General features: G+C 34.4%; 1 protein-coding gene across 2 annotated transcripts; it reads right to left on the reverse strand.

The window, feature by feature from the left end:
• Positions 1–18,087: 18,087 nt before the first annotated feature.
• Positions 18,088–92,451, reverse strand: LOC123549096 (uncharacterized). 2 transcript variants are annotated; one of them, XM_045336902.2, is made up of 7 exons: positions 92,085–92,451; positions 78,720–79,022; positions 68,804–68,920; positions 38,459–38,520; positions 28,672–28,813; positions 23,757–23,800; positions 18,088–22,162 (listed from the first exon to the last, which is right to left on the reverse strand). In XM_045336902.2, the coding sequence occupies exons 2-7, from the start codon at positions 78,836–78,838 to the stop codon at positions 21,252–21,254; spliced, it is 1,395 nt and encodes a 464-aa protein (XP_045192837.2). In that variant the 5' UTR covers positions 78,839–79,022; positions 92,085–92,451; the 3' UTR covers positions 18,088–21,251. The 2 variants fall into 2 exon arrangements, with proteins under 2 accessions (XP_045192837.2, XP_045192838.2); XM_045336903.2 differs by lacking the exon at positions 92,085–92,451 and adding an exon at positions 89,748–89,843.
• Positions 92,452–144,179: the final 51,728 nt, after the last annotated feature.

The following is a 144,179-nucleotide window of genomic DNA, read 5'->3' on the forward strand; positions in this document are numbered from 1 at the left end:
TTATTATGTACTCTTTAATTAAACATTTGTTTTCTGTTAAATTGATTTTGACTACTGAAATTATTTGCTTCTTATTAACATCCTTAACTTTTTGCCAGATATTATTATTATTATTATTATACTGGATTTATATAAATCTGGTATAATAAATAATAATAATAATCCTTAACTTTTTGCCAGATATATCTTTTTGCCATTCCTCACCACAAACCCTTTCGGCGGGGGATACCAATTCATCGAATTTGCTTGTTTTAATTTAATTTGCCCCTAGATATGGTGCTATTTTTAACATTTTTCAAAATTTCTATAATCCTAAAATATATTTCAGTAAAGTACAATAATCAGCATAAATTTGATATCTAAGCATTTTCATAACGGAAAACATATCTATTTGAAACATCCTCAGAGAAATCAAAAGAAAATGATTTTGTAAAGAAAGGAATACTTGTTCAGCAGACCAAAGGGCTATTTTTGCATATTTTTGTCAATTTTAAGTTAGTACTTCTGTTATTTAATCGAGTTTCACATAATAGAATTTAATCAAACTCTGCACATACCTTTGGTTATGTCTACCTAATCTAAAACAAAAAGAAAATTGATAGGTCACCATATTAGATTTCGCTTAAATCAAATTACAATGAGGTGGGGTGTGGCGGGCATTTATACAAAGCAGGTTGGTATGAAATACTCTTTCAGTATTTGAGCAAATGACTTGGAGATATATCAAATTATCAAATGGCAGATTTCTTAATAAGCGGATTTTAAGGTGTTTCTAAAGCATTTTGATGTCATAGAACGATGGAAGTTTCCGCCTTTCTCTGAACAAAACCTATAGTTTATGAATACGGATGTACGGTATGGGTACAGTACGGGATTAGAAACAGCTGTGACTCAATGCAGAGTTGGAGCTCCGGTATAAATTACAGACTCCAGTATATGTCGGATTGAAGCAATTTGATTAAAAGTACTTTAAATGTATATATTTTGTAACCATGGTGAACTTACCCTAACCTCTTGTCAGTATATTATACATATTATACATTAAATGCATGCGAACATACAATAATTTGCTAATTTTGCCATACGCGACATTAGATAATCACTTCCGGGCATGTGCAGAAGACCGCTCCAAATCTGCAGTGAGCTACATCAATTAGAAACATAACCAAATTGGCACGGGGTTGGGGTAAATATCGACCCGTCTGGAAAAACTGTAGCGAGCGCCTTTAAGCTTGACTTTCCAAAGAAAAAGTAGAGCATTTGCCGAGGCGTCGGCATCAGCGTCGCCGTTGGTTAAAGTTTTTGATAGAGTCAAATATCTCTGTTACTATCTAAGCTATTGACTTGAAACTTAAAACAGTCATTAATTATCAAAGTCTTCACCAGGAGAAACAATCCTTAAAACTCTGGTTTGAGTTTTGACAGAGTTATGCCCCTTTTTAACTTAGAATTTTTTGGTTAAAGTTTTTGATAGAGACAAATATGTCTGTTACTATCAAAGCTTTTGACTTGAAACTTAAAATAGTTACGTACTATCAAAATCTACACCAGGAGAAACAATCCCCATAACTCTGAATTTTGACAGAGTTATACCCCTTTTTGGCTTAGAAATTTTTTGTTAAAGTTTTATAAAGTTTTTACTGGCAAAGCTTGCTTAATTCAGAGTCAAGCACTGAGAAAAGTCAAGCGTGCTGTCTTACGGACAGCTCTTTTCTTTTTTCCAGTTTTTTGAAAATCCCAGGGTCAGTAGGTGGAAGTTTCTGGTTAGCTCACTTCATAGGGTGATTGCACATAGTGAGTAATAAACCACTAAAGTTTTGGGGGTCAGTATGATAACGGTCACATACAGGATTGATATAGTTTTCTATCAATAACTGGAGAACACTTACATCTAGGACTGTCAACAGGAAGATTGTTTCAGGGGCTGCTCAATCAGACGCCTAAGTCAGAGTTGCTTTAGGTCTGAGAACTATTTATTTGGAGGATGCTTGAGCCTATAGGTGTCAAAACTTCCTAAGATAAGTAGATGATCTCCTTTTGATTAGGTCTATAGTGATCTTTAGAATGAAAGTACTTCCCTGTCAATAAATGGATATCTCCATGTATTGTAGCTTTCATAATCATAAGGTCAAAGGTCATGAAGTTAAAAACTTGTTTTCTATCAGTAATAGGAGAATGCTTGAACTTACAGCTTGAACTTACAGCTGTGGAACTTTGTACAAAGATATCCTATTTATACTACATTTTTATGTTCATAAGGTCCAAGGCCAAGGTCTGTGCATACATGATACTGAAATCACGTACCTTAAAATGAAACGTTTTTGCAATGCTAAAGGTCCGCTAGAATTGAAGATAGTTCACAAGGTAGAGGTTTCACAATGTACGGTCAGTGTATATGTATGAGAATACTACAAAAAAAAACAAGATTTTTCACAAGTATTTATTTTAAGGAATATAGCAGAAGTTAATCCCTTGTGAACATTTCTGCTTTTACAGGACCCAGTTACCACTGACATGCTTGATGCATTTGGATTGACCTGTCATTGCTATATTTTTTAGTCGAAGTATGATTGAACTGATTAATTCTTGTTTATTTTCTGTCAAAACATTAGAAAAATACCCCCGTAAATTGGAATCCCGGTACTGTTCTTGACCGAACCTCTTTCAACAAAAGAATTATCCTTAAATACTGAATAGACTTTCAGTTCGTCTGACTTTTGACACTTTTTTATATGCCCGTTTTGGAAAAACAGTATTTATTACGTGATGGCGCGTGTGCTTGTTCATCATAATTCGTGTCCAGAGCATAACTTTATAACCATTAGAGATATTGACTTTAAACTTGGCATGCAGGTAGATGGTGATAAGACTACGTGCATATCTTTTGAACCGGCATAGGTAGGTCAAAGGTCAAGGTCACAAATTTAGTTAAAAGGTCCAAACAGTCCATCATATTTTATATGTGAAGCATAATTTAATAACCTTCTAACATGGCATGTTGACTGGTGGCGATGGGACGATGTGCAGAGCACATAAACCAGGTCTGTAGGTCAAAGGTCAAGGTCACAAACTGAGCTCAAAGGTCAAATCTGTCCATCATTTCGTGTCCAGAGCATCACCTATTAACCATTGAAGGTACTGACTTGAAACTTGGCATGTAGGTAGGTAGTGATAAGACGATGTGCAGAGAACATGAACCTGGTCTGTTGGTCTAAAGTCAAGGTCACAAATTGAGCTCAAATGTCAAATCTGTCCACAGTATTTAGTGTTTGGAACATAACATGTTAACCATTCGAGGTATTGACTTCAGTGAAGTGTGCATGAACCAGGGTTGTCGGTCAAAAGTTAAAGTCACAACAAAGTCAAATCTGCCCATCATATTTCGTGTCCAGAGCATAACGTAATAAATATTAAAGGTATTGACTTGAAACTTGGAATATAGCCAGGTGGTGATGAGACATTGTACAGACTGCAGCAAATTACACCCCCCCCCCCCCCCCCACCCCCGCACACACACACAAATTTCATTTATTTTCATGCCCTTTAGTATCCTGTCACCACCACACACACAAACACCTTGCTTCCCCCCACCCTCTTCCCACCAAAAATTTTAAATTTTGCTTTTTCTTTAAATTTTGCTTCCGTCCTCCTCTGCAAACTCCAACACAGTGTTACTTCCCCTTATCAGTACAGTAGATTGTTTAACAATATTCCTGTGCGGAGGTTGCCTCCTCTGATATAACCCTTTGGGTGTATATTGCCCTGCTTGGCGAAGCTCTTGTTATCATTAGTAGCTGCAGTTTATTACTTTATAGTGTATGTCTAAATAAAAAAATGATTATGAGCTTGTAAGTAACTGGACAAGATCAGGATCTAAAATGTATCAACATTTTCAAGATATTTCTGTTACTTTTAATGTTGCTGAATCATTCTTTCCGCTCACATAATCCTTCTTTAACGAAAACCTGTCCAAACCGAACATAACTGTGGTCCGGATGTTGTTTGGTCTGTACCAGATATATAACAACTTAGAGACGATGTCGCTTCAGTATTGCTACGATCTTTATAGAAAATATCAAACTACATTTTGTATCTTCTTTAACTGAGGAAATTTAAAACTGACCTTTGGGAAATTAAATAGCGAAATTGGTTTAATTTCCGTGTGAATTCTTATAAAAGCTATCTAATGAGTCTGAAGCATAAATTCACGTTTCTGAGACGATGATAATTTTACATTTAAGCTCGCAAATTGTCTTATTTGTTTTGGGAGTTAAAGCATTTTATTACGATTATCATGTCTGTCAGAGAAAGTCTTTGTTTTACATTGTTATGAGCAGTTTCTTCCATAAAAGGCAAAAACTTAAGTGGAGGAAATATTCCTCAGAGTAAAACGTGGCATAAACCATTTCATTGTAACCTAAGCTTTCAGTTGATCTGTCATAACAATTATTTCAAATTCCATCAAGGGAATACGGTCTTGATAGAAAGAGAAATTGAATTTCTCAAATTGCAATTACTAGAGCCCACTCGATCATTACCGTGTGAGATTAGATTTCTTCTTCCGAAAACAGTTTTACATCTTTTCCCTCCCAATGGGGTGTCATATTCTAGTCTAGGAATGCTTACTAGTGCATAAAGAGAACACCATTATTTAGAAATTTTGGATTTGGTACAAACTGATGTGACAGTTGTGAAGGTATAGACAAGGTCGTTGTGAGCTGGCTTACTGAGGTTCAAACTGAGGTTCATTCAGCTAAAACAACTCTACACCTGTGTCAGCAGTACAGTATGTAGGAAGATATGTATAAGAATTTAAGGTTGTTCTGCACATTTGAACTACAATGTAGAATTCTATCAAACCATATTTTTTCAAACTAAAAAGACAGGGTTATGTGCTTGATTTTTAGCTCACCTGGTGAGGTATTGTGATATTGTGATCCCTATTGTCCATCATGTGTGCGTCTGTCTGTCCATCATCAACAATTGTGTTTAAAAGACATCTCCTCCAAAACCACGGAATGGATTTGTTGAAACTTGGCATGGTTGTTCCTTGGATGGTCCTCTACCAAAATTGTTCAAACGGTTTCGCTGGGTTGCACATAGGAGCTGTCAGAGCTAAAAATAGAAAAATCTTCAAACAACATCTCTTCCTAAACGATGGTCTGATTTTGAAATAATTTCACACAAATGGTCCTTATGTCATCCTCTACCAAGATTATTCAGATTATACCAATTCATCAAAAACATGGCTGCCAGGGGGCGTGGTCACTTTTCCCTATACGTATATAGTGCAAATTAAAAAAATCTTGTGTGAAACTGCAGGTCTGATTTTAAAATAATTTTACACAAGTGGTCCTTGTGTATGTTCTAGTTATTTTGATTTGTCAAAAACATGGCCGCCAGAGGGCGTGGTCACTTTTCCCTATAGGAGAGATCGCCATGACGTCATGCATTAACACCTGTTTATCTGGTGGTGGACTGAACATCGTTTACATCGTTTGTATATGGGATCGGAATTTTTAAGTTTTTTAATAACTTTTTCGCTGATTCATGGATTTTAAAAATTCAAAAAGTTTCGAAATGCTTACGATTTTCATATTTTCTTATTTAAATATCTTTTTAAAATGAAAAACCATTTCAAATGACATATGATTTTAATAGCGGCATAACGATGCTCCAAAGTTTTAGAAAAAACACTGTAAGTTAAGCGTTCTTAATTAATCCGTTTTATTTCATAATAATAGTTAAAAGTAATCAATAAATTGCTTGTTTGATATCCTTTCCATTGATCAAAAAATTATTGATATCATTTGTGTTTTAAGAAAGTTTAAGCCGTCAGGAAAACATGTATATAAACACGATCTCTCCTATTATGTATATAGCAGAAACTTTAAAAATCTTCTTATGTGAAACTTCTAGCCCGATTTTAAACTTTTACACAAATGGTCCTTGAGTGACCCGCTACCAAGCTTGTTCAGATTATTTTGATTCCTCAAAAAACAGCTGCCAGAGGGTGTGGTCACTTTTCCTTTTATGTATATAGTAGAAACTTGGAAGATCTTCTTGTATAAAACTGTTTGCCCGATTTAAAGATAATTTCACACAAATTGTCCTTGTGTGACCTTCTACAAAGAGTATTCAAAATTTTCTGATTCATCAAAAAATATGGCTGCCAAAGTGCTTGGTCACTTTTCATCAACAATATCTTTAAACAACATCTCCAAAACCACTGAGTGGATTTTGATGAAACTTTACATAAATGACCCCTTGGTAGCCCTCTTTCAGTTGTTCAAATGGTTCTAGTTCATTGAACATATGGGTCTTTTTGGTTAAAAATAGGTTTTCAGCTGTCAGACTTTAAAAATCTTTTTCTCTAGAGCTTTGATATTTGGCATGTGACATAAGGGTTTGACTCTCTGCCACATGCCCCTGTGTGTGACTTATTGTCCAGTTTATTTGACCTGTCACAAAATGGACCTGGCTTTTATTATATTCTGTTCGAGCCTATATAAGATTAACATGAAAGCCGGGAACATGTTTTGACAGGTCAATTAAATAGCACAATACTATAGGCTTATATATAAGAAACTTTGAAACTCTTCTTCTCTGAATCAATAACAGCTTGCCCTTGAAATTTGGCTTGTGATATCAGAGTTGTACTGTCTACCGTAATTGTTAAAATTATTGCCCTAGGCTCAAAAATGTGTGTGACATGTATATAATATAGGCTAACATAGAAGAGAAACCTAACTCTGTACTTATACCATTACGATATACAAACACACTTGAAGCCTTGTACACAGGTTAGCGCTTTAGGGCCAATGACCCTTTTGTTTGTTTGACCAGTTTGAAAATAGGTTTCCTCCAGTCAAATTGCACTATGGGATTCTATGTGAAAATCACACTTTTCATAACATTTTGGCATACGGAAAAAGTTTCACAATTTAGATTTTAATGAAACTTTTCATGAAGTTTTCAATCATATGGCCAAATAAAATATATAGATCAGTGAGCTAAACTTTTCACAATTCAAGTGCATTGTATCAGTTGGTGTTCTGATATTGCTGCTTATTCTATGTTATTATTTTTAATTACCTCATAATTGTGAATGCCAAGAAGAAGATTACTTCATAATCAAAACATATCTTTCATCAAAATTGACCTTGATAATTTAAGTCAGTAGTGTTAACACTTAATGCAGGGGAAGTGGTAGATTCCTGTATCACTGGTATAACAGCTACCAGGCATTATTCTAGATTTACTGGACAAATGATGTTACTCAGTCACAATAAACATGTTAATTTCAATTGGTTGCTGTTGATCAATCCAAGAAATTATATTACCACACACAAATGAAATTTCCATTTGTGTTAACATTTAAATTTGAAATTCCTAATTTGGCAAATATTTCAAAACTTAAGGCAGGAAAATAAACTGATTTTGCAATATCCCAAAGTAAAATAAATGGAAGCAATGTAACAATTTAAACAAAATAATTTGAAAGGTGTGGTAATGGATAGTAAATATTCCTTTGAAAATTGCTTTATTCAAGTTCAAATTGTATTTTAACTTTAAAGAGAAAAAGCTATGAAATGTCTTGTTTGTTTAAGTATCATATTAGCCAGCAATAACACAAGACAGGTGCTGCAGTTGCTGCTTAAAACAGAGTTACTGTTTACAGTTATTCAAGTTATACTACAGTGTTACTACCTGCAATTGTTGCAGTGATGTTGTTACTACCTTCAGTTGTTGCAGTGATGTTGCTGTTACTACCTTCAGTTGTTGCAGTGATTTTGTTGTTACTACCTTTAGCTGTTGCAGTGATGTTGCTGTTACCACCTCCAATTGTTGCAGTGATGTTGTTGTTACTACCTTCAGTTGTTGCAGTGATGTTGCTGTTACCACCTTCAGTTGTTGCAGTGATGTTGCTGTTACCACCTCCAGTTGTTGCAGTGATGTTGCTGTTACAACCTTCAGTTGTTGCAGTGATGTTGCTGTTACCACCTCCAGTTGTTGCTGTTACTGTTACCACCTTCAGTTGTTGCAGTGATGTTGCTGTTACCACCTCCAGTTGTTGCAGTGATGTTGCTGTTACAACCTTCAGTTGTTGCAGCCATGTTGCTGTTACCACCTTCAGTTTGGATGCTGTTGTAACTGCTTGACAGTTGTTGCAGTGATGATGTTGTTAATGTATAAAGTAACATTTTTGCATTGATATTGTTGTAACTGCACACATATGTTGCAGTGATGCTGTTGTTACTGCTTACAATTGTTGCAGTGATGTTGCTGTTGCTGTTACTGCTTACAGTTGTTGCAGTGATGCTAGTGCTTACAGTTGTTGAAGTGATGCTGCTGTTACTGCTTAAAGCTGTTTCAGTTATGTAGTTATTAATGTCTTTAGTTGTTGCAGTTGTGCTTTTGTTTCTGCTTACAGTTGTTGTAGTGATGCTGTTGTGACTGCTTATGATTGTTGCAGTGATGCTGCTGTGGCTGCTTACAGTTGTTGCAGTGATGCTGATGTGACTGCTTACAACTGTTGCAGTAATATAGCTATGAATGTCTAAAGTTGTTGCAGTGATGCTGTTTGTTGTTACTGCCACAATAGCAACATAAATCATGTTGTTACTGCCCACAATAGTAGCAGAAATCCTGGCATTACTGCCCACATAAGCAGTAGTAACATTTTTGTTACTGCCCACAATAGCAACATAAATCATGTTGTTACTGCCCACAATAGTAGCAGAAATCTTGGTGTTACTGTGAACATAAGCAGTAGTAATATTTTTGTTACTGCCACAATAGCAACATAAATCATGTTGTTACTGCCCACAATAGTAGCAGAAATCCTGGCATTACTGCCCACATAAGCAGTAGTAATATTTTTGTTACTGCCACAATAGCAACATAAATCATGTTGTTACTGCCCACAATAGTAGCAGAAATCCTGGTGTTACTGTGAACATAAGCAGTAGTAATATTTTTGTTACTGCCTACAATAGCAACATAAATCATGTTGTTACTGCCCACAATAGTAGCAGAAATCCTGGTGTTACTGTGAACATAAGCAGTAGTAATATTTTTGTTACTGCCACAATAGCAACATAAATCATGTTGTTACTGCCCACAATAGTAGCAGAAATCCTGGTGTTACTGTGAACATAAGCAGTAGTAATATTTTTGTTACTGCCACAATAGCAACATAAATCATGTTGTTACTGCCCACAATAGTAGCAGAAATCCTGGTGTTACTGTGAACATAAGCAGCAGTAATATTTTGTTACTGCCACAATAGCAACATAAATCATGTTGTTACTGCCCACAATAGTAGCAGAAATCCTTGTGTAACGGTGAACATAAGCAGTAGTAATATTTTTGTTACTGCCTCAATAGCAACATAAATCATGTTGTTACTGCCTGCAATAGTAGCAGAAATCTTGGTGTTACTGCCCACATAAGCAGTAGTAATATTTTTGTTACTGCCTACAATAGCAACATAAATCATGTTGTTACTGCCCACAATAGTAGCAGAAATCCTTGTGTAACGGTGAACATAAGCAGTAGTAATATTTTTGTTACTGCCTCAATAGCAACATAAATCATGTTGTTACTGCCTGCAATAGTAGCAGAAATCTTGGTGTTACTGCCCACATAAGCAGTAGTAATATTTTTGTTACTGCCTACAATAGCAACATAAATCATGTTGTTACTGCCTACAATAGTAGCAGAAATCCTGGTGTTACTGTGAACATAAGCAGTAGTAATATTTTTGTTACTGCCACAATAGCAACATAAATCATGTTGTTACTGCCCACAATAGTAGCAGAAATCCTTGTGTTACTGTGAACATAAGCAGTAGTAATATTTTTGTTACTGCCACAATAGCAACATAAATCATGTTGTTACTGCCCACAATAGTAGCAGAAATCCTGGTGTTACTGTGAACATAAGCAGTAGTAATATTTTTGTTACTGCCACAATAGCAACATAAATCATGTTGTTGCTGCCCACAATAGTAGCAGAAATCTTGGTGTTACTGCCCACATAAGCAGTAGTAATATTTTTGTTACTGCCTACAATAGCAACATAAATCATGTTGTTACTGCCTACAATAGTAGCAGAAATCCTGGCATTACTGCCCACATAAGCAGTAGTAATATTTTTGTTACTGCCCACAATAGTAGCAGAAATCCTGGTGTTACTGTGAACATAAGCAGTAGTAATATTTTTGTTACTGCCACAATAGCAACATAAATCATGTTGTTACTGCCCGCAATAGTAGCAGAAATCTTGGTGTTACTGCCCACATAAGCAGTAGTAATATTTTTGTTACTGCCTACAATAGCAACATGGGCAGAAATATGCTGATTCTCATAAAGAACATGTAGGATAACTTATAAATACACTTTTGATCAATTGTTTTGACTTGTCACAAAGAATAGTCTTACAAGCTGTAGATGATCATATATCCAGATGCTGCAGGTTGTCATTTTTCCATTGTAAGCTGTCATATTATCTTGTGAACGTAAATACATGTGTATGTGTTGATGTGTACAATATACTTTTGAACTGTTTTGTACATGTAGATACATTTGTCACATTTAGATAAAATTCAGTTTTCAACAAAGGAATTTATTATGATAAAATTCTGGGATTCATTTATTTTACATCAGTCATGTTCTTCCAATGTTGCCAGTAAGATAGTTACAGGTCACATTTAGGATATTTATAAGAATATTATTACCAAGCAATATAAGTCTGTCATATTTGCGCTCATAGGAACCACATTTTTATGCTCCCGCATTTACCACATTTATGTGTGGGGCATATAGCGTTGCTGCTGTCCATATGTGCTTCCTGAAATCTTGTGTCCAACTTCTCCCACACTATTAGCCCGATTTGTTTCAGACTTTCACAGATGAACAGGTTTGATGTGTAGATGACCACAAAGGAAGGAATTTTTTCTGTGACTTTTTTTCAGCCGTTATGGCTCTTTGATAGTTTGCTATATAGAATGTAGTGAAAAATCTTGTGTATCCAACTCCTCCCACTCTAAAGACCGATTTGCTTGAAATTTTCATAGATGAACAAGCTTGATATGCAGATAACCTTTGCTGTGACTATTTTTACCACAGAAGGACCTTCATTTCAAGATGACCATAAATAATGGACTTTTTCTGAGGCTATTTTTTCTAGAATTATGACCCTTTCTTAATTTCACAAAAAAAAAAGCTAGTGGAGAAATCTGGTGTGTTCAAGTCCTCATACTCTTTGAAGGTTTGCTCAGCTGCACAACATTATCTGAATACAATTTGCTTCAAATTTTTAGTCGAACATCCTTCATGTGAATATGGTCTGTACTAAAAACTTTGCTATTTAGAGGATGGCACAGTATGTGGGGGCATCCATCTCCTATGGACACAATTCTAGTTTATACTGGATCTTTATTGAAGAACATGCATATTCTCCAAACAACTTACCATTCTGTAAGTCAGGTTTCTGGAAAAAAATATTGTACTTTGATAGATGGACACTCGAATATGCAGAACAAACAGATAAATGGATGAAATAAAATCATCTTATTTTTCACATTATTTTCTGTAATTATTGTCTCTTACACATTACCAATGTCATGAAAATATCACTTCAAGGTTATCACAGAATCAACTTTTTTTCACATTTTCTGGACTATTTGTTGCCATAGCAAGCACATTTGTTACAAGTGTGTGCTCTGCACATTGCCATCTGTCCATGTACAAAGTTTCATGAAAAAAATATCTTGTACTTAAAGCACCGCTTTATTAAAGGTATAGTCCCTGAATGATTTTAAATTTAGAGGTGTTGTTTAGCTGCAGTGGTGTATCTCAAAATTCTTTAGTGGTACAAGGGAACATTCAACATTGGCACTATATGATTAACCTTGAACTGTAACTTTGACCTTGAGCTGACATGGCTGCAGTTCAGTTACTCTATAGTCTTGATCAGAAGTCTCGTGAAAATCTTTAAAGGGGTTTAAGAACTGACATGAAATTCGAGGCTCACACCTTTGAAATAGAGTTGTGACACTTACCTCTGGTAGGTGCAGTTGGAATGTTTGTTCCGAACATTTGTTTTTGATGTGATAAACATTTTACCAAGCTTGAAAGACAGTGCAGGACTTGAATTACGTGCCCAAAGAAAATAACAGAAACCCAATTATTATGCGGAAAAAAGATGTAAGACAAGTTTATAGTAAAATTTAATATGTACATAATTATTAAGCAACATACAGTAGAAAATTGATTGCACAAAGATTAACTTGAGATTAAATCACTTATATAATAAACATGAAACATTAAACTAACAATACTTAAAGAAATAAAGCAAATCATTGTGATCACTGTTACTACATTAATGACTAGGATAGAACAAAAATTATCACAGGTTCTCCAAAACTGGACCTGCCATTCAAAAACATGGATAAATTTCAGCACTTTTCAAAGGAAAAGTTAGATAAGGATAGCAAACACAATTGCAAGTCCTGCTCCAGAAGCAATGGTAATGATGGGGAAGATGCTGGCTACTCTGGGAGACCTGACAGCTTCAAGCAGCAGCAACAGTAGCGGCTTATACAGGAAGAAGATTGAACAAGAGCTGTCCATAAGACAGCACGCTCAACTTTTCTCAGTGCTTGACTCTGAATTAGAGCTTTGCCAGTAAAAGGGGCTTAACTCAATCAAATATATAATCAGAGTAATCAAATATATAATCAGAGTAATGGGGATTGTTTCTTCTGGTGTAGCCTTAGATAGTAAATAACTATTTTAAGTTTTAAATAAATAGCTTTGAAAATAACAAAGATATTGAATGTTATATAAACTTTAACAAAAAAATCTAATTCAAAAAGGGGCATAACTCTGTCAAACTTCAAATCAGAGTTATGGGGATTGTTTCTCCTGGTGTAGACATTGATAGTAAATAACTGTTTGAAGTTTCAAGTCAAAAGCTTTGAAAATAACGGAGATATTTGACTTTATCAAAAACTATAACCAAACAATTCTAAGTTAAAAAGAGGCACAACTCTGTCAAAATTCAAATCAGAGTTATGGGGATTGTTTCTCCTGGTGAAGATTTTTATAGTAAATAACTATTTTAAGTTTCAAGTCAAAAGCTTTGATAGTAACAGAGATATTTGACTTTATATAAAAAAATTTAACCAAATTTAACCAAATATTCTAAGTTAAAAAGGGGCACAATTCTGTCAAAATTCAAACAGAGTTATGGGGATTGTTTCTCCTGGTTTCTACTTTGATAGTAAATAACTATTTTAAGTTTCAAAAACCTATCCTATAGTAATAACACGTTTCAAAAAAAAAACAAGAGCTGTCTCCATAGGATGACACATGCCCCCGATGGCACTTTGAATGAATAGTTATGGCCGATGTTAAGAGTTTAGGACCTTTGACCTACGGAGCTTGGTCTTGCACCCAACACGTCATCTTACTGTGTCACACATTCATGCCTAGTTATTTTAAAATCCATGCATGAATGACAAAGATATGGACAGGACACGCCCATCAATGCACTATCATGAAAAATGACTTTTAACGTCTAAGTGTGACCTTGACCTTTGACATACCGGACCTGGGTCTTGCGTGCGACACGTCGTCTTACTGTGGTACACATTCATGCCAAGTTATTTGAAAATCCATCCATGGATGACAAAGATATGGACCAGACACGCCCATCAATGCACTATCCTTTAACGTCTAAGTGTGACCTTGACCTTTGAGCTACGGACCTGGGTCTTGCGTGCGACACGTCGTCTTACTGTGGTACACATTCATGCCAAGTTATTTGAAAATCCATCCATCGATGACAAAGATATGGACCGGACACGCCCCTCAATGCACTATCCTTTAATGTCTAAGTGTGACCTTGACCTTTGAGCTACGGACCTAGGTCTTGCGCGTGACACGTCGTCTTACTGTGGTACACATTCATGCCAAGTTATTTGAAAATCCATCCATCGATGACAAAGATATGGACCGGACACAAAAATTGCGGACAGACTGACAGACAGACTGACAGACGGTTCAAAAACTATATGCCTCCCTTCGGGGGCATAAAAAGAAAGTTCAAGATACAATTATTTTCAGTTTGGTTAGTACATTGCTACATCGATGGCTTAATTTAATCAAATCAATGCCTTGATAATACTTTGGGTAACAAATAATACACAAATCATTTAAAGGGAGCAAAATTAATCTGGGTCCATATCCATTTAACGTCTGAAATGTTAAATTTGACTTTCAAATTCTTTTTGCTCTATCACTAATATATTTTCACAAATTGTAATAAAACTTAGCATGAATATGCAGTCAACAGCTAACAACATCTGGCAAACTTTCATCAGTATAATTAAGCTAGTACGAACAAAGTCATGACAAACTGAATTTTGCCATTCTAGACCAGGTCTATTTTCAGACTTTAAATGCTGAAGAATATGGACCCAGAACTTTTTCAAGTAATCTTGAATTAACACAATTTTACTAGCAATTTATCTGATCAGAAAACAAAATTATCAAATCAAAACATAACTTTTAAAAAGCAAAATTCAAACAGTAAAAACGATAATTAGTTTAACATAAACAAGAGCTGTCTGTTGACAGCGCACTCGACTATTCAAAGAATGAATGGAAGTATGAGGTAATAATATTTCCAGAGATTTTCAGGCAAAAGAAGAAAAATATATAAGACAAACAATGTACCAGTATTTGTGGAACTGGATAAGCCTTGCACTATATGGCAATGTGTGACCATCAATGGTAAGCAAGTGTTCAAAGTTTCAAACTCATATATTAAGGAGTTTAGACAAAATATGGAGTTGTATGTGAAGTCAAAAAAGAGCCATAACTGAGCTACAGTCCTTGTCCTAGTTATGTAGTCTTGCCTACATGTGTAAACTCTGATGGTAAATAAGTGGTAAAAGTTTCAAAGCCATACCGTGGCCTCAACCCTAAACTAGTCTATCTGCTTCTATTTCTATATACACATAGACTAGTTTCGCGTTGAGGCGACGATATGACAAACAGGTTTGGCAAAATATTGACTGGTATATTAGGGCCATAATTCAGCCAAAATTGTTGATATGAGTTAAGTACTCTTGCTGTAAGATGGAAATCATGATGATAAGCAAGTGTTCAAAGTTTCAAAGCCGCATGTCAAATAGTTTTGACAAAACATGACACTGTACTTGTACGAAAACTGAACCAATTTCCAAGACCGAAAAGGGCCATAATTCAGCCAAATTACTTGACAGAGTTATGTACTCTTGCATACAAGTAGAGACTGTTGTAATAAACAAGTGGTCCAAGTTTGAAGTAAATATCTTTGATGGTATACAAGATATTACCATTTCATAAAAAACTTTAACCAACGCCGGAACTCGGATGAGTAGTACCTATAGCTCTCCACTTTCTTCAAATAGTCTAGCTAGAAATACTGAAAAGTCTAAGTGCAAAACAAAGACTGACTGATTCAAAGCGTAACAAGAAGTCAAACAGAACTTATAAATGAAAACACACAAAAGCAAGAAAAAAACAAGAAGAATGCAAGCTACAAGAAAATGTATGTGACTAGTCACACAACATATACAACAACTTGCTTACGAGTTCATGTTTTCAACAGTTACACACCAGCATTATTTTATACAACTCCGCCCCTTAATTTGTTTCTGAGTAAGAAACAGAGAGTAAAAAAATAAACTTGTAAAATAATGCTTAGAAATCATGAAAACTTCAGAATCCAATCATTTTCTACATAGGAATCAGAAATACTGGTAACAAGCGAATAAAATCATAATTATTAGCAATGATATGGGTAACATGACCAGAATCAAAGTAGAAGACAGTTTGGAAAAAGTAAGGAGAGGGTACCTGATATAATGAGAAATAAATTCAGTGAATTTATTTCCCCTGCTGAAAAAACTGTTATGTGAATGAGGGGACTACATTTTGAAAGATTCAACAATTAAATGGCAGTAACTCTGCATTACTAAAGACATCCTGAAAAAAAAAACATGCATGTGCACCACCATCCTATAGTGATCTATTATAGTGAATCAAGTTTCATGAAGAGCCATCAATGGGTTACTTTATTTTATGGGAATTTATGGTTCTTTAAACAAGTAAAGGGCAATAACTTTGCAGTAACTGAAGAGATCCTGATGAAAGATGTGCACTCAGCATCCCTCTTTAGCTTTCTATATTTGTGTTAAATTTCACCAAGGTCCATCAATGGATAACTGTTACATTGGAAATAATGGTTGCAAATCAATTAAAGGGCAATAACTCTGAAGTAACTGAAAAGATCCTGAAGAAAGTTGCACATGAACCGCCACCCTATAGTGATCCCCATTTGTGTTTCATGAAGGTCCATCAACTGGCGTCTTAGACACGGACCAAATAAAGCGGAAACATTCAGCTTTTATTTGGTCAATGGGGACAATACTTCATGATAGCAAAGGAGATGTACTAAACAAAATTTTTGTAAGCTGTGGTGATTCTAGTTTTTAGAACTATAAGCATTTTCAATTTTGGACAGACAAACAGCAATATGGACACTGCCAACCTACATCCAAACACCTTTGGCGGCAGTTAATAAGCAATATTTAAACAAACTAAAAATGGGTCCATAGGACACTGGTGCCCCCCTTCCTGTCACAGTACATAGTTTCATGACTCTAGGTGAAATATTTCTTAAGATAATTGCAACATAAACTTTTAAGCACTTTGTGTTTATTTTAACTAAGCCAAGGATCATAACTGTGGTCTGGCTGTGTGAAATCCCAAACAGAACACCAGGTGCACAGTACATCCTGTTTTATGACTCTTGGTCAAACACTTTCTGAGATATATGTGACACAAACGTTTATGCCCATAATGCATATTTTTGATTAAGTCAAGGGCCAAAACTCTGGTATTGAGAGTGGAATCCAAAACAAACCTTGGGTACACAAATTCACATGTTGAATAATACTCCTACATAGTTTCATGACTCCAGGTGAAAAATTCTTTAAGATATCTGCAACATAAACTTTTAACTATGTCAAGGACCATATCTCTTGTCTGGCTATGGGAAATCCCAAACAGAACATCAGGTGTACAACTTCACATGCTGTATAATAATTCAACGCCGCCCTGAAGGCGGTGTCGAGTATATGGGATACACTTTTATTTTAAGTCAAATACTGTCTGAGATACAGGACTGGTGACATAAACTTTTATGCCCTTTTTATGCTTAATTTTTACTAAGTCTAGGGACATAACTTTAGTATGGCTGTGTGAAATCCCAATTAAAGCACAAGGTGCATAACTTCACATGCCTAATGACAATCCTGTGAAGTTTGATGATTCTGGATCAAAACCTTTTTGAGATATGCATAACACAATTTCGGACTGACGGACAGACAAGGGCAACTCTACTGTGGGGCACAAAAAGATGTATATTCTGCAATAACCAATGACTGATGCAGAGACTGGTAAGAGGATATATCAGGTCAAATTACAGCAAGATGTATAGTTCTTACAACTCTGATGAATTAAGTTAGCATAAGGTCTATCAATATATTTCAATGATCATGTAAATATGAAAAAAAGAAGGCGTGCTAATGTAGTTTATAGTCTCATTAACTACGGTTCAGAGTTTAGATGCTTGGTTATTTAACCACTCAGACTAATACCTTTATGGTTCAATTTCTGCACATCTGGACCACAGGCACGAGTATCAGACCTGTGATGAAAAAAATGACCAGACAGATAAAAACCAGTTTTTATCCTAAATCAATCTTAATGAAAAATATGTGGTGAAATATGAGCTCCTTACAAACTAGAGCTGTCACAGGAGTGACGAATTCTACGCCCACAATACGGCCTTGTCACAGAAGTAAGCCAATGTCAAAGTCCAACTGTTCCGGGTCACTGTGACTTTGACCTGCTGACCTCAAAATCAATAGGGGTCATCTGCTGGTCATAAACAATCTTCCTATCAACTTTCATGATCCTAAGCCCAAGTGTTCTCAAGTTATCATCTGGAAACGGTTTAACTGTGACCTTGACCTCTGACCCCAAAATCAATAGCGGTCATAACCTCCCAACTAAAGTTTCGTGATCCTAGGCCCAAGCGTTCTCAAGTTATTGTCTGGAAACTGTTTAACAGTTCCGGGTCACTGTAACCTTGACCTTTGACTTACTGACCTCAAAATCAATAGGGGTCATCTGCTGGTCATGATCAACCCCCCTATTAAGTTTCGTGATCCTAGGCCCAAGTGTTCTCAAGTTATTGTCCGGAAACTGTTTAACAGTTCCAGGTCACTGTAACCTTGACCTTTGACTTACTGACCTCAAAATCAATAGGGGTCATCTGCTGGTCATGACCAACCTCCCTATCAACTTTCATGGCCCTAGGCCCAAGCATTCTCAAGTTATCATCCGGAAACCGTTTAACTGTTCTGGATCATTGTGACCTTGATCTTTGACCTACTGATATCAAAGTCGAGCTTGACCTGTATTTTAGGTGTTATACCTGTAGATCAAAAATTATTTAAATCTGTCAAGACTTTAATGAGTTATCATCTGGAAACCAATGCATGAAAACCAACAGACTGACCTACAAGCTCACTCCTATATACACCCCCAAACTTCATTTGTGGGGGTATGATGATATATACCATCTATAAATGATTTAGGACGAAAACAGGGTTTTATCTGTCCGGTCATATTTTTTTTTGTCCCAGGTCCAATACTCGGCTAAACCATGGCAAATCAGCTGATGAACCATGCAAAGGCCCTGATTATTTGATAAATAAACTGCTGAAAAGCATGAAATAAAAGTTACAAAATTATTACACTTTACATTGCCAAATTAAACTCTATCTACATTACTAACTAATCAATGCATAGCCTTTCAAAAAGTCTTGAAAAAAAGAAAAGAAATGCACTTAGTTGTAGATGATGAGACAATGTAACTCCGCATTTGTGCAGCCATTTAATCATACCAATAACTGATATTTACAAATATTTCAGCTTAGTATAAAATAGTATGACGCATAAAAACTCAAAGCAGTTAGAAAGATTTTACATGTTTCTTGCAAACAACAACTACATATGAAATTACTGCCACAACTAGCGATAACAGTAGCTTGACTTACACACATATGGTCATAAAAGAAATATATGGGACAGAAAGAGTTACACGAGATTCTGAGCATTATTACATTAAACATTAGTTCTTTTGTCATTCTGTTCACAAAATATATCCATCCTAACATCACCATTTTGTGCTCAGAAAATATTTCTTTATTTTCTATTCAATAACAGTTATCTTTCATACAGAAATTATAAACGTTATATGAATCAAAACTAAAGGAAAAGTGTTACCAATTATGTGAACCAAACATTAGATTATACAATGTATGTATTATTTAAAGCTATAAAGATTACATCTGAACACTTTCACATGAAATACATAATCATACAAGATTGTGGTATCAATAATTACAAACACTTTGACAACATACATCAAGGAGATATCACAAAAGTATGGAGTGTAAAATTATTCAATCTCCTTCTTTATGAGACAAATAAATTCACAAGTTACAGAGAAATATGAGTCATAATGAGAAAACAGTTTCACAAAGTAGAAATATTAAAGTTAGAAAATCAATTCCATTATATACAGCATGAGCATTTTGGTGTCTTTGAAGACTAGAAGAGAAAAAAATGGAAAATGTACTGACAGACTAGGTAAAGGCCATACCAGTTTTTTTTCAATGTTTCATGATGTGAAATTCCATAAGGATCATTTTAAAAAGCCCTAAATATATACAAGTATGTTAAGAAAATAACTATGTAAAAAAAACTCAAATCAAAAAGTTAAATTAACTACAGTTGTAATTGTTTCTCAATTTTTTCTGATCAGTACCTGAAATGGACATATTAACATATTTTGCTCCAACTGTTGCCAATATAACAAGCTTGAAACTTCATTTACACAAAAACAAACTGGTACAACCTTAACACGTACATAAAAATTTTGCTAATTCATACTTGCAGTAATACACAAGAATATATGCATGATGACAAATCTCATAAAAACTTGAAAAACTGACCTCTTACTTTTAATCATCATTTTCATTTGCAATAGTACTACCACTTTAATCAAAACAATGCCAGTGAATTCCAGATAAGTCTAAAATGAGACAATGGGATTTTGTCATGATAAATTTCTTCTTGAATATACAAATGCATATATATAATACGTAAAATATGTCTGCTAAGTGGACGAAGCATGTCGACTAAATATTAGTCCTAAACAAGATAAAATCGAAAAAAGATCCCTGAAAGTAAAAGATAACTACAAAATTTTGTAAGGGAGACATGAATAAGTTTGTAATAAAATGCTGGTGATTAGGAACAGGTAGTCACAGATCACAGGTATTTGGAGAACAGTAGGCATAAAGTTTTTTCACCAGGTAGCAGAGATGACTTGAGTACTACTGCCAGAGGCCAACAGGCTGAAGACGACAGTACAAAGAGTCCCTGATACCAAGGGACAATAGTTACTTACTGGTCACCAAAACGCCCATGAAAAAAACTATTTTATTATCTTTCTAATTTCTGATAAAGTCCAAATTCTTAAAGAATCTAATTTGTGTAACAACTGTTTAGATGTCTTTTACTTTGAAATGCTTTACATGATTATTTAAACACTTGATAAGAGATCTGGGATAATGTCCATGAACATGAAATAATTCACTGCTGAGGGCAACAGTTAAAACTGTTTACCTGTCCCATAGGATTGATAAAGTCAGCAAGAAACAGTAAAAAATAACTAAAAACAATACTACATGTACTCTCAAAACAAAATACATTAGGTAAAGAAAACCCTACCTACTTAATAACTATTTAGGGTATTAAAGTAAACAAAGAATGTGAATTAACACATATGAACAGAACTATGAAAAATATATCTAATCCCTTTATTAAACGAAGAATTCCACTGTAGAGCCCATCCTAAGAGACAAAGTATTCCCAAAAGCCCTATAACAGCATTATTCTAAACTTACTTTTCACTTCGAAAAAGCAGGTAAAAAATCAAACATATTTATCGACCTGATTAAAAACTTAGTTGTTATTTATTCTTCAATATTTTTTCTTCAATTGTCTACGGGCTATTTAAAATTTCAATAGGCCAAAATTAGTTGTACATCTAAGCTAGGTACAAGTGTCTGCAATATTGTTTTCATTTTCTAGCTTGGCACTATCTGTTACTTTGTCTGGCTGCATATATATAGTGTTAACATGACAATCCTCGTAACTTGATGGCGATACCAGTTTTACTGGCGTGGACATACTCTCTATATTTACACATTTTAAAGACGATTCATCACCGTCGGACACCAAAGTATGGCTATCAAAACACTGGTCACTTGTTTGCTCTTGGAGCATTGGTTGTGAACTAACACAAGGGTCATTGGTAGCCAGAGATTCATAATCTCCAGATGCAGTTCCTGTTTTGTTGAGATTTTCATAGGAATGTGAGGACTTGTGAGAAAATTTATCCTCCGACTCAGCTAATACACAATCCTTTGAATCATTAATTGTTTTACTTGGGTAAGAAGGCAGTCCAGTACTGTTAACCGTCTCAATATCTTGTGCTTGTTCATTAATTTCATCTGATTCAGGCTTCACATTGACAAGTTCTTTACTACATTCTCCATCAGCGTTATCTATTATATTTTCTCCAGTATTGAAATTGTCACTATCTTTCCCTACTTGATCAGTAATTCCAAATGTTTGTAGTTTATCTACGAATACACTATAATCGTTTGGCACACATTTACGAGTAGTCTGTTGTAATTCTTCCTCATACGGGGCACTTGGTGTTACCGGCCTCCTATGAACACCATTAGGTGGTAAATTTTTAGCACCATTCTTCTCAGCTCCCTCCTCTTCTGGTAAATTTTGGTAACGGGCTGGTTTCACATCGTCATTAAATTCCAGCTTTTTCTTGGCAGTTGTACGATCATGGATCTCTTCGTACATAGGTTCGGCAAGTTTTAACTCATCACCAACATACTCATTGCCAGCTGTATTACTGGCATCTAGATGTTCCCTCTCGGAAGCTGAAATTATAAACAAATTTTATATACAGAGACTGTCCTACTGGACTCTTCAAATTCCTTTAACATTTGAAGTCTAAGTGAGCTCTTGACTTTGAAGCTACTTGTTTTATGCACAACACATTGTCTCGTGACAGTTATCATATATTCTGATTATTTTCAATATTTTTTTATAGATAGAAATTTTATGGTCCAAACATAAGCAGGACCAGTCCTTGCAATATTTGCATTTGTTTTTGTTGTGTTTTAAGTCACATTGCCACAATTCTGACCAAACAGCAGTTTTCTAGCTATGAATGGTGGAGGTAGATCTCAGGTGTATAAAACAGCGGCTGATCTATGACTACATGGCCACTTAATAATTCAAAAGCAGCTACTTCACAACTGAACTAGATGTTCTGAGATACACTAACTTGTATGCCCTTTATGCATATTTTTGACTATCAAGGCCACAACTCCGGTAAGACTGACAGAAATCTGGAATAAAATTCCAGGTCTTGAATAATACTCCTATGACCTTTTATGACCCTGGGTCAAATACTTTCTGAGATATGTGCAACACAAACTTAATGTCCTTTATGCATATTTTGACTAAGTCAAGGGCCATAACTCTTGTCTGGCGGAGTGATATCTCTAATAAAACCCAGGTGCACAACTTCACATGCTGAATAATATTCCTGTAATGTTTCATAATCCTGGGTCAAACTCTTTTTGACATACACGCGACACAAACTTAGGCCCTTTTTCTGCATATTTTTGACTAAGTCAAGGGTCGTAACTCTGGTCTTGCTGTCTGATTGACTCTAGGTCAAATACTTTTTAAGATATGCACAGCATCAATTCTGACAGACAAACTGATTTTACAAAAGATCATTAACACCGGCCTTTTTTGAAATGTGTCATGTTCAACAGGAAAGGAATGACCGATAGCCAAGATAGATAAATAACAGACTTGCACTACTCCAAATAGCTCCCATACACTCTTTTTCTGGGAGTATGATAATGATCAATTGATGACTCCTACATTAGACTCCTATATTTTACAATAATGACTCCTACATTATTCAATAATGTCGACATTAAGTGTGTAAATGTCTATTGTAATGAACAGCAATTATCTAATATTGGAACAAATAGCAAAGGAAAGACCCTCAGTCTTGCATTATCTAATTTACATTTTGGTATTGCTGCAGGCATGTGCGAAAGCAGCATTGCTAGGACTTCAAATGGCACTTATTAACGTTATTATCATACTTTTTTTCTTAATTTTCACTTTCACCAATTTCATCAGTTTTATTTAATTATCTTCACCATCATTCCTGTGAAAGTGATATTTCTGATGACAATGCTGATGCTCTTATCATTTTTGATCCTCACCATTATGTTCAAACCTTGTATCATTGTCTCCACCATCATCATCTTGATGACAGAAGAGATTGTGATACACTAAGACGATGGTGATGAAACTGATGAGCATGTTGATATTGACCGTTTTTAAATATTACAAATAACAGTGTACCTTTGAAAGTAGCATTATAAAGAAAGTTCTAGAAACATCTTATTTCAAATATTGCTCATTACTTCATTATAAACTTACCATTTGCAGAAGTATATGCAGGACCAGAGGAACATATTCTACATCTGTAATACACAAACAGAAAACCTGTCAAACTATATAGACACTATACTGCCAGACAACAAACTGTACATCTTAATCTGGCACAAATTTTGATAAAATGCAAGCATACTTTGACATTTTCACCTTAATTGCAGTCTCAAGCCTTACTTAAGATGAAAGAACTAAAACTAGACAACTTCCCCAGCAGACACAGTGACATGACTTAGAGATTCTGTAAAGTAATATCACCCTCTAACAAAATGAGCCGTGCCATGAGAAAACCAACAGTGGGTGTGCGACCAGCATGGATCCAGACCAGCCTGCGCATCTGCGCAGTCTGGTCAGGCTCCATGCTGTTCGCTTTTAAAGCCTATTGGAATTGGAGAAACTGTTAGCAAACAGTATGGATCCTGACCAGACTGCGCGGATGCGCAGGATGGTCTGGATCCATGCTGGTCGCACACCCACTATGTTGGTTTTCTCATGGCACGGCTCATATAATGTCTGGCAATTACTTTTCAAATCAGAATTTCTTACCAGACTGACTATTTCAGCTTTGATAATTCAGATTTTTTTAGAAGAAAGATAATTGAAACTCTACTTATTGTATCAGTTTATTCTAGCTTGATTGTAAAGAAAACCTCAAAGATCATTTGAATCACTCTGAGCAAACTGCTCAAGGAAGAGATTATCATTGTAAAACTGTGCTGTTAAAACACAATTATTAAATTTTTATTCTACTCAATTACTGGTCAAATATGCTATTTATACCCCACTAGCTTGACCAGATATGTGGACAAACTGGTTAACAATGATAATTTTGGTAATGAAATAAGTGAACACTACCAGCATAACACAGTTCTACTGGTGATCAATGATCACGGTAAGTTTGTTACACTATTTATTATTTCACTGATCACAATGAGTGTTCCCAATAGTTCCAGTGGTGAACAATAATCACTAAGCTGTAGTAGAAAATAGTACCTGCACTGCCTCATCTGAGACATTAGTGTTATCATAGTTGCAACGGTGATCAATGATCACTTTAAGTTGTACAAGAGCCATGTTAGACATGGCAAATCCCCCCACCGGGCATATTATAATTGAAGGCTAAAGTTCCTGGCAAGTTAGTGTCTGAAAGTATTAAGATCAGTTTATTCGTATTGTATCAGTTTATTCTAGCTTGATTGTAAAGAAAACCTCAAAGATCATTTGAATCACTCTGAGCAAACTGCTCAAGGAAGAGATTATCATTGTAAAACTGTGCTGTTAAAACACAATTATTAAATTTTTATTCTACTCAATTACTGGTCAAATATGCTATTTATACCCCACTAGCTTGACCAGATATGTGGACAAACTGGTTAACAATGATAATTTTGGTAATGAAATAAGTGAACACTACCAGCATAACACAGTTCTACTGGTGATCAATGATCACGGTAAGTTTGTTACACTATTTATTATTTCACTGATCACAATGAGTGTTCCCAATAGTTCCAGTGGTGAACAATAATCACTAAGCTGTAGTAGAAAATAGTACCTGCACTGCCTCATCTGAGACATTAGTGTTATCATAGTTGCAACGGTGATCAATGATCACTTTAAGTTGTACAAGAGCCATGTTAGACATGGCAAATCCCCCCACCGGGCATATTATAATTGAAGGCTAAAGTTCCTGGCAAGTTAGTGTCTGAAAGTATTAATTTTGGGGAAAGCTTTGAAGAACCGTTTAGTTGTGGTCCACATCAGGGGTTTTAAAGATGTGGAAGAAAGAATAAGTCAGTGGTGAGGTGGTTTACTGCTAAATTTTATTAATTTTCATGAACAGTATAGCTATGATGTTTTTCTATATGGCTACTGTAAAAGGAAGGAATGGAAAGCTAACAGGGAACAAGAGTGCCAAAATGTCACAATATATGCCCGTCACAGCAAATTTCTTTACTCTAGCAGCTGTATTTGCAAATGGAATTTTAATTTTGTGGTTGTTTAGTAATCACTGTAAGTCTTTTGTTTTTCTAAGTCCACAAAAAAACTCCTTACCAGGTAGAGATATCTTAAAATACACCTAAAATTGGAAAGTAACATCCATGTTGTACCACAGAAAAGTGGTCTTGTTTTTTCCCTATGGTCAATTATAAAAATGTTACAATATAAGTTATTTATAGTAACAACTAAGGGAAGTTAATCTTAAAAAAAAAAAAAAAAATTGTTAAGTCCACACAAAAATCTTTACCAGGTAGAGATTGGTCAAAATACACCTCAAAACTGGATGTAGCATGCATGTTGTACTACAGAAAAGTGGTCTTGATTTTTCCCTATGACTAGTAATGAAAAAGTTACAATAAAAGTTATTTAAAGTAACAACAAAGGGAAGAAATTCTAAAGAAGGGAACTGCGCATGACACTTCGTCTCATGATGGTGTATAATTGTGCCAAGTTACATCAAAATCCCTCCATGCATGAAGAAGAAATGCTTCGGACAAAGTCATTCTTGCATCTGACCTTTGGCCTCTAAATGTGACCTTGACCTTAGACCTAGGGACCTGGATCTTGCGCAAGACACTCCGCCTCGTGGTAATGAACATTTGTGCCAAGATATATCAAAATCCCTCCATGCATGAAAAAGATATGCTCCGGACAAATTTTTTAAAGAAAATATGATAAAGGGGAATAACTCAAAAAATAGGCAAGGTAGAGTTATTGTTCTTGACACTGCAGTTCCTCCCTATGTGTTCCATCAGTGTATGAAGTTTGAAGAAAATCCCTCCAGTACTTTTGGAGTTATGCTCCGGACAAATTTTTTTTAAGAAAATAAGATAATGGGGAATAACTAAAAAAATAGGCAAGGTAGAGTTATTGTTCTTGCACATTGCACTTTCTCCCAATGTGTTCTATCAGTGTGTGAAGTTTGAAGAAAATCCCTCCAGTACTTTTGGAGTTATGCTCCGGACAAATTTTTTTTAAGAAAATAAGATAATGGGGAATAACTCAAAAAATAGGCAAGATAGAGTTATTGTTCTTGCACACTGCACCAGGGACTGCGTTTTAGGTGAAGTTGAGCGAAAACTTCGCTTTAAAATATTTTACTTCGCCCTTCCCGCCCAGAAAAGCGAAGTTCAAGTCGCCCTAAAATTGGATGAAAGTAAAACATAATCGGCAATAAAGTGCGCCGATATTATACATCTCGGTTATGTAAAGTCTGTAAACACAATTCGCAATACACAGGATGTCACCGGGAGGCACGCGCGGCGAAACGTGTCCATGACAACAAAAGATGATCACTCGATTTCAGATTGACGCCGCATATGATAAGCTGCTAATTGTTTGCATTTAATGTGATTGCAGTAAACGATAATTAAAGAATGAAAGAATTATTATTAAAGCTGACCCACATCTGAGATCAGACAGCCCGAAAACTTCGTAAAACGGCGATAATTAACTTCCGAATTACAAACCTAATTACGTGTCAGTCGGCGCGTGGAGTGATTGACATCTGTCAGTAGCTAATTAACATACGACGCTCCGCCTACTGTGTGGCGGCGAACAATTGAAATTCACTGAGATTTTGATTCACAATGCAGAACTTCGAACTCGAGACGCATTTCGCGAATCGAGCCGACGCACGGGACACTTTTTTGTGCGGGTCAACTACGAGTTTTTCTTGATTTTCGCGGGTCAAAACACGGAACCTCGGGTCAACCGAACGCCCTCGGTACTTGTCTTATCCAGTTATTCTTGTTTTCAGATAAAAATCGTTTCGAAATTTTTATTGCCGTCACAGTGTAGACTACCCGTTACTCCCGACGTTTATTTTTCAATTGGGATCTGCTTACTGTTCATTTTAATCTGCATTTTTCTTTCATTAAAAACAGATATAAGTTAGATATATGGCCCCTGACAAACTATTAAATTTGTTGTTTGATAAAAATAGCAGACAACTCTTTTAGTTAATTCTGAAATGTGTTAAAGGGAGGTAATACATTTAACCAATTTTTAGATTTTTTATGTCAAAATATGTAATTTTAAAAAATATTGCCCCTGATTTTTAAGTATTTTATCTACTGATCAATACAAATAACATTTCATTGTAAGACTGAGAGGTTTTTAAACTCTGTAGTTTGTCAAATTGAAGGAACATAAAAAAATTTAAACTCAGAATGCTCACATACCTGAAAAAGCTGCTCTAGGAAGGAAAAAAGATAATCCAAGAAATATTAAGTACTGATTATATGAGGAAAGATTTGTTGTGTCAAGTTGTTAAACATTTTGCAGTAAAACAGTACAAATATGTACTGTATTGTTGAAACATTGCACCATTTTTATTTAAGTCATAGCAAGATAATACTACAAATGGAACTGAATAAACATTATTATTGTTATTTAATGCATGTAAGCAATGTTCTGTCTCACTTTGCCGAACTTCTCCCAAAATTTCAAAACTTCTCCCTGTTTCCCCAGGAGGGAGAAGTCACTTCTCCCTAAATTTCCAGGCTAAGGTAGTCCCTGTGCACTTCCTCTTAATGTGTTTTATCAGTGTATGAAGTTTGAAGAAAATCCCTCCAATGCTTTTGGAGTTATGCTCCGGACAAAGATCGTTGTGGACGGACGGACAGACGCACGGACGGACGGAGATCATTTCTAATATCCCCTTCGCCTTTGGCGGGGGGATAAAAAATAAAGTAGTACCTAGTACTGCTCCATCTGAAACTGGTCACAATGAGTGTTCTCACAGTCCAATGGTGATCACTGATCTCTTCATGTTGTAACAAAATTCTGTACCTAGTACTACCCCACTTGACATTAACAACATTATGAATGTGAGTGAGTTGTGTGTTGTCAAAGCTCCATTGGTGAACAATGACAACTGACAGTCATAAAAGAAAGTAGTTACCTGTTACTGCCACGCCTGACAACACTGATTACAATGATCACTATGAGTATAAGTAAAGCAACAGTAGCGGAACCAAAGGCTATGGCCAGATACTTCTCCTCAGCAAGGTTGAAATGTCCAGTCTCTGTTTGTGTTGCCACTTCTGCAAACACAAGTGTACAATCATAAATACTGGGCATGTTCAGATGAACACACAAGAGTAAGGTAGGCTATCATGCTAATAGTTACTCCCACTAATCAGACTGACCGACCAGTCTTGGCCCTGGCATAATTAACAAGAGCACCGCCTTGCGGGTGCTGACGCTCATCTGATTTTTTTTGTATAATAGAAATATTGTCCTACCCATGATTTTCTAAGTCTAAAAAGGGCCATCACTCTTGCAAAAAGCAGGATAGAGTTATGTTTCTTGATGTACAGTGTCCACTTATGATGGTGAAAAACTGTTGCAAGTTTTAAAGCAATAGCTTTGATAGTTTATGAGAAAAGTTGACTTAAACATAATATTCAACCAAGAAAATGATTTTTCTAAGTCAAAAAGGGGCAATAATTATTGCAAAAAGCAGGATGGAGTTATGTTGCTTGCTGTACAGGGTCAGCTTATGATGGTGAACAAGAGTTGCGAGTTTTAAAGCAATAGCTTTGATAGTTTAAGAGAAAAAGTTGACCTAAACATAAAACTTAACCAAGAAATCTGATATTTTCTAAGTCGAAAAGGGGCCATAAATCTTGCAAAAAGCAAGATGGAGTTATGTTTCTTGATGTACAGGGTCTACTTATGATGGTGAACAAGTATTCCAAGTTTCAAAGCAAAAGCTTTGATAGTTTAGGAGAAAAGTTGACCTAAACATAAAACTTAACCAAGAAATCTGATTTTCTAAGTCAAAAAGGGGCAATAATTATTGCAAAAAGCAGGATGGAGTTATGTTGCTTGCTGTACAGGGTCAGCTTATGATGGTGAACAAGAGTTGCGAGTTTTAAAGCAATAGCTTTGATAGTTTAAGAGAAAAAGTTGACCTAAACATAAAACTTAACCAAGAAATCTGATATTTTCTAAGTCGAAAAGGGGCCATAAATCTTGCAAAAAGCAAGATGGAGTTATGTTTCTTGATGTACAGGGTCAGCTTATGATGGTGAACAAGTGTTGCAAGTTTTAAAGGAATAGCTTTGATAGTTTAGGATAAAAGCTGACCTAAACATAAAACTTAACCAAGAAAACTGATTTTCTAAGTCCAAAAGGGGCAATAATTCTTGCAAAAAGCAAGATGGAGTTATGTTTCTTGATGTACAGGGTCTACTTATGATGGTGAACAAGTATTCCAAGTTTCAAAGCAAAAGCTTTGATAGTTTAGGAGAAAAGTTGACCTAAACATAAAACTTAACCAAGAAATCTGATATTTTCTAAGTACAAAAGGGGCCATAAATCTTGCAAAAAGCAAGATGGAGTTATGTTTCTTGCTATACAGGGTCAGCTTATGATGGTAAACAAGTATTCCAAGTTTCAAAGCAATAGCTTTGATAGTTTAGGAGAAAAGCTGACCTAAACATAAAACTTAACCAGGCAACACCGACGCCGACGCCGACAACCGCTCAAGTGATGACAATATCTCATCATTTTTTTTCAAAAAATCAGATGAGCTAAAAAGGCTTTTTGCCTATACAACCACTATAAGCTAGGAACCATGGAAAAGGGCTCTTCAGTGAGGAAGGTATGAAAAGTAATAACCTTTTTCTTTTGAAAGTGCCCATTTTACAAAGGAGTTACAATTGTTGGAATATGATTTTCTTTTATCGTTAGAGCGCTAAGATATCAATGAACAAATATTTATTCAAGTAAATAGTATTAAATACCGTATGAAATAAGACCTCTGTTAATAATTCAAAGTCTTGTTGAAAAATTTAAAATGTTTCTAGAATGAAAAAGTATACAGCGCAACCTCCAAAAATAGAACTCCGATGAGAACACTTAAAAGAGTTTATTGTACTGAGTTAATTGTATAGATGACATTGCTCTTGAGAGGTTAATTTACTAAGAGTTGCTCTGGAGAGTTAATTTACTAAGAGTTGCTCTGGAGAGGTTAATTTACTAAGAGTTGCTCTGGAGAGTTAATTTACTAAGAGTTGCTCTGGAGAGGTTAATTTACTAAGAGTTGATCTGGAGAGGTTAATTTACTAAGAACTGCTCTGGAGATTTAATTTACTAAGAGTTGCTCTGGAGAGGTTAATTAACTAAGAGTTGATCTGGAGAGTTAATTTACTAAGAGTTGCTCTGGAGAGGTTAATTTACTAAGGGTTGATCTGGAGAGTTAATTTACTAAGAGTTGCTCTAGAGAGTTAATTTACTAAGAGTTGCTCTGGAGATTTAATTTACTAAGAATTGCTCTGGAGAGGTTAATTTACTAAGAACTGCTCTGGAGATCTAATTTACTAAGAATTGCTCTGGAGAGGTTAATTTACTAAGAGTTGCTCTGGAGATTTAATTTACTAAGAGTTGGTCTGGAGAGGTTAATTTACTAAGAGTTGCTCTGGAGAGGTTAATTTACTAAGGGTTGATCTGGAGAGTTAATTTACTAAGAGTTGCTCTGGAGAGGTTAATTTACTAAGAGTTGCTCTGGAGAGGTTAATTTACTAAGAGTTGATCTGGAGAGTTAATTTACTAAGAGTTGCTCTGGAGAGGTTAATTTAGTAAGAGTTGATCTGGAGAGTTAATTTACTAAGAGTTGCTCTGGAGAGGTTAATTTAGTAAGAGTTGATCTGGAGAGTTAATTTACTAAGAGTTGCTCTGGAGAGGTTAATTTACTAATAGTTGATCTGGAGAGGTTAATTTAGTAAGAGTTGCTCTGGAGAGGTTAATTTACTAAGAGTTGCTCTGGAGAGGTTAATTTAGTAAGAGTTGATCTGGAGAGTTAATTTACTAAGAGTTGCTCTGGAGAGGTTAATTTACTAAGAGTTGATCTGGAGAGTTAATTTACTAAGAGTTGCTCTGGAGAGGTTAATTTACTAAGAATTGCTCTGGAGAGGTTACTTTACTAAGAATTGATCTGGAGAGTTAATTTACTAAGAGTTGCTCTGGAGAGGTTAATTTACTAAGAGTTGCTCTGGAGAGGTTAATTTACTAAGAATTGCTCTGGAGAAGTTACTTTACTAAGAATTGCTCTGGAGAGTTAATTTACTAAGAGTTGCTCTGGAGAGGTTAATTTACTAAGAATTGCTCTGGAGCATTAATTTACTAAGAGTTGTTCTGGAGAGTTAATTTACTAAGAATTGCTCTGGAGAGGTTAATTTACTCAGAGTTGCTCTGGAGAGTTAATTTACTAAGAACTGCTCCAGAGAGGTTAATTTACTAAGAGTTGCTCTGGAGAGGTTACTTTGCTAAGAGTTGCTCTGGAGAGTTAATTTACTAAGAATTGCTCTGGAGAGGTTACTTTGCTAAGAGTTGCTCTGGAGAGTTAATTTACTAAGAATTGCTCTGGAGCGTTAATTTACTAAGAGTTGCTCTGGAGAGGTTAATTTACTAAGAGTTGCTCTGGAGAGTTAATTTACTAAGAATTGCTCCCGAGAGGTTAATTTACTAAAACTTGCTCTGGAGAGGTTCATTTACTTAGAATTTGATCTGACAAGAAATAAATATCTGCTGTTGTAGAAAGGTTTGTGTGTTTGAGTTTAGTGCCGTTTTTCAACTGGATTTTAGTCATGTAGCAGTCAGCAGTTAACCTAACTAACTGGATTCTGTACCTGTACTAACCTGTTCTCCACAAGTAACTGCCAACTTTCCCACATGAATCAGAGGTGGAGGATGAAATGACTGATGACACAGTGTCTGCTGCTATCAAGTCATCATGGAGAACATATGCCTCATATGAGGATGAAACTCTTGCTCCACATTTGTAGATCTGAGCTCTACATACTCAGCTAAGTGGGATGGCTTGTTTTAGAGAGGTGTTTACTGTTCAGAGGTGTATACAGAGCAGACACCAATACCAATACTGATATGTAATAGGTATATAATATATGAATTTCATAAAATGTTGGTTTTGAAAAAAATTCACATCAAAGGTAAAAATCTATATTTAATATCCATCAGGGAATTTTCACTTTCATGTGATAAATTAACAAAGCTTTGAAAATCTATATAAAGTCGATCAAAATTCATTTTATGCTCTACCATAGGAAACAGATAATTGGTAACCAACTCCCAAAGGTACAAATATGATTAATAGATTGATGTCCCTGAATTTTCAGAATCAATTTAATGGCATCAACATACCATAATTATCCGCTGGAACTGGAAATGTTTTTGACAATGTGTAATTCCCTTATAGAAATGAAATTCTATATGACAATATGACATTGTGTAAATTTATCATCTTTTGTGAACAACTGCTATTGTGAGGACATCCATCACACCCTTGAAAAGGTTTTATGATAGGATACTCCTCTTTCCCATTTAGTTTCATGATCAAGTATTATATTTTAGTAATAGATATTGTTTTCAATTTGCAACTGCCACCTGAGTTCCAATTCAATCCATAATAAAGTAAAAAGATTTTCAGACAGAAATAAACTTAACAATGGGTGGTAATGAAAATAACGATCTGCAAACGTAAGATTTTCATTTCATTCCATTTTGATTTAATTACTAGATATTGCAGCTCTTCAATTTATGATGGCATTAAAGCATTGCAATTTATGAATTTAATAACAAAACAAAAATACATCAACTTCATTTCATACAGATAGGATCTGAATTAATGAGGAAGAAATGTTAAGTAATAATTTTGAATCATGACTTTGAAGCTATCAAGTCATATTGAATCAACATAAATCTGTTTTTTTTTCAAAACTATGACCCTTCCTGCTTCATTAATTAGCATACAGAATAATGCAGGGGATTTTTGCAACAAGAAAGAGAAAATCTAGAATCTTCCTGTGAAGCAAGGGTAAAATTAAATGTGGCTTTATCACAGACCTCGCCATGATGCCCTTAGACCATTACCTTGCCAAAAATCATCCCCTACTGGAAGGCATTACTGTGAAATCATTTAAATTCACTGGCATGAAATTTCGCGCAAACGTGAAAATGGACTGTTTCGCTCAAGCTTTAATACGCGGATTTTCAATTTTAGAAATGAAAAAATAGAATAAAGTAATAATAATAGCGCGGTCTTAAATTCGTGCATCGGTCCTAGCGCAAAATACGCGAAAATTCGTCCTACGCAAATAAAAATGATTTCACAATATTCTTTTTTTAAGTAGCAACAAAATAAAATGACCAGATTGCCCTCTTAATATTGAATATAACCAGATCCTTGTACTCCACTTTTGTCAAATTTATATTATTTGTTGACATAAGAATCACAATTTTCATATTACAACAAGGTTAAAGGTCCTGCATATTCTCTATATTGCTCTCTGTTCTATATCCCCTGTGAAAAAGGTTCATGAACTTCATGAATTTATTCATGAACAAATTCATGAAAAAGTTCATGAATAAATATTCATCTGAGTCTAAATTTATGTTTCATGAATTTCTATATTATTCATGAACTTGTTCATGAATTTAAAATAATACATGAACAAGTTCATGAATATTGAAATTCATGAAACATAAATTTTGATTCTCATGAATATTGTATTCATGAACAAATTCATGAATATTGAAATTCATGATACAAATTTTGATTATCATGAATTTTTATTCATGAACTTGTTCATGAATTAAAAAATCATACATGAATTTTAATTCATGAACTAGTTCATGAATATTGAAATTCATGAAACATAAATTTTGATTTTCATGAATATTTATTCATGAACTATTTTTGTAAAAAATAAAATAAAAACAAGAGGGCCAAGATGGCCCTAGGTCGCTCACCTAAGAAACACTCCATAACAGTGTAAAACATGTTTGACCTAGTGATTTCATGGAAACAAATATTCTGACCAATTTTCATTAAGATTGGACCAAAAAATTGGTCTCTTGCGATAAAACAAGCATTTTCTTAGATATGACCTAGTTTTTGACCCTAGATGACCCATGTTCAAACTCGACCTAGATTTTATCAAGGCAATCATTCTGACCAAAATTCATGAAGATCAACTGAAAAATACAGTCTCTATCACATACAGAAGTTTTTTCTTTGATTTGACCAAGTGACCTAGTTTTTGACCTCAGATAACCCATATTCAAATTCGACCTAGATTTCATTAAAGCAATCAACCTGACCAAATTTCATAAATATCAACTGAAAAAAACAGTCTCTATCGCATACACAAGATTTTTCTTTGATTTGACCTAGTGACCTAGTTTTTGACCTCAGATAACCCATATTCAAAACCGACCTAGTTTTCATCAAGGCAATCACTCTGACCAAATTTCATGAAGATCAATTGAAAAATACATCCTCTATTGCATACACAATGTTTTTCTTCGATTTGACCTAGTGACCTTGTTTTTGACCCCAGATGACCCATTTTCGAAATCAGCCTAGATTTTATCAAGGTAATCATTCTGGCTAATTTTCATGAAGATCAGTTGAAAAATACAGCCTCTATTGCATACACAAGGTTTTTCTTTGATTTGACCTAGTGACCTAGTTTTTGACCCCAGATGACCCATTTTCGAACTTGGTCTAAATTTCATCAAGGCAATCATTCTGACCAAAATTCATGAAGATCAATTGAAAAATACAGCCTCTATCGCATACACAAGGTTTTTACGCGATATGACCTAGTGACCTAGTTTTTAACCCCAGATGACCCATTTTCGAACTCGGCCTAGATTTCATCAAGGTAATCATTCTGACCAAAATTCATGAAGATCAATTGAAAAATACTGCCTCTATTGCATACACAAGGTTTTTCTTTGATTTGACCTAGTGACCTAGTTTTTGACCCGAGATGACCCATTTTCGAACTCGGCCTAGATTTCATCAAGGCAATCATTCTGACCAAAATTCATGAAGATAAATTGAAAAATACAGCCTCTATCGCAAACACAAGGTTTTTCTTTGATTTGACCTAGTGACCTAGTTTTTGACCCGAGATGACCCATTTTCGAACTCGGCCTAGATTTCATCAAGGTTATCATTCTGACCAATATTCATGAAGAAGAATTGAAAAATACAGCCTCTATCGCATACACAAGGTTTTTCTTTGATTTGACCTAGTGACCTAGTTTTTGACCCGAGATGACCCATTTTCGAACTCGGCCTAGATTTCATCAAGGTTATCATTCTGACCAATAATCATGAAGATTAATTGAAAAATACCACCTCTATCGCATACACAAGGTTTTTCTTTGATTTGACCTAGTGACCTAGTTTTTGACCCGAGATGACCCATTTTCGAACTCGGCCTAGATTTCATCAAAGTTATCATTCTGACCAATATTCATGAAGATTAAATGAAAAATACAGCCTCTATCGCATACACAAGGTTTTTCTTTGATTTGACCTAGTGACCTAGTTTTTGACCCGAGATGACCCATTTTCGAACTCGGCCTAGATTTCATCAAGGTTATCATTCTGACCAATATTCATGAAGATTAATTGAAAAATACAGCCTCTATCGCATACACAAGCTAAATGTTGACAGACGACGGACGACAGACGCCAGACGACGGACGCCGGACATCGAGCGATCAGAAAAACTCACCTGAGCATTGCTCAGGTGAGCTAAAAATCATGAACAAATTCATGAACTAGTCAAGGAAACCTGGCAGGAGTGTAACATGAGAGATCTGCATGTAATGGAATTCTTTTAACAATTTCGGTAGAGCTTGATACAAGAAAAAATCCTGTAGGTCAAAGTGTTGTTCAGTTAGCCTGGCCAGAGACTGTTTCTTTTTAGTCTCTGCTGTGTCACTGTGACAATGACATTTTCCACCCTCGACAAATGACATGTTGAGTAAAACAGTAAACTAGAGTGGGATTGGGAGCATAATAAAAAGTTTGCTGTATAAAATACAAAACGTTAAGTTAAACAATGTATAATTTACTTTAATCTCAAGATTGAAATTCAGATACTAGCTTTTGCTTCAGGGTTGTGAAAACTTGTGACATTTTAAAAGGATTTTATTTTTTTAAATGAATGATTTATGACAACACCATAATTACTTATTTGATTTTCAGTATACTCATGTTCCTTTTAAACATTTCCTAACTGTAGTATGATAATTATTTCTTTCTTATTTGCTGCACAAACTTCTTAAAAATTGCTGAATCACATGTGCAAAAAATTTCCCAGCATGCAACAAAATAATGGAAACTGATCATGTGACATTATGAATTTAATGTTCATGAACATTCATGAAAAGTTCATGAACTTATTCATTTATTGTAAAAGGTAATAAACCTAAGTTTTATGTTTAATGAATGAACAGTTCAGAAACTCACAACTGGGTTCAAGAACTGGTTACACTGAACAAGAAAAAAGTTATGAATTTTATTACTTTTAACAAACCTGTGTTCATGAACAATTTTGGTTCTTAGTCTTAGTCTAGACCAACAGTAACTCTTCAGGAACTGGTAAAGTTCTATAAGTTCTTGAACTTTTGCAGTTTTTGAACCAATGTTCTAGAACTATCATTGTTCTAGAATCACAGTCTAAGAACTGTTATGCTGGTTCAAGAACAGTTCTCTAAGTTCTTCAGAAGTTCTTGAATGTTCAAGATACTAATACTAGTTCTAGAACATTTTTTACAGGGTCATAACCCTGTAGTTCCTGAATCACAATTTCAATCATTATCTGAATTTCATTTTCAAGTTCATGAATTTCTTAAATCATTAAATGGATTTTCTAAAATGTTCATGAACTACATTTACAAGTTCATGAAATGAAAGTAATATTCTTGAACTTAAGACTTCATGAATTTAAGTTAGTGAAATTTTCCTTGTAGTTCATGAACTCTTGGTAATTCATGAAATAATTCATGAATTCTTACAAATTCATGAATAAATTCATGAAGTTCATGAACCTTTTTCACAGGGGATTACAACTAGGTTAAAGGTCCTGCATATTCTCTATATTGCTTTCTGTTCTATAAACGAAGTCTCATGAAAAATATCTCTTGAACTGTTTGAAGTTATCATTACAGGATTCACCATTTTTGACTGATGTATGTACAAACAAACTGAATATGAAACAGACATTTTCCAAAATAAGGTCTTACGTGCCCACCCTATTGTCTGTTAACATTAATATGTACATCTTTCCTGTTAGCATAGATCTGATATATCATTCTTTCTTGCATCTTTGTTGATTTATATCAACTAGATCAAATTCTAACTTGAAATATGACATTACTAAATTCTGTCTAACACCTGAGGAATCAAAGCAACTTGGACAACTGCAATAAAGTATATATTTTTTGTTGCCATAACAACTTGAAGTTTAGATGTAGCATTCAAGAAATATAAGATCCAAATTTCTAAGGTTTCAACAGCAAAGATACAGGATTACATTTTGATTATTCAAATTGGATCCTTTCTTCTTTTTGAACTTGGTCATCTAACTATCATATGGAATGAAAATAACTGTTTTGTGATTTGAGTAAATAACTTACACTAATACAGGTTGCCTTTAACTTACAAGTTCAATGTGGTTAAAAGGTTTAAGAATACAAGAGCCAGTGTTTCTAGTTAACTGGAAAAATGTGCTTTCCCCTAATATAAGAAACTCAGGCACATAAAAACCAAGAAATGTTTTGAAATTATTGCAACATTCCTAAAATATCTCAAAAGACTAACACCTTTTCTGTAAGTGATGAGAGAAACATGCAAATCATACCTTCTTCACAGTCCTCCTGATCCACTTTCTGTACAGCACTGGGCAACTCCACATAGTCCAGTCTGAAAACAGATGATGGTCTAGTCTCAGTATAACAATAAAGTGTAAACAAACTTGTTAGTACCTATCTTAATTGTATAACACTTTAAAACAACATTAACTTAAAATATATGTAAATGAAGCAGTTTCATGAAAACATCAGCACTCATGTGCCTCAAACAATGTGTCTATCAAGTTTGCAGTGACCATTACCTTAAATCAAGAGGGGTCAATGGTGAATGTGCTTTTTAGCACTTACAGTTCCTGTGACCTTGACCTTTGGCCTACACACCTCAAAATCAAGAGGAGTGTTTTACTGCCTATGGGCAATGTTCAATGTGTCTATCATGCCTGAGGATCATGGGCTCAAGGTACTTTCAAGATATTGAGCAGACATACTTAAAATGACAGATAAGATAGTGACTCTCAGCGGAACAATACCTCCATATGATGATAGATATGATAGTGACTCTCAGAGGAACAATACCTCCTTATGATGACAGATTAGATAGTGACTCTCAGAGGAACAATACCTCCTTACGATGATAGATATGATAGTGACTCTCAGAGGAACAATACCTCCTACGACAACAGATAAGATAGTGGCTCTCAGAGGAACAATACCTCCTTACAATGACAGATACGATAGTGACTCTCAGAGGAACAACACCTCCTCACAATGGAAGATATGATAGTGACTCCCAGAGGAACAATACCTCCTTACAATCGGAGATATGATAGCGACTCTCAGAGGAACAATACCTCCTTACAATGACAGATATGATAGTGACTCTCAGAGGAACAATACCTCCTTACAATGGAAAATATGATAGTGACTCCCAGAGTGACAATACCTCCTTACAATGTTAGATATGATAGTGACTCTCAGAAGGACAATTATAACCTCCTTACGATGATAGATAAGATAGTGACTCCCAGTGGAACAATACCTCCTTACGATGATAGATAAGATAGTGACTCCCAATACCTCCTATCGATGACAAATATGAAAGTGACTCTCAGAGGAACAATACCTCCATATGATGACAGATAAGATAGTGACTCTCAGAGGAACAATACCTCCTTACGATGACAGATATGATAGTGACTCTCAAAGGAACAATACCTCCTACGACAACAGATAAGATAGTGGCTCTCAGAGGAACAATACCTCCTTACAATGACAGATACGATAGTGACTCTCAGAGGAACAACACCTCCTCACAATGGAAGATATGATAGTGACTCCCAGAGGAACAATACCTCCTTACAATCGGAGATATGATAGCGACTCTCAGAGGAACAATACCTCCTTACAATGACAGATATGATAGTGACTCTCAGAGGAACAATACCTCCTTACAATGGAAAATATGATAGTGACTCCCAGAGTGACAATACCTCCTTACAATGTTAGATATGATAGTGACTCTCAGAAGGACAATTATAACCTCCTTACGATGATAGATAAGATAGTGACTCCCAGTGGAACAATACCTCCTTACGATGATAGATAAGATAGTGACTCCCAATACCTCCTATCGATGACAAATATGAAAGTGACTCTCAGAGGAACAATACCTCCATATGATGACAGATAAGATAGGGACTCTCAGAGGAACAATGCCTCCTTACAATGGAAGATATGATAGTGACTCCCAGACGGACAATACCTCCTTACGATGACAGATATGATAGTGACTCTCAGAGGAACAATACCTCCTTACGATGGCAGATATGATAGTGACTCCCAGAGGAACAATACCTCCTTATGGTGACAGATATGACAGTGACTCTCAGAGGGACAATACCTCCTTACGATGACAGATATGATAGTGACTCCCAGAGGGACAATACGTCCTTACGATGACAGATATGATAGTGACTCTCAGAGGAACAATACCTTCTTATGATGATAGACAAGATAGTGACTCTCAGAGGAACAATTCCAGCGTTTAGTTGATCCTTGTGCTTTTTCATCCTTGGTATTTAAACATTACTGATATTAGTTCTGTATAAACAGAAAGTAACTGAGGATTTCAAATACTCAACTCATTTTCAAAGTGAACAGAAAAATTCCACTCTGTGAGTGTTACAAGTAAATCCTGGTCAGGTGACAAGTCAAGGCTAGGGAGAGGTCCACTATGGATGCTCATGATATAACTGGGGGCAAAAGTCCCATTCTATCTACCTACATGAAATATTTCAAGCTACAGTCTGTTCAGTATAAAACTGTTGAACAACTACAAAACATTCTGACTCTGTAAGAATTGCCACAGAATATTCATTGGCAATTTAATTTTATTTTATTAAAAGAAATGTATTTTTAAGAATAGAGACTCAGAAATGAATTTAACATGCATAAAAGAAAATAATAGTACTGAGACTCCGGCTGCTACAATATGGTGAACAACATATTTATTATTCACTGGCATATCAGATTTGATCTTTCATATTGATAAAACTGCTATTACAACCTGTTGCCAGTGATACGCATCTTTCATTTTCAATATCTTTATACTCTTCTTCAGTAAAGTTATGAAGACCTTTGATTTACAACGGAAGAAAAAATAAACACATATCTTAAGGCAATGTGCTAATATGACTTCGTTATACAAGTAAGACTGTCCACTGCTGGGACAGGGATGTGTCACTTTTGCTGCCATACATGAACCAAATTTTTTATACTTAAATTTAATCGAAGAACTGCATAATCAAATAACCTACCACCTGTCAGACAAGTTTCATGAAAAAAATTGTTGATTTTGATTTTATATTGGTTTTACAGCGCACCAACAGTACAGCTAGGTTATATGCACCAAACAGAATATCACACCTCGCGTACACTGAAATAAAAATATGAGGGATGGAATAAAAAATTTCTATAACTGCTGAAATCACAGAGATACAGTAAAACCAAGTCTTCAGACCCTCTTACCTTCATGCAAGGGTAAGATAGTGGCTCCATTCTTTTCATACATAATTTGTTGTCCCAGAACCACCTGAGACAGAAAAAAAAATCTTGATTTTTGAAAGTTAACGAAGGATCTATCTTTTGTGACCTGTATATTTTTTCATATTGCATTCTATGTATATCCCTGGTTACATGGAAAAACCTCTTGTACTTTAAAAGTTACGACAGAACCCGCCATTTGAGACTGGTATGAAGTCAGTAGACAGACTGATAAAAGGATGGACACAATAACATGATATGCAGATTTTTTACATTACCTTGTATCTATTTACCCAATGTCATGAAAAAAAATCTTTTGTATGGTAGTTTTGTATTTATGACAGCATCCAGCATTTTTCACCCGCTGGACAGACACATGGATCAACAATTTAACAACTAAAAGGATACCATATTCTCCATCTTGTCATATATCCATATATCAAGTTTCATGAAAAAAATGTCTTAGTACTTTTTAAGTTATTGCAGGATCCTACTTAGTATGACTGACAGAAAGATTGCCTGATGGATAGATGGGAGGCAAACCATAAGTCCCCTCTAGGAAAACATTGATTGGGAACTAATTTAGGCATTATATTCAAGCATATTTGTTACTAACTGACTTTTAGAAATGGCACTGCTTTTTCCATTGTATTTATATTAAGCAAGTACAGCCACACTAGATGGGCAAATACATCAAAAGAAAAATAATTTCAATAACTTGTCCTTCATGATTTTAAAATAAAATATAAATGGAAGGACAGAGTACTAAAAATTTACCTGTCTCATAGAAAATTCATAAGTTTAACCTAAAAAGTGCTATATTTATATCTGTTCACACACTGCTTTTCATAAAAGGAAGACTTTAAACGGTTATTGGTATCCATGGAAATCAGCTTCTATTTCAAGTAAAGATAATTACTGGGCAACTTCAAAGGAGAGTTGTATGCAGAGACACTGTCTTTACTTAATTACTTGGAGAAAACACCATCAAACTATTAATGGTGTTATGAAAAAAAACAACAAAAAAACACAATGATCCAGAAGTAAGACTCTAAACAAAAAAAAAATAATGAGTCCCAAATCCCTAATTCCTCCAAATAAATCCTCCTCTCCTCCAAATAAATTATGAAAATAAAACATTATTCATCAAGATATGACTTTAAATTGAGGTCCTGCACAAGGTAGGTGAGATGGATTCATACAGTACTCGTATCAATACAAAATGATATTTATTCGAATCAGGATATATCATATATTTTTATATTTAGGAATGTTTCACTGTGTAACACTTATTTACAATGCTTTTAAAAATCAAAGGCCTGAATGGCCTGAGTCGGCTAATGATTGATGTACTGACAGTATAGTCTATCAGTTTCAGTTTGTTTTTAGTTTTTTTTTTCTTAAAATTTCATAACACAGCTCGATATTTACCCAAAATATTATAACCAGATACGATTACACTTTCCTCCAGTTTGAACAATATATTTTACAAATTGTGATGATACGAAGACATTTAGCAGCAATTGGCAGTATCTGACATTGAAGTTTACGGTTAAATTACCTCTTATTTAAATCTTTTCATAAAAAAGTTGTTTCATTTCGCCAAACATAGACGATCTACTTTCGATTTCAAAAACTACAAGAAAATACAATTTAATGTTTCGCCGATTTGTTTATTTCTCGAAAAATAAGAATTAAAATCATTTTTAATATCTGTAGTAACTAAACAAACCAGTAAGAGCTTCTTCTTCCGATAATTTATCCGTTTACTGACTGCAAAATTCATGTGTGTGTGTAGAAACCCACGCAAAGTTTATAGAAATCATACAATGCGTGTATACGTTCAATGTGGGAGAATTAAGGCTGATCGGGATCGGCTATGTTACCTAACGCATCCAGATGATTCAGATTTTGTTTTTAAAAAAAGCATAATGCACAATTTGTGTGCATTTCTGTAATTTTATATACGTTTAGAAATTATTAGACATGCGTATTTGCATTATTTCTATACGTAATTTACGCTAATACGCATCTTATCTGGAGCCCTGTGGAACTATTTTTTGTCTTTCGCTGGATGTTACGCAAGCTTTGTAAGCCTGCGCAATTCATAAAATGCACATTTATGCTTAATGAGTTACATTCGAGTACTGCACAATTACAAGTCATAAATATGACAGATTACATCGTATATTGGTCATAGCAAAGGGAATTCACGCAACTTAATTTCATTCTTGCAGTGAACTGTTTGAAGTTTGAGAAATCTAATGGAACTACATCGCTTCACTGTGTTATTTGGTCCATTTAGACTTAGAGAATCGCTGGATAGCAAGGACTCGTCAAAACGATTACATCGTTTAGCCGACTCAATAACATGTAATTTCTGAGTCAAAAGAGAATCTGATTATCTATGCATTCTTTTTTTTAAATTAAAACAATAGAATCTAAAATTGTACAGATGACATGTTAGCTTGCCTCTCTTTCCAGACATGTTTACGATACCAAAAGAAAGCATGTACATCACTCACATGTCCACACATGACCCAGTTTTGAACTGACTATGACGTCATTTTTTCTATTATTTGACATAGTGACCTAGTTTTTGAGCTCATGTGACCCAGTTTTGAACCTGACCTAGATATCATCAAGATAAAAAGTCTGACCAATTTTCATGAAGATCCATTGAAAAATATAGCCTCTAGAGAGGTCACAAGGTTTTTTATTATTTGACCTACTGACCTAGTTATTGACGGCACGTAACCCAATTTCGAATCTGACCTAGATATTATTCATGTGAACATTCTGACCAAATTTCATGAAGATCCATTCAAAAGTATGGCCTCTAGAGAGGTCACGAGGTTTTTCTATTTTTAGACCTACTGACCTAGTTTTTGAACGCAGTTGACCCAGTTTCAATTTTAACCTAGATATCATCAAAATGAACATTCAGACCAACTTTCATACAGATCCCATGAAAAATATGGCCTCTAGAGAGGTCACAAGGTTTTTCTATTATTTGACCTACTGACCTAGTTATTGAAGGCATGTGACCCAGTTTTAAATTTGACCTAGATATCATCAAGGTGAACATTCTGACCAATTATCATGAAGATCCATTCACAAGTATGGCTTCCAGAGAGGTCACAAGGTTTTTCTATTTTTAGATCTACTGACCTAGTTTTTGAACGCAGTTGACCCAGTTTCAAACTTGACCTAGATATCATCAACATAAACATTCAGACCAACTTTCATAAAGATCCCATGAAAAATGTGACCTCTAGAGTGGTCACAAAGTTTTTTTTATTATTTGACCTTCTGACCTAGTTTTTGATGGCACATGACCCAGTTTTGAATTTGACCTAGATATCATCAAGATAAACATACTGAACAATTTTCATGAAGATCCATTGAAAAGTATGGCCTTTAGAGAGGCCATAAGGTTTTTCTGTTTTTACACCTACTGACCTAGTTTTGGACCGCATGTGACTCAGTTTCGAACTTGACCTAGATATCATCAAGATGAACATTCAGACCAACTTTCATACAGATCCCATGAAAAATATGGCCTCTAGAGAGGTCACAAGGTTTTTTTATTGACCTACTGACCTAGTTTTTGATGGCATATAACCCAGTTTTATCCTTGACCTAGATATCATCAAGGTGAACATTCTGACCAATTTTCACGAAGATCCGTTGAAAAGTATGGCCTCTAGAGAGGTCACAAGGTTTTTCTATTTTTAGACCGACTGACCTAGTTTTGGACCGCACGTGACCCAGTTTCAAAATTGACCTAGATATCATCAAGATGAACATTCAGACCAACTTTCATAAAGATCCCATGAAAAATGTGACCTCTAGAGTGGTCACAAGCAAAAGTTTACGGACGCATGGACGACGGACGCTGCACGATCACAAAAGTTCACCTTGTCACAAAGTGACATGTGAGCTAATAAAAAAACCAATAGCTAATTATTTTACTGACTTCAATAAAAGAAGCTGAAATAATAGTAATAATAATAAATTATAATAATAAAGATAATAATAATGATAAATAATGCTAATTAGATTGCTGAGAGAAATGAATAGAAACAACTTCAATGTAAATGGTATTTTGCCAGAAGCAAAGCTGGTCATGAACCTACAAAATAAATGCAATGCAAAAATATAACAAGAGGGCCATCATGGCCCTATATCGCTCACCTGTTATCATTGCACTTGAGGACAAGAAGGTCCTCAGAAAAAATATCTAAGTCCAAAGGACAGTAACAACAAAGGGAAGAAATTTAACCAAAAAGAAAAAAGAATTCTTACAAGGTACAGATATGTCAAAATACAGCTAAAAATTGGAGGTACCATCCATGCTGTACCACAGAAAAGTGGTCTCGGTTTTTCCCTACGGCCAATAATAAAAAAGTTACTAAATATAAGCTATTTATAGTTACGTAAAAGGAAAGTAATTAAAAAAAAAAATTATCGTAAGTGAACAAAAGAAGGATCTGCCAAATAAATCTGTTGACATAAATGAAATTTCAGATCAGTATCTTCATTAGTTACAGAGATATACCAATTTTAATTTGAAATAAACTTTAAAAGGAAGGTAATTTGACATAAAATCAGTCCATAGTTATCTACCCTGATTGGCTCAGTCCAACTAATGGCAATAATGAAATTTCAAATAAGTCCTATAAGTACTTACTGATATAAATCCATTTTGATTACAATCAGGGGAGGTAATCAGATATAAAATAACTCTGAACCTACGCTTAGATCTGATTTGTCATGAAATCCAAGAATTATTGTTGTGGAAGATATTTTGGAAGTTTGTATCAAATAAAACCATAGCTGAAGTCTCTATATGGCTGCAAAAGCCAAAATAGCCAATTTTGGACCTTTAAGGGGCCATAACTCTGGAACTCATGAGGAAATCTGGCCAGTTCAAGAAAGGAACCAAGATCTTGTGATACAAGTTGTGTGCAAGTTTGGTTAAAATCGAATCATAAATGAAGCTGCTATTGTGCAGACAAGGTCAAAATAGCTAATTTTGACCCTTTCAGGGGCCATAACTCTGGAACCCATTACGCGATCTGGCCTGTTCAACTAAGAAATCAAGATCTTATGGTGACACAAGTTTTGTGCAAGTTTGATTAAATTCAAATCATAAATGAAGCTGCTATTGTGCAGACAAGGTCAAAATAGCTAATTCTGGCCCTTTCAGGGGCCATGAATCTCGCCAGTTCAAGAAAGGAACCAAGATCTTATGGTGATACAAGTTGTGTGCAAGTTTGGTTAAAATCAAATCATAAATGAAGCTGCTATTGTGCAGACAAGGTCAAAATAGCTAATTCTGGCCCTTTCAGGGGCCATAACTCTTGAACCCATAACGGAATCTCGCCAGTTCAAGAAAGGAACCAAGATCTTGTGGTGATACAAGTTGTGTGCCAGTTTGGTAAAAATCAAATCATAAATAAAGCTGCTATTGTGCAGACAAGGTCAAAATAGCTAATTTTGGCCCTTTCAATAGCCATAACTCTGGAACCCATAATGGGATCTGGCCGGTTTAACAAAGGAACTGAGATCTTATGGCGACACAAGTTTTGTGCAAGCTTGAATAAATTCAAATCATAAATGAAGCTGCTATTGTGCAGACAAGGTCAAAATAGCTAATTCTGGCCCTTTCAGGGGCCATGAATCTCGCCAGTTCAAGAAAGGAACCAAGATCTTATAGTGATACAAGTTGTGTGCAAGTTTGGTTAAAATCTAATCATAAATGAAGCTGCTATTGTGCAGACAAGGTCAAAATAGCTAATTTTGGCCCTTTCAGGGGCCATAACTCTGGAACCCATAATGGAATCTGGCCAGTTCAAGAAAGGAACCAACATCTTATGGTGATACAAGTTGTGTGCAAGTTTGGTTAAAATAAAATCATTAATGAAACCACTATCATGCAGACAAGAAATTGTTGACGCACGCACGGACGGACGACGGACGAAGGGTGATCACAAAAGCTCACCTTGTCACTATGTGACAGGTGAGCTAAAAACACAAATATTATGCTACTAATTAGATATTGAGTATTATCTTTAACCAAGGTCAAACTGTGAACAACAAAATTGACACAAGGTGGCATGCTAATTGCCAAAAATTACTGGCCATTTGAACGTAACAAAAAGGGGATCACACCTTTGGTTATCAGTTTTAACTGAGAAGCTCATGTCATTTTGTCGTTCTTGTGGTGAAGTCACGCGAAACTTAGCAATCACGTGTTTCTCAAAAATCGGGTATCTTCGGCGATTATTGCCTAAAAATAATTGGTTTTGGAAGATACATGGCCGCTGAAAGGGGTCAAATACGGTGGTTGGGAGGCAATTTCGGTGGCCGCTGGCTGCAGACGGGAGGTGGCCGCTGAATAAAGTGATGAAATAGAGGAAAATCCGTCGGGGACATCATAAAATGACCACTGAACGAAGATGACCACTGATCTGAGGTGACCGTTAGTACAGGTTAGACTGTATTAATTTAAAATTGCATAGGAATATTGAACTCTTGTAAAGCGTCATAATTTTGTCAAGAAGTAATGCATTTCTTATGTAAACTTCACTAATTCCCACAAACCCCAGGCCTTTTTTCTCATCATTTTGGGAATGCCACCACACCGGTACAATTGGGAAAATACCTCTGTAATTTGTATTAATTGGGAATAATGGAAACTTAAAGAAATATACTCAATTTCTTTTTAAATAACATTTTAAAATGTGTGATGGTATATTGGTAACTGTTTACTAAATTTAATGAGTAACAGTTTACAAAATAGAAAAACTGTTGTTGAAAAGCAAAAAAAAAAACTTAGGCAGTAACAATGGTTTGGGAATTTCAAGTCCAGATTTGGGAAAAATCATACTTTTTTGCATTGGGATTGCCTCCTTTTATGGGTGTTAGCTTTACAGGGGAAAAAAGCCCTGAACATCCTTTTTTAAAGATAGTTTTTGTTTAATTGTAACAGGAGATGTGATACATTATGTCCTCCATGTAACACAGCAACAAACAAAAGCTGTTGTTGAAAAGCAAAAAAAACTTAGGCAATAACAATGGTTTGGGAATTTTAAGTCCAGATTTGGGAAAAATCATACTTTTTTGCATTGGGATTGCCTCCTTTTATGGGTGGTAGCTTTACAGGGGAAAAAGGCCCTGAACACCCTTTTTTAAAGATAGTTTTTGTTTAATTGTAACAGGAGATGTGATACATTATGTCCTCCATGTAACACAGCAACATGAGCTGTTACTCTTGTTCTAGTCAGTAGTATTTTAACAACAACATAATGTAATTAACAATCACCAGAGAAAATTTAATCAATATAATGTCATCATATGATATTCTATAACAAAATTAATGGAAAATCCTATCATATATCAACCAGCACGCACATGAAAATAATTACTGACTGTATTTCAGTGTAAAACTACTCTTTTTTTTTTTACCTATCAACATACATTATCATTGTTCTATTTTTAATTCTTGGCAATTTTGTTCTTTATTATCACATAACTGCTGCTAATGTTTGGTCTATAGTTCTATGTAAATTAAAAAGTATTTTGAAAAAAGAAAATTTAAAATAATAATTATTATAATACTTATAAACAAGAGCTGTCTCCATGGGATGACACATGCCCCCGATGGCACTTTAAATGAATAGTTATGGCCGATGTTAGAGTTTAGGACCTTTGACCTATGTAGCTGGGTCTTGCGCGCGACACGTCGTCTTACTGTGTCACACATTCATGCGTAGTTATTTTAAAATCCATGCATGAATGACAAAAATATGGACCGGACACGCCCATCAATGCACTATCATGAAAAATGACCTTTAACGTCTAAGTGTGAGCTTGACCTTTGAGCTACGGACCTGGGTCTTGCGCACGACACGTCGTCTTACTGTTGTACACATTCATGCCAAGTTATTTGAAAACCCATCCATCGATGACAAAGATATGGACCGGACACGCCCATCAATGCACTATCCTTTAATGTCTAAGTGTGACCTTGACCTTTGAGCTACGGACCTGGGTCTTGCGCATGACATGTCGTCTTACTGTGGTACACATTCATGCCAAGTTATTTGAAAATCCATCCATCGATGACAAAGATATGGACCGGACATGCCCATCAATGCACTATCCTTTAATGACTAAGACTTAGTGTGACCTTGACCTTTGAGCTACGGACCTTGGTCTTGCGCATGACATGTCGTCTTACTGTGGTACACATTCATGCCAAGTTATTTGAAAATCCATCCATCGATGACAAAGATATGGACCGGACACGCCCATCAATGCACTATCCTTTAATGACTAAGTGTGACCTTGACCTTTGAGCTACCGACCTGGGTCTTGCGCATGACACGTCGTCTTACTGTGGTACACATTCATGCCAAGTTATTTGAAAATCCATCCATCGATGACAAAGATATGGACCGGACACGAAAAATGCGGACAGACCGACAGATTGACAGACCAACAGACAGACAGACTGTTCAAAAACTATATGCCTCCCTTTGGGGGCATAAAAATATTTTTCAAACGAGATCAAACTGTCAAAAAAAAACCAACAGAAGATGACACAGTAGGCCGTCATAACTGGCCACTGACCTACAAAAGACCTCACACCTTTTGTTATCAGTTTAAAGTTAATGGTAATGTCAATTCAAAATGTTTTCACCATGCACAAATAAAACTGAAATGAGATTCTTTTGAAATCCATCACAGAATGTGGCGCAGAATGATGATTAACATTTTCTACATGCTTTTTTTTCAGTCTTGTTTTCTTTCCTTCTAGACTGACCAATATTTTTCGCAAGTTCTTAGGCGTGGATCAGTGGTACACATTATGCACAGGTAAGCATTATACATGGTTATTTACGGTATATACATGTAGTGAAAAACAGTTCCATGAGAAAACCTTGTTCGTGACATGATATAATTATTGCGTAACAAATAGTTTGAAATACTATAAAATCATTTTTTCTTATGTTCATGCAGAAACTAGAAACTAGTATATTGTGATTCAGTTATCAAAGGCAAATCAAATTCTACCATATTTTACAAATAAATGTTATTTGTGTTGTCATGGCAACCGATATTCCAAAGCAACCGATATTCCAAATTTTGGACAAGAAGATTTTTAAAGTTTTTCCTTTCGGTTGCCATGGCAACCAGAGTTCTGCATGGAATTCATTTCTTTGAACAATTTTGAAAGGGGGCCACCCAAGGAACATTCCTGTGAAGTTTGGATGAAATTGGCCTAGAGGTTTATGTGGAGAAGTTGTTTAAAGTAAAAGTTTACAGACGGAAGACGGACGGCGGACATCAAGCGATCACAATAGCTCACCTTGTGACCCCGTGACAGGTGAGCTAAAAAAAAAGATGACCGCGTCGGGAATCGAACCCTGGACCGCCGCGGCAATAAAGACATTTTTCCGTTGTCGTAACCAATAGCATTATAGCTGAAGTAGTGAATAATGACTTCAAAATATAGATATTTATAATCGAGACAGTTTATCTGGAGTAAAAGCGTGATAAACGCTTTTCGATTTTCATCGTAAAAAGTAGTAAAAACAGCAAATTCTCAAGTGTTTCCATAACATAAAGTTTGTCAGTAATTAAGTTTTAAAGCCTTTTTAAGAAATCTTGCATTTATTTCAAGATATCTAAAAATTTTTTTAAAAATTTTGTTGTCGAACGATCTGGAGGCATGCCGCTTTAAACTGTTCCTAAATATTCAAATAATATAATATGATGTTTAGTCAAGTGATACACATAATTTGTTGCATAAATGGCATGAAAAATACACACCATGCTAGACTATGTCATACTGCTTTCATGAAATTCTTAATGTGACGTGTCTAAATGCCTTCAGTTACTTACTTAAGGTTTAGCAGTATATCACAAAACAACAGAAATTTTTAGTAAACGAACAGCATCTTGACAAACAACTTATCTGTCCAATACATGTTTTATTGTTCTGTATACCACAGAGTTGGATACTTAAAATATTCTAAAGGAGTTGTTTCCCTTTAAAAAATAATGCCATTTGTAAAGAAGTAAATGTAAACAATTGTCAAAAATGATGTTTTACCTAGTTATGTTAAGTTTAAACACTGGTACATTGTTGCAAATGCATCAGAACGAAGACATGTAACAACTTTTTAAAAATGGTGAGTTTTTAAAGGCACTGAACTGTCCAGAAGTGTGGCCCCTTCATGCAGTCCCTTTCCGGAATTCAATACATATATGAGTAAATTGATAATGGTTTTGTACAATAATATAAATGTTTTATATGCTGTTAAATTTTCATGTAAAACAATGCTTTCTTTCTATAATTTGATGATGTTCGAACTTTTTTCTCCGAAACATGGACCCCCTTACAGAAGCAAGCCTCTGTGGCGTACATGCTGCGTATTTGCTGTGTATATGCCGCGAACACAGTAGTACGCCAGAGGAGTACATTTTACATACACCGCATGCCGCGTACTATTTCGACGAGTACACAGCATGTACGCAGGAGGTCACTAGTACACTTCAAGTACACAGCACAGACTCTGAAAATTTAAGGAGTACACTGAATGTACGCAGGAGGGACTTGTACAAGAAAATAGTACACTGCATGTACACCGCAGATACTTTGAAATTTGTGCAGTACACTTCATATACGCGGGAAAGACTTGTACAATTTCTTTTGGCATTTATACTTAGTTTTTTTTTATAAGTTAAAGTCTGAAGTAAACTTCATATATGCGGGAGGGACTTGTTCATTTTCTTTTGGTGTTTATACTTTGAATTTTTTTAAGGTAAAAGTCTGAAGTACACTTCATGCAGGAAGGATTTGTACATTTTTTTATTTTTTTTGGAAGCAAGAACTTGATTTCGGAGTAACTTTTATCTTAATAGCATAGAATAGTTCAGATTACCGGTATTCTGAACAATGAAAAATTTCAAAACTATTTGCAATGTTCATTTGTGAAGCTTACATCTTAGTGATTTCTGAGCTGCACCTTGCATGCAGTGTAAAAATATATTCTTTTTCATTTTGAATTAATCCTGGAGCTTTCTAACTTGGATAATTGAAAAGCCTTATTTGAACTTCATTGCATTACATTTTGTAATACATGAAATAATTACCAAGATAAGGCCTCAACAGCGCCCGAATGAGAAGAATTAATAGCTCTCACTGTTATTTGAATACTCTTAAGCAAAACACCATTCTATCATGTTTTATAAAGGCTTTAATGCTCATTATGTTAACTCATTAAGGCCTCACCAAATTAAAAAGTTGTTCATCGGATTTGCCGCTCGTATATTTTCAGAACGTTTTTGGCTAATTGCGCTCGCCCCATTGGAAAAAATCAATCCAAAATTTTTTGGTGCGCTACTTTTACGGACATAAAAGTGTATAAATGCTTATATAATTCCAGTCCTAGATTGTTCTCAGATGGATTTTAATCAAAATAAATACATACTACACACACAATGTCTATAATAAATCATAACACTTATATTTAGTTGCATTTAAGTTGTTTCCCCTTGATGCAGTTATGCCATTTTCTTCAAATGTTTACCAAATTACATGCTACAAAAATTGATTTATTTCATTGAAATGTGGATGAAGAAAAGCATTCTAATTTAATTGATAACATCAATCTACATTATTTTGGTAAGGGTAAATACTTATTGATGCATGTCACTTATCTTTTTTCGTTTTTTTTCTGTCCAAATGATCAGCATTTGCATACGAAAGTTGGTGGGGTAAGGAATTTACATCATCACAGCAGTTTCGCCACAAGAGTACACAGCATGTATGCAGCAGGAGTACACAGCATGTACGCCGCAGGAGTACACAGAATGTACGCCGCAGGAGTACACAGCATGTACGCCGCAGGGGTAGTACACCGCAGGCTCATTTGCATGTGAAAAGTGTATGTGCCGCATACATGCTGCGTACTATTTCCCGCATACTAAATTCCTCCAGCGTACATCCTGTGTACTATGTAGTCCACAGCATGTACGCAGCAAGTAGTACGCGGCAGAGCTTATTTGCATGTCAAAAGTGTACTACAAACGTACTATCGGTGTATGTGCGGTGTATATCCTGCGTACTATTTAAAGCCCTTGATTTCAGTACACATCATGTACGCATCATATACGCTGTATGTACACAGCAAGAGTACGCAGCAGGCCTTTTTCTTCTGTAAGGGCCTAACTCTTAAAACCATTGTAAGAAAAAATTTCTTTAAATTCTCAAACTTGAAAAGCAAAAGAATGCTCTTCATCAATATTTTGTTATCTCAATTTTTTAAATTTTTTTTTACGCTAATACTGGTTTTGTCATGGAATGGCCCATAATGTAGTTTAAATCCATCCAGTGTGTATTCCTAAGTAAATTTGCATTTACTATAAGGCATACAATATAAGGTTTTTATGATTTCATTTAAAACAGAAGGTATTATTAAAGCTTCTCTTTGTTGAGCTTTTGTAATCACACCAACAGTATTGTATGGTATAAATTACAGTTTGCTATTTATTTGTCTTTCTGGTACTGGAAACAATAAGTAAGAAAGCATCAATTACTCATGGAGACATATCAAATTATTTACAGGCATTTGAGGGCTTTGTTTCACAATAATCCAATTTCCAGACAATAAACCTCGAACTTGATGAATCGTCTGTCATACAAGCTTCTTGTTTCCATCCAGTAAAATAGGGAAACCGTCAATCTACAGGGCACATTTTCAATATATAGCCTCATTGCAATATTTCTTTAAACTTCATTATAATTATTAAAGTTGTTACAAAGAGCTCATTTCATGAGGAAACTTAAAAGCTGGCTGTGAGATAAGTACCTGACTAATGTAATTACACTACTGCGCTCTCTTCCTTCATTGAATTACTGAAAACATTTTAGTCCAAGAATGTTTTTAATTATTTTAATTTTTTTGTGATGATGGATTTCTTCCGTTTTTTTATCAGCGTGAATTACGAGCTTTCAATCGAAGGGAAAAGGATGATAATTTGAAGAATTGTTTTCTATTTTTGTGGGACTTTTAAAAGTTCCTAAAATGCTCATTTCAAACCCATTAATAGAGGTTTACAAAGGGTTGTGATCATCATTCATTTAAAGAGTGAATGAATTATAATTGGAGCTGAAGAGATTTCTGGCAGGGAAATATATTTCTTCAATTTAAACACAGGCTGTCAGTGGCTGAAATGAAATTAAAATACTGGAAGCTTATGCAATAATTGAATGCAGTTTTGTTACATAATGAAATAATTCACTTAACACGTGTTTATTGCCAAATGAAATTTGTTTCTCCTTCCCCCCAAAAAATATCAAAGAAATGTTCTGTACAGCAATGCTAAATTAGACATGCAGAAGTTGACTTCTGTAAAGTTAGTAGTTTTTCCCCTTCCAGTTGAAAGCTTGTCAAGACTATAGATGTTTGTCACCGTATGTCCTTGGTTCAGTGGGCCATGCAGTAACAAGCTTCAATACCGAAAGATGAATAAAATGACTATAACAACAGCTGCCTAAACATGTATGCCCCCCACACTTGGTTGTCTTATTTTCAGTCCAGTGATCACTATGAACACTTGAACTACTAGCCCCCAAAACACTAGGGGTCATCTACTTCATAAGTCCAATCATGCCATCAAGTTTGAAGATACTGGGTCAAGCGGATTTCAAGTTATTGAGCAGAAACTGTTTTCAAGGTTCAGGCCCCTGTGTGCTTGGTCTTTGACTTACTGACCCCCAAAACAGTAGAGGTCATCTACTTCATTAGCCCAATCATGCTATCAAATCTGAAGGTTCTGGGACAAGTGGTTCTCAAGTTACCATGCAGAAATAGTTTTCAATGTTTAGGTCCCTCGACCTTGACCTTTCATCAAAAAAACACTAGGGTTAAATTCTATTTCATAAGCCCAATCATGCTATCAAGTTTAAAGGTTCTGGGTAAAGTAAATCTCAAGTTATTAATAGAGCAGAAACTGTTTCTAAGGTTCAGGCCCCTGTGACCTTGATCTTTGACCTACTGACCCCAAAATAAAGAAGGATCATCTGATTCATAAGCACAATCAGGCTATCAAGTTTGAAGGTTCTGGGTTGCATGGTTCTCAAGTTATTAAGCGAAATCAGTTTTCAAGGTTCAGGCCCCTATGACCTTGACCTTTGACCTCAAAACAATATGGAACATATATTTCATACGCCCTATCAGGCTGTCAAGTTTGAGGTTCTGGGTCAAGTGATTTTCAAGTTATTGAGCTGAAACTGTTTTCAAAGTTCAGGCCCTTGTGACCTTGACCTTTGACCTACTGACCCATAAAACTATAGAGATCATGTACTTCAAATCATACTACCATGTTTGAGTGTTCTGGGTCAAGCGGTTCTTAGTTAATGGGTGGAAACCTTTCACTCTACTGACAGACAGACCAACCGATTGGTGCACAGCAATATACACCCTCTTCGAAGAAGGGGGGCATAAAAAAAATGATACAGATCACACATGAGCAACTGCTCCACAAGTTATGTTACAACTACATGGTTTAATTTTACACAGTTACAGAAAGGACAGCAAACACTGTCTCATTAATTTCATGAACTATCACAATATTAAGACCAGCTTGCCTATTGATTGTGGTAATCCTGTGTGGTTGCCTTTTGTTACTGCTATCTCCCCTGATTGATTACTATGATTAAAATCCTGCTACCATGGAAATTAAAACTTCTCCAAGTTAGGCTGTCAGAAATACTCACAGTATTTGAAATGTATTTTATATTACATGATAATTAAATTTGTAATGTTTCTGTGCTAATACTTTTTATAATACAAAATTGTTTTTTCTTATTACAATGTAATAAATTGTGAATTACTGCAAACAGCTGGAGCCAGGGCTTCTGAAGAAACCATTTTTTAATTGCCACACTTGTCTCAAAGACAAGTAAATAGATATAACAAAAACAATTTATTCTCCTGACTGAGGTGAACAGTTTTATGACAGGGGGTATTCAACACAAAAACTAGACAGTTTTTTTTTAACGAAACATAATGTCTCCCCACAAGGGCTGGTATCTTTTTGAAATAGAATGTGGCAGTAAATTTATACTGGTATTTTTCTGAAAGAGAATGTGCAAAAATGTGTTAAAACAGAAAAACATACTGAAAATAATGAAAACTATGAAGATTTTATAGATATTATCAAAGGGCTGTAACTCTGTGAAAAAAATCATAAGAAGATATAGAGCAGACACAAATTTAAGCTATATGACCTTAAAACTCCAAGTGTGCCTTTGACCCTTGGACTCCAGTTGTTGGCTTGACATTATCGTCTTGGTGATTTTGACCTTGAATCTAGTGGCCTCTCTTGTGCTCTGCACTGCACGTCGGTGATGTTAAAAGCTGATGATAAGTTTATGAAGATCTGATAAGATGTGCAGCAAACACAAAAGACAGAAGGATGGACGGATGGATGGATGGATAACAAAATGGCATATGTGACTCTAGTATAGCTCCCATATATGTTGTATCTTGGGGTATAACAATAGATTTAAAATTCAGGACAGGCAGGCACCTACCTTTCTATATTGCAATTTTTGATGATATCAACATGCTAAGAACAAGTGCTATTTGTAAAATACATATGCCCCCAAGATGGCAGTCGGGTAAGTAATTTTCTATGCTGTGACCTTGACTTCTGACCAACAGGCTTAAAAAACTACACGGGTCATCTGCTGACTGCAAACAACCATCCTATGAAGACTGACAGCACTCGGTGAACATAAATAAGTGTAAATGATCATTTCTGTTAAACTTCAGGAACAAATCCATTACCTGATCAAACCTTTAACAGAAAATAGGAAAACTGAAAAAATGCCATAATAAATGTGTTACGGGTGACCTTTAAATTTATGTACTTTTGAAAAACTGGTATTAAATTCAATACAAATGATCAATTAATCAATCAAGATATAAAGGCATTTTAAAGGCTTCAGTGAACAAATGCACACATTATCTTCACATCAAAGGTGTTTAATCCTGAAAAGAAACATCAAAAACATTTTTGCATTTTCTCCTCATCAAATTGTGCTATTGATTGTAATTCTGTTATGGAAGTGTTATCAGAGCAATTCTCTTAAGCAAGACAAAATGGAAAATTGAAGAAGACCGCTATAATCAATATGCTAATATTTGTTGGGCTGATAATAATATCCAAGTTTTGTTTCCTGGTAGAAATCAGGGGCTAATGTATTGGAAAGATTGCTAGTGTGATTGCTAAGTTGTCTTTTGTGAACATAGAATTGCTTTAAGTGCATTCTCTAGTCATTGTCATTCATATTTTCTTTGTAATAAAATTTATGGAATCATCTCAGTTTACACAAAATAATGGACATTTACATATTTTATGTATTGGCAAGCTTTATCTGATAATGTTATTTAGTTTTTAGAAATTCCCATACAAAGACCTGGTGCCATAAATATAAAAGGAAAATAAAAACATGCTTTCAACTCAATTTCAATCAATTATCAACTTACATTGTTCTCAAAATAATGTAAATATCATATAAATATTAATGTGACAAGAACACTAAGTGCTTTGTTAAGGACAAAGAAAACATACCATTTAAATAAATAAAAAAAACAAGAGGGCCATGAAGGCCCTGTATCGCTCACCTGACCTACGAATCATCAAGATTAACATTCTGACCAAATTTCATAAAGATATGGTCATAAATGTGGCCTCTAGAGTGTTAACTAGCTTTTTCTTTGATATGACCTAGTTTTTGACCCTACATGACCTAGATTCAAACTGGACCTTGAGATCATCAAGATTAAAATTCTGACCAAGTTTCATGAAGATACAGTCATAAATGTGGCCTCTACAGTGTTAACAAGCTTTTCCTTTGACTTGACCTGGTGACCTAGTTTTTGACCCCAGTTGACCGAATATCAAACTCTTCCAAGATTTTATTGAGAGTAACATTCTGACCAAGGTTCATTAAGATTGGGCCAAAATTGTGACCTCTAGAGTGTTAACAAGCTTTTCCTTTGATTTGACCTGGTGACCTAGTTTTTGACCCCGGATGACCCAATATCAAACTCGTCCAAGATTTTATTGAGGGTAACATTCTGACCAAGTTTCATTAAGATTGGGCCAAAATTGTGACCTCTAGAGTGTTAACAAGCTTTTCCTTTGATTTGACCTGGTGACCTAGTTTTTGACCCCAGCTGACCCAATATCAATCTTATCAAAGATTTTATTGAGGGTAACATTCTGACCAAGTTTCATTAAGATTGGGCCAAAATTGTGACCTCTAGTGTTAACAAGCTTTTCCTTTGATTTGACCTGGTGACCTAGTTTTTGACCCTGGATAACCCAATATCAAACTCGTCCAAGATTTTATTGAGTGTAACGTTCTGGCCAAGTTTCACAAAAATTAGGCCAAAATTGTGACCTCTAGAGTGTTAAAAAGCTTTTCCTTTGATTTGAGCTGGTGACCTAGTTTTTGACCCCAGATGACCCAATATTGAACTTGTCCAAGATTTAACTGAGGTTAACATTCTGACCAAGTTTCATTAAGATTGGGTCAAAATTGTGACCTCTAGAGTGTTAACAGTCAAATTGTTGACGACGACGGACTGACAACTGACGGACAACGGACACAGGGCGATCACAAAAGCTCACCTTGAGCACTTTGTGCTCAGGTGAGCTAAAAACCCACAACATTATGTGCATTGAATTGCAAGGTAAATAGAATATTTCATGTGAAAGATTACTTAAGTTCCCCGCAGAAAAGAAGTTGTATCGACAGTGGTTGTGCAGAAAATGTTTCACAGTAATGCTACACTGATTTTTTTTATGTTTCTCAGATATTTTGACCAAAAGGGAAAAGGGAAAAATAAAAGAAACAAGATGGCCATGACGGCCCTAGATCGTTCACATGAGTTTCAGAGCTTAAACAGGCTAGAAAGTGATGATCATAATATGCTCCAGCTGTCGAAAGTTCCAGAGGCAGTAGAAGTAAATGAACCTAATCAAACTATATCCTTTATTTCTCAAGTATCAGCAAAATGGGTGTTTAAGTGACATATCCAAAGAGTGCTTTATCATTTGCATATAAGGAGAAATTAGCTATAAAGATTTTGGACCTGGGTACAATGACTGCACTTAGTTTCATTTGATATTCATGTCACAACCTATAAATTCCAGTTTTGGAATTTAACAGCATGGTTTGGTCAACAAATGCAAATAAATAAAATTCTTATTTATCTTGTCCACAAACTGACATATTCAAAAAAGTCTTTAGCAATTTTGCCCCTTTAGTTGGTTTTAAAATAGTCAGGACCCATGTTGACAAACAGCATATTACATATTCTCTGTGCCCTATTTCAGTATTGAGCTGCAGCCTTTATGGAAAGCCATATGCGTGTTGAACTCTATTTACATCAGAAGAATGATTAATTGCCCAACAACAATGTGTAATCACATGTAAATTGCCAAGTGTCTAAGGGGTCCATTACTTTAACAATTAACAAATTAGTTAACATTAACAATGATAGAGATTATAACAGGACAGGAGCATTTTGTTTTTTGTGAACAAAGAAACTGGGCCTGCTATAGTTTTCAAATATAACTACAATACAACAATTACATATGTATGATGGAAGAGCTATTTCCAGTTCCTCTACAGACTGAACATGTTCCTTGAAAACTACCAGAATAACATCACTAAAAAAAACATTTATTTTTGTATTCCCGTAAGCATTTGGTAGAAACAATAATCAACAATTCCACATGATGTGCCATATTTGGTGAAAACCGTATTTGTCATTCTTCCAAGTTTATCATAATTAAGGAGGATGTTGTCTGTTTCTGCTTGCTTTATGATTCAGTACACACGGGAGCCTCTGGAAACTTCATGCTTATCAAACTCTTGTTAAGTCTTCTGCCGGTTTCAAAAATCTATAGTTAATTTGGAGCCAAGGAATGACCCTAGAGAGCTAAATACTGGGTTTTCATTTATCAAAAACAATATCAGCTAGAACCAGGCACACAGTTTTCCAAAATTATGTATCAAACAAACGTTTATATAAATCTCTTGAGAGAAGCCATCTAAAACAGAAATTTTCTCCATAATTTGTGCGTTCTGTTCTCTGCGGAAGAATAAAGATCTTCCGTCATAATGGGAAATTTGCGTTTCTTATCAAGAAACAAAAACTCCCTCCAGGCACATGCAGATATGAAATATAACAAAATAAGACAGGAAGATGTATTTGGATATGCACACAATTTCCAGGAGTAGCAAAAAAGCAACAATATCTTGTCTTCCAGTCATTTTCTTCTTATTTGCTGAGCATTTCTCAAATAGCTTTGTTGGACTGTGTGGTAAAGAGTTTTCTTCAACTAGTAAATTTTGGTTTTCCATATATATTTAACTCGAAATTACATATGAAATTCATTAAAATTCTGCTTAAGCCAGTGCTTGGGGAGCGGGGCTAAAGGGCGATGATGTGCATTTCATTACCTCTTATGAACAGAATCAAACCGAGTGCTATTATTTTGGTTGGTTGCATTCTGTACTTCCAAAGGATCTTACAGATTTTATTAATCATGCAGTAATTTCAAAATTTCAATTGAGAACTAATGAGTTGGATGCACAGTATTCATCAGTGTTCAGATTTACATTTGTCGTTTTCTGCACCAAAACACAGGTATATTTTCAGATATTCCTTTACCTGGCAACATCAGGCTATATGTAATTTTTTTTTTAAAGAGTTTCTGCAATTTCTGTCAAACAAAGTCAACACCAGGATCTATTTTGTGCTACTGATACTGAACTGGCAAAGCTTTAAAATGAACACTGAATTACAGTATAAAGTAAGGTAACTCTCTTTAAAAATAAGAGTTTGTACAGCAGTACAGATCAAAATATTATAATAATAAACCATGCTATGTATGTATGTCACAATACCTGAACCTTCAAATGACATGTAGAATTTCTTCCAAAACAACCAGAACATACCGCATAGTAAACACACAAAACAAAATCCAAGTTTCTATACAAACAGAAACTTTCTAATCAAATATTCTCCCTAAAGAGTTAATTGAAACATTTTCAGCAACCACTAAATATTTTATACTGACAACTTAAAGTCTGCACTGGAAACAAAACTGTCAAAGAAATGTTTCTGAATTAATGACAGAAATAAACTTGTCTTCTTAGGAAAATAAATAAAACTACATAATGGAAAAACAGTCTCACTTATGGAAAAAATATGCATATAAAAACCTAGATGTCCTTTTTTTTATTCTCACATAATGTGTGCTTATCTTCAGAAAAATGTTCTTCCTGTCTCAGTATTTACAGCTCATAAGTTAATGACTATGATTTCCTAAGGATTGAGAACATTATGAAGAACAAGGTCAAGCAAATTCTTTAAATAAATCAAAGTTTAATTGTTGTACATGAATGATAAAAACTGAAAAATAACCATTAACAGTAGCACTAGACATGACTAGCAGTATAGTGACATACCCGACTAGGGGTACATGGTGTAGCATGGATAATAAAGGCAATATTTAATTTTTTGTGCAAACATCTCTAAAACGGTGCCAAACATAATGATAAATAAACTACATCTTTGACACACCAGTAGTCCTGAGCAGTTGAACGACTCATATTTGTCTAAGAAAATGTTGTTAATCATTGAAAACCCTAACAATTCTTTCAAAAATGTTGGCCATCCATGTTTAATTAGTCAAAGAAATAAAAGAAATTTAAACCTTGTATTTCTTTAATGGAAACTGTAACTGATCACTTTCTAATTTTAATACAAGACATCGCTCACCTGAGTATTATTGCTCTTAATGATAAGATCAAGTTTTGACATAGATCACATGGGCATACACATTAAATATCATCAGGATAAAAAATTTCTTGTAACTGTCCCTTTTGACCTAGTCACATACTAGTCAGGGCCAATCTCCATATCAAGTTTGAGGGTCCCAGGCTCAAATGCTGTATTTCTGTACTAGCATGACTATTTCTTATCCTGGAAGACTTAAATAACATTTAAAACCAATCTCATTAGATGCTGCTGAGGTATATTCATTTACATAAAATAAAGGGAGGTAATTTGTCATAAATTCAGTCAAAAGTTATCTACCCTGATTGTCCGAGTCCATCTAATGGCATAAATTTCAAATCAGCATCTTCACTGGTTACTGAGATACACCCATTTTAATTTGAAACAAAGGGAGGTAATTTGACATAAAATCAGTCAATATTATCTACACTGATTGTCTCAGTCCAACTAATGACAATAATGAAATTTAAAATGAGTCCTATAAATACTTACTGAGATAAATCCATTTTTATAAAAATCAGGGGAGGTAATCATGCATTGGTATATGCATGTAGAAGATACAGGGTACAAGCTTTTACAACAATATATTAGAAAAGTATTCATATCGATAAACATTCATTCAAGAGTTATCTAACATGACTATTTCTTACCATGGAAGACATAAATAACCTTTCAAACCAATCTCATTAGAAGCTGCTAGGTATATTCATTTACGTAAAAAAATAAAGGGAGGTAATTTGCCATAAATTCAGTCAATATGTATCTTCACTGATTGTCCAAGTCAATCTGATGGCATAAATGAAATTTCAGATCAGTATTTTCATTAGTTACGCAGATATACCCATTTTAATTTGAAATAAAGGGAGGTAATTTGATATAAAATCAGTCCATAGTTATCTACCCTGATTGTCTCAGTCCAACTAATGACAATAATGAAATTTCAAATGAGTCCTTTAAGTACTTACTGACATTAATCCATTTTGATTAAAATCAGGGGAGGTAATCAGATATAAAATAACTCCGGAACCTACAATTAGTTCTGATAGATTAATCATAGAATCCAAGATTTATTGTTGTTGAAGATATTTTGCAAGTTTGTATCAAATCAAACCATAAATGAAGTCTCTATATGGCTGCAAAAGCCAAAATAGCAAATTTTGGCCCTTTAAGGGGCCATAACTCTGGAACCCATGACGGGATCTGGCCAGTTTTCGAAAGGAACCGAGATATTATGCCAATACAAGTTGTGTGCAAGTTTGATTAAAGTTGATTGCAAAAATGTTGTCTCTATCATGTTCACAAGCCAAAAATAGCAAATTTTGGCCTTTTAAGGGGCCATAATTCTGGAACCCGTGATGGGATCTGGCCAGTTTTCGAAAGGAATCGAGATATTATGCCCATACAAGTTGTGTGCAAGTTTTATTAAAGCTGATTGCAAAATGTGGTCTCTATCATGTTCACAAGCCAAAAATGGCAAATTTTGGCCCTTTAAGGGGCCATAACTCTGGAACCCATGATGGGATCTGGCCAGTTTTCGAAAGGAACCGAGATATTATGCCCATACAAGTTGTGTGCAAGTTTGATTAAAATCAAATACAAAATGTGGTCTCTATCGTGTTCACAAGGAAATTGTGAACGGACGACAGACGAAGGGCGATCACAAAAGCTCACCATGTCACTACGTGACAGGTGAGCTAAAAACATCCTTTAGTTATAATTAACACTATTCGATCTTTTTTTATCCACAGTTAAAAAATAAACACAATGTGTACGCAGAATTAGGCACTTTACAAAGCTAAATAGGCAAGCAAGATTGCAAATTTGAAAACTGTGAACATGTGCCAGCAAAGAAATGATGAAAGACCGGGACTTTTTCTAAGAAATGTTAAATGGGCAAGCCAGATTGCAAATTTGAAAACTGTGAACATGTGCTAGCAAAGAAATGATGAAAGACTGAGACTTTTTCTAAGAAATGTTCAATTTCCTTAAATTTTATAAACACAACCTAAGTGCATGCAAAAACATAACAAATGCTATCAAAAAATGCAAGTTTAGGAATAATTCTGGACCTTATTATGAGTATGTTTCAACTTAATACATGTATAATGCTTTAATTTGCCATAAAGTGGCCCTCGCCGTAGAAATAGCACCGAAATGTTGCTAGAACAAGAATACTATCAATAAACAAGTCTTTATTTTTCCTCTAGAATCATTTTTGAGGAAACTGTCTGTTTTTCAAATGGATGTATGTTCTGGATTAGAAACATAAAAAAATCCTAGTTCCATCTTTTCTGTGAACTGAAAACAATTACTGTTATGTTTTATTTACATTTCAAACACATACACTACAACATTATCTTCAGTGTTTGGACTAATGATGAGTAAACAATATCTATGCTACAACAAATCATTTATGTTAATGAAACTGACTTATTAATAGTTATTAATTATTCCAGTTTTTTTTTTTTTATAGAAACTATACTGATTGATATACCAGTAACTCCTGCTAGCTGATGTGAACTTGTAGTGTAAATTTTTGCAACAGCATATTCCAAAAAGGTACACTTTCAGCAAATTAAGAGATTTTAAAGGCATCCTGTCTTTATCACTATGTCCCAATTTTGAAGCATTCTACAACTTTATAGTACTGAAATAGTATTAAAGGTGGTCAATCACATTTAATCAACATTTAATGACATTTTTTACTTTTTGTATATTCTGGTAGAGAATTATTTAAGGAACAAAAAGACCGATTACATAGAGTTAGATTCTTATTTGAAATGTATATTTTATTATTTTTATAAAATTTTGTAATTACTCCCCTTTAATATGAAAGTATATAAAAAGCTGGGTATTTCTTTTTATTTCGATACAATGTCTAGTTTTACATTTGCATTTGATAGACATATTAACTATTGAACAATCTGAACCAAAATGCAAGTTTTAAAGCTGTGTGTAGCTTCTGAATTCATTTATTTCCAATCTATCTTGGTTGCGCAACCAAGATAGGCAAAGGGAGGTAATAATAATTTTTCAAACTTGCGTTTCTAATGAATTCCATCTAAATACATAATTTTTAATCCAAATATTTTACAAATATATTACAATACGTCTAATATTTATACACTTCCTTAGGCAAAGTATGTTTATCAAATTTATACTTATGATAAAACAACTTTATCTTGGTTGGGCAACCAGGATAGGAAAATGAAATTTTAAAAATACCTCCTGTGAAAATCTAATTTTTATTAAGTGTTAAGTGAACATAAATGAGTGTAAATGATCAGATGCTAAGTTTCGAACAAATCCGTTACATGGCCAAAATCTGATTATCCACCTTTAATTAAGTTCTAAAAGTCTTAATCAAACTATTTGTATGTCAAAGCAATCTTTACTGACTAACCGGAATTCATTTCCAATCTTGAGGTCACTCAGATGTTGACCTTTGACTTTACAGAACCCTAAAGCAGTAGTGGTCATCTACCGACCACAGGCAATCATTTTAAAATATAACATCACTCTGTAGGCCAAAGCCTACGTTCCTTATCGAGCAGACACCGATTTCTGTCCAAAGGTCAATGTGACCTTGACCTAATACCTAATGACCTTTTTCCTACAGCAAAGAGGTCATTTAATAACACAGGCAATCATCCTATGAAACTTGAGCTTGTGACAATAAGCATTCTCTTGTTACTGATTAGAAACCGAATGGTCAACTGACCGACCAACCGGTCAGTTAATCAACCAACAATTAGCAACAACAATCTTCTTTCTACTTCTAAGGGGCTTGGTGTGGAGGGCATAATTTTCAATTCATACATATGAAGACATTTAAAAAAATCTTAATTTTCTGCTCAATAAGACAGTCCTGAACATCTCTGAAAGTAATTTACATTTAAATTAAACATTATTGTTTGTGGTATGTTTTAGGACTGCTTTTGCGAAACTATCTTGGAAAACTATCTTAAAATTAAATTACAGATGCAATATTTCCTTGCTTTATTTCTTTTTAATTATGGCATGCATAATGCTTCAATGTGTGTCTGTTAGGAGGACATTGGTGTCCTATTTCCAGTACTGCTACTTGCTGACAATGACTAGTTAAAATCAACTTTCACATTACATTAGGGTGGGGACTTCAAGACATCCCCAAGCTGAACAACATTCCTTTTAAGTTTTATGATTTCAGGTCAAATATTTCTTGAGATGTGTGCAACTCAAAACTTAAGGCCCTTTAAGGAGTCCATCCCAAACAACTCCCTCCACCCTCACTGTGCACAACTTCACATGTTGAATGATATTCCTACATAGTTCTACGACACTTTGTCACGGACCATAACTCTGGTCTGACTGAATGGACCCCAAAACAAAACCCCAGGTGCAGAACTTTTTATGCTGAACAAAAATCCTATAATATTTCACGACACTAGGTGAATTTATACTTTCCAAAATACATGGGACGCAAACATTTAGGTATTTTATATTTTTGACTGTCAAGGGTCATAACTCTTGTTTTACTGAGAGAAATCTTGATCAAAACCCTGGTACATAACTTCAAATTCTGAAGAAAACAATCCTAAGAAGTATGATAACTCTACATCAAATACATTTTTTTTTTAAATCAGCAAGACACAAATTTTTATGGACTGATGGGGGCAAGCAATAAAATGAAAGAGTTGCTGGGACAATATATTCCCAGCAATTAAAGACATATAACTGCTGAATTTACATATTTATTACAATATCAATGCATTTAGTATTGACTGAGTAATATTAATGTTCCTAGAAATTTAATGTAAGGCATATTTAAATTGGAGATTTCTGTAAGATGTAGGAAAAATTCATAATTATGTAATACTAAAAAATATTTTAAGTGAAGATTTCAGGAAAACGTCATGTCTCTTACTAAACAAGACAAGAGCTTCGCAATGGGGAGCAATATACACCCGAAGGTATGACCTTTCACCCCCGTTTGACCTTGACCTTGAAGCGCGCCATCCAAAACATGCGCTCTGCACGTTGTCTCAGTTTGGTGGACATTAATTGTGTCAAGTTTCTTTGAAATCCTTTAAGGGGTTCAAGAGTTCAGAGCGGACACTAAATTGCTAACAAACGGCACCGGCGTCAAAACATAATACATCCCTTCGGGCGTATAAAAAGCTAAGATTGATGTAAAGATCTTTAACCAGCTTGAAATGTCACCTTTTATGGTACTGTGATGAAATGGGCCCATCTAGTCAGTGAATACAGGAAATCAGACATTTGTTAATTGTGAATTACCATTAAACCCCTCTTGATTTCAGTTTCACTAGATTTTGAACATTTAAAAAGGTATAATTCATTGAATAATGATTCAGCTATGAATAATGATCATCAATGTTATTAACTGCATTATTAAATATTGTTATCTGTAAATAGTTACAGTAATACTGTATAATGTTAACTCAAGATACATGACTGTACAATACAAATACAATCCCAACCAGAAAGCAACAGCTTCCTAGTGTCTTTTTTATACCAGTTCCAGCCACAAAAACTGATTGTGTTTTCTGGGACAACTTTTTGTGGAGTATTCCTACAGAATGGGTTGTAACACATACTTCTGGCAAAAATCAATGGCGACATTTGTCACCAGGGATCTCTTGCTTTATATCAATGTGGAAGCCTCATTGCCTCCCATTTACATAGAGTGCAGCCAAAAATTAAAGTGCGGATCAATATTGTCAGAGTTTATCCTAATAATTACTGACACGAACATTTGATGGAAATTACAGCTTTCTGGATTAGCCAGTAATTGGTCCTTTATTTGGGGATCAGCAATAGCAATGTTTTATGGCATCCCAGGGGAAAATGTATGCTATTCTGTAGAACTCTTTAAACAGTGTCTGTTTTTTTATTTGTTTGGTATTGTTATTTTTATTACATGGAACGTTATATAGGAAATGCAACCAAATAGATCTTGAGGGAAATGTAATAAGGATTTTTGTTGTTTTCTGTAAGTTGATTAATGTGTTTCCTTAAGAAACAATGTTGCTGTTTTTCTCCAAGAAATATTTCACAATCATCACAGATTTCCAATACTGAACATGTCAGCAATAATCAGTTTAAGGAATTGCCTTTGTTTATGTGACTGCCTTAAGTTTTCAAAGTTCTACATGCAGCTAAAAACATATCAACCATACAGAGCAGACCAAGATTTTTTAGTTAAGTGAATTTCAAATATCAAGAAATATACCATTCAAGAAAATCATTTTTTAGAACAACTTAATTTGGTTTAAACATATTTTATTAGCGCAATGGTTTACAAAATACATATACAATCAACAAAATTCGCAAAAACGCTTCTAGGATAGGATCGAAAGCCTAAGGCTTATATAGATCTTTTCCTGAACAACTTAATTTATGCTTTCTGGTGAAGTAATTACAGTTTGGGCAGTATATACATACATGTACTTGGTTCTACAGTCCTTGTTAGAGATCCAGGACCATGCCTCGTCCCACCCGGAACATCTTGCTGGTATCCTGCGTATCATCTGTACTCGCTGTGTTGGTGCACCCTCTGAACTGAAGTATAAAACAATTTGTGTCTCTTTAAGCGACATTCAGTATGAAGTTAGTGAGGGTGTAATCACCAGTGGCGGAACAAAAGACATGCTTAATAACATGATTTGATAATTGCAGTATTTCTAGTGATACATACATTATGTCATAAACCGTGAAATTATTTTTCGCTTTAACATAAATTTCCTTGTTGCAGCAAAAAGCAAAAATGACTATTTAGTGGAGATATAGCTTCATGGATTTCAAATTTCAAGATAAGATAAACAGGAATTTTGTTTGCTCCTAGGGGTCCACAGGGCTCAACTTTAACTCTGTACAGCATTTTGCCCATAGGGCATTACTTCAACTAGATTTTTACTTGCCAAAACCCAATTTTTGGTTGCCCAAATGTAACATATAGCAACAAAAACAGTAGTACATGATTTTCTTAGAAGTATTTCTTGGGATCTTTCATATATTTCACTTGCCTGACAGGCAACTGAGTATGATTTTTTGCCTGCCCGCACTCCACTTTTACCTGCCCCGAGCAATAGGGCAGCCCTTAAGGTCAAGCCCTGGTCTAATTGCATGTATACAGGCAATCGTGAAAAACAAGGAAAATTTGTGAAAAACAGCAAAACAAATATGACAGCACATGAACCCATTTATCACAAAGATTATATTATCAAACTATTTCAGGAATATCTTTGTCAGAATTCACATATTGGTAGCATCTTGTCCTTAAAAACTGCAGCCATAATTCAAAAATTTGTCTGAGCAAGCACACCAGGAGACAGTTAGTGTGTATATTGTCCTCTTAAACATTCTGTCTTAAATTGAAACAAGGCAGTCTGAAAGACAGCTAAATCCCCCGCCACTGCTATGGATAGTGAAAGGGTAAAACCTTTGATTTTAGCTGTGACCTTGACCTTGAACTGACATGGCTGACTCATGAATTCTGCACAACGTCTTGATGAGGTGATCATTTGGCCAAAGTTTCATGAAAATCCTTCAAGGGGTTTAGGAGAAATAGAGCTGAAACCTTTGACCTTCAGTTGACATGGCTGACTCATGAGTTCTTGATGAGGTGATCACTTGACCCAAGTTTGATGAAAATCCTTCAAGGGGTTAAGGAGATACAGAGTGGACACCAAATGGAAGGCTTACACCTTCGACCCTTAGTTGTGACCTTGACCTTGAGCTGGCATGGTTGACTCATAATTTCTGCACATCATTCTGATGAGGTAATCATTTGACCCAAGTTTTATAAAATTCCTTCAAGGGGTTTAGGAGATATAGAGCAGACACGAAATGGAAGGCTCAAACCTTTGACCTTCAGTTGTGACCTTGACCTTGAGCCGACATGGCTGACTTATAAATTCTGCACATCGCCTTGATGAGGTGATCGTTTGACCCAAGTTTGATTAAAATCCTTCAAGGGGTTTAGGAGATAAAGAGCGGACACAAAATGGAAGGTTCAACCTTTGACCCTAAGTTGTGACCTTGACCTTGAGCCGGCATGACTGACTCATGGGTTCTGCACATCGTCTTGATTAGGTGATCATTTGACCAAAGTTTTATAAAATTCCTTCAAGGGGTTTAAGAGATATAGAGCGGACACAAAATAGAAGGCTCAAACCTTTGACCTTGAGTTGTGACCTTGACCTTGAGCCGACATGGCTGACTCATGGGTTCTGCACATCGTCTTGATGAGGTGATCATTTGACCCAAGTTTTATAGAATTCCTTCAAGGGGTTTAGGAGATAGAGAGCGGACACAAAATGGCAGGCTCAAACCTTTGACCTTGAGTTGTGACCTTGACCTTGAACCGACAAGGCTGTCTCATGGGTTCTGCACATTGTCTTGATGAGGTGATCATTTGACCCAAGTTTCATGAAAATCCTTCAAGGGGTTTAGGAGATATGGACCGGACACGATTTTGTTACGGACGGAAGGACGGACGGATGGACAGACGGACAGACGGACGGACGCAGACCATTCCTATAATCCCTCCGCCACGGCGGGGCATTAAAAAAGACAAATCCCTGGTACTACAGTACAGTACCTGCACATGAAGACCACCTCTATTGATGAGATCCGCTACACTTCAAACAGTGCTACCCCCTACACCGTATTTAGTTCTTTAAGTACTTATTTAACATTTAAGTACTTAGGGCTGACATGTATTTCACCCCCACCCCACCTCTGTGAAATACTTTAAATTTGGTAAAAGTGGGAAACTATAGTATTATTACAGTAACTTGTAAATACTCCAAAAATGATGTTTAAAATATTATTGCTTTGTCATTTTAAAGGAGTCTCTTAAGGGGATCACATAAACAAAGGCAAGACCTGAAACATCTGTGACTTACTCATCATGCTTACTATTTACAAATGGTACACTTTAAATGACTAACCAAAACGTTCATCTGTGATCAGTAAATGTGAGAAGGCGATATTAGCTGCAGTTAATGATATTAAAAGTTCAAACTTTTATCGTATGTGGCAAAATGTACTAGTCACTGATACCTTTTTTTTTTTTTACTTGGTACCACCATATTTCCCAGTATTTCCTAAGAATTCCCTGTATTTGCTGAGAATTACCATTCCAAAATATATCAGTAATTCCCACATCAATGCCAATCTTGATAGTACTATACATTTAATTAAAACCTGATAAATGCATTAAAAATGGTTAACCTGTCACTGTTAGTAATCATACAACGATATCAGTCAACCTATATTATATCTAATTGGCTTAAATTTGTTCAAATTGTGTGCTTTTTGTTTGGTTTTTATGTATTTGAAAGGACAAAATTGATACAAAATCATGTCACAAACTTAAATGAATCTAAAATTTATAATTGTTAGATGTCATTGTCTAAAGTGATCTTCATTTCTGTTGCAACGTGCTGCAGTAGGCAACTTCATTTTGCCAATTAAAAAATAAACCGTTACCCTTGTGATATATGTATGGATAACCTGCAATACTTTTTTTTTTTAATTTTGCAAAAACAAGGAAATCAATCAACTATTCTTGTCTTTTAATGACGGAACTGAATCAAACAAAATGTATTTAGAAGCCAGTAAACTATATGCCAATTCAGCAGAAACTTTACAAATGTCAGACATTTCTAAATGAACTGTCTCTATGGCAGCCAAAGATGTCACAAAACTGCATGATTTATTACTTGTAAAACTTTTATTCCATGTTAGATGTGGGGTATAACACATTTACATCTCCAAGAATGCTTCCTGTAAAACATGCAAAATAGGATTGGCAGAGACAATATTATGGATCAAATATACTGGTTGTGACCCAGATTCCGAAAACAGGACCAGTTTCCGGACGACAAGCATTCCAGACAAAATTTACCGCTTTCATTTCAGCAATATTTATAAAATAGTTATATCCCTGTCATTTGGATGTTTGATTTTCCTATCTAGAACAAAACTTTTTATCCCAAATTACAGTATTTAAGTAGAATTCTAAAATAATATATCAGCTGTATTTCCAAAACAATATTCCATGGCACTGGGTCATGGAGATACCTTTGCATATGCAAAACAATTTTAACATGTTGGGGTACCGAGCACAATGCAAAATTCTATTTATAGGGGGAGTTTGCTTCTGCTGCTTTCAATGGTGCTTTTGAAAAACATGTACTGTTGAAAAGATTAAAAATCAAAGAAACATAAAAATATAAAAGCCACATTCTTTTCTTCTTCAAAATAACTGTGAATCATCCTCGAAAAGTTTGTCTGGATACTGGTTCACACTAAGGAGAAACTTGCAACTTTCAGTGGAGTTCCAAGGAAAACAAAACTCTTTGTTAGTAGGTTGGAATGGTGAAATTTTCCATTATAAAAGGAGCTGAGATTTACGTGGTGTAAGTTTCAATTTTTTCCAAATATTTTAAGAAAATTATGAAGAAAAAACAAAAAATTTAGTCCAGAAACTGATGCCCAACCAGAACATGGGACTCTTATTTTTCCGATCAAATTGGAAACCTATTTACATCCTTAAAAAGTTAGTTCTGTGATACCTGCTTATTTATTGAATTTTGGGACGCCATTAAAAAAGAATTAAAAATGTTATTCAAAATATCTTGCAGAACAGCAACTGTTACATCACTGCATATTATCGGAAAAATTAGCCAATATATATTCCAAAAGATCCTTTAAAACCAAAAAACAACAACAAAAAAAACAAGAGCTGTCAGAGGACAGCAACGCTCGACTATTCTACAGCCTTGTCAACTGAATGAATATTAAAGTCCAAAAAGGGGCATAATTTTGTAAAATCACAACACAGGGTTAAAGAACCTGTACAATGCATATCGGCTCATGACAATGGACAATTGTGTGAAGTTTCAGTCCATTCCTGTAAGTAGGTACTGAGATACCAGCTAAGGTGTAAAAAAAAAAATTGTTTGTTTCCGGTATCCCGACCTACCCTAAATTTTTGGCCCGACCCTAAATGTTTTTATGGCCTTGGAGAATATTTTTTTCAACTTCTTAACAAAAAGTTGCAAAACTGCACTTTTTATGCTTTAAACATGGCCAGTGATGTTAGAAATCAACTTACTGATGCTCTAAAGACATAACCCCCTTATTTGTATTCATTTTTTGACACAAAAATAATTTCTGAAAAGTCTCCCTTAATAAAAAGAAAATCAAAAAAAAAAAAAAAATTTCCAACCTACCTACCCTATTTTTTTTGAGCATGTTACGGAAACAAAGAATTTTTTTTTAGGCCTTACATACAAAAAATTAACCAAAAATTTCTAAGTTGAAAAAGGGGCATAATTTTGTAAAAAGTTAAGGAACCTGTGCAGTGCATGTCAGATCATCACAGTGAATAAGTGTGTGAAGTTTCAATCCATTTGCACAAGTGGTTACTGAGATACCAGCTTACATACAAAAACTTAACCAAATCGGGATGCAGACGCCGACGCATGGGCGAAAAAGCCACTAAAATGACCAAATGCAGGGAGACTTTGGAACTGTAAGCCATTATGTAAGAGGAATAATTACCATAAAGAATACAATTCATTCTTTTTTAAAATACGATGTGTAACATCATTTCATTTCAATTTTTCTGCTCTCAAGTTCTGGAAACAGAAAAAATAGTTTCAAAATGTAAAAAATGCTGATCATTTAATCATACCCTGCAGAAATTTAATCTTGCATTAGTTATTTCCGAGATGGGATGCGTCTGCAGGGCTGAAAATTGAAAAGCACTTAGGCAATAGAAAATTAGTTTTTAGATTCTCATCCCCGCCCGCCCCTATCTGAAATCCCCCGCCTCGAAATTTTTTATTAGTCAAAAATCAAAATCCGGATTTTTTCCAAAATTTTAGCCCGGGATACTGGACATTTTGCAAAAACAATTGCATAATTCTCGATTTAAAGAAAAGGTTTGAAAATTTTGTGGTGAGCAAAAAAAAATTTTAACAGCATTTGAAAGTACGAATTAAATTTCCCATGACTACCTTTTATTATAAAAATTTAAAAGAGAAATTTTAAAAAATATCGGCAATTCACACGACTAGCAAAACGTTCTGCAACCTACTTTCGTTTTCAAAAACTTTTAAAAAAGGTAAAGCCAATGTATTTCTATATCCGATTTGATGTAAGCTTTTTATTGATTAGAAATAAGTATCGTTGTCTGGTTCAAAAATTTAAAATTGTGTTTAACAGAAAAATTTTGCCTTCGTGGGGAAGTCGACATGTCAATTTTCACGTGCAAAGTAACTGAATTAACCGGCTATTGTTTCATAGATCTGGAAATAGGATAATAATATGCAAGTGCATCAAATTAAGAAACATCTGAATTTTTTTTCAGTGTAAACCACTAATTCCTTGTATTTTTATACTTTAAGCTCGTAAGTCAAACAGCATGCAGCGTTTCCAAGGGTATATAGCTTTAGCACGTGCTCACAGGAATGACAGATTGATTGATTTTCTTTTACATATTCGTGGTTGTACTTTGAAAGAACTAAATATTTGAATTTGCAATCACTGACCAGACAAATATTGTTGGCATGTTATTGTAGATTTTACTTATATTAGCAGATACAATCAACAATCAGACAAAAATTTACTATCAATTAAAAAAGGGGATAATGTTTATGTCATAAAATTAATTTTTTCATATATATAGTTATTTTCAAAATGGTTTAGTACATATAAAAGCTTTCAAAAGGACCACATGCAACACCACTAAATATCAATACAGGATATGTTTTAAATATTATTTGTCAAATTTTTTTAAAACCTCCAGTACATATTTCATTTCATTTTTTTCAAATTAAAAAAATAAAAAATAAAAAATGCTGCCTTCAACCGCGCATTTTTATCTCAAAATTCGGATGATGAAGTCTAAAATTATTCTCAAGGACTTGCAGTAGATGGGAGTAGATTTTTCCTAATCATAGAGTTGTTCTGTCTCTCATCAAATGGGAACCACTTCAATCTGGCCAATTTAACAGTGACATGTTAGTTAAGTGATGAAGGCAATCTCTTAAATATACCACTCAACTCAATTGCATTGGTTGGATGTTTCCTAGTGATTTTTACAGAAGGAAAAGGATTTTTTGGGGGGATTTTTATGATCTCCTATGGAACTGGATATTGTAAGATTAACAATATTCCAACCTCAGGTATTTAAATGATATTAATTGGTTATAGCAATTTGTTCACCAACAGCAAACTTTCAGTGATTGAGTTCAAAATATATAGAACTTGCCTCATAAGACATAAAATATGAAATAAATGAGTGTGGAATAATCATATTACCATGAAAAAGCAGTTCTCTCTTTAATTATTTTAACGTATATTGTCATATAGAAACAATATTGGAGTATTAAAAAGTCAATCCATGCCTAAAATATCATTTTGTTTATTAAATTCTTTACCATAATGATATTTCACCAGTAAATGCAAAAACAAAGTTGAATCTTTATTCCAAGCGAAGGTGTGTACTAACAAAAGCTTTTCTACTGGGCCTTACTCCCTCCAAGGCAATGCCACATCTACTCAAGGTGATGGTGTGTACTTTTACAATCTACTTGGTTTCACCTCCTCCAAGGTAATTCCATATCTATTTTAATAAGGTGATGGTGTGTACTAGCATGAGCTACTGGGTAATTCCACATAATACTCCAAGATAATTCCACATAATACTCCAAGAGATGGAGTGTACGTAACTAGCATGAGCTACTGGGCTTTGCCTTCTCCAAGATAATTCCACATAATACTCCAAGAGATGGAGTGTACGTAACTAGCATGAGTTACTGGGCTTTGCCTTCTCCAAGGTAATTCCACATAATACTCCAAGTGAAGGAGTGTACTAGCATGAGCTACTGGGCTTCTTCATGATAATTCCACATCTACGCCAGGTGATGGAATATGTTAGCATGACTTACTTAGATTTACCTCATCCAAGTCAACTCCAGGTAATGGTGTGTACTAGCATGAGCTACTGGATTCTATCTTCTCCAAGGTAACTCCATGTCTACTCCAGGTAATAGAGTGTACCAGCATGAGCAACTTGGCTCCTCTAAGGCATTTCCAAATAAAATGAAAGGTTCTACTGAATAAGACTTTTTTTGTAACCAAACAGCAAAGGATACACTTCCGCTAAAGGAAACACTTCCATCAAAGAAAACAACTCCACAAAAGGCAATCACCAAAACAAAAAACAAATATTTGACCCAAGGAATGTCTAACACTTCCACCAAAAGAAGCGCTTCATCTAAGGTCTTGCCTCCACCAAAAGAAACACTTCTTTTTAAGGAAACGCCTCCACCATAGGAAAGCTTCAAACAATCATAACAAAATAAATATTGTACTTGGATTCTATTGTTAACAATATCAACAATATGATATGTATGCATTTCAAATTGTTTATTGGCAATGAGCTTCGACTTTTTAGCAGGAAGTACTCTGGAGAAGCGGGTAATAGAATCTGTCAGAACAGACAGTGCTTTTATTTGAGCTGTTGTCAATTGTTAACCAATATAAGATCAATAGTCTAATAGGACAGAAATATTGATATCTAAACTATGACATGAGAGCATGTCTGGTCACTGGAAGTAATCTTCAAGACATTTTTTGCAATACTGTTATATCAAAGGTACAGCAGTAAAGAGAATAACTTTAGACGCCAGTGTTTTATTTTGATAAGGCTATAAATATATTCCTGAAAAAGTTACATAAACCAGTCCTGTCAAAGTCTTTGTTTTCATGATATTGTGCCATACTATGACAATTACATTTTTAAAAAGTTTGGAATTCTTACATTAAATTAACTCAATGCTATTTTCCTTCACTACTAGAACAAAGCTGATGTGTATTTATTTTTCTTGAAAAACCAGCCAATAAAAATAGGTGCTTGATATCCTGTCATCGATGAGAATAAAATAGCTTTTATTGAAAACAAACAAAATGTGAGATGTAGAATCTCTTAAATTACAAACATAATTGATTTAACAGGCAGATTATCCAAACAATTCAGCTGATGGATTTCACCTGATACAAGGATAGGATTTAACATATTTTTGTAACTGCAACAAATATTTACTGGATTTCTAGCAGTGTTTTTTTTTCGGACCAATTTGGAAAATTGAACATAATCTGTCAAGTTTAAGGAAAACGAGTATGTTGTGTTAGATAGGTTTTGCTATTCCATATTTCAATGTCATTCTGCCATTTTAGCTTTTTGTGATGTTGTTTTCTGTAGGAGGAATGTTAAATTGAACCAGCACATTGAAAGTCTTTTTTCTACTTCCTACCAATTCATCCTCATTTAGTAATGTAATTAAGAGGGAAGTTAGGAGCATGCATTTGTGGAAATCGTTGGAGAGTATTCAGATTGCCAGCAAGCAGTCCTACTTTCTATCATCAATATTTCATAACATGCAAATCTGGGATTTTGGAAAAAACAATAAACTGACACCTTTTTGTGTGGAAAAAGTACTGTTTATCTCTCTATATATATAGGAATATAAGGAAAATATACTGTTTTGTCTCATTTTGCTATCAAAGTTTGCAGGTTTCTGCAAAAAGTTATCACATTTTAGCTCCACTATACAAAGTATATATGGACAGCTATCCTACTCAAGTCTGCATCAGTTCTGTGTCTGTGTCCACAGCTTAGTTATACTAAAGTTCTGATGCACTTTTAATTCATCTCTGTAATTACTTGAAGGAACTGCTTCAAACTTTGAATAAATATTACTAATAAATATTCCTCCTCATCAACACAAGTGCAATAACTCTCACATAAATATTTCACGAATTATGCCCCTTTTTACATAGAATTTCATGTTAAAGTTTAGATGCACTTTCAGTATTTCACTCTATCTAAATGTATATGGACTTGATTTAAACTTCCATATCATCATCCACATAATATAACACAAGGTTCACCACTCTGGCAGAAATAGTATGTGTATTTTGTCTGTTTTATACTTAGAAATTATGGTTAATGTTTTGGTGCTATTCTGAAATGGGTTCGACTCAAACTGTTGTCTCATATCATCCACATCATGTGCACTAATCACTCCAGTGATACTTCACGTTTTGATAGATGTCCTATTTTCACTACCAAGCATGCACTGTCTCCCCTGAAAGCTCTTGTTCACTTACTTTTCATATTTGTCTCAATTATTCCATAGAAATTTTGCAGATTATTGAGTGTAGTGCAGTAATTACATCTGGTCTGAAACAAAACTGCTTAGAATTGCTATAACTATTGTTGGATTGTAACTGTATACTACTTTACTAGTGGACAAAACAGACAAAAAATTCAACTTACCTGATCTTACTTTTACATTTATTTGCAGTAGTCTGTGGAACAGAAGCTAAAATTCCCCAGAGTGACTGCTGAAGACTGCAAGAAAGTAAGAGCATCACACTGCCAAGTTTTAACTCCATTTTCTCTTTTGCTTTGTTCAAGCAATATGTCACACTGTCAAAGCGATTCGTCAAATTTACGTTTCCTGTGTCAGTTACTGATTGAATTTCCTCTTGAAGTTTTAGTCAATACTGTCACATGTATGTGAAGTCAACATCCCGACAGTGGTGTGTTTCTCGTTTTCTGCCTTCAGCTGTTGTCTGTCTGTAAGTAAAAATGGAAATTATTTTGAACAGGAAATGATGTATTACATACATGGAAGACGAGCAGTTTGAATGATTATGCCTCTGAGATATATTCTGGAAGACTATTATGTTCTTTAACAACATTTCCAAGCCAGTGAGCATCTGTTTCTCTCTAAAAGCTAACAGAAATCTTTCTTTTCTTGCAAGATTTTGAGACATAAAAAATATTTCAGACAGGCAATACATATAGTTTTTATTTAGACCAAAATTAATTCTGTCCTTATATAAGCTTTCTTTTAAAAAATTCTATCAGGTTATATGAGCCGTGCCATGGAAAACCAACATATGTGGTTTGCGACCAGCATGGATCCAGACGCATGTCCTAAGTGCGCATGCCGCAACAGTCTGGTCAGGATCCATGCTGTTCGCTAACGTTTTACTCTAATTGCTATAGCTTTGACAGCGAACAGCATGATCCTGACCAACTGCGTACTGATGCTAGCAGAGTGTCTGGATCATGATGGTCGCAAACCCACTATGTTGGTTTTCTCATGGCACGCTTCTGATTGAAAATCATCTATACAAAAAAAGCAAATAAAAATCTATTATGGTTGCACTCGATTCGAAAAAGAGTTATATTCCTTGAAAACGTCATGTTAACGTGCGGAAATGACCGTTTTCAAGGGCAGATACTTTTGTTGCATACAAGAAAGACACTATATATTTTACTTGCATTATTGTTTTTAGATATGGCATCAATATAGAATTGAAGATAATTCTGTATTGGGAAATTTCGCACCAAATTCTAGCATCGTTCCTAACACTTTTATACACTCGGGCGGTAATACGTCATACAAATAATTTCACGAGGGCTATGCCCTCGTTAAATTATTACGCCCGACTTATAACTGCAAGTCGTGCATAAATAGTGTAAAACACTCTTTTGCTATAAATTATTTCTTAATTATAACTGACTAACGCTATGAAATTCCATAAGGCCAATCTTAACAAGTTGTATCTTTAAAAAAGATACAGGACCGCATTAGTTAATGCACACTTTAAGCTATGAAACGTGCATGCACTCTGCACCTTTATACAATCGGGTATTTATAAAGCAAAACAAAATACAGCTTTCATAGCAAAATTTATGTTTTTTTTTTTACATAGAACATATTTTACAGAACATATATTTTACATCATAATCATATTAATCATAATCTAGGAAACTTTAGACAAACAAAGGGCCAAGAGAGGCTCTGAAGGTCGTCAAAATACCTAAGAAACACAACCATAACAGTGTAAAACATGTTTGAACTGTGAGTGACTTCATGGAAATAAATATTCTGGACCAATCCTTATCATTTAAGATTGAACCAAAAAATTGGTCTCTTGTGAAAAAACAAGCATTTTCTTTAGATATGACCTAGTTTGTTGACCCTAGAAATAACTATCCATCGAAACCTTAAACTCACTCAAATAGATTTTATCAAGGCAAATCATTCTGACCAAAATTCATGAAGACAATTGAAAAATACAGTCCTCTATCACATACACAATTTGCTTTGTATTGATTTGACCAATGACCTGTTTTTTTGACCTCAATGACCCATATCAAACTCGACCTAATTTCATTAAGGCAATCATCCTGACCAAATTTCATAAAATCAATTGAAAAAAACAGTCTCTATCGTTTTCATACACAAGATTTTTCTTTAATGTTGATCCTAGTGCCTATTTTGACCTCAGATAACCATTTCAAACTCGACCAGATTTCATCAAGGCAATCATTCGACCAAATTTCATGAAGATCAATGAAAAATAACATCCTCTATTGCATAACAATTTTTTCTTCGATTTGGACCTAATGACCAGTTGGTATACCAAATGACCCATTTTCAACTCCTCGAATTTATGAAGGTAATTCATTCTGGCTAAATACATGAAGATCAGTGTAAAAATACAGCGCTCTATTGCATACAAAAGGGTTTTTTCTTTGATTTGACCAGTGGACCTAGTTTTTGATCCCATAATGACCCATTTTTCGAACTTGGTCTAATTACAGCCAAGTAACATTATGACAAAATCATGAAGATCATTGTGAAAAAATACAGCCTCTAATCGCATACCAAGGTTTTTGTCCTTGATTTGAACTTAGTGACCCTAGTTTTTTGACCCACATGACCCATTTTCAAAACTCGCCTAGATTTCATCAAGATAATCATTCTGACCAAAATTCATGAAGATCAAGTTATAAATACAGCCCTATGCGCATACACAAGGTTTTTCTTTGATTTGACCCTAGTGACCTAGTTCTTGACCCAGATGACCCTTTTCCCAACTCGGCCTAGATTTTATCAAGGTTATCATTCTGACCAAAATTCATGAAAGAAAAATTGAAAAAATACAGCCTCTATCGCATACACAAGGTTTTTTCTTTGATTTGACCAGTACCTAGTTTTTGATCCGAGATGACCCAAATTTTCAAAATCGGGGCCCAGTTTTATCAAGGGTTTTCAATTTTGACCCAACGTTCATGAACATAATTGAAAAAAACCGCCTCTATCGCATACCCAAGTTTTTCTTTGATTTGACCTAGTGACCTATTTTTGACCCAAAATGAACCCCATTTTCGAACTTGCCCTAGATTTCACAAGGCAAACATTCTGACCAATATTCATGAAGATCAATTGAAAAATACAGCCTTATCGCATACAAAAAGTTTTTCCCTTTATTTTACCTAGTGAACTAGTTTTTTTAAACCCCAGAGACCCATTTTCGAACTCGGCCTGATTCTTTTAAAGGTTTTATTCTGACCAATATCTGAAGAATAAAGAAAAATACACCTCTATCGATACACAAGGTTTTTTCTTTGATTTGACCTGTGACCTAGTTTTTGGAAAACCCAGAGACCCCTTTTTGAACTCGGGGCCCAGATTTCATCAAGGTTATCATTCTGACCAATATTTCATGAAAATTAATTGAAAAAAACGCCTCTATCGCATACACAAGCTAAATTTGGGCAAGACAGACGACAGCACAACGAAGGGGCGCCGGAATCGGCGATCAGAAAAAAACCCCCTGAGCTTGCCAGGTGGCTAAAAAAATTAAGACTAAGAAAAAGGGGTTAAAATGGGGGGGCAAAAAGACCAATTGAAATCGTCAGGGGAAAAAAAAATGACCAAAATGGAGACAACTGACTCGGGGGGGAGTTGACAGGGGGAATTGACTGAAATTGTTTAGGGGAATCACCCTTATCAGGTTTTTTACAGTTTCACTAACCAAAGGGGTTCAGGTTTATGAAATAAACTATTCCCACAGGGGTCTTGCAATGGATTAACTGCTAACAATACAGCTCAGAGCACCGCAAACACCCTTAAAAAAAATTATCATTCCTTTTGCAAAACCCTTGGAATTTTTTATCCACCAATCAAAATGTACAGTTTTAATCACTGTTAAATGCCTCTTCCCCTAGATATTTACAGGAAGTAAAAAGGGGCCCGGGCTGGAAAAAATTCCTCTCGGAGGCATAAAATTTGAGACTTGGGGGGTAGTAGAGAAAAATTTTTTTTTACAACTGTTTTATTTTTATTATTTCCAACTAACAGGGGGAAAGCCCTCCTGCCTTAATACCCCCTTTCGACGCTATGCATCTCGCCGGTGACGCCTTCCTACTTAACTGGTTTACAATAAAGTTAAATGAAAGTTTGTGGTTTTTCTTATAAAGGGCTTTTTACTTCTACAACAGGAGTTGTTTACAGGCCTCCTCCTCTCGCAAAATTTCATCGAATCATACAGTTTTCCCCCAAAATTCACTTTATATAAGTTTCTTTTTATTCCGCTTTTACTAAAAATCAAACTAATTCTTCTAAAATAATCCCTTTTTCCCTTTTGTAATTAATAGTTATTTATTATTTTATTTTTTTTTTTAAAAGGCGCACCAACACAGTATAGGTAATGGCGCCAAACAGGACTACAAATTTTGGTTTCACATCTCATTTACATCGAAATAAAAACATGAGGTATGGAATAAAATTTGCATACCTGTTGGAACCACAGAGTTACAGCAAAACCAAGTGTTAAGACCCTATTAGTCGCCTCTTACGATCATGCAAGGGTAAAGCAGTGGTTCCAATTCTTTTCATACATAGAACGTCCCAGAACCACATGAGACTCTTAGTAATTAAAACCCCTGATATATAAAAGGTACTTTCAATATGTGCCTACATAGAGAAGGAAGCATGTACAAAGCCAAAACATCTCTTTTAACAAAGCTACTACGCAAAATGTGCTGTGGGTAGGAAATAAATTCCCTTAAAATAATTACCTAAGAGGGTTGTCCCAATAAATAGAAGACTTTTGAAATAAAACATTTTATTGATGTCCGACTTCAATTATTTTACACACACATTTTTTGTCTATTTTTCAAGAAACTATAAATGATTTTTATCAAAAAAACATTTTGCAGAAAAATGCTTGAGTTTTTACTGAGGTTCATTACATGTGAGTGGCGCAATCCATAGGCGCAACAGTACAGAATTTGTGATCCGTCTTCAAACTGTTATATCAACACATATTGTCAACATTTCCGCTGAACGTTCACATTATACAGTACTGTGCATCATACTGTTGTCACACCACTGAATTTTAAATAACTGAGGTAACTAGCTGTTGATCAGTCCTTGTTTCATGCATAGCAGAGATCAAACAGAGCATGTGAAAATGGCAACATCGAAAGAAGCTGTGGCACACTGGAAAGTTATCAGTTTCTGTGTGGAAGACAGAATAACTCCTACATATACCTTTGTTGCAACATATTGTGGAGCATCAGAATGTGTAGCAGACACTAGTTTGTTAGTGACATCACAGATTATTTACAGGACTTCAGAAATTGTGCCCAAAGTGACCAAAAGGCTGCGATGATAAAAAAATATGTGCATTATACAAGAACAGACAGTTGGCAATTGCAAGAAGTATCTGAAATAACAGGGTGCTGACTCTGTACAATTGTACAGCAACTACTTTTAATATTATGCCAATGATTTGTAAATACTGTATGTTTTCTGTGATGGATTTACCAGCCATCAAAAGTATATTGAGCATGCAAGAGAGTATTTGGAGAAAGGATACACACGCTACAGGTGGTTGACGGCAATGACGTTACAATCTGGGCAGCTCACTCTTATGTGCTCCATTTTAACTTCATGTAGCACTTATCAAAATTCTTAAATATATTTTACTGTTATTTTCTGAGTGTATTCGTGAATTTAAACCAATTATTTTCCATTTTCAAATTAAATATAACATCACCAACAGTAACCTCACCAACATGGTCAACTTCACGGTCACCAGATTTACCAAATTCCTTTTTCCATTGTTTCTTCATTTAGTCGATAAGATTTACTTCATTCAATTAAAGGACTTTGTACCATATTTACAGGCTTTTTAAGCAAGTCAGTGTGAAGAATAAATTTAGGTACTGACATCAGGACTTTAGTGGGCATCAAATTGAAGCACTTTTTAAGACTACATAATGGTCATGCAAACCCTGTAATTTAACAACTGAAACTTGGTCCAAATGTCAGCCTTTGGAGTTTACTTTCTTGAGCTGTATTTTTTATATACAACAACAAAATTTCTCAGTGGAGGTCAGAGGCATGATGGTATTTTGTATGAACTGCACTGAAAAATTCATTCTCCTGTTTTCCTTTTTTACCTTAATTATCATAATCCCCCACCAGAGCAAAACAGTGAAAATTGGAACCAGGAAGCTTTATCTAAGATGCTTATACTAAGTCTTTCTTAATTAAAAAAATATCTGGATTCCATTTACTTGAAATAATGAACAAAATTATGACATACACCTTGTAATACTGGATTACCGAAGATTATTTCAAGATCAGGAAATAAAATATACCAGGTCTTTCTAACAGTAAATGTAGGAAATATATTAATATATTTTTTTTTTGTAAAACAATCAGTAAATAATATAGAATCTGGCAATGTATCTAAGACTATAAGTAAATTCTGTCTTAAAATTATTGAAACAGTCTGTGCTAAGCCAAGGGAAATCTGTTTTCATTAATAGTTAGCACTTTCTTCTCTCACTTTTCGAAAAACTGCACAAAAATGCCAAATGCATAAAGAATTGCCGTTGTAAATAAACTTCTTCAAGGTCATTTCTCAAAACATAATCATCTAAGTTTTCTTGACAAAAAAATACCCTTCAGTATAAACTTGCTGAAATAAAAAAATTCTTTAAATACCGAGCTGGGGTCCTATTAAAATGTAATAAAAGTTCCATTGTGCATTAAATTACAAATGTTTTATGATATTATATATACCATACTTGCATATCACAACAAAATTAATGGTAATAATGAGAAATCTAGATTTAAATAATACTTTCAAATTTCCAGTTTTCTTTTAGATCTATTTTTCTCTTAGTCACATCAATATTTTATCAGAAAATGAATTTTAAAAGGAACAATCTTAATATTGTTATTTCTCAGCATCATAATACTATTCCTGCTATTAACAAAGTCTCTGTTGTTCAGAAATATAAAATTTTGTGTTTTTCAAGTTAAAATTCTGAAAAATGTCGATGTTTTGATAATTCAAACTGCTGGTAAGAAAACTTGTTGAACATTTTCAGAAATCATGCTGGAAGGATTAAAATTACTGAAACATGCTAATTCCATTTTCTCTGCAGAATTCATTTTTTTCCTGCATTCTTGAAACAAGCACAGCTATAACATTCATATATCTTGTGGTATAATGTACACCTGTCCCTCCATTTTTCAGTCTAGTTCAATCTAAATTCTTTCTTTCTTTAATTAAACATTTTCATTCACTTACATGTATTATGCAAGACTGATTATACGATACTCAAACAGTGTGTGAAATAATGAATAGTTATAATACCAGAATTACTTGCTAGTTAGCCACCCTAAAAATGAGAACACCAGTCATTTTTATATAATTAGCACTTCAGAGAATATTTTGGTGTTATAAGTAGGAAATAATTGCAGTAATGAATGCCTCTATGTGTTTACAGGTATTAGCTTCCATCAAAGAGTACAATAATAATCAATTTCTCATACCTGGGAATCATTAATATTTTCCAAGTGATTAAGTATATATTACGCTGGTGCCTACAGGTTTTAGGAGAGTATTAACTTGACCATTAGTACAACATTAATATTAATATACTAAACAAGTTCAAGTAAACATGTATCTAAAATTTATCCAAATTTATATACATGTAATGTAAAATTAAAACAAAATTCAATGCAAAACTTCTCTTCCTAATTTGTATAATCAAACATTGTCAACGGAATTTGACAAAGTTGATCTGTCTGTTCAATATTTAACTTATTTCTGCCAGTAAAGTGTTATTTTACCTAAAATAAATGGCTGTCATTGAACAGATTTCATAAATAGCAAAATAAACTTAAAACAGTTTTCACTTAAACATCACAGACTTCAGGACAAGCTATTTTCTGTGTCACAGATTTCTATATGACTTAGAAATATCAGTTATGGGGACATTTCCTTTATTGGGCATAATTTGTATACATGTGATACATGAGACACTTCGAGTGCATTTTGGTTACCAACTTTATTTAAACTGTCTCCAAATCCTGTTGAAATTCTGTTGAACAATAATTATTATCATTTCAATGCAATCCCAAATTTGTAAATAGTGCAGACAAAAAATATTTTAATTTTCAATTATCTAAGATAATTTCTAAAAACATCCCAATTCTGTCAGTGTTTGCAGCATTCCCAAAATGATGAAAAAAAGGCTTGAAAGTCCTTTATTTAGGTTCAAATACTGACCCAAATTTTATTAACAAAGCTATATAGATTTAGCATAATTAGTACAAGCGTAAAGAAATGATTTTATCATCTAAACGAAGTTTATAGCAATGTGCAGGTATACATTTTCTTTTGGATGAAATTTATGCAATTCTGTGCTAAAAACTGGCATAGGAAGTGTTGGGTAAATAAATCTCATCAAACTTTTACATTTGCAGCAAAATTTGTTCCAAGAAATATTGAGGAATTTCTTTTATCAAATTGTGGCTTATTATAGTCTAGGAATATGTTATTACTTGAAGATGTTCAACTTCTGATTAAGAAAATCTGCAAAGCATTAAATGCTCATTTAGTACCATCAGTTTGAAATCATACTTTACAGCTGTAGGTGTTAAAAGATATTAACAGTATTTTCTTTGATATTGAGATTTTTTATTTCTTACTTGATGCAAATTCTATAAAAAATTTAGTATGTAAAATATTATGGCAAAATTGCATAGCATTAAAGAGTTTAGTGAGAGATGTTACCCACAGGGAAGTTTTCAGTGAAAAAACACTTTACTCAGGTGTTAGAAAGCTGCAAGTGCAGATGTGACGTTTGTGTGTTCCCTTTCTTTTTAATGCATTACAGAAACAATGTGCACTTTAGACAAACACTTAAAGGAGGGCCCTAACAGCCCATCATATATGCAGCATTAAATATGATTAATGGGGGAGCATGACAGGCTGTAAGGAAAGTCATTATGATAATCGTTATATGCATATATTCCAAATGCCCAATGTAATAAACGTCTTGTAATAATAACAATAATGAATCCCAAAGGCAGCCAACATCCTGAAGGCATTATAATTGGTCCATAAAAATCTGCATAAATCTATACTATATTAAAGGAAGTGTTGCATTCATGAATATTTAACACCAGTAAGGCATATCAGATGCTAGATAGTTGTTTAATGTAGAAATCCAAGGTTTGAAATCAATTTATTGCTAAATAATTGATGAAGAGAGAAACAATAATACTGATTATATTCTGATTAAAATTAGCATGCAACCACTGCTGACTCAGTGCCTTCTGGGAATATAAAAGCTCGCCCTCTGTCTGGCACAGTTTTTCTAATGTGTGTCTAATGTAAGTATTTATATCAGCACATTTAGAAATTATTTGTTAATCAACTTAATCTGGAGTAGCCTGGCTGGTGCTATACTTGTGGTACTAACAAAATTACTGAATGAAGTTCTGAGATTCTTTCACATTTACTAATGCTGATCCACTGTAAATTTTCAGTAAAACAGATTTTTTTTATTTGCACATAAATACATGATCATGTAATTCCTGTGGTGTAAATTTTATCAACCTCTTATTTTTTTTATGAATTATTTTAAATGATCACTCATCGACAACAGCGTTTCAATATTGACGCCAAATTACTAGGGATATTTTAATTTTTTGAGGTCAGTATCTTCACATCTGATTACAGGAATCAATCTTTACTAATCGCAGTCAGCAGTTCTGTCTTAATTCATTGCAGGCAAGTATGTTGCTGAGATACTGTTTGAATTTTCAATTTGGCATGCCAAATCAAGGCAACATTAATTGGTTAAAACCACTCCCATCAAATGAAAGAGTTGAATAAGATCAGGGGTTTTTTTTACAAAGAGGGGAAGGGGCTCAGGCCTGTGATTTGGTAAAAAAAAATAGCTCGGTATTGCACCTATCAGACACAAAACTAAAATGTTGGTTTTTGATGAAATCTTTTGAAGTAATACCGGGAAAAATTAAATAGATATATATATACTTTTTTTTTCTCTTATTCTCAGGGTTTCTCATACTCGCGTTTTGCCTTAATCTGTCAAATGATATTTATGTTTGTTATAATCTAGACGTCACAGGTATGGTACAAAACATACACACTGAAAATTTCAAATTATTTGAAAGTAAATTGATGAAACTATTGGTGTTTTACTGAATTTGCAAAAAAAAACACCTTTTTTTCTGGTGGGGAAAGATAAAAATGCCATAAATTATTCACTATGAAATTCATTGTCACATTTACTAAAGTGGGCACACTGGTCGAGGCTAAGAGTAAGACGCTTTCCTATGGAGACGAAGGCCCCAGGTTCTGTGGTGTGTCCTTGGCCCGGGCAAGGCACTTCATCACGATTGCCTCAGTTGACCCAGCTGTAAATGGGTATGCCTCTTCACATAATTTCGAGCCTTCTCATTGATCTGAGCCTTTGGAAAATCTGCACTTGCAGCTATTTCCTGTTTCTAAATTTTATGTATGTTGTGGCAAATCATATGCTAGTTAAACAAAAATACAAAGAAAATAGTATTACCTGCATTAAAATAGAAATATACACTTGTAACAGAAAATTCTGGCACAAAATTTGCTTATCTAAAATCACTGGGGTAATATATAACCTTCTTACAAAAAACAGAAACTTATTTTAAAACTTTTTTGTCCACAAACACAATAATATATCTGTTCTTAATTTTAAAAAATAACTTTTAAAAAAAAAAACCCTTATTTTTTAGAGATAGTACAAATGATCTCAAGTCTCAGTTCAACGAGAAAGAATCTGGCTGTTTCAGGGGGTTAGGGTCATCATGTGAAAGCCTGGATTATTCATTGATAACTATTCTTAGAACTTTTCTTCATGCGGATCTTTTTAAGTTTAGATGTTGGAGTATCTAATTATAGCAAAAACCCTTTTGAAACTTAAAACTGTTACTGTGAAGAACTGAAATACCGGTTAAATGGCTCGGAATATTGAGAAAAGGGCATACCAGCAAATTGCTTAGGTAAGGTACATATATAATTGGTTTTAACTGTTCTTAAAAATAGGGCCGTTCAAAAGCTCTATGCAGAGCTTAGGGTCATTGTTTTACAAAGCAACGGGAAATAAAATTTACCTTTAACTTACCTTCAGAATAGGTCTGGTAACATGGGTAAGTAAGTAGCTACTTGGGCAAATGCTATCATCATGAAATATAGCACTGCTGACTGATTCTACTTTGTCTTTACACTAAGATGCATAAATAAAAACGAAGGCATGTAATGGATGCAACATTTCAAGCCCTCGTCTGCACAACTGAATACTAAAGGGAGGTAACTGAAAAAAGAGGGTCTAAGTTATCGTGTCCGGCTTAAGCTATACTGTAACTTCTTAGAATAAATGTTCATGTATACAACACGAGCTACAAAACTATTGTGCGACAAACTATATATATAGATATCCAGTATCAGATAGATCTACTTGTGCTTATTTTACCTCCTGGTGCAACCCTTTCAATGCTTAGTGCCAAGCAAGGGAGCTAAAAATGAAATACTGTTTAACCTTACTTTCAATGATTATTATTATTATTTTGATAGATCTACATTTGTCAAAGGTGTTAGTATTTGGTTCAGCTGGATCTAGTAGGAAGTAGAATCTATTATTGAATCTATTGTTTTGATCACCTGCTCCCTTTATAAACGGCGCTGATCATGATCAAAATGATCAAAATGCTTTTGTACAGACTCTACTTGGCCAGATGAATTACCTGTTTTAACATGAAATTAAATGTCTTATGGGACTTTGCACAAGTTTCATCCGATCCCTATCACATTTATGAAAAACATTTTTTTTTCATATCACAGATTATCATGCCATCGCCGTATTCGTCGTTACACATTTTAATGAATTATACACAGTTATAAACATTGTGTAATGTGTATATTCTGACATTTTTGTAAATACTTACTTCAACTAGCTATCTATCTATCTTCCGATACTGCCTAAACCTTTACAGGGACGTTGACAAATCCGTGCGCGTCAAGCCACAAAGATTGTTAGTAGAAAATAAAAGAAAATCGGGCCAAATAAAAGGGAAAGGGAAATTTGTTAAGCGTGATTTAAAAGATAAAAACAGGGATGAAGAGCAAGGTTATGGAAAATGAAATCGATCGTTGAATAATTTCTCAATTTCTCCAACAGAAAACTTTTCCATAAAAACTTTTAATATGGAACATCTTTCTTACAACAGAAGATCTTAATTAGACGACATACTCCACATTTTCCAAATTTCATGAAAAGTGTTAAGTGTCCCGGTTACCCCATTCACCCCAGTTACCCAAAGCAAAAAAAATCAAAGACACATTTTTTTATCTCTCCTTCTCAGTTTTGAGAAAAAGACATATTTAAAAAAAAAAAACTTGAAAGTGATGAATGTCAATTATTCAAAGAAGTTCAGTAAGTTTAAAGACTCTTACTAATATTACAATAATAATGATAATATTAATAATAATAACAACATGCATTTTGGTAGGTGGTTTGAAAACCTGTTGTTGAATCTGGCACCATGTTGTAAGTGCACGTGTGACAAATTTGATATTGATTTCCGTTTCTTGAATTATTCACTTATAATTTTTAAATGTGCGATTTATCTCTCGACATGATAGCAATTTTATATCTTGTGAAATGAATTTTGTTGAAAAACAAAAAGATGCACAAATTGGCAAAGATGTATAAATATTTTTTTCTTCGTTCATGTTACTATTACCACTTTTAATTCCTTAGAATATTGTAAATTCACTAAAGATTGAAAATTATATTTTAACGAACAATTTTGCTGTTGCAAAAAGGTAAACAAGCCATGGGGTTGTGGGACATACACTATAGATCCCTGTAATTGGGCACAAGCTGAATGAGCTTTATATAAACAGTAGATGCAAACTTTTCTTCTTACTAGTATGTAGACTTTACTAATAGTTTGAAAATGGTTATATAGGGCAACAAACGACACCTAACTATATATACACAATCTCAGTAAACTCTGCATGTCTCGTGAAAGTTTCGAAATAAATAAACTGCACACCTAAACGCATTGTATGTAAATAAAAAGGTCGATAAGTCTTTATGACATTTCAGTATGATGGTATGTGAACTCCTCCGTCTTTCAGATATGCTGTAATGTAGGTATGATTGTAAATTAAATACAGAGCAAAAATTCTTCCAACAATTCTGTCAATGAATGCTTATGGTGAATTTATATACAAACACCCAACAATAAAGGTTATCTCAATTTTATTTTATAAATATTTTCTGATTATATCAGTATCAATCTTAATCAGAATGTTTATCTCGAACTTTTTTACTTCTTGCGTTACATTTTTAAAACATAATACATTACGCAGCTTCTATTTAGTTTGTCGTTATAACCGTCACATACATTGCAATAGTCATGACATAAACAATGTAAAATATTTGCAAAATTCTTACCAACAATTATTAAGACGATCCCATAACAATTCCAACTATTATATATTTTTCAAAATATTTATAAAACTGGAATAAAGATAGCCGCTACAAGCAGCAAGTAGTTCCCCTCGCCAGCAGCGCGAGCAACTTCAATAAATCGCCGCGCTGAAAGCTATCTCCCAGCGTACTGAGAGACTCTGATGTCTAATATCACTTTATCATATAAAACTGGAAACAGTGAAAACAAATCAATACTTCTATAATGAATTTCCCGTTCACAGCCAAATTGAAAAACCAAACTAGGATGGCTTAAAGCAACTTAAAATATAGTCATAATTCCAGCAGCTGTCAACTATTTTTTCTCATGATTTAAAACATTGCTGATTTAATTATAGTGTTCATTAAATCCGGAAAATAACAAAAGAGAAGAGTCTTCTTAATCCAAGACAAAACGACTCTTTACGTAAATCTGCCACTGGGAAACCGAACAGAAGGACTTAAATGATGTGATAATACAATCGGCTAACATTTTGTACCGGAAATGCCGAATGATGTTTACCAACAAATGGCAAACAAAAGTGTTAAACTGTTACACGTGATGTGTGAAAATGTCATGACACGTAACATTTGACCACAACGGCTCTAAAGAATAGTCCGGGTGTTCCTTTTCAATAGACTGCCGGTCACTAGGCCGCCACAGAAGACCTAAACATGCCAACATCCTTAAGCATTTTTTGTTATTTCTGCTACTAGTAATTATGCCCTTCTTCGGTCATACAAGAACTAAAACATTATGTATTTCAATGCACTGCTTCGAAACAAATGAAAATAATGTCAGTGGAATTATGAACCAATTATTTTGTTAAAAGTTTAAACGTATGCACTAGGATATTCGTATCAGCTTTAATATTCTAATATACATTGTTCACCTCAGAGTTTTTACAGGTATTCTAGACAAACAAATACTGCATAAAGTTTATGTAAACACAAAACTAACAAGTTTATGAGTATTAACAGTACTATATATTAGGTTAAAAACAGTACACGCATGTATAGCTGAACACAGTATAAATGTGTACAACCGGAAGATTTTTAAACAGCATGACATTTATTTAAGACGGAGCTTTATATACACAATTGATTTAGATAAAACGAATTTGCAGACATTATATAGTTCCCGAAATATGTAAATACATTGGGACCAATGACATCTTACCACGTTGATTTGTTTGCATCTATTGTATTAATCCATGATATGTTTCACTTCAAATGCCATTACAGGTTCTATATTAAATATATGTTATATTTTTATTCATTGTCTAGATACATTTTGTAGTTAAAACATTGCAAGTCAAAATTTAATTCTTGTTAACTATATTTTGATATATTAATGAAATGTTGATTTAAAGCATTATCTTGAAATAACAATGACGAAAGAAAATACTGGAAGTTGTGTGTAGAATCATGCAATGAACGGTTAAGCCAATATAGCTACAATCTGACTTAAGTATACGATCTTAGTAAGGTAAGGTCCTACTAGTAGCATTTCAGTCAGATGGTCTGCAGATCGTATTTAGAAGATAGGTTCAAACTGACAGAGAGAGTAATAAAATTTCACTAAAAATACTATTGATGAGAAAGGAATACGTATTAAATGTTAGTGTGATTCCGCTGAATTAGATTTGGAAAAAAAACAACAACAGAAAATCAGTGATCAGAATATCCCTTTACGTTTGCAAAAGAAAATGGCTTTAGTTTGTCATCACCATGATAAGATACCTTTGTGTAGCCCTTTAGGGTAGCTATAGAAGGCCATATAAGATGATGCGACAGCGTTCCCTCTTGAAAATATTATCATTTTAGCTAAATCTGAAGTTTGACCCCATATGACAAGAAAATATAGACATACCCCAACACGAGTCCAATCAATTTCGGTTACATAGATAGCTCTAGATTTCGCGAAAAGGTCGCAAAAGGTTGAAGGTAACCGGGTACAGTACCGGTGTCGGATATAAGCATTGTTGTAGGTTCTAGCAAGGCATTGTCAACTCTGCTTCATTGTCAACAGGATATAAGTATATCAGGATTGCGTTAAAAGCAAACACATTGTACGTCCTAATTTTTAAAGATATTGATGTCATTTTTCATAACTACAGCATTTTGCCCACAGGCAATGGGTCACATTTATTGATTTTGATTTTAGTGCTTCAGACTGACCGTAAGAACAAAAACAACGTTTCTTCGGAAAATTTTGAGAAAGGTTTGACCTGCGACCACAAACTTTACTGGTACACTGTCAGTAGGTAGTAGATGATCCCATTTGATTCTGAGGTCAAAATTCAAGGTCGTATAGGCTGTCAGGACAAAAAACTTGGCGGCGGGCATATTGTTTAGGGACAGGAATGAATGGCCCCTGCTGATTTTGAGGTCAGGGAGTCTAAGGATAAGATTTCATTGACAGTAAAAAAGAAGAAAATTCACCATAGACGGTTTCTTAGTCATGTGCATTGTCGTGCAAAGTGGTAAAATATTATGTGATGATGGAAGTCAGGCACATTATGCCCCGTTTAATTGTTCTGAATTTATTGTTTTTGAATATAGTTCATGATGATAAATAATGTCAAAGAATATTTTAACCTCCTAAATAAACGACATCTAGCGGAATCATTACCTAACACAACTGTAGCACTTAATGTTGCCATACCAACCTCAAGTTCTTTATGTCATTCGGGTTTAATGAAACAAACTGTTGTTCTTGATATTGCAGGATCTATTTAATTCCTCGTAAAAAGGGCGGCAGTCCGTCTGTCCGTCTGTTTACTGAGTTCCCGAGTGATAACCAAAGAACGCACTTCAGCGCAGAAACCTTAAACTTGGAAACCGGGTTGATCCAAAAGAGCAGATGACCTTTATTGTTTTTGATATTGGTTGCTCAAAGGTCAAGGTTACAGTAACCTTAAGATAGAAATCGATTGATAACTGAAGAACACTTTGGGCTACAGTCATCAAACTTTGTAACATGATTATCTGTACTCAGTATATGACCCAAACTGTATTGGGAGTAGTAGGCCAAATATTAAGGTTACGGTGGTCTAGAGCTGAAAATCAGTTTCCGACGCTATGGCTTACAGTCGTCAAACATAACAAGGAGATTGCATTTTGTCAGCAAATGACCTCTATTGGTTTTTGATTAGTCAGACAAATGTCAAGGTCATAGCTTCCTGGAGACTTACAACGTTTTCCGCTCAATGAGTCAAGAGTGCTGAATTACGCGGAAGATCTAGACTCCTTGCTCAAAGGTCAAAATCATAGAAGCCAAAGATTTCATGTCATTTCTCTTGTCCAGTCATGTTTTCATTGATATCCAAACAGCTTGACATAAATATTTAACATAGCAAGCTGACTGTGTTTTATTTTCAGAACTGAATGTTTTTAAAATTGTTTTATATTGGTAGATGTTCAGAAACAATTATCAGTTTAGATTTTCAGATATGCAAATTATTCAAACTCAAACATTTTGCATTATAACATATTTCATATAATGCATAATATTGTGCATAGATTAGAGACATGTATCAGGCCATCAGGTCATATCGCATTTTTACCCGCAGGAGACTCTGTATTGCATGGCAGTATTTCATTTTCTTGCTTTATCTTAAAGTATATTCAAATAGCTGCGTGTCTTAAAATGTAAAACAGTTTGTATGATAAAGTTTCATTTGAAATTATAAGTTGGCAATACAGAAAACAACAACAACAACAACAAAAGAAATATCCAAACTAAAAGTATCGGCAAAATGTTGTAGATCTATATTGCAGGATTTGTGTGGAATGAATTTATCATCACCTACTTTGCCACTGTTAGGTCCGTAAACATGGTTTACAATTAGTAATGTAATTTTACTTGCTCTTTTTTTTCTATTAATTAAAAAGCGAATGTTATGGTCTTCGGATTTATCTTTTTATAAATTTAGAAAATGCATTAAATTCTTTGGATCATACATAATGCCTGCATTATGCCTAGTCTGCTCCAACACTAGACAATCTTCTCCGCGCAAGTGGTCACGCCCCTTTGTTGATAAATGACACTGACTTCTATTTCTGTTATTTGCACGTGAAAACGAATTCTTCATCTGATGTAATTTATGCGAAATTTATGATATTGATAGACATATGTCTACTGATATATTGCACAAAATTTATAATTGCAAAAAAAAAAAATTATTATAATGCTTTTTACCTTGATTTAAACCAAACACCAATTCTAAGTGCCTGTGCAACAACGTGCATTAATGGCTTTTTGTTATTAATATCCTCTATGAATCAAAATTGCACTATAAATCACTAGTAAGAAGCAGAACCATTTGATATGTGATAGTTCTGGTATTTTCCATTTCTGTCTCTTGCAGAAAGGTGACAAAACAAGTCAGAGAAATTTAGTCAGCACATCAAGATTTTTTTACGAAACCGAGGTAAGGTGAAGCTACCAGTCTCGTACGGAAGTTGCGGGTAAAGAAATCCTACCAGAGGTTGAGTTTCATCTAAAAATTAGGTTCTAACGAGTTTTGGATTTATATTAGATCTAGGGTGGGATTTCCTGATCCCCAATTTTATCCCCATTTTCATGGTGTGGTAGACTTTTTACTTCACCGATCGATAATTTTATGATTTATGGCAACAAATGTCCACCCGGCGAGTAATGACTTTAATTTAAGTAGCCAATGATCGATGTGAGATAATGTATTTTATTCAGAATGTTCTGTCTCATAAGTGAGAAAAAGTCCATTCATTTCGTTGTTAACACGTTTAAAGAGCACCTAAAACTCTAGTATCAAAACTGAATATTTAATCGATATGCGAACGGTAAAAGGCAGTATAGCATCTTTGTTGCAGAAACCATCCGTGTAAAAACTTCATATTATACTCTAGTTAGAAAGAGCCTAATTACTATTATGAAAATGTTAATTTCAAGTTGAATCGATTTCCATTCATAACTTAGAAGGAAACTTCAGAATGTACTAAGGTGCTGCTCGTTACACTCGAAACAAAATAACTAAAACATGTGCTTGAAAACCTTGAGTAGGAAATATACTATTCATTAAAATGTCTTAAGATAAAAAAGTTCACACAGACGTATTTTTTCAAAGATACCTCATTTGTACTATTTGATGAGTCAATTAAGTTTAATTAATAACATCATTAATATGTAAGTGCATGCTTTAGTTCGCATAGCTATGAATGCCACTTATCCATACTAGATTTAGGAACGTGTACAAAAAGTTAACCCTTTGATATCAATGAGAAGACACGCCGGTATCGCTTAAAAAGTGTGTTTTCAGACTATACTTCAAAATTCATTAATTAAACATTGCAAACATATTGTATTTTTCTAACATTAGTTAGACAATTAAATATTTAATATTACTTGAGCAAAACAAGAATAACCGACAAATCACAGAAAGAGAATACACAAACTGGATATAGTTATTTTCGCTATCTGGCCGGCGAAGGTCTTAGCTTCTGAGCGTGGGATGTACATCCATATGAAATTTGAAATTATGACTCTCTTAATGAATCTAAAACATCTTAAGCTGTATGTTGTGACGAAAATCCCATTAAAAAGTATTAACGTCAGTCTTCTAATGGTAGACGTTGCTTATACATTAAACTAACTCCATCCATATTTAATAGGAGAGATCGCCGAGACGTCAAGCATTAAATATCTGTTTATCTGACGGATTGCAGAAACAATGTTTTACACCATTTGTGTATGGGATCGGAATTTTTAAATTTTAATAACTTTTTCGCTCACTTATGGATTTTCAAAATTTAACAAGTTTAGAAATACTTACAATTTTCATATTTTCATATGCAAATATCTTTTTTAAATGAATAACCGTTTTAAATTACATTTAATTTCAATAGTAGCGTAGTGATGTTCAAAAGCATTTCGAAATAATAATTAGAATTAGTTAATAAATTGCTTGTTTTATACGCTTTCCATTGATCAAAAATTATTTATACAATCTGTGTTTTAAGAAAGTTTAGGCCGTTAGAAAAACATCACCTTTTACAAAAAACATAGACGTTCGGCGTCTGCCCACCCGATCAATGTCTTATCAGTTCTAATCAAAGCCTTGAAATGTCTGATGGTTGCGGGTTTTTGTAGATTTTTTTCTGTTTAAATGCCAGTCTATGATTATACATGAATGAGAAACAAATACAAATTTAATGTGCCTCATATCTAAGATGAACTCTGCCTGATCCAGTGTGTGATGTAACCATGGGCTGGAATACATTATCACTGATAGATCTTATATAATCTAAATGGTCAGTGTTAGTGGATACAGGTTGAATAAGAACTGCTCGTTCATTTATAATTCATCCGCATTGTTCATGAATGGGACTATTTTGTGTAGCACATGAACATCCTTTGGATGTCATTCGGAATAAAATAAAGATGCTATGATTGTCAGAAATACACTTTAACTTTGGTAGCGGGATAAACCCGCAACCAAAAATAGAAAATGCTACGGTTTGTATACAAACAAATCTCTCCTATTAGGATATTGTCAGTTGGAGTTCACAACTTCCGGACAGGTTCATTTCGATTTTCAATGGCTCTAAGTTTATCTAAGTGGCTCTAAGTTTATATCTTTGCTGAAAATGTTCGAAACAGGCCAATGCCAAAAAAAAAAGCGACAACGCATCTGTCTACCTATCCTCTGCATTCCATTAAATTTATTTTGGTTCCGTATATATCGTTTACAATAAAGTGACAGTTTTACACCATATATCAAACTGGATATATATTACCTGCGGTTATTACTCCCTAAATCAGCAGACAATAGAATCTTCTTCAAATTAAATTTCCTCTAAAAATTAAGATTTATTGAATTTGCAATATGTTCTCCAGTTTCATAAATGTTATCATAAATTGCATGCTATATTCCAAGCCTGGTTTTAAATGTAATGTTGCTTTTTTCAGGTATCATGTTTGACGAGAAAAGTGTTAAATTTCTAATTTCATCTCAAAATCTTCATTTTTACATTCAAATATGCATTCCGTGAATACTCAAGTTAAAAGTTTTCTTTGAAATCCAGCTGCCTGCTGTCTGTATATTTATTTTATACGAATTCATTATGTAAGATCTATTTTTTTTTCAAGAACGTGTATTTGTTGTTCATATTAACCCATCAAATTTTTGAAAAATGGCTGTAACATTAGTGACGAACGAAGGCTGTCCTTTAAAAAACACTTTAGTAAACATGCGTATGTTCTTTTTTAAATACTGTCTCTATGTCAGTGTACTGCAGTCCAGAGCTGGTAACAACTGCTCGCCAATTATTTAATTGATATCTGGTGTATGCCCTTGATTCATGATCGATTTTGAGAGCGCATCGTTTCCCGTCTGAAAGTTCTGAATCCCACACACTAGAACATTTATTTAAGTATACAATGAAGAATCGATTGTGTTACAATTATTACAGAGGAGGCAAACATTGGTACATGCTTAGCCATAATACTGAATCACATCCATTGAGATATTTCAATTGAAAACATAATACTAATTATTAGAATTACATTTGAAATGTGAAAAAGGAACAAAAATGGATATGTTCAAACAAACTGTTTTATCATTGTATACACATACTCGGTAAAATCATCGATCTTGCAATAACATTAAATGAAATAATAATATGATAATAATAATAATAATAATTATCGATTAATAAAATGCAAATTAAGAAACTTTTACCATTTCATTTATTGGTTAATCGGCACATAACAATGCCTTTGACCATTTACAAAGCATACAAACAAATATGGTCAAGACAAAATAAGAATATATATTTTAACATAAATATTTGAACATAACTATTCAATATGTTTCCTACAATAGCATACGCAACACTAAGCATTTATAAATAGACATCATATAATTAAGAAGCAGAATATGTTCTAAGGCTTCTCAGTTTTCTTAATTTAAAAGCATCATTTAAGAATTTTGCAATTTTAAACATCACATTTTTTCTTTTTGAAGACATAAAAAGAGACAGTTTTAATAGAAGGCCATGATACATGCCCAAAATATTTCTGACGAAATATGCGAGACATGTCCGCTGTCATATTTGGCAACATGTTTAAATAAATGTGGCAATTTGTTTAAATAAATTTGGCAACATGTTGGAATAAAAATCATTTTAATTAAAAACTAAATAATCAGATTTGAGCCTATAGTGAAAAACTTAAAATAAAATGAAAGTTAACGAGTATAAGAGAGGATGGATGATTCAGGTAAGAAGCAATCCTTGGAATTGCTGCCTCTCTGTAGCTGAAACTATTAGTTCAAAAACTTCACTCTAATTAGAACAAGCATACTTACTATTACGAAAATGTTAATTTCAACTTGAATTGATTTCCCTTTGTAAATTAGAAAGATATAATTGAATCTTTCCACTGTACTGGAATGCTGCTCGTTACACTCGAAACGAAATAGCTAAAACATGTGTCTGAAAAAACTTCTGTAGGAAATATGCTTTTTATTAATATGTCTTACATTAAAAGAGAGAAATTTGAACAGTCGTAATCTCGTTATTTCACTTTAATTAGTCAATTAAATATAATTAATTCTAATATTATCAAATTAGTGTATGTTCTAAAATACCAAATACTCCATAGAAGATTCATAACAGTTGACAGACAATAAGTCAATATGCAGTGTTTGATTTAAACAAATCATTTTGAATCATTCAGCGAAATATGCAAAAGTAATCGGACTAATTTTTTTCTTAGGTGTCATAGGTGTGTAACAAAACAATCTATAAAGAAATTGATACTAATACGTTTCGCTTTCTATGATATGTTTAGGATTAAAACTGATTTCCTTTAAGAATATTCATTCTAACACAACTCCATTTCTTTTCCTATTAAACAAAGAGAAGACTAAAAAGTGTGTGCTGTTATGCAACAGTTAACTGTTGGTACATTACAATTAACTGGTTATAGCGTCAAACGTCATAGCGGCACACTTGAAAAGATAAATAGTTAGATGGCGTCAAGGATGTACATTATAATCCTTGTTGATTTATTAGAATCGAAATGATATATATCTTACACAGTGATTTGCTGTTGAACAAAATCATTGTATGTTGTTAAGATGCGTATTATTAAAACACTTGGGCTGTGCCCTTCCGCATCTGACTTCCAAACAATGATTTAGTTTAATGATAAATCAATGTTAAGGATACATAATTTCTTAACTACAGCAAATGTTAGGTACTAAGATAACCGTTTCTGCTAACAATAGCTAGACTGTTTAATCTGATATATAACTTGAGCATAACAAACAAATACATTATATAGAAATTTTTGGAAAAATCATCTTTGATTTGAATGTTTTAGATATCAGGACTGTCGAAGATCATCAAATGGAAGCTACCTGAATTTATAGATGGTCTAACTGGAAAGCGTTTGCTTTTGGATCCAGTTATTCGTCATCCACACCTTATTAATGTTGGAAAGTTCTCACTTAGATGCAAAGGGGAGCCGGACAACTGAGATTCAAATGATAATAATATGTATTCAAACCAGATTTTAAACTCCAGCGAAGAGATGGTACGTAAGAATTATGGAAAATATTTTAACCATTTCAAGTAAGAAATTTTGAACAATATTCGTCCACTAATGTTTATCGTTGGTTTCTTTTTTCTTTCTAAACAACAGACAATACTTTATCTATGAACCAAGAATTTAAAAGTTGATAAAAGGAATTTCATTTTCCGTCCACCATGGCTGTTCATTCTTGTAGTTGCATGTATTTCAGAAATTTTATGAGGACTCGGACATAGATACTTTATTTATCAAATGGATGTCAAATTGTTTGTATTGTAAGTTTGTACGAGCATGTATCTTACTGGCCAATGGTCCCTTTTTATCAATTTGATATTTACTTTAATAGATGACAATATACATGAAATCTTATGCTACAGAAATTTTCAATTTTCGCAAGTTTTTCTTGAAAATATATCGCTGTCTCGGGAGTGTGAAAATTGATAACCTCTAATATTCGAAGCTTAAGAAGACACCTACGCCTGCATTTTATCAGACATTAAAAGTGCGAATTCAATCTACTGGAATTACCACAGCAATTATCTTATAACTGTAAGCAGTCACTGAAGTTTGAACAAAATAACTCTCCAATATACCTATATCAATAGAAATAATAAGAGAAAAGACTCACCTGTAAAGTATTCTGATGGGAAACTACCTACACATAATACGAAAAAACTATCAAGGAGGTTAATCATAACTTAATTAAAATTCCATTGAATTATCAATAAACATTAATTAAAATGTTAAAGTAGCGTATTAAGATGGTAAAACACATTTATGTATATAAACATTTATTTTTTTGTCCAGATAAAAATATCAGCGTCTTTTCCAATAATGGAGCAGCTTTTATCTCTGGAAATGACAGACGTCTGCAGTAAAATCGATGTGAGTTTAGAAGTTTTGTATTTGTAAACATTGCCGTAAAGAGGGTCGGAATATCCGACGAAAAGACACATTACTTTTATGTTTATTAAATAATATTGGGATGCATCGTCTTTCAAAGTCAGTTTTTTGGTCACAACATAGTGTGTGCATGGAATAAACTCGTGATACTTAGAAAAGATACTAGTGCTGTTAGAATCGTTTATTGATAACTAATAACTAATTTCATTGCTTAGTTTTAAAGGACAAGGAAAGCCTGAAAAAAAAGAGAGTTAATTTCACATGAAAGCCATCCTCAAACCTTTCATAACGCTGAAAGAATTTTTAAAATCGGACCATTGTTGAAAAAAGATATGGCAGTTTGAACTTTAAGAAAATTGCAGATCATGGAGGCAGCCATTTTGTATGTTTATGACGTCATTTACACACTGCTGAATTCTTTATTTAGCAAATAACCTTTTAAATAGATTAATTTAATGATTCTTGAGTGTCATATGTAAACCACGGTAATTTCTTTTATTATAGCTGGAAAAAATAGAGAAATTATTTTACAGAAATAAGTAAATACAGTTCAAATATGTGTCTAGAAATTTAATAAATCAGGCCATTTTGTTTTTTGCTGTCATGGAAACAAAATGGCCGCCATTTTGATCAAATATTTAAATGCTCATAACTTTCTCATTTTTAAGTCGATTTCGAAAATTCTTTCACTTCTTCAAACGATTAAAGAAATCACAGCAGATGGAAGTAACATTAAAACAACATCGCCTTTCCCTTTAAGTTAGTTTATTTCTATATGTTTGTGGAATGGCCAAACTAGGACAATTGCAAAGGTGACAGTCAAAAAGTAACAAAGAATCTTTTCTTCTTTTCTATTCTTTTTATCATTTTTTATGTCTGTCCTGGATTACTTTTATTCTACATTCCGTTAAACCTTATATCCATTGTTTCCGAATAATCATTTACAGTAACATGATAATTTCACAAGTCGTTAAATCCCCCAATATTAGAAAGATTTTAGCAATATCTTAATGTTTTCTAGTATCACAATATTTACTATTACATGACTACTTATATAAATTGCAGACCCATAGGTTTTGCTATGCACCGGTTTGTATTCAACTCATGTTTTCTGAATTAATATGTAAAAAACATAAATCTGAAAATTAATTTCTTATGTCATGCTTTAAAAACGCTTATTGAACTGCTCGCTGGTCAATAGTCAAAACTGTTGGCCGGCAAGCCATTCATTGAGTGTACACAAAATGTATATAAAACTTTATAATGCAAGCCTGGTTTGAACATAGTTTTTTTTTCAGGTATAACAAAGTTCCCATCAGGTCTTACATGATAAATGTTAAATTTCTATTTTCATCTTGAAAAATTCCAACATGCATTTTATGAAAAGGAAAATGTTTCTTTGAAATCTAGATTACAGTGAAACTTAATAAATAATTTTGATACAATGGTTACATTGTGATTCGAAAATTTCTGCTGCCTTGATATTTTGTAAAGACATACATTTAATATCGTGCTTTTGTAATTTACATGAAACAAACAAAACCTTTGTGGCACACGAGGGCCGTTATAAAAACTGATGTTTGTGCAAAAATAAACCTTTTCATTAGTATTGTAATGAGCGCTGTTACTGTCTTGTGGTTCTTTGTTGAATTCTTTATTATCACAACACTTTGCTAGTAACTGTACAGCAAGTGTTTAATTGATATTTGATGTATACCCTTGATACGTGATCGATTTTGATAGCGCATCGTTTCCCGTCTTATAGTTCTAAAACCCACAATAGATTAAGCCTGCACTAGCAAATTTATCGGATGGTTTCAACTGTTCAATAAATTATCAAATGTGTCACACTCATCAAATATGTTCGCAAGCATTGTTAGATGCCAAAGACAAGCCTAACCGTAAATAAGTCGGATCAACCAATTGCCAAAAATGGACACGTTTCAACCAACATTTTGTTAAGCAAACATGAAGATCATTATATATTAGCTCGGTTCATTTATCAGTTATGCCATATGAAAATAAACTAAAACTGTGCTTTGTTTATTAGCATTTAGACATTAATATTTTTCTTTAAGATTCATTACTAAATACTTGAACAGATCAAGACGACAAAAGTATTGCAACTGACAATCAAGGAAAAGCTCTAGCACACGCTTTATAAAAGTTCACAAATACAACCCAAACTAACAAAAGCGTTTAGATGGAATATTGCTTCAAAGTAATACCTTACCTAAATAGTGAATACTACAGATTATTTCCAAACTTGTACAAATAGATTTTTTCCATAGACTGTACATTTGAAAAAGCGAAAGAGTAGAAACTTAACAGACAACGTTAAGGCAGCATTGAGATTAATTTATCAGCAAGAGAAATCAACAGACAAAAAGCTCTTGCTTTTGTCGTCTATTGACGCAACACGAGATATTAATTTCCGGAACGGCGTGATATCAATAATAGTTTACAGGAATTATAACAAAGATCCAAGACATCTATTCATGAAGTATTTACTTTGTATTTGTTAGCGTTGGTTTTCAATTTCTCACTGCTTTGACAGTGTGCGATCTTGTCACAAACAACCAATATTGACTTTTTAAAGTTAAAAGACAAGTGTAAAGACTAGGCAATATTTCGTAATAAACCAATGTTGAAAACACTGCGATAAAGTATTTGAAAATTCTTGTGAACTCCCTTTAGTGCTAACAGTCAAGTGCAATTTTACATTAATTACAAGATTTCATGATAAGCTCATAAAGTTTTTCTACTTGATATACCTGGGTATTGGTAACATGCAGTACATGGATATCGGTTACATAACAAAGAACATGTCATTATGTGTTGTGAGTACTTTCAATAAATTACACTTTCCAAATTTCTTATTTTTAAGAGTCCCAGTTCCCCAGTTTGAATAGACATTTCGTCGATTGTTGTTGCGGATATATATGTTGCTCCACTGTGAATATTTCTGCAAATGGACAAATATAACGTTTGCGGCCTGACCTCTTTAATCATCAGACCTATAGTATGACAGAAAATAATTATTGGTTCGAGATATACAGAACATTGCTACATTCTAGCAAGGAAGATCTTATGCTTATAAATAGCAGCTGCGAATGATATATCATTATATAAGAAATAAAATAGTAGTCTTACAACAGTTCTCATTTTTATGTATTCATATATCTTCGTGGTAGACGTGTAGGATCTCAAGTAGTCATAAATTTGACAAGCACTTACTGAGGAATCGCAAACTATTCTGAGAGTAAAAATCAATCATTTTATTTTTAAGAAATAAACAGTCTCTTCAATACGAAACATGTTGTTTTGCCGATTGTCGCAAAAAAGAACTTAAAAGGTTCCTTTGCAAATAAAGGAATGGTGATCATTACATAACAAATAAGAACAATGTTATAACTAAAAAAAAAAAAAACAAACAAACAAAAAACAACAAGGTGGTTATTCTAGCAATTAATCATTTCTACCGACGTTCACGTTTGAGAAGACAAAACTAATTTCATAGTTAGTAGCGATTATTTCAGTGTGAATAAAACAGCTCATTCGCCTGAATAAAGAACTTCATTGAAAGCTAGTGTATGCTTAGAACAATATTTCACTAACAATACTTTAAAATTTCACCAAAAGGTAGTGAGAGAATACTAATGTACTTTGTTCACTGAAATTATCCTCTCCGAAAATCAATCATTCTTCCACCTTGTCGTCCATGGATAACAGACGAACTTCATGAGGGTAAACATTTGAAACGCAATATTGAGCTTCTATCCATTTTTTAAAATTTACTTATTACACTCAGAATTGTTTAATTTTCAAACTAGCGATACACGTTATGAAGGTAGAAAATGGCATTAATAAAATAACGTCGTTGTCCTACGCTATTAAAATGATCATATGATACTAACATGATATTTAGCTGTTTGCAGGTAAAAAATCAAAATCCACACTTTTTTTTTATTCTGATAAGCGGTATTCATCTTTTTTTCTAAACAAACATTTTATGTGCATTTTTGCGACTTTAAAAAAATTAAAACGGGATGTAGTAAAATGAATAAATTATAAGTGTGCGGGATTCGATATTCTTCAAATACAGGTATTTTATCAACAATATGTTGATCTATTGTATGTGTATTTCAGAAAAGTACATTTAGTCATTTTAAGATATCGGCAAACAAATGGCAATGGCTGTTTTGTTGAGTATATTGTATAAACAAAGCAAATACGTGATTTAATCCGTAAAAAGTCCGCACGTTGCATCTTGTTTTATACAAAAGAGTTTAAATCTAAATTTTCAAATTTAAACTATTTGCTGATATGTGTAATTTTAAAACTCGAAGGAAAATTCTCACAAGTACGAATAAGAATTAACTTTGATATAATAACTGAACATAAAGTTGAACTATACATAAACATGAAGTGTATTGGCCGTTTAGGTAAGAATGAATGGATTTTGAGCCGGCCATTTTGAGACACACTGCATGTTTGATGTTCAATCCTTTTGCATTTACATGTTACGCTTTCCTCTTCTGGTTTTATCTGAAGCAGCCTGCCGATAGGCAGTTTTGAAAGCCTACTTAAACTGACCTGGTTTTCTACTTGCCCTGTGGGCTGTTTTGCCGGGCCCTTTATCTTATTGCTTTACCTCCTACAAATGCATTGAGTACAGGCGTATATGGCTCTTTAGGTTTTGTTTTAAATTGATTTTTTACGTTTTGTGTTTAACATGCCATACCTTTTGTTATTAACACTTGTTTTAGAGATCACCTTTCATTACACTGTCTTGAGACTTTTAAACATGGTATGGATTAAGAGTGGGGTTTAGTACTTCCTCACTGGTGTTTTGCCACTGGTTTCGTTTGTGGGAAGCTGCATTCTCGAAACTAGCCATTCCTATTGGACCGTCGTCCTTGGTTATGACAGTTCTACAGGCCTCAGAGCACATTATAAGTTATTAAATAGGCACTCAAGCTTGCAACACACACATGCACCAAAGCATTTTGACGATTTAATGCCCCAGAGTAACACCCCATCTGAATTTTCATTTTAAGATCAGATATACGTACTCAAGTTTTCTTTTTCGTAACATTTTTAAAAACTGTTCATCTGAAATCGCAAAAATGTAGCTTCGTAAACCGTTAACGCAGCACTGGTGTTAAGAGCAGCGGACGTCTAGGACAAAGTTGCAAAAAGCTCGTGTATGGTTGTCTGCAGACGCAACACAATGCTTTAATTTCCGGAACGGCGTGATATCAATAAAAGTTTACAGGAATTTGTCTAAGACCTTTATACAAGGATTCTTTATATGTTATTTATTAGTCTCACTGTTTCGACAGTGTGTGATCAAAATAATTCACTTTTAAAATAAAGGGAATGGTAGAACAGACAAGTTCTACTTAGTTATTTTATGATCTGTGTTTTCAGCTCATGATTACAAATTATAAATTATATTATTTATGTAATTATGAATGCAAATGAAAAAAGGACAAGACACTTCTCAAATATTTATCACAACTGTAATACATTTATAGATAAAGGTATATATCGCATTAATATATCTAGAATAGATATTTTAACTCTTTCCTAAATTTGGAATATTTGTTAGCAATATAAAACACATACAAGAAATAATACGTGAACAGTCGTATACCCCGTAGTTATTTAAATGTAGAAATTCAAAAGTTTGATATTCAATTGTAGGTCATGTCATCACTTGTAAAGTTTATATAATTAAAGACAGACATATCAGTACTGTATTATTTAACGGACCTAAATTCAGATAACACCCCTTGGTTATTGAGGTTTTGATGTTTGTCATGACCAGATTACTGAACTGAGGATAATCTAACCATGTTTTATTATACATGTATACACGTAAATTACAACATAACAAGAACATACAGGTTGGGCAACAAGTTCTAGCAACATTACATTATATTTTGAGGGGTTTTAAATGGCGTCATAGTGGTATACTAATATGTTTAAAATTTTCGTATACATTTTTGTAATTCAATGAAACTTTTTATTCCTACTTCTCTAGAGTACTATTGTGTATATCTTATCATTAGGTATGTCAGAAAATCACCTGATTTGCACTGTCCTGTAACTTTGAAACATGTTGGGAATTAAGAGTGAAGATGCGTACATGATGAGCAGGTTTAAATTGACCATCTTACCGGATTTACTTGTCCTTTCCGGCTGTGCCGCCTATGTGTTTTACTTTGTCTAAGTATTTTTGTGTGTAAATATAGCACATGAACATGCATATACATATTGTACACATCAGTTAGGGTAGCAGTTTGAAGGGGTACGTTCTTTGAAAGTTGCATTTCCTTTTGGATATTTATCCTAGATTTAGGCTGTGCATAATTTAGAATCTTTTAAAGCCAAGAGTTGATCATTTAATAATCAAAATTGCTATGCGTTTTACTTCCGGTTGTCATTGTTTGGCAAAATGGATATTATCTTATGCTAAAATTTTGGTTGATGCATAATCATGATCTAAAATTTATATACTACAGTTTCTACTTGCCTGTGGACAATTAAATTTTTTAACATACTAGTATATATTAATATATAATATATTTTATAATATTTTTGTTTCTTTTCCAATAAATGTGATCAACTATGTAGAGGGGTAATTTTTATCAAAGGAGGGCACTTTTGTAACTGGAAGAGTTTCGTGAATATTTTGAAAAATTAAGTAATGACATTTTTGTATCTACAAATGATGATGCTGAAGAGTTTGTGAATAACCATGATTTTAATAATACTGATACTTGTTTTCCAGAGTTAGATTAACCTATCACTGTTTCAGAAACAAATGATGCCGTTAAGTGTTTAAAACCCGGCAAAGCCACTGGTAATGATTTATTGTTAAACGAATACTTAATCGAAAGCATTGACATTTTATCTTCTCATTTATGTAATGCATTTTTAATGTCTATTATACAAAAGTATAATTTTGAAAATAATAGGTTGTATGTAGTCTTTGTCGATCTAATGAAATGTTACGATACTATTTACCATAATATACTTTGGTTCAAATTGTTTAAAATGGGTATTCAAGTTTTTACGCATGATTATAGATATGTACCGCAAAGTTAAGTCTTGTGTAAAGTCTTTAAATAGTTTTTCTGATTATTTCGAATAAGCAATTGGTCTGCGACAAGGTCATCTTATGTCACCAATTATGTTTTCTCTTTTTATTGAAGATCTAGAGTTATTTTTACAAGGTGATGTTAACTCTGGGTTACATATTGACGAAATTGTTTTAATTTTATTATTATTTGCTGACGATATTGCTATAGCGAAATCTCAAGAATTACGAAACCATTTAGATACTTTATTTACCTATTGTGAAAACTTGGGTTTAAAATTTAATGTTAACAAAACAAAGATAGTGGTATTCAGAAAGCGTGGGGGCTTGTTACCTAATGAACAATGGGCTTATAATGGAAATAATATCTAAGTTGTCAATAACTTTAAATATTTGGGAACAGTCTTCAGTTACACAGGTAATTTTAATCTTAATCAAGAACACCTAGCAAGTAAAGCTCTTAAAGCAATAAATGTGTTATTAGTGAATTTTAAAATATTACTTTTAACACCTAAAACATTATGTCAATTGTTTGATGCTTTTGTTGGATCAATTCTTGGATATGCTAGTTGAATTTTGGGTGACACGAAAAAGAATTCATTTGAAATTTTGCAAACGTATTCTAAATGTAAAGCTAAATTGTAGTAATGCTAGTATAAATGGTGAATTAGGTCGATATCCTCTTTATGTATCACGTTATGTACGAGTGGTAAAATATTGGTGTAAAATACAGAGTTCAGATAATATTTTAATAAAAACGTATAATGAAAGTTTGCAATTGTGTAATAGAGGTTGTAGAAATTTGGTTTATAATGTTAAGAAAATGTTAAGTGAATATGGTTTTATGTATGTATTTGATGACAACTTATGGATTGTTTTATTCAAGATTGGCATTGTAGTTTAGATAGAAATCAAGTTCTCTTAAATTACAAATATTTGAAAACTAATTTTGGCTATGAGAATTACTTAAACATTTTGCCCTACAATCTCCGCTATTATTTTTGTTGATTAAGAATTTCTGTTTTACCGTTAAGAATATAGACTGGTCGATATGCAAGAAATAATACCCCTAGAGACCAAAGGGAATGTTTATGTTGTAATTCTAATGTTGACATTGAAGATGAGTTTCATGTTATTTTTATACAAATGTATATGCCCCTGTTATAATGATTTGAGAAAGAAGTATATTACATGTTATTTTAGCAACAGACCTTCTATGTATGAATTTTTAGAACTATTAAACTCAACAGATAAACACATTCTAGTAAACTTATCGAATTTTGTTAAAGAAATGTTAACAATTAGGAATTCTGTTCTTAATATGTAATATGTTCATCCTCTGTTTAACTATTAACGTTATGTATAATGATGAAGTTGTACCTTATATGATTAGCTCGCTATGACTGTCACCAATTCGTTTATTTATTTGGATATACCGTATGATTTTTTATGACTATGTACTATATACACGTCTCAAAAATAAATTTCTGTCCTGTTCTGTTCTATAATGACCCCATGAAATTTAACCCGTCAGTTACGCAATTACCAGTATACTCCAAAACCAATTACTGGAAAGACATGGCTATGTTTCAATATGAAGGCTAGACGAGAAAGCTGATCATGTAAAGGTCCAATACTAAGGAAAGTGAACATTTTAATTTCTTTTAAAAAGCACAGAAACTATTTCATTTTATTGGAAAATGAAAGTTGGTATGTAGAAATTCGAAATAAATCGCAGTATATGTACAATTATTTTTCTATGAAGTATGAAGAAAGTTAAAAAGACCTGGGGGGTCATTCTGTCGATTCATTGAAATTTCAACATAATACACATACATTTCTTTGAGTTCCAAAGACCTTCTGTAAATTTTGACCTGCCAATCTTCATTATTTAGTGTCTTGCAGAAGTCTATGCACTGGCTATGAAAAAAATTGCCAGCTCACTTTCCCTTAGTAATGGACCTTAATGAACATTTATCAAGGAGTTCGCTTGATCTTGAAATATTGTAAAGAATGTTGTTTAATGCGACGAAAAAACAGAAATCATTTTTCTGGTGATCGAAAAAGAGATCTGATATCTTAGTCAGCTGGAAAAAGCGCAAAGCAGAAACATAGACAGATGGGTTTGTAATTTTGAAACAATAAACAATACAGGATGCACTCTCAGACTATGGCTTTTCCTGTTGCATTGTTATCTTTGTTTGTTTTCTCTTTAAACGGGGCGTATGCAAAAATGAACCTTGGTGTGTTGTTATATATCCATAAATTTATTTAAGCTGATGAAAAGTTTACTGAAATTCACTTATATATTTTCATTATATGATTTTCTTTTAAACTTTTCTTTTGGGTTGAGCTTAGTTTTAAGTTGTGGATGTGAAGTCCAAATGCCACACATACAAAACTTTCAAAATAACATAAAATCCGATATCAGCAAATACTTGAAACTGCAGATGCGTTCTTTTTCAATATGTTTTCAAGTAAAGATATCATTTATCATAATGTTTATCGTAAATTTAATGGTATTACTTAAGCATGATTTGAAACAGATAGCAGGTTTACAGGTGTATTTGCTGTTCCCATCACGCCTGACAAGATAAGTGTTAAAATGCTCTTATATTCTTATGAGTTCGTCTTGTCTTGATTCCAGCATGCATATAGTGAGTGTTTTGTTGGAAAGATTTCTTAGAAAAATTGATTAATTGAAATCTTATCTTTCTGATATAAAGATTATAATTGCGATTTGAGAGGATGCATGTTGAATTTTGTCTGGATATTAGATAAGCAGCGACAAATTCATTCTAAACTCGTGCTTTGGTAATTTCGATTAAGATAAAAATGCTAACGATTTAATGTATCTGCAAAACGATGGCCATCAATCACATTTCAAAGGTGACACATTTCAGAAAATGTCATATGCAATAAAAGGTTTTGTGAGTGACATGTATGTAACAAACTTAAAATGAATAAAGTGATGCAACTGAAAACTGAATGATGGGATCCTGTTTCGTGGAGTGGTATGACCATGTTTCCTAGAGTGACAGGATTCTGATAGTTGGAGTGGTATGACCATGCTTCCTAGAGTGACAGGATTCTGATTCTTGGAGTGGTATGACCATGTTTCCTAGAGTGGCAGGATACTGATTCCTGGAGTGGTATGACCATGTTTCCTAGAGTGGCAGGGTACTGTTTCCTGGAGTGGTATGACCATGTTTCCTAGAGTGGCAGGATACTGTTTCCTGGAGTGGTATGACCATGTTTCTTAGAGTGGCAGGATTCTGATCCTCGGATTGGTATGACCATGTTTCCTAGAGTTGCAGGATTCTGATTCTTTGAGTGGTAGGACCATGTTTCCTAGAGTGGCAGGATCCTGATTCTTGGAGTGGTATGACCATGTTTCCTAAAGTGGCAGGATTCTGATTCTTGGAGTGATAGGACCATGTTTCCTAGAGTGGCAGGTGCTGATTCTTGGAGTGGTATGACCAGGTTTCCTAGAGTTGCAGGATACTGTTTCCCGGAGTGGTATGACCAATGTTTCCTAGAGTGGCAGGATACTGGTTCCTGGAGTGGTATGACCATGTTTCCTAGAGTGACAAGATACTGATTCCTGGAGTGGTATGACCATGTTTCCTAGAGTGGCAGGATACTGTTTCCTGGAGTGGTATGACCATGTTTCCTAGAGTGGCAGGATACTGTTTCCTTGAGTGGTATGACCATGTTTCTTAGAGTGGCAGGATTCTGATTCTCGGAGTGGTATGACCATGTTTCTTAGAGTGGCAGGATTCTGATTCTCGGAGTGGTATGACCATGTTTTTTAGAGTGGCAGGATTCTGATTCTCGGAGTGGTATGACCATGTTTCCTAAAGTGGCAGGATTCTGATTCTTGGAGTGATAGGACCATGTTTCCTAGAGTGGCAGGTGCTGATTCTTGGAGTGGTATGACCAGGTTTCCTAGAGTTGCAGGATACTGTTTCCCGGAGTGGTATGACCAATGTTTCCTAGAGTGGCAGGATACTGGTTCCTGGAGTGGTATGACCATGTTTCCTAGAGTGACAAGATACTGATTCCTGGAGTGGTATGACCATGTTTCCTAGAGTGGCAGGATACTGTTTCCTGGAGTGGTATGACCATGTTTCCTAGAGTGGCAGGATACTGTTTCCTTGAGTGGTATGACCATGTTTCTTAGAGTGGCAGGATTCTGATTCTCGGAGTGGTATGACCATGTTTCTTAGAGTGGCAGGATTTTGATTCTCGGAGTGGTATGACCATGTTTCTTAGAGTGGCAGGATTCTGATTCTCGGAGTGGTATGACCATGTTTTTTAGAGTGGCAGGGTTCTGATTCTCGGAGTGGTATGACCATGTTTCTAAGAGTGGCAGGATTCTGATTCTCGGAGTGGTATGACCATGTTTTCTAGAGTGGCAGGATTCTGATACTTGGAGTGGTATAGCCATGTTTCCTAGAGTGGCTGCATTCTGATTTTTGGAGTGGTAGGACCATGTTTCCTAGAGTGACAGGATCCTGATTATTAGAGTGGTAGGACCATGTTTCCTAGAGTGGCAGGATCCTGATTCTTGGAGTGGTATGATCATGTTTCCTAAAGTGACAGGATTCTGATTATTGGAGTGGTAGGATATTGTTTTCTAGAGTGACAGGATCCTGATTCTTGGAGTGGTAGGACTTTGTTCCCTAGAGTGGCAAGATCCTGATTCCTGGAGTGGTAGGACTTTGTTCCCTAGAGTGACAGGATCCTGATTCCTGGAGTAGTAGGAGCTTTTATTCTAGAGCGACAGATTCCTTGTTCTGGGAGTGGTAGGAATTTGTTCCCTAGAGTGAAGCAACCCGACTGGTATATCTTCCACTACAGTTTGTATTTGTTATAGGTCTACTTTGCGATGCATGGCTCTGGCGCTGTCTTTGCTGTATCTGTGCTTCCGGAAATCTTCCCGAACCTTTTAATTTTTGATATACCATTTTCTCTTCTATTCTAGTGGCCCCGTTGTACAAATTCCTTGCAAAGAAGGTAAATCCATCCATCAGCAAGCTCTACAAAAATAAAATACTTACAACTGTCAAACGAACCTACCAATTTAAACGCGCAAGTAAAGTTTGAAAGGCATACAGCTTATTCATGACAATGCACCCACCCACAAAAGTAGAATTGTACAGTTTTTCTAAGAACAAGAAATAGTTAGTCAGGATGGGCCCCTACCATATTCTCCTAACCTTATTTTCCTTTGACTTTTTCCTAGATCCCTTGCTAAAGAAAATGCTCGCAGGTAAACGCTATGCCACTTGATGTGGCATTGGTTCTGTAATTTTTCAGTGTCTCAGTAGTATTCTAAGAGAGATTACGGTCATGTAAAGCAAGACTCCAAAAACGTGTTGAATCGCCCTCGTAAAATCTCGATTCCTAATGAATTTGCAAATAATATGTAATACGGCAGTGACCACTAATTCAGAACTGGTGACTTTGCCGAGTTAAGTCGTTTGGAAGAACTGGTCGTTAAATCAATATGAAGAAATATTTTTGAAGTTCGCATGGTTTGTAAATATTGATGTTGAACGCGTCGGGACATCCGACGAAAAACATATCATTTTCTGATATGGCTTAATCATCTTCTAAGACATCATTTTGAACAAAATGTAGCATGAACACGGAATGTGCTCGTAGTAGTCCTGGGAAAGGATGATAGTTAATCACAGATTTATGAAATAGACATAGTTTTGGGTAACTAAGTAACCGATTATTTAATGAAACAGTTTTGAATTACTTGTTCCATGTCCATATTTGCGGAGAAAAGTTCGATACGAGGCAATTGCAAAGATGGCTAACAAAGAAATAACAAAGAGTCTACTAGTATCTAACAGCTTACAATATAACGTTTAGTCGGACTTTTGTTTATTTCTGTAAAATGCTCGTACATTTATGTCTCAAAATGTAACTAGAAAGCTGCTTGTCTAATATTCTTTTCTCATACCCTTAGGTCTGCCAGATCATACTCACACTGAAACGCATATATTATTCTTGCAAAGAAAAATGATTTTTCTTCATGAATGTAAGTGATATCTCATATGAAAATTGCAAATACTTACATAATTGATATATCAGACACATCAAAAATTCAATACCAGGAAGCATAATATACGCATTGTTGCATGTTGCTAATGCAGACCTGATCCAAGCTAAGTACATCAAGCTGTAAAATATAATATTAAGTAGAACATGCTTTTATTGGCGTGAAGTATGAAATCAAGTGTTTATGTTTCCTCAAAATATAACTGCTTTCTTTAATGTAAAACCGTATAGCGTCTCAGCAAAGAAATAACTTTAACACGAAATAAATTCCGAAGTAGTTCAAATTTGAATTATTTGAAGTATATTTTTTCATAAATTCCATGTTTGATTGAACTAATATCATATCAAAATGCGAAGATCAAAACAAGTTTAACCTACTAATTATAATCTTATCCGTTGATCAATGATTAGGACTGTATCAATCACAAGCAAAACAACGAGTTATGCTATGAAATTTTTTTATCACTTTTATTCATCTGAATAACAGAGCAAATGTATGCCTCCTTTGCAAAGATAATATATGCCCTCCAATGTGCATATAATGTAGCCGACATAAAGGTGTCTGCGGAAAAGTTCGAGACAAATCGCTATTTTTTGAAAATTTGAGACGTCGCACTTAAATAAATTTAATAACACCCTTGAAACTAGTTTTCTTTTTTATTACTTGTGGAACCTGATAGCAAATATTAGAATATTCAAATGATTTTTCCAAGAATTGTTTATTGGGTTTAAAATATATTTTTAGTATCATAAAAGTAATGTACCTAGAGGAAGATGATAAGATGTAGGCTATGAGCCTAGCAAAGTTTCTACGGTATTGTACGATATAATGTTAATCATATTACATGATATATCTTAAGAGTGGTTTAAATATAGTCATTTTTCAGGTGTGACACAGTTCCCGTCACATCCGACAAAATAAATCATTAAATTTCTGATTTTATCTTAAAATCTTCATTCTTTTGAATTCCAGCATGCATTTTGTGAATGTTTTAGTTGGAAGCTTTCTTTGAAATCGAGATTAAAGTGAAATGTTATCATTAATTTTGATACAGTGGTTATTCTATGACTTGGAAAAGTGCCTGCTGTCTGGATATTTAATAACGATTTGTTCTGTGATGTAAATTATATACTAGTAAAACCAGCAACACTGAAAATAGCTGAGGTAATGTGGCTACACCTGCGTTTAAACGGTACAATAAACAGTTAGCTTTTTTAGCATCTATCTATGGATTGTCCGATTGAGCATTCCCTTCATTGTATTCTGGAGTATTACAGCACAGAGCTAGTTACTGTTCGGCCATTTGTTTAATTGATATCTGATGTATTCTCTTGACATGTGATCGATTTTGAGAGCGCATCGTTTTTTGCCTGATAGCTCTAAATCCCATGGAAGTTTGCACTGGAACATTTATCTAAAGTCATCAGCCATGCAGTAAATTATTGATTGTGTCGCAGTTATGAAATATATTCGCGACAGACCGGGAAAAACATTGTTAAAGTCTACTTATTGTACTCGACAACTCAATGCTAACCGGCAATAAGGCGAATCCGGTTATACTGGACTTACAGTTGTATTTATAAAATGATATAAATTATACATTACAACAAAAATGTGAATAAATAGATCGTTTGAATAAACCTTTTATAAGGATGTGGATTATGTATGCACGGTACGATGGCCAGTACACCTTTACAACGGACACGGAGAAGTAAATGCAAATGTAGACGTACTATGGACTTTGGTCAAAATCCGTGGGATTTCTCAAAACATAAAAATCGAAACTAGTCAATTCCAATAACCGCAAGAATTTTGTTGTATTTTATAAACAGCGGACTTAGGCCTCAAATAGAGGCACATATTTGGTCCTTTTTAAGGTAGTTCTGCACGTTTGGATCGAAATTTTTTCTACAATGTAGAATTTAATTAAACTCTGATTTTTCAAAATTTCATAATATACCTAAAAAATTCAGCAAATAAAAAAGATAGGGTCGTGTGCTTGATTTTTTGCTAGACTGATTTGAAAAATTTGGACCTCACGCAATATTTCATAATGGGAGTCTATGGGAAAATAATTACTTTCATAACATTTTCGCGAATAGAAATATTTCTACAAAGTAGATTTTGATGAAACTTCTCACAGTTGTATATAAACACATGGCCTATAGTTTGGTGAAATAAAATGTATAGGTCCGTGTGCTTATTTTTGAGATATTTGACCATGATTAAGGGAAAAAGGACATTTCACGCTAATTATAAGACATTATTTTGATTATTTTAACGTGTCATATGTTTTAATATCATATTTTAATTTTAGAAATATAGCAACAGTGCCATTTTAATAAATTTACTCACAGATTTCAATTAATTCAGAAAATGATTTTCATTTCCGTACGCCGAATCCAGGCTTTATTCTACGTTTTCCGGATAAATGACGTTACGCCATCACTTCCGGTTTATCAAACGTGCAGAACTACCTTAAGCATGATATACCATGTTTGCTATTGAGAGTTTATGAGCTGAAATCCTTCTTCTGTTTTTAATATTACTATTTTAGTGTTAAAGACAACTTAATTGAATAACCATTTTTATTGAATAACCTTCTGTTCTGTTCTATTTTAAGTATTGGCAACATTGACATTGATTCAGGCGGTCCCGCTAGATTTTTACAGCAGCTTGCTATATACACAGTTTGGTGACAATATGTCAATTCGAACTTAAGCAATAGACCTGAAACCATCTGCGCTGCTTGACAATCCAATTATTAAGCGATTTTTTCTTTCAAATTTACTGTGACATTTGACCTTAACCGCATGGCATTGACCCAATGGCATCAACATTGCCAAAACAAAGTAAAGTGCCGACCGAGATTTTAACCACTACTCTTCAAAATTCCTAAATACAAAAATGTTATCTAGACCAGGCCCCGTGTTCACAAAACATTTTTCGTTCTCAGCTGAGTTTGAGTTTGAAATTTTAATATCAATTTACTAAAATTTCAAGGTTATATTCCAACTGAGACTGAACATCAATACTGAATAACCACTTGGAAATAGTTAATATTAACTTAAAATTTAGTTTAAAACATGCTGTTTAGATATAAATGACAAATAAAAGTTCATTATCAAACTCAGCTGAGACTAAAAATGTTTTGTGAACACGGGGCTAGAGCCTTAGATGGAATTATTCAAGTACAACACATTTAGTAATGAACCTTCTGGCTGCAAACACAATCCGAGCCTTGGTCTTTCCTTAAGCTACCTGCAGGTATAGTTTCATTCTAATATAGATTTATAGAGAGGGAACACTTTTTAAAAAATACTTTTAGTAATAGTGATATTGATATTAAATCTAGCGGCCCCAAGCTAGGTCTCCAAATAAACTTGCTATTTAATAATTATCGTGAAAATTTGCCAATCTGAAAAGTTGTTGACAAGAACCACCTTATACCAAGCATGTAATAACCAGGCGTTTTCTATAACGGAACAATTTCTGTAATTTTGTACGACATGCAGCTTTCCTGGGATATAAATAGTTCCATTTTAGTGCATTTTAATATGTAATTATACACGAATGGCTTAAAGTATTGTAGTGCAGGAAGGGGATTAAAATCAAAATTGTGATATTATTGGTACTATTTTATTACTATGACTGTATCACTAATGACGTCACAAGAGTTTACAAAAGTGCTCTAGTCCGTAGTAAAACTTTTTTCATAAACTAAACCTAAACGGGTTAAAGCTGTACTGCAATTCATGAAAATTTTGGACTGGTTTGCTAAAACGTTATGATTTATAACAATTTCATTTTTTTAATTGAAAGAAACGTATGCATATTTTATGGATTTGGTCCCCTTTTGCACAACCTTTGCTGGACTAAAACACATTCTTGCATACCCAGAATTCTTAAAAGTGGTATTTGGGAACAAAATCAAATCACAACTCCAAGTACATTGATGACGTCTCGGTGAAGGTCGGAGAATCTGTGATAACATCCACAAAATGTGTTAGGAATCTTGGTGCAGTATTTGACAACAGTATGAATATGGAACAACAAGTCAACTCTGGGTGCCGGGCAGGATATGCACAACTACGCAGAATAGGTCACATCAGACGGTATCTTACCAGTGATGCCAAAAAGACCCTTGTCAACAGCCTGGTTACTTCACGCTTAGACTATTGTAATGCCTTGTTAAGTGGTATTCAAACAGCACACTTAGCAAGTTGCAACATGTCCAGAACACGGCAGCTCGGGTCATCACTAAGACGCCCCGTCGCAATCACATAACGCCGATTCTGAAGGAGCTCCACTGGTTGTCAGTGAAATACAGGGTGCAATACAAGGTTCTGACCCACACCTTTAAGGCTCTACACAATCAGTCCCCTGCCTATATAAGGGATATGATAGAAGTGTATAAACCGGTCAGATCTAAAACCATGATGTATGGCAATCGCAGCTTTTGGTTCACTGCTCCAAAGCTTTGGATCTCCCTTCCCGTCAAGATCAGGGAAGCTCACACGCTAGCTGCTTTCAAAAGCCTGCTAAAAACCCATTTCTTTGTACAACATTTCGTTAACTGACCGATACATTTTTTCTTTTCATAAAACAACGTGGAACAGTATTTTATTCTAGGGTCACTTAAATGCTTTTAAATATGTATGTATGTTTGTTTTGTTTTATTTATATGTTTTACTTTGATGATTTTGTTAATGTGGAATGCATGTTGAATGCGTATTTGTTTGAATTGTTTGCAATTTATTCTGCAAAAAAACAAAAAAAAACAAGGACAAATATCAAACAGGGAATGCCATGTTCCATAAACGCAGCCTCCCCAAAACGAAACCCACAGCACGCAGACGTGCACACCACACACACACACACACACACGCACACGCACACGCACACGCACATACACACTCACACTCGCATACAAAGCAAACACACGAGGATAAAACGAACAAATAAAGGAACACCGTGGGGTACCGCCTTGGAACGGCCAGTGGCAAAAACACCACTGGGGAGCTTAAACCTGTTTATGGTGCGCACCCAACCTCACTCTTACCCCCACCATGTTCCAAAGACACGAGACAGTGTAAATAAAAGCAATCCCCGCCAGGTGAATCTCTAACACACGTAATGGAAACAAAAAGGCATGGCATGGCATTTATTCTGTAAAACACCTTTGAACGTGTACATGTGCATGAAAAGAGTGCTATATAAATATGGTATAATGATATAATAATAATATAATAAATCTGCAGAAAAGATCCTTTGGAAGCAAAACAATGCAGCCAAGAAGAATAATAGCAGACTTGGTTTGACTGAGTCTGTTCATGAGAGATAATGAAATGTGCAACACCTCTCACGCCTCATAGCACCGGCTAAAGCGGAACTCTACTACATATAATACTTTATTCAAAATTGGACAGAAATTTACAACATTCTTAATTTTAATCCGCACATTTTGATATGAAAAAATGAAAATGTGAAATAGTTTCCTTTCAGCGCTAAGCCCTTAATATATCCTCAAGATACACACAATTCAACAACATGAACACGTAAACAGTTTTGAGATGACCCCTCAACAGACAGAGTACATGTACGTTTTCATGTCCATGTCTGTGTCCTTGATAAAGGTCTAATACGAAAAAAAAATAAAGTAGCCCCTTGAATAATTAGCATTTTGATATTTAATTTGTTTCTTCAATAAAATGTTTATGCCAAGTGGTCATCTTTTGACTCCTACGATCTTAAGAAGACCAATAATGGCATTAAAAGGAGAGAGAAAATCTATTAAATCACGTTCAGTATAAGTGATTATATAATTCACTTCTAAATACTTACACACATACCAAGATAAATGCATACGTCAAAACATTTAAACGTAATAGTGTCTCCCCCCACCCCCAAATCCTCACACCGAGGGTAATAGTACAGATGATTTCCATGTACAAGTCGGAGAAATTTGTTTCTTTCCGTTCCCGATATATCCCTAAGTCGTACAGCTGAAATAGAAACAATGTCGAAGATACTTGTATGTTACGTAAGAGATGAAAAACGGACAATGCTAAGGCAATATTGAGATTAAAGATATCCACTTACCACATTTCACTATAATATTTCATCTTTAGAACGTTAAATATCCACGTCAAATATACTTAACTTTACTAAATATGTAAATAAATTGTGTATGTAGAGCTACATTCATGATAAAATGACATTCAGTTATAATCGATTATCAAAACACCTTCCAGCCTTTTAGTAGTTGTACACATTTATACTGTGTTTAGATACACATGTATTGTGTACTGTTTTAAACCTAATGCGCACTATTGTTAATATACATAAAATCTGTTAAGCTTATGTTTATATAAATTGTATGTAGTACTTCATATTTTCAAATAAGCAGTTTGAGTGTAGTATACCTTTAATATGTATTCACTTTGACCAGCAACAAACTCATAGAACAGAGAAAGCAATAAAGCATCAGACAAAATGTTCCTGCATTGATCGTCTATTGACGTAACACACAAGATTTCAATTTTCGGAAACAGCGCGATATCAATAGTAGTTTACAGAAATTATAAATAGGTCCAAGAGTCCTATCAAGGAACTCTTTAAATGGTATATATTAGTGTTGGTTTCCAGTTTCTCACTGTTCAGACAGTGTGTGATCTTGTTACGAGTGAAGACAACTGACTTTTAAGGTAAAGGATACAGTACAGAAGCGACGAGGTCTACATATTTCATATATTGCGTAATGCATTCCTTATATCTTGCTTTGATCGATCAATTATTTTGATGTACAGCCACACTGTGACTTCTTGTAAATTATTTAGTCCCGCTGATTTGTTAAAGGTGTGGTTTATACCCGTGTATACGTACAAATAATAACATCTATAAATCCCGTACGATAACTCAAACGATAACATGTTTGATAATTATGATTTTTCTTCATTAAAACGTTTCAATACAGAAATATTTTTGTATAACATTACAGTATGCACTTAACTTCTATCATTAACAACCTTTTTGAGTTCAACTATGCATGAGAACCATAACAATAAAACAATAATCGTTTAAATTATCGTGTGGGAGTAGTATCAAAATGAAGACCAGGCTGCTGGGTGGGCCGGTGGTTTAGTGGTAACACGCTTGAGTTTCAATCCAGAGGTCCGGGGTTCGAATCCCGGTCCAGGCACTGGAAAATTTCTGAGGTGCTCTTGAGTGTCTCCCACCTAACTAAGAGGCATGTACAGGTTCTTCCCAGGAAAGACGTTTTCGCGTGTATCGGTGCTATACACCGGGCACGTTAAAGAACCAGACTGTCTATTCGCAAAGAGCTAGGCTAAGTTAGCCGGACAGGCCTGTATCTAAAAAGAATTTATCTTTATCTGTTCTGGGGGCTTTATCTCACTCGGTCCCTCTGGTCAGATTGCTCTGTGTCTGTACTAGTAGAGGATGAATTTCGCGCCCCGTGTGGCTGCATTTGTGCTGTGTAAAGCGCCTTTGAACGTGTTTGTCATGAAAAGGGCGCTCGCTATATAAATCTGGTTTAATAAGAAAAGACTTAGTAACTCGAAATTTCGAGTTAATAAATAACATACACCTGACACTAATGATCTTTCATAAATGTTTTTAAAATATTTCGAATTGCTGCAAATGCAAGGAAATTACTATTTGTACCATTTTTTCTTTCCAATTGTACTCGATCAGTTGTACTGCCATCTGTATTCATTATATCTTTCACAAACCATATTCCTCTTTGATAAAGATATTTCATATAAACAGGTTTTTTTATCGATTTGTATCAAATGATTATAAAACAGAGGCGTATCAAGAAATTTAGTCATTGTGTCAGTTGGAAGAACATCAATAAAATGAGAGTAAGAACACAGAACATCTTTCCAGAAAGGGTTGTTAATCTGTTTTACTAATATATCAACGTAATCTTAGTCAAAATTAAACGATTTTTCAAAATGTACTATATTACTTGTTAGACTATAACTTTTTTTTATTGAACCATCAATATTCTACGTAACCAAGTTAGTTTTAAACTTTCATATAAGCTACAATATCAACCATTTTAAAACCACACTCGGTATAGCTTACTAAAATATTACTTTTTATTTTCGGTGCGCCTTGCTAAAGAAATTCATAGAAAAATGTCTGAATTTGCTGCAACATCTGTTTTGAAGGATTTGGTAAGGATGTAAAAAGGTGCGTTAGTAACGGTAACAGAAGGGATTTTATTACTGTTATTTTACCTGCTGGAGTAAGTTGTCGTTTTTTCCAGTATAGAATACTGCTCTGCTACTGATCTTTCTAGTCTCTAGATAAAACAGCCAGATGACAGTGGTAACACCAGGGGGTCGTGAGTTCGAGCTCCCGCTCCTCAAACAAAGAATACTATCATTGGGATAACAGGTATGTACACATTATGTGATCTTTAACTGAATTTAAAACTTAAAATAATCAAAGCCTTGAGATGTCTGGTGGTTGCGGGTTTTGCTAGGTTTATTTTCATTTTAAATGCCAATCTATAAATATACATGTATAAGAAACAAATACTAATATGCCTTGATCTAAGATAAACTCTGCCTGACCTTACATGAACAGCTGGAAGTCAGTGATGTAACCATGGGCTGGAATACCTAATCATTGACAAATCTTATATAATCTAAATGGCCAGTGTGAATGGATAGAGGATGAATAAGAAATGCTTGATCATTGATAATTCACCCGCATTGTTCATGAATGGGACTACTTTGTGTAACACATGAACAAATTCCTTTAGTTGTGATTTGGAATCAAATAAAGATGCTACATGATTGTCAGAAATACACTTAACTTTGTTTGCGGGATAAACCCGCAACCAAAAACAGCAACGGTAGTTTTATCTGAAGGCCAATTAATCAATAGTGGGTCTTTTTGGTTGTTTGTTTGTAAGTTTATATAATGTCGCCAACGGTAACCCATATGTATGGTGGCTGATTTCTGCCATCTCGTTCTGGCGTGTTGGCGCATTTGCAGGGCGCTTAAACGCCAACACGCCAGGACGACAATTATACGCGCCAAGACGACAAAAGCCATATTTGTCGTTTTTGCGCGTTCATTTGTCGTCTTGGCGTGTTGGCGCGTTTGGCGTTTGCAGGGCGCCAAGACACCAACACGCCAGGACGACAATTATACGCGCCAAGACGACAAAATCCATATTTGTCGTTTTGGCGCGTTCATTTGTCGTCTTGGCGTGTTGGCGTCTTGGCGCCCCCGGCCCCGCCAACGCGCCAACACGCCAAGACGACAAATGAAAGCGCCAAAACGACAAATATGGATTTTGTCGTCTTGGCGCGTTCATTTGTCGTCTTGGCGTGTTGGCGTGTTGGCGCCCCCGCCAACGCGCCAACACGCCAAGACGACAAATTAACGCGCCAAAACGACAAATATGGATTTTGTCGTCTTGGCGCATATTATTGTCGTCCTGGCGTGTTGGCATCTTGGCGCCCTGCAAACGCCAACGCGTCAACACGCCAAGACGACAAATCAACGCGCCAAAACGACAAATATGGATTTTGTCGTCTTGGCGCGTATAATTGTCGTCCTGGCGTGTTGGCGTCTTGGCGCCCTGCAAACGCGCTAAGACGCCAGAACGCCAGGACGACAACTTCCCAATTTAGCGTGTTGGCACCCCCGCCAGAACGACAAATGCCATATTTGTCGTCTTGGTGCGTATAATTGTCGTCCTGGCGTCCTGGCGTTCTGGCGCCCTGCAAACGCGCCAACACGCCAGAACGAGATGGCAGAAATCAGCCACCATACATATGGACTCCCCCAGAAGACTGTGATTTTTAATGGTAGGATAGTGCAAGATACAGAAGACGCTCCAATGCCAGAACTAGTTCGTTAGCTTGCCAGCTATCAATGAATGTTCTTTTTGAAAAATATCTTTTTGAAAAAATATCTTTAAAAATCGTTCACTAAAATGTCAAATAGAATGGTAAACTAAAGCTAACGATTTTTATGAACACCATTGCAAATTATTTTACTGTGTACGGATGCAACAAAGTTTGCAAAGCTCTTCGTTGTTTTAGAAAACGTTTATGTCAGGCTTGAGTCATAGCAATTTACCTGATGTATTTGGTAAAAATATAAACGGTTTGATTGAATGTGGCTATGAACAGACTATTTTGAGACAAAACTCTTGTTCAGCCCTTTTATTGTTGAACGCTACCACTTCCTCTTTGATAATTTCTGTTTGCCATGAATCCCACTGCGACTTAGCAGCTTCAGATCTAGACTGGCTCCCGTCCCTATGTTTGTTCTTATTTACACATATAGGCCTATATGAGTTTATTCATTAAGAGGGAAGTAACTCCGGTAGGTTGTTTCTATATTGACATTTTTTATTGCCCCTGGCTCCGAACATAGGTATGGTTCAGCCATCAGATAAAATGTGCTATTTTAGAGGCTTAAGATTTTCTTATTTTGCCTGCAGTATTGATATAAAAAATAACCATGCAGCCAGGGAGCCAGGCTACTTCAGATCCATAACGGTGTTTCTCTCTCGGCTCTGCGTTCTTTATACGCATTTTCTTTCTATATATAGTTGCATATTTCATTTTCTGTTAATCTGTTAATGTGTCGTGCCTTTTAGATACTATGGTGTTTATGCAATATTTCTATTATAAAAAATACAAAAAAAAAAACGCTTGCAAAATCTTAATATGGAAAATATCAAAAAGGTTGTGTTAAATGAATATAACCACAAACTTTGACATTTTTCATTGATGTGCTGAGGTCGGTCGCTGTAAAACTAGGTACTCGATGCTCTTCGTCTTTAACATGTTATTAGATTTCAGCGCAGGTCACATCTGAACTTTTTCATTATGACATCATCATCTATAACAATTATTGATGTTGCTTTTGCTAGATCTCCGGGTATATTTGTCTGAATTTACACGGAAACGTATGACAAAGTGGGTGGACTGATGTCGTTATGGAATGATAACGAGCTATTGTCAAAATGATTTACAATGTTAACCATTGATTTTGTCACGCTAAACTTGTTCATTTAAAACACATGCAACAAGTTACAAGCTGTGCTACTTTAATTAGTGCATAATGGAAGATCAGATGCGAGGGATTAACTCAATATTGCTTTTCAAAACCTAGTACATGAATATTGACTATGTATAAATTAAGCAACAACAGATATAACGATTTCTTTTGATGTACTTGCCTGTAAATAAAATATTTTGTAGTCTTCTTCTTGCTGTGAGGTGATATTGTCCAGAAACAATATGATACATGTTTTTATATATATTACAATACTACCTATTTCTGACAGACACTTCTCTACAGAAATTTGCTAGAATGGCAACATTTGACATGTATACTAGTATGGCCGTAATTAAAGACCTCCTTGACCTTAACAAACTTGCGCAATTTCAGACCTCATGCATATACCATGAACTTTCATTAAACTTTATAATCACGATCCGTTAGCTAAAAAATAATGAAAATATCACGGCGTCGAAGATTAGCTTTCGGATCTTATGAATAACGAAGAAGGCATGACTCCGATGACAAGATAACTTTCATTGATGCTAAATAAATGTTGTGGTTATTGTTGACCTGTTTTTGGTGAGTGATCATTACATAGTTTTCTGGACTGAAATGGAAAAGTCGGACAAGCAAAATAAGCAGCATGGAATAACAGAAATATTCCGGACCATGTAATTTTCATAAGTATCACAGAAGTTGTTGGAGTAAAGCTTCCCTGTTAAAAAGTATTGCCGATTTCACAAATTTACAGTCTTGTGATGCGTCAAACATTGTTTACATTTTCAAACACAATTTTCAGTTGCTCTTATCAAATATTTAATTATGTTTGTTGAAAAGAGACATTAATTATTCTAAATTCGTACTGAATCGATATCCGAGACGAGGCATGTTTTCTGTCAATTCGAGTGTTTCGTGAATTTCTTCCATGGAGTAACTTCTCAGGAACCGATAGCAAATTTTCTAAAAAATATAAATTGTATAAATAAAAATGCCTTTGTAGGGATAATGGTGTTTTTTTTTCTTCGAGACCTGTTTATATTAACGACATATTTTTTGTTTACCAGACGAACGTTCCGGTGTTTTCAACGGTGTCGGTGGCGCTATTACATCCCGGAGTGTTGGACGATTTTCTCGCCCTAAGTGACGTCAAAATTAACGAATGTGCATAAAAACAATTCTTTTAAAATTATTTCTTTTATTTTAGAATACGGTGTCTAAGATAAATAATCTGTAACAAGTTTTAGACAAAAATGGTGTGGAAGATTTCAGGAAATTGCCTTTTAAAAATGTCATCAATGGACGCCTCTTTTGTACTGAGTACATGTACTAAAATTAAACCTGGTATTTACAGACCATTTTCAGTCGACAAAAAAGATGTAACTGTTTTGGCCATATTCTAATCGCAAAGTGAAAATGGAAAATAAGTTTGTCGGTAACGAATATGTAGCTAAACTTAACTGAAAGATGTGCACACGGACATGCATAATGCCAAAAAGCATGTGGAAGATAGTGAAACTTCCAAGCCTGGGAAAATAGTAAACAAAAATTCTTACAGCCTATCATGTGAGCTGTATCGAAAATAACGGACGCCGGCTATCAAAAGCTATATCATGCAATGAATATTTTTTTTCTAAAGGAATTCTTATGGTCTATAAACATTAAGACGTAACTTTTTTCCTCTTGACCAAATGAAGATAGTGTTTATTATTTTTTCATTATTATTTTTTGCTACTTGGTCCTATATCTTTATTTAAGAGTAGAGATTAACTGCTTTCCCAAAACGAAACGGTGCCAAACATGAACTCAAAACTTTATTTATGAAATTATATACAGAAATTCATTGATAAGAAGGGCACTGTTTCTCCAAAAAGGAAAGTACTATCTGGCATCTTAACAATGATAATACTACCAGTTGAATTTATCCCTAAACCTTTCAGGTGGTTTATTTTTCCAGCAATCTGACTAAAGTACTTGATCTTCTAAACGAAGATCTGAGAACGACCCATTCACATTATCTTCTGTATATTTTGGATTTCCATTATTACTATTTTTATTTTATCCAATCAGACTCGATTGTCATTGTCAAACAGTAAGAAAAATATGCAGTTATTCCAGCGCTCGAACCCGGTACCCCTCGCTTACAAAGCAAGTGGCCTACCGACTGAGCTAACCGGCTATCTGATACATTACGACATAAGAATTGTAAATATCAAATGTCAAGGCTACAGGTAGATTTGCAAGATGTTGTAAGCTAGGCTCTGATTGGCTAGCGAAAGGGTCGTCAGAACGAGGCAATGAATAGGTCGTTTTCAGATCCTATGCGTAGCGTAATAGGAGATGTACTTTAGTCAGATTGTTTTTCCAGTAATAAAAATGTGTTGAATTTTCAATATGTTTTGAGAAAGGTATCATTTATCATAACGTTTATCGTAAATTTAATGGTATTAGTTAGGCATGATTTGAAACAGATAGAAGGTTTACAGGTGTATTTGTTGTTCCCATCACGCCTGACAAGATAAGTGTTAAAATGCTCTTATATTCTTATGAGGTTGTTTTTTGTCTTGAATTCAACATGCATTAATTTTAAGGGAATGTTTTATTAGAAAGACTTCTTAGAAAAATTGATTAATTGAGATGTAATCTTTCTTGATAAAAAGATTATATTGCGATTTGAGAGGATGCATGCTGAATTCTATCAGAGTATTAGTTAATGCAGCGACAGATTCATTCTAAAACGTGCTTTTGTAATTTTGATAAGGATAAAAATGCTAACGAATTGAGATGTCTGTAAACACTTTAATGCATCTTAACCTTGTGAAATACCATGGCCGTCAGTCACATTTTAATGTTATGAACTTGGCAAATGCCTTTGTGCAGTTTCTTTAAATTCGATGTTTTGTTAAACTGTTCAAGTATGATTTGTGCGTAGACTTATATTGCATGTATCATGTTGATGTCTTTTGAACTTAGAAATACGTCTTTCCTCTAAATTAGATAACGTTTACATTTGTTGATTAGGCATTTTGTTCACTATTTATCATCACACTACATTTTTTAAACAAGTCACATTTGCAAAGAATTGATGTATTTTAACAAATGCCTTTGTCTCTTTAACATCTCCTTAATTTTGGTTTTTGAAAATGGCTGGCACTGACATATCTAATAGAAGTGTAACGGTGTTTAAATTAAAATTATCTAGAATTATAGCATAGCAAATATAACATGTTTTTCTATCAAAAAGAATAAATTAGGAAAAGTACCGTTAGTCTGTCTAACCTGAGTACATCACGTTTTTTTTTGTTTTGGAATGTACCACGAAAATGCATGTTCTTTTCTTATTACACCAAATTAAAACAACTAGTACAATATTAAGTCTGTCACATAAAATCTATATAAACATTCTATCTAAAAAACAAGAAATCTATCTATGATTGCTATGAACACATTTGCAGCAGTTCGAAAAATTAACACATTTAAGAAAAACTACTGTCCTCTGTATACCCCTTTTGATTGTACTATAAACAACAGATAGTTTGGCGGAAAAGAAATCACATTTGAAGTTGTGACATACACATCTCTATATCTGTATTCTCTCATATAGCTGTATATGTAACAATACGCCCTGAAATATCTGAATAGTTGTATATGTAACAATACGCCCTAAAATATCTGAATAGTTGATATGTAACAATACGCCCTAAAATATCTGAATAGTTGTATATGTAACAATACGCCCTGAAATATCTGAATAGTTGATATGTAACAATACGCCCTGAAATATACATTTCAGATTAGTAAATGTCGGTGTTGTAAATGTAACAAACTGTCATGAAATATACATTTCAGATTAGTAGATGTCGGTGTTGTAAATGTAACAAACTGTCCTGAAATATACATTTTGGATTAGTAAATGTCGGTGTTGTACACACATAACAAAACGCCCTGAAATATACATTTCAGGTGTTGTAAATGTAACAATACGCCCTGAAATATACATTTCAGATTAGTAAATGTCGTTGTTGTAAATGTAACAAAACGTCCTGAAATATACATTTCGGATTAGTAATGTCCGTGTTGTACACACATAACAAAACGCCCTGAAATATACATTTCAGGTGTTGTAAATGTAACAATACGTCCTGAAATATACATTTCAGATTAGTAAATGTCGGTGTTGTACACACATAACAAAACGCCCTGAAATATACATTTAAGGTGTTGTAAATGTAACAAAACGTCCTGAAATATACATTTTGGATTAGTAAATGTCGGTGTTGTACGTGTAACAAAACGCCCTGAAATATACATTTCAGATCAGTAAATGTCGGTGTTGTAAATGTAACAAAACGCCTTGAAATATACATTTCATATTAGTAAATGTCGGTGTTGTAAATGTAACAAAACGTCCTGAAATATACATTTTGGATTAGTAATGTCCGTGTTGTACACACATAACAAAACGCCCTGAAATATACATTTCAGGTGTTGTAAATGTAACAATACGCCCTGAAATATACATTTTGGATTAGTAAATGTCGGTGTTGTACGTGTAACAAAACGCCTTGAAATATACATTTCAGATTAGTAAATGTCGGTGTTGTAAATGTAACAAACTGTCCTGAAATATACATTTCAGATTAGTAAATGTCGGTGTTGTACACACATAACAAAACGCCCTGAAATATACATTTCAGGTGTTGTAAATGTAACAAAACGTCCTGAAATATACATTTTGGATTAGTAAATGTCGGTGTTGTACGTGCAACGAAACGCCCTGAAATAAACATTTCAGATCAGTAAATGTCGGTGTTGTAAATGTAACAAAACGCCTTGAAATATACATTTCATATTAGTAAATGTCGGTGTTGTAAATGTAACAAAACGCCCTGAAATATACATTTCAGATTAGTAAATGTCGTTGTTGTACGTGTAACAAAACGCCCTGAAATATACATTTCAGGTGTTGTAAATGTTACAAAACGTCCTGAAATATACATTTTGGATTAGTAAATGTCGGTGTTGTACACACATAACAAAACGCCCTGAAATATACATTTCAGGTGTTGTAAATGTAACAAAACGCCCTGAAATATACATTTTGGATTAGTAAATGTCGGTGTTGTACTTGTAACAAAACGCCTTGAAATATACATTTCAGATTAGTAAATGTCGGTGTTGTAAATGTAACAAAACGCCTTGAAATATACATTTCAGATTAGTAAATGTCGGTGTTGTAAATGTAACAAAACGCCCTGAAATATACATTTCAGATTAGTAAATGTCGGTGTTGTAAAAGTAACAAAACGCCCTGAAATATACATTTCAGATTAGTAAATGTCCGTATTGTTAAATTATTTTGAGAGAAAGACATAGTTTCATCTAAATAGTCCAAGGAATGTAAATTAAACTTTTGTATTTTCAATTTATAATAGTAATAAGCAAGGTAACTAATATTAAAACTAAAGTTAACACCAGTCATTTATCAACAAATTTAAGTAAACGTTACTGTAGTTACTTTTAGACTTGGTTGCAACGAAATTATGGATTTCTGGACAGTGGAAAGCATTTTAGAATAATTCTCAATTAGGAACATTCTGGAATATAGCGCCATTAAATTCCGATAAAGATTTGTGCAATTTTAAATTGTTCACAGAGCAAAGTTACAAGTTAAACTGGATCCCTTAACATTTTGTACACCATAAGTAATAACGTAGATGCCATATTAATGAAAAAGTGGCGTCTTTTCCAAGCTTGGAGTCTGCTGCAAGAATTGATCGTAAAATCAATATTAGGTTATGGACAAATATTTAGAAGTTTGCATGAATTGTAAACATTGTTGTTGAGTGTGTCAGGATATCCAATGAAATGACATATCATTGTTCTGTTTAACGAATAAAGATAGGGGTTAATTATTTTTTGAGACATCCATTTGATCAAAATGAAGCATGGACACGGAATAAACTCGTAGTCCTGGGAAAGGATAATATCGACTTAATCATAGAACAGTGTATCAACTGACAACAAAATATATAGTATATAGTACGTGTATAACAATATACAATTTCATTTGAACTTATTTTTCGGCGAAAAGCCATCTCATATCTACTCGTAGTACATTGCTTTAGAAATAAAATATTAGATTATTTAATATTTTTGTAAATATATCACTATTGTAATTGAGTTTGATGCTATTTTCAAAGCAGTTTCCTGTTTCCCGTGCACCAGTTATTCCCACCACCTTTTATTAGATAAAAACTAAAGTACTTTTGAATATCCATAATTCTTCATTCCGAAAATACAATTTGTGGAATCTTTCTAATAAAACCTAATTAAAATTAGAATCTAATCGTTTTAATACAACAATGTTAATCATGTAATAGAATGTATGTGGGATACTGTCTGCGAGCTTTTCGCCTCTGATTGGTGAAATCAAGATATCAGCTATTAAAAGGGTTTGCTTATAGAACACACCACAGAAACGTTGAAGTATGCCTTGACATGGCTTCTCCTTCACTAAAGTCAGATTTTCCTGCTTAAATGGTCCATTATTTTTATTTTATTTTTTCAAATAATTCGTATAGATTCGTAAAATGTATCATTTACATCTGAAGTTAAATAAACATTTTAAAATCAAAAAGAAATTTTCATTACAAAGACATTTGGAAGGCTTTAAAGTAACTTAAATGTTTTTAGGGTAGTTCTTCTTGTTTTCAGAAGAGAACGCAACAGGTAGAATGGTCAGCATTAAAACAATACTAAGAGACTTTTAACTTGATCAGCATTTTTTTTCTTACAAAGAAAACACATCAAAAAGAAAGCTCATGTCTTGGTCGTCTTTTGATGCAGTATTGGATTGTTATGCCGGAACGATTGTTATCACTGATAATTGACAGGAATTATAAATAGGTCTATAAAAATCTATTCATAGACGGTATGATTTTTATTTATTTTGGTTTCTTGAGAAATTCTGTATTGACATTGTTGGTCTCTTCGTGAGAAACATTAGTTAGCTTTTTAAGTTTTCTAAAGATGAACACCTTTTTTCGGCAAAATAATAAACCTAGCTGGTGTATAAATATTGTCTGTGTGTGTGTGTACAAGGCAGCAACAAAGAATGGATAAAGTCCATGGGCTATATGTCTAGAACATAGTTTAGTATAGTTACAGAAATTAATGTATAATCTGGCATCATATTTACATTCTGGATCGTACAACCAAGTGTAACAAACTTGAACATTCAAGTAATATTCATTTGTAATCGGCATTACTAATAGATTGATATTCCAGATCTTATGATAAAAATATCTTGTATCTATATCATATACATTGTAAATAATTCAATTTTCTCAATGATGTTAATTCGTTATTAGAAACTGTGTCGATGTATAACAATAAAAATGAAACGTAGCTACACTATAATAGTAAAAAATTGAAAATATTCAGACTGTATTAGGGATATGAGCTAGCCATTTAACAATTATAAGGAAAACAGCACGGGGAATCTAATGTGAAAATATCAAGGACAAAAAGCGAAATTCGAAGAATTCAACCACCCGTAAAAGTAGGGGCAGGTGCATTATATACACACATACGTACGGAGAACATTTATACAAAATCGGATGATGAAAGCAATACTAAAATGCCGACGTAACAAACAGACATAAAATATACACGTATAAGGATAACAGAAGGGCCCCACCTTGAAATGGTCAGTGGCAAAACTATTACTGGTTTCCGGGCCAATATCTTACTCTTACATCGCCATCATGTTCCTATATTACAAATTGTAAATAAAATTAATCCCTTACTCATGCATATTAACCAAATCCCATGGCACTAGTACTGTTAACGTATGTACTCTATAACTGCAGAAGAGAATTAAAGTCAACACGAGTCTTGGCTGCCATTTTAAAGTTTCGGTTGCGATGCGGAAAGCATTAATTTATTTTGTTAAATGAACGCTCTGTTAGGTTCTTCACATACTTCCGTACAATTAATTCGAGCTAATGTCTAGCAAGGTTAATGTCACGCATTAATCACATGTGCATGTTTCAATTATCACAACATCATCTGTACAATTATTGAAGTTGCATTAACCGGATCTCCGGGTATTAGCCTGATACAATAAACTGGATGTGTACGGATACGAGTCATAACTCGGATAGATCGATGCCTCTTCTGATGGGAATTACAAGGTTTAACAAGGAATTTATTGTATTTTGTTCAGTTAGTTGTGTCAACGATTGTGAACGCAATTCCATCACAGTGTCAAACCTACATGACTAAGTAGTATCATGCACGCAAACAAACATATTGCGGAATAGAAATGTCCATTGTGCTTAAGAGAGGACTTGAAAATGTTCGGCAGTTGTTGCGTATGGAACTATCGGTTTCCGGTTTTCGAGGCTTTGTCACCGTCTATGAAAAGCAGTAATAAATACTTTTTTTTTTACTTCTTAACATTTTACCAGTTTCGAGCGAGTTTGTTTCATTTTTGACGATGATACAAGTCACAGACCTCCCATGATGAGTAACAACAAAGTGAAAAACACATTATAACACAAAACATTTCTTCATACTTTTGCGTTCTCTTGGCCATTCTTCAAAATATGTGTCGCAATTTTGTTGAATAATATGTCTAGAATGTCATCATCTTTGATTAAAACACTGCAAAAGGTTTGTTATTTATCACTCCGATCCTACCGTGTCACAGGGTAATTATTGATCCCTGCTTCAAAGTGCGAAAATTCTTTGTTTATACACGACATGTGCATACTTCCGTTAGAAAAGGTCATTTGGGGAATTATCGGATAAACACATTGATTTATATAATCATAATATTTCTATCATGTACATCTCGTGCGAATAAAGCATGGCATTACATGCTGCATTATATTCTTGATTTTCGACATGTCATTCCTGTAGCTTTTTTAGTTAAACGGAACATCACGTGTTCGATATGAGCAACAGTGACCACTAACCGTCCTCAGTCCGTTGTCATCTAAACTCTTCTCCAAATGACATCTCCTCATGTTTGAATATTAGCTAGGATGTTTCTTCGGTAGTCTTTTTCCAATACTTTTTCCTAACGGTTCCGCTTGGTTACAGATTTGCCGCCAGAGCTAAATATAGAAAACATTTAAACGACATCTTCTAAACTGCTCGTCCGATTTTGAAATACTTTCATAGTTCTAAGTGTTTCTTGATTGTGTCACTCTTCCTTATGTCTTTCTGCAGACTGGATTTTAAAACAATTTCAATCAAATGTTCCTTGGGTGACCCTTTATGAAGGTTGTTGAAAATTATTTCGAATAGAAATAGAAAAATCTACAGCTGACAGCTTCTCCTAAAGTTCTTGTCCGATATTAAAATGTTTCTTTGCTGATCGTATGCCAAGAACGTTTCGATTCGTCCAAAACAATATTCGAAAGTGAAGGCCTGGTCACATTTCCTTCAATGTATATAGTGGTAACTTTAAAGATATTCTTGCCAAAAATTGAAGGCGCAAATTTAAAATAATTTCACACAAATTATCCTTGGGTGACCCTCTGCCAAGAGTGTTCAAATGATTTCGATTCGTCATAAAAAGGAAAGAAAACAATGGCAACCAGAGAACGTAGCCACCATTCCCTATATTTATATAATAGAAACTTTAAAGTCTTCTTGTTAAACACTGTCTTTCCAGTTTTAAAATAATTTTCCTTAAATTTATTTTTGTTTACCCTTTACTAAAATTGTTCCATTTATTCTGATTTGTCAAAAATATGACCACCCAAGCCGAAAGTAAATAAATAAAAAAAAACCACGTAGGTCCGATTTTAAAATTTCACGGACATACTCCTTGGGTGACCATCTACCAAGAATGTTCATGCTATTCCTTTTTTTTTTCAAATCTGTCTTCCAGAGCTAAATAGAAATATCTGCAAATACCATTTCCTCCTGAACCACTTGTTCGATTTTAAAATAATCTCACCTGTTTGGTTTGTGAAACTCTGGCGAGGCTCTCCTGTTCATTACTACTTTCAAAAACAACTCACTAAAGAAACTGTATTTGTTTCAGAAATAAGTATAGGACGTGTAATTAAGGGCTTTTATTGATAAAACTCTTAATTGTCAAAAAGATTTTAGAGAAGAAGCTGAAAAATAAAAATTACGGTTGCGCAGTAATGTTTAATATGCATACGAGAGATCGGAAAATTTCCTTCCGATAAATTATATTCTTATCAATATTCAGCATAAGCACAAAGCAATCTACTCTAAATACGACGGACGACAGTAATCACAATCTCTTTGTTTTGGTGAGAGCTAAAAACAAAAACCGAACGTGTCCAGATTTAATTCAGAGCTTTCTTCCACCCATACCTCTAGGCACTAAATAGTAGTTAACTGTAGCCCCCTTTCATCACTTAGACTATCGTGATTATTTACTAAACCCCTTGCATATTTTATTCGTGTAAACTGTTCCGGCTGTATAATACGTTTCTTAGTTTACCCTGTATAAAACTTTTGGAAGAAAAAACAGACATCATTGGTTGACAACATTGCATTTAAATTCACCTGAGAAAACGTTTTAAGTGTATAACTTGCAAGTGCTGTAAAGCTGCCATCTTTAAGTAATTAAAGTCGTTTTAGGCTTGATAGGTAGACCTTGGAGACCAGATACTTATTATCATTCTTTTCCTTTATTTCAACATGCAAAATTTTCATAGAATATCTTACGAATGTGAAATAATTGTTACATTGTAATATGCAACACGCATGCAAACAAGTATCTGGATGTAAAATTATGATATGATTTATTTTAGATGTAAGGCCGCATTTTTTTTTAGAAAAAAAAAAGAAGCAATTTTGTTTTCTAACAAAACACCTGCATGCAAAGATGATATTGTATGCGTCTGACCCATTCTCAGTTATAATTGGGCTGACATGCCTATCCAAAAGAGTTCTGATTTCTTCACGTCTCAGTTTTTCCAGGATCTAAGACTAGGACTGTTGGAACATGGCGGATAAAAATGCACAGGAATAGGTTGTATTTACTCATAAAAACTCAAGTTATGTGTAAAACAAAAACAGAAATTCAATGTAAAATACTAGATGTTTATTTGTCCTTTAAATGATGCAATAACTTAATTATAACTTAATTACATAATAATCAATAGATGCCTTTTAATGAAGTCTATTTGAGGATTTATACCAATTTATCATTTATCATTTAAATGTGTTTAGAGCAAAGAAAATGACTATAATGATAGATTTAATACTTATATCTGTTTAGGATTTTAATAAGTTTTTGACATTTGTATAAGTTTTTTTTTTTAAATATGATGTTTATTTAGAGGCGTATGACGTTGTACCCGAATTACTTATTAATTTAAATTAATTCTAAACTCATATTATAAGAAATGATAATTGAGTTAGAATTATCAAACTTAATTACCAGACTTGGATTCACCACATTTTTTCTCTGTAATTCAATTATAAGTACGAGGTCAAGAAAAGTAGACGAGAACTCTTTTCAATATCATCTGACAGTTTTTGGTTGAGAATGGCTGAGCGTTTCAGTCAAGTTATGCAATCAAAGTATGTTAAAGTTGTTTTACTATTTTTATATATTTTTTAATTCAAGCATGACAATCACTGCATGCACCATTTGTATATTAGGTTGGCATGGTTATTTGCTCGTGACGTATTTTGAAATTCTAACCATTTGAAAAAAGATAAAGATGTATTTTTGTTGGCGAAACAACTTTAGAAAGCAAATTGATATGTAACGAACTAAGTATGTGAGAATTAAGGTTTTGATTTCTGATTGACAAAAATTCAGCAAATGAAAGTCTGCATACATTGATAAAACGATCTATGTTTCCATATTTACTTTCAATCTTTCCTAAAATAATTTATTTTAAATTTATCTGCTTCTTCCTAAACGTGTTTTAGAGTGATTCTCAAGAGCCTATCATGACTTGACGACTTCTTCAAAGATCAGGAAAATATTCAAGTTGAAAACGCACTGAATTTACATTAGACCAAACCTATCAAGCTTTCATCATTTAAGTGTTCCCATTATTTTGTTCTTACACATGCAAACTCAAGAGTATTGTGTGTTTTGGTTATTTTCTCTTAATATCTTCTTAAAATTTAATTTCGTTTCCTTCAAATATGCGGCGAAGATGCACTATTCTTAGTTATGTTCGTTTTAAAATTTATTTTACAAGTTTTAATGTTTATCATAAATCTAATGGTAGTGTTTTTTTCTTTCAATTGTGAGTTGTAACAGAAAGCTGTTTCACAGGTGTTGTCGATTGACAAGATACAATAACTCTATAATCTTCAATCTTGTTGATATCAGTCTTTTCAAAAGTGCAGTCAAGTAACTTTGTTATAATTACCTCAACCGGAACGATGACTGCTCGTAGAATAACGTGTTTTTGTTTATTTTTATATCCATATCATCTCTCGCAGAGTACAGTCGACCTTGTCACCGGCATCACTTCCGTATATATATATACAGGTACCGTAAGTAATGTACAAAATACTGTCGAGCAGCTTCTTCGTTTAAACCAGTTCATTTGTATAGATACTGTTGTCGGGCAACGTCTTCGTCCAGACCTATATTCGTTTATATAGATACTGTTGTCGGTCAACGTCTTCGTTCAGACCTGTTCGTTTATATATATACTGTTGTCGGTCAACGTCTTCGTCCATACCAGTTCGTTTATATATATACTGTTGTCGGACAACGTCTTCGTCCAGACCTGTTCGTTTATATAGATACTGTTGTCGGGCAACGTCTTCGTCCAGACCTGTTCGTTTATATAGATACTGTTGTCGGTCAACGTCTTCATCCAGACCTGTTAATTTATATCGATACTGCTGTCGGGCAACGTCTTCGTCCATACAGTTCGTTTATATATATACTGTTGTCGGGCAACGTCTTCATCCATACCAGTTCGTTTATATAGATACTGTTATCGGACAACGTCTTCGTCCAGACCTGTTCGTTCATATACTGTTGTCGGGCAATGTCTTCATCCAGACCTGTTCGTTTATATAGATACCGTTGTCGGGCAACGTCTTCGTCCAGACCTGTTCATTTATATAGATACTGTTGTCGGGCAACGTCTTCGTCCAGACCTGTTCATATATATAGATATTGTTATCGGGCAACGTCTTCGTCCAATTTTGTTAATTTAAATAGATACTGTTGTCGGGCAACGTCTTCGTTCAAACCTGTTCATTTATATAGATATTGTTGTCGAGCAGCTTCTATGTTCGGACCTGGAGGTTAATATAGATACTGTAACTAAATATAAAATATTGTCGAGCAGCGTCTTCGTTCAGACCTGTTCATTAATATATATAGATATTGTTGCTGAGAATCTTCCGTTCAGATCTTTCATTTATATAGATATTGTTGTCAGATAGATAGATGTTTATTCAGGTTAAAACACATATATACATATACAAGTTACAAATGACATTTATCACGCATTAAAAACACTCTAAAATATCCAGTACTTGGGTAACTAAAATGTTGTAGTTTAACATAAATAGAACATATGCCATCTAGTTAAATACGATCACAGTGTAATTTATATCACAGCTAAGCTTATTAATACTATGTGTACCTTTATATCATAGAAACACACGTTATTTAGAATACGACTGACTTAGCAAGAGTTCAAATTGGAAGCAACATGTATTTATTACAGCAGAGTGTAGTAACCTAGGATGGCCCATGAAAGCTAGAAAGCTTATTTCAAATGGGGTCCGTGGCTAAATATACTTACTATAATGAAAACATATTTAAACTCATCAGAAACAAAAATTTGAAAAGACTTTGGGATTTGGAAGCTATATAACTTAAACTGTTTCTATAATATATTTGTAGATCATAAACACATACAACTAGCCAATGTGATTAATACTCAAAACTATGTATTAGACCATGTCAACAATGCACACTGTTTTTCACTGCTACATCTAATAGATGTTTCTTTACAGAAAGTTTGAATTGACCAAATTTGGTTATTTTCTTCAGTTCATCTGGAAGTGAATTCCAATCTTTTATTGCTCTAAAACTGAAAGATACATTTTCTTTCCCAAATGATTTAGGTAGACTAAAGTTGTACATATTAGCCCTTGTAGAATAAGAATGAACAGGCTAAGTTTATTTACACTTTCCACAGGACCCATGCCATTTAGGAATCTAACAATCTTGAGGGGCCTCCGTGGCCGAGTGGTTAAGGTCGCTGACTTCAAATCACTTGCCCCTCATCGATGTGGGTTCGAGCCTCACTCGGGGCGTTGAATTCTTCATGTGAGGAAGCTATCCAGCTGGCTTACGGAAGGTCGGTGGTTCTACCAAGGTGCCCGCTCGTGATGAAATAATGCACGGAGGGGCACCTGAGGTCTTCCTCCACCATTAAAAAAGCTGGAAAGTCGCCATATGACCTATCATGTGTCGGTGCGACGTTAAATCCAACAAAAAAAAAATAACAATCTTGTTTTGAAAAATGTGTAACTTATTTCTAAAACCCTTGTTTAAGTGTGGGTGGCATAATCTAAATGACATTGAATCAAAGTAGAGCATAAATACTTTCTAGTCTTAACATCTAAACACTTTATCCTGTCAATACAAAAATCTAAGACGTGAATTTACGTTACTTATAATATTATCAACAATGTTTTCTCCTGATAATGAGTTGTCAATTGTGGCACCTAAATATTTAACAGACTCAGAGGTCTGTCGAGCAGCTTATCTCGTCGGGCCTGTACGTGTATATACAGACACAGAGGTCTGTCGAGCAGCTTCTCTCGTCGGGCCTGTATGTGTATATACAGACTCAGAGGTCTGTCGAGCAGCTTCTCTCGTCGGGCCTGTACGTGTATATACAGACTCAGAGGTCTGTCGAGCAGCTTCTCTCGTCGGGCCTGTACGTGTATATACAGACTCAGAGGTCTGTCGAGCAGCTTCTCTCGTCGGGCCTGTACGTGTATATAGATACTATAACTCAAAATAGTTTCGAGCAACGTCCCCGTTCAGACCGGTTGATTTATAAAGATATTGTTGTCTGACGGACAATTTCATTTATATATGTTCTGTAACTTAAGTACAAAATATTGTCGATCAGCCTTTCACCAAGGCCCGTTCGTTTATTTAGATATGCTTAATGTTGTCGAGTAGTTTCTCCGTTCAGACCTGTTCATATATACAAATACTGCAACTTAAGTACAAAATATCGTCGAGCAGGCAGCCTCTTTCGTTAAGACACGCTGCTTAGTACAGCAGTATTCAAAAACGCACTAAAACAATTCCGACGAGGGTTCGAAAACTCGCTTGAAGTGTAGAATCCTACGTGTGAGGTAGTCATTTAACTGGCTTACGGACAATTGGTCGGTAATTCTTCTACCCACCAATGCCTGTAAAATGCCAGAAAGGGCTCCTTGTGTCTTCCTCCGCCACCAAAAGCTAGAAAAGTGGCCATAATGACTTATGGATCCGGATTTAAACAAGCAGGGTCTGCTATTAAGTTATTTGGTTACGTTCTATGCTTCCAAAGTATTTTTGACAGATTTTATCGTATTGTGTCGGTGCGACTCTAAACCCGGCAAGAAATACCATACATGAGGGTTTTCTATCGGCACTAAATATCTTTCACGTAACTGCATATACTCCTGAAACAACAAATTACACACAATAAAATAACACCACATGCAAACACTAAGTTACACACAATTCCTTAATGTACAAAAGCCAAGTTTTTCTTTCTGCTTTAAGCCGAAATCTTATTCCCACAAAAATGGAGTCATTAGAAGAACCATTTTTTCAACACAAGTTCTGAATGCCGACGCCTTCTAGCAGTACTAGTATTGGGAATCTTGTAATTGATCAGAAACCTACATTACAAAAAGAAATCATCAGGCAAAACTCTCCTGCCTTGCTCGTCTATTGACGCAGTACTGGCTTTTAATTTCCGGAACGGCGCGATATCAATAATAGCTTACAGGAATTATAAATAGGTCTATAGAAATCTATTCACGGACTATTTGTATGATGCTTATTCGTGTAGGTTTCTTGAGAAGTCCGTGTTATTACTGTGGGCTCTTTCACCATTTAGTGACTTGCCGTAAGCCCTCTTTATACAAGGCTAACAATGTTACAATCTGTTTATAAAGTGAAATTGTTGTGTGAACACCGTTTGCCAGTCCATATATAAATGCAATGGAAAAGTAAGTTATCTATGTTAAATGCTTCATTTACACTTCTAGATATTTCCCCATGCTTTGACGCATATATATGGGTAGCAGGGATTGTCCTCTTTCCAACTGTACTAATAAACTTTGATAATGTGGCAGTTGACCTGGATACAATCGACACTGTTTATTGTTCAATACAGGTAAATCCAATAATTGCTTTGCAATAGATCTATGACGGATTATCTTTGAACACCCCTGGACTTATTGGACTCAACTGCCACATTATCAAAGTTTATTAGTAGCTTTTTCAACATATTTAACCTTGTGAAATTCTGTGTGGGTTTTGACTTTTTTAAAACAATCGTCTGTTTGTTGACAGCTTTCACCACAAAAATGTCACAATTTCCCCAGGGCAGTAATTGACTTAGTTTATACTAATTTATTTTAGCTCGATTGTGATGAAACCTTTAAGCTTATTTGAACCACTCTCGAGTCCGCTTCCTGGAAAACCCAGTACTGGTGTCATATGAGAAGTCATGGTCGTGACCCCAGTGGGGCTCGAACCCAAGACCCCCGGGTTGAGAGGCCGACACCTTAACCACTAGACCACCGCTCCCCTGTCTTGACTTGATCTTTACATAGTTTTCTTTTCAGACTGTAGTAATTATGCATGTTTTTTTTTCATGCCTTTTGGTAAAAAGTGCATGGTTTGCATGAGGTACTGGGACAATAGTCACCTAAGCCTACAAATAACTCTTTTTCAGAAATTGATATTCCAATTTCTATTTCAGACCGTGTGCTTTGATGCAGTTAACTACATATACATCTAAAATAGGTAGTGCCTACTTGAAGTTTGTATTTTTAGTTCGACTGCCTATTTCATTTACTAGAATTTACTTGAGGCGGATCATCTTTCATAAACATCAACAACTAAAAGCCATATTGCAGAAAATATTTCTTGTCGCAAAGCTCTGTCACGTCTCTGACATCATCAATAATAAATACTGGGATTGCATGTCCTTTTAATATTTTAACCAGAACAATAGATATCCTTGCATTATAGTGAGAAAGGTCTGATAACAATACATGCATGTGTTTTAAATGAGAGAAATGGTTTCTTTATTGAGGAAAATATTCGAGAAAATTACA

The sequence above is a fragment of the Mercenaria mercenaria genome, chromosome 6 (genome assembly GCF_021730395.1).
Source record: "Mercenaria mercenaria strain notata chromosome 6, MADL_Memer_1, whole genome shotgun sequence".
Taxonomy (NCBI): Eukaryota; Metazoa; Mollusca; class Bivalvia; order Venerida; family Veneridae; genus Mercenaria; species Mercenaria mercenaria.

What these genes read in the sequence shown, in the direction of transcription:
- LOC123549096 (XM_045336902.2), bottom strand. Translation starts at nt 78,838, where the DNA reads ATGGAGTTAAAACTTGGCAGTGTGATGCTCTTACTTTCTTGCAGTCTT. An exon ending in AAATGTAAAAGTAAGATCAG is followed by an intron (nt 68,921 to 78,719) that starts GTAAGTTGAATT and finishes TTTATACTTCAG; the next exon opens with TTCAGAGGGTGCACCAACAC. An exon ending in TCAGGAGGACTGTGAAGAAG is followed by an intron (nt 28,814 to 38,458) that starts GTATGATTTGCA and finishes TTGTGTTTGCAG; the next exon opens with AAGTGGCAACACAAACAGAG.